The sequence below is a fragment of the Eleutherodactylus coqui genome, chromosome 6 (assembly GCF_035609145.1).
Source record: "Eleutherodactylus coqui strain aEleCoq1 chromosome 6, aEleCoq1.hap1, whole genome shotgun sequence".
Classification (NCBI taxonomy): domain Eukaryota; kingdom Metazoa; phylum Chordata; class Amphibia; order Anura; family Eleutherodactylidae; genus Eleutherodactylus; species Eleutherodactylus coqui.
The window spans coordinates 100,838,735-100,982,913 of NC_089842.1; the positions used below are offsets into that span (position 1 = coordinate 100,838,735).

A 144,179-nucleotide genomic window follows, 5' to 3' on the forward strand; every position below is an offset into this window, starting at 1 on the left:
CCAACCCTACTGAAAAAGTAATAACATCTTCTACAGTTGTCTTCCAGGGAACCCTACCTAGGGTTTTCTAGGTTTGGGAGCACTGCTCTAAACACGCACTCTTAACCCTTTGCAATCCAATTTTGGATTCAGGGTTTCCTAGGGAGCTTTCTCTTTCTGCCATTATACAATGACACCATGTGCTGGCTAGAGCCAGTATGTGACATGCTGGAGAGGCCCCCTGACAACAGAGCTGCCAGTAATCTACAGTTAGAATACCCTGCCGGACGTCTTCCGACATCGGAGCTGTATAGCCTTCAATCAGAATGTCTTCAGACGTCAGACAGTGGATTGGAAAGGGTTAATGTGCTTTCAGGTTATCCTGTGCATGATACTTCTAGACATTGTCCAGGATTAGATTATTCCCTAGAAACAATACCACTGCTGTGTCTGGTATTGCAGCATTCAAGTGAATGGAACTAAGCTGCAATACCAGACATAACCTGTGGGCAAAAGTAGTGCTGTTTCTGGTTAAAAAAATAAATAAATCAGACCATTTTCATAATCCTGGAGGACAATGCCTTTAAGGATAACAGTATGTCATAAAGTGCAATAAAGTACATTTTATTTTGTTATTGAAATATATGTTATTTTTTTCCCTATAGTTCCAAAACCTATAGTGAAGCAGAGAGAAGAAGATGGCTGTAGCTGTCACTTTCCAGAAGAGGAAAACGGAGGGGAAAATGAACCCATGACCCTAGAAGCCTGACATTGGCTCATCATCTCCATTCTTCTACATGCACAAAAACTATTTTCTTACATGGGTTTACCTCTATATTGAGTGGAAGGTTCAGTACTGAAGGATTCAATCACACTAAGGAAGGAGACATTCATGGTGCATAAAACTAAGAGGATACATGGATATATATATATGGAAGGTTATACTGTATATGCATTTCACTTAAAGGACACTTGGAAATAAGATATTTGAGGAAAGCTCTGCAGCAATATTTATTGCACCTCAGATCTGCAATTTACATTTTTAAATCAGCTAATACTAGTCTATAGGTGGATCGGACAGGCCCTACAGAGGACTAAGGGACCAACTCATGGGCACAAGATCCAGAATGATAAGGAAGTCTGGACACAAGAGTCCATGAACAGTGGCCATTCTGAATCAGATAGTAGAGCAGCTCACATACTGCCGGTGTTGATCATATTTTTTTCCAGAAATAACATATTAATTCTTGTTTGAGGATATGACTAAAGTTGAGCAAAATTGCTTATCCAAGCTTAATGCTCGTTCGAGTATTAGCATACTCGATGGTGCTCGTTACTCAAGCGAGTACCACGGCGAGTTCGACCCCTCCCTGCATCACCACTTCCTGCTGTGACGAGAGAGAGAAGAAAAAAAAAAAAAACTCGTCACCCAGTGGGTCCATTGCGTTACTCGAATAGAGCTCTCAAATATTATGAAAAGCTTGATTCGAATAATGAGCACCTGAGCATTTTGGTACTCGCTCATCTCTAGATATGGCCCATGTGCAATGATAACATCTTTACAGTTTAATGGGAATGTCTTCATTTGCAAGTAACTTTTTTCCTAGGCCCATTTGATAAACCAGCAACTTTGCATTGAGTGTTCATCAAATATTTTACTGATGTTTACAGCTTCATCGTAGACTTCTATGTCTTCTTGGTTATGGACTACAAACAAATCATGTGTGTAATTTGATCCTGCAGAGAAACTCCATTCCATCTGTACTTTGCTTGTTACATTATATATTCAGTAGGCCGGCTTCACACGAGCGTGACGGGCTCCGCCGCGGAATATTCCGCAGTGAAGCCCGTCACGGCGCCCCCCAGAGACCCCATACTTACCAGCGGAAGATAGCGTGAAAACGCTTCCCCGCCCACCACCGTCGAGTCATGTGACACGCCCACCGCGTCACGTGACGCGCCAGCCGCGTCATATGACGCGGCGGCAGTAGGCGGGAAAGCGTTTTCACGCTATCTTCCGCTGTGTTACAGCGGGAGATAGCGTGAACGGACGGCTTCCATTGACTGCAATGGAAGCCGTCAGCGCGTACACCCGCGGCAAATAGAGCATGCCGCGGGTGAGGACGGGAGATTTAACGGTGCGGAATTCCGCGGTGGAATTCCGCACCGTGGGCATTGTGCTATTAGGTTCAATAGAACCTAATAGCAGGGGGCAACGCAGCGGATTTTTGCCGCGAATTTACGCAGCGTAAATCCATTCGTGGGAAGGAGGCCTTAGGGAATAGGACTACAAATGGGTTTGTAGTCTGTAACCAGGGAGATACATAGGTTGTTATATATATATATGAGTTGTAGACACAAAGCAGTAAGAGATTTTTAAGCAAATTGATTTGTAAAGTTGCTTCATTTTTTTTTTTATATACTCATTGGCAAAAAAAACAAAAAGGACCCATATGAAAATGTGGATGGCTGCAAAACTTAGTGTGTTCCAGGCAGATATGCAAATGATTACAGTTGTCTGATTAGATTTAATCTTGCTACCAGATCCCGTAAAAGTGCTTTTCCCGATGCGCTTTAAGAGGCTCTCAGAGGCTACTTTTGTTGAGAGATCGCTGGCCACTAGGCTTTTGTTCCAAGACATACTCAAAAGAGTGCCCAGTTAACAGACTTTGAGAGGGGGTGTATCATTGCAATGAGAGAAACATGATGGTTGTTTCAACGAATTATCTGCCATCTGGGCCGTTCTGACCAAGTTGAGGTGTTGGGAGTAGTGGCTACATGAGGGCATGAACACACAGTGAACTGGCTCTGGACATCCCAGACAGACCACCAGTGGAGAGGACCGCTTGAACAAGCACGAACAAATCCAACAGTTTCATTATCCACCATCCAGGCACAGGTGGAACCTTCATTACAGAACCTTGTCTCTGCCTGGACTATTTCCAGGTGCTTAGCAGAAGAAAATTTGATGTCACAACACCCATTACGTGTCCTGCCATTAACACCCCAAGATCATTGCCTTCATTTGCAGTTGTGTTGTGAACAAGAAACCTAGACTGCTTCGGAGTGGAACTCTATTGTCTTTAGTGGCGATTCCAAATTCTGCTTGGGAGCGTACAATGGTTGCGTCAAAGTATGGTGGCATCATGGTGAGTGCTTCAATCCTGCCTTTGTTGTGGAGTGACACATGGCACATGGCCCCAACTGCTGGTGTGATGATCTGGGGAGCCATCACATACAACAGTCGGTCACCCCTAGTAGTGCTACGAGGGACAATGACAGCTCAGCGATATGTTCAGGACATTCTTCAGCCACGTCTTCCTATCATGGCGGTTTCCAAGAGGCATTTTCCAGCATGAAAATGCTCGGCCGTACACACAAGGAGGTCACAGGAATGCCTCCACAACACTGTCACACTTCCTTGGCCTTCCCCTTCAGCAGAGTCATCGCCGATCAAACATTTGTGGACACCAGCTTCGGCAGCCTACATGTCTGCAGGATCTAAAACTCCAGTTGCAACATCTTTGGGCAAATGTGCTGCAGGATAACATACAGAGCCTGTATGCCTCCATGCCCGACCGTATCTTATCTTATATATCCAGGTTAGAGGTGGACCAACGGGTATGCCTCCATGCCCGACCGTGTCTTATCTTATATATCCAGGTTAGAGGTGGACCAACGGGGTACTCGAGCCTATTTGCCTTGTACAGTATCCCCCAATAAACCTATTCTTTCACTTTAATATTGTAATAATAACTTACATCTATAGTTCCATTCTATTCCAACCACTCCTCCTTGGTGCATTATTTTTTATTAACGAGTTTGATTTTAGATGCATTGGAACAATAAAAAAAATGGTTGTGAAGGTGTAGATAGTCTTTAGCCAAAAGGACCTTCTATCTCTATATGGATGAACAGTGGTCCCAGTGTATCATGTTGTTATTTATAAGAGTATCCACTCAATGTTTGTTAGTGTAATATATAGTATTTTGAACATTATATAAAGCAGCTTACATTTAGTAGTTTTGTTATTAAATTGTTTCAGTCATAAACCTAAACATTAAATACAATTGTGGAGTATTTTTTGACAGCTAAATGGGGAAACTCCTGTATGCTCTATGCACTGTGTAATACTGGATTATAAAACTGCCAGCTGTATTTGTTGGCTCCTGAACTGAACTGTTTCTATCAAGATCGAAGAGAGCAGAATGTTAAACCTAACATATTTTTCTATTACTAAGCTCCAAATCCCCAGCATAGACATAAATCTAAGGGAATGCTCCCATCAAACTATGTTACAGCTTATCGCTGGGATAGGCCTTGCCCAGTTTCCAAATATTTTGTTAAAATATACCTTGTATTTGACTTCATTTCTTTTATACAGGATACTACAGAACTTACAATAACTAATTGATATGATAGATAAAGGTTAGCCTGGAAATAGTGGTATGCTATCTTTGAGTAAATAGAGAATGTTCTGCTAATCATGGGGCCCGTGTATTAGGCCTCCACACAAGCACTGTTTTTGCGCATTAGAGGCACATGAAAAGATCGCTCCTATAAGAACCAATGGTTTCCTATAGAAGCATTTACATGAAGATAGGACATGCCACTGCAAAGCTCACATCTAAGGTCTGTGGAGCGAGAAAAGCTAGGACCTAATACCTCCACAGTGCCACCTATTGTAAGGCAGCGTTCCTTCAAGCCAAAGTTAGACTCTTTATACAAGCCTTGTAACAATGACTGGGAAATAAAAGCAAAGCCAGACTCCATGTACAGACAGCTGTTTCAGAGTATTTGCCCTTCATCAGTACACAGTAGGTGTCTGGCTTTGCTATTGAGAGGCCTGGGACGAGGCTCAGAAACCTTACAATAGGTGGCACTGTGGAGGTATTATTCCATCTCCCTTATTTGTATATCACCCAGAGGAGCGTGCATGGCCTTTTGAGTTTCCTCACTCCCTGTCTAGGTGCTCTCCCTAAGGAGAAAAGATAGTGTTTCTGACCCCCGTCCCAGGCCTCTCACTAGCAAAGCCAGACTCCTACTGTACAAATACCTTGAAACAGCTGTCTGTACATGGAGTCTGGCTTTGCTTTTAAATCCCAGTCAATGTTACAAGGCTTGTATAAAGAGTCTAACTTTGGCTTGAAGGAATGCTGCCTTACACTAGGTGGCACTGTGGAGGTATTATTCCATCTTCCTTATTTGCATATTACCCAAAGGAGCATAAATGGGAGCACAAGTCCATGGAAACTTCTGCGCAGGGAAATGAGATTACAAATGTCATTAGGATTTCTTCAGACAGAAGGAATTCCCCGCTGCTTACAGCCAGACATTTAAAACATGGTGCCCAGAAGCGCATTTTAAATGTCCCACTGTAAATTCCTGTTAGTCCCTGCAGGGATGAGGGGAAGCTCCGAGGGTTCCCTTAATCTCCCTGGGGACTAACAGGTTTGCTTCCCCAGCAGTGCGGGGTAGTAGGGGACTCCCTCCACCTCTCTCCCCTATAGTGGGGAGAGAGAGGGGGTTGGGGTTACAGGGCTCCCCCAGGAGCTTGGAAGGAATGGGTGGGGCTAGAGGGATCTGCCCAGAAGCACATTTTAAATGTCCTGCTGTAAACTCCTGTTATTGCTTGCAGGGATGAGGGGAAGCATCGAGGGTTCCCTTAATCTCTGTGGGGATTAACCGGTATTTACAGCGGGACATTTAAAATGTGCTTCTGGGCAGCATGTTTTAATTGTCCTGCTGAAAGTAGCTGGGAATTTCCCAGCAGCTGGGGACAGTAGGGGAAGAGAGGGGGGTGGGGTTACAAGGCTCCCCGGGAGCGTGGGAGGAAAGGGTGGGGCTAGAGGGATCCACACTCTAGCCCCACCCACTCTTTGCTATTGGGAATCCCTGTGAGAAGTCCTATAGCCCTGCCCTCTCTCTCTGCTCTATGGGGATAGCTCTTCAGCAGGAAGAGAGTGGGGTTACAGATTAATCCCCCATCGCAGGGAAAGAGAGTGGGGCTACGGAAGGGGGGAGGGTTAAACCCATAGAAGGCAGAGAGAGTGTGGCTACAGGTTAATCCCCCATAGCAGGGACAGAGAAAGCAGGGCTATGGGTTAATGCCCCCATAGCCATGCTCTCTCTCTCTGCTATGGGGAAATCCCGAAGCCCTACGGGTCTCGGTCTCTCTCTCTCTCGGTCTCTCTCTCGAGCAGCTGTGCTTTTTTTTTTTTAAACACAGCTCCCTGTTCAAGCGCTTTTTAGCACAGAATAGGCACAGTTTTTTGTGCGCCTATACTGCACCAAAACCACACTTGTGTGAAAGAGGCCTTAGAGCAGTGAAGAGCTAGAAAGAACATCCTTACCTTGGAGGAACCTAATATCTCTGTGCATTAAATGGGCAGGACACTGATTTAACTGACCAAAGCATAATACACAATTTCTCCTGCGGTGGCGCCACTGGGAAATTGAATATTCACTGCTGGGTTCCAGCACCCATTTATTTTACAGAAAGTTTCCAGTTCTGGACATTAATCATATAAAAATATCATGGCAGAAGCGCTGTCCTCTCCTGCATAGAATGAGAATTGTAAGTAATTTCGTAGTCTACCTTCACACGGGTGCTAAAATCGTGTTTTGAGACGCACAAATCTTGCACAAGCATGAATCCCATTCTTTTGGATGGGGTCATGCACATGAGCGATATTTTCCTGCATGGCACCACAATGCTAAGGGGGAAATAAATTTCTATGGAGTCTGGGTGACTATGACCAAATAAAAAGACTTTATAGCGGCTGTCAATGAACGAGATCTGGAGCATAAGTGAAAGTGATACAGCAAGTAATGTAATGAAAAGGTTAATTCACTTTATTTAAAAACTAAATATGTAAAAAGCTGTCTCTACATGACTGTATCTGCAGTAAGAGGAAAGCCACAAATTTACACAACTGGAACCTGCGCTGCACAATCTGTATGACTGTGCTGCTCTTTACGTCTCTGACAGCAGACACAGAGCTGCTCGGTAGGAAAGTTTTGACTTTTTCCTTTCCATCTCTGAGGTTGTTCACAAGAGTCATAAAATGTCAGGCTTTACAACGTGTTCTGAATGTCTCTCCCACCTACCTGTGTAATGCACTTTGTATAAGTTGTCATGTTGGCTGGGGACAGCCAATGCTCTGAGCATATACCTCTACTTCTGTTGCCTTCTTATTGCGCCGGTTTCCAGTTTAGCCGATTCTTCACCGCGGAATTTCGTCTCTACCTCCGTCACTTGCTTCTAGTTTCGCCGCTGGCCCACGTGACCTTGCTGCTGACGTCACAGCCATTCATGGATAAATGGCTGTGATTGGCTGAGCAGGCTGTTACTCAGCAAATCAGAGCACTCTCTTGCTGGAGGTGGGGGATTTCAATCCCCCGTCACTAGCAAGATGCTCTGCCGGCTTGACAAGCCTGCATGGAGCTCTGGAGAGCGGCTCCCGACACACCTACGGCACCTGCAAGGTGAATATATCGCTTTTTCTTGTTTTTCTCTCTCAGGCAGTGTAGCTAGGGGGTTTAGCGCTGCCAAAAACACGGTACCAAGTTGTGCCGTGTTTTCAGCTGCGCTGAAACCACTGCCCATTCATTTCAATGGGCGACACAGGGCCAAAAACGCTTGTGTGAACAGCCCCATTGCAATAAATGGGAGCACTGTATAGCGTTTAGTGCCGCAATGCAAAAGCAGTGCTAAACGCTGTACAAAAATGTGGTTTGGTGTGTTTTTTGGAATGTTGGATTCCATAATTGCATTTATATTGATTTCTATGGAAAGAATTGCCTCAAGTTCCATTGGTTTCAAGTTTAGTCGACTGCTTTAGGATGGATTACCAACAAAACTAGAGGTTTGACCGTATATGGGACAGCCTTTGTAGTAATCATCTTCCTTTCCAAAATCAGGGCCCTAGATGAGATGACTGTTAGGGCGGCTGCACACGGGTGTATATGTTTTTGTGCGTACTTAACCGCAACAAATGTGCACCATGAACAAGGCACTTTTGTGCATGTATCGGCACATTCTACTGTACTTTTTTTTGCATGCCTTGAGCATGTTCGCATGGGCATGGAATACACTCTTACCATGATTTAAAAGGCTAATCTGCCTAATGAGGTCTAGATATATTCTTTTCTCCTTGGTTCTGCGCTGTATTTTATGCATTTCATTGAGTAAATTGCGCACCCCACCAGATTTCTATGGGGCAGGTTCTACGTTTTGCGCATGTGAGAAATGCACATGCAAAAAAAATGAGAATGAACGCATTGATATCAATGGGCTCTACTCGCTGCGTATTGCACATGCGAATACATCCATCGGGAGCGGCCTTTAGGGTTGTTACTAGAGATGAGCAAGCACGCTCGGATAAGTCAGTTACTCGAGCGAGCCTCGCTCTACTCGAGTAACTGCATTCTTGCCCAAGCGTGCTTGCTCATCTCTAGTTGTAACTGCTGGGCTAAGGTAAAGTACCCGTACTGCAAGGCAAATGTATCACATGGTGGCAACCATTCATCCAGAGCGAGTTGCTCTCCACGCTGACTAACACAGAGGTAATTATATGGTGCGAAGCCTAGCAAGTGTCTAAAATACGTTTCCAAAGAAACCAACAACGAGTACTTGGACATGAATGAAGTGCCACTTCAACTCGATTGGCGGCCTCACTGTTGTACTGACCCAGCAGCCTCTAAATTCATAGTACCATTCCCACATTGATCTTTTATACCAGGACTATATATGGCTACAAGTCCATCTTAATTAGCAATTGTGTAAGGGCCTTTGATCCCCAATAGAACTAATAATAAATTTGACATTCCGTCTCACACACAGCACAGTCTGCATTGCTATAGATTGTAAAATGAGACCTGCGCTGATATATGGGAATAAACTGCAGAACCACTGTAGGACTTCCTCTTGTGAATTCACTTCTCTGCGGTAGTGACCCATTTGTTTAAAATGCACATGTACGCTCTGTGCTTACCAGTTTTTGATAACATGGAATCCCAATCTTTAGTAAATACCCTCATTTCCAAATTCTTATTCACAGGGGGCCAATATTGCACAGGGCGATTCAAGAAGAATAGTGCAAAAGTAAGGGCTCCTGCCCACTGGCAAGCGAGATATCGGGCCATGATTCACGACCTGATATCGCACTTTCAGTCCTTCTGAAACCCCCTGGATGTGAGGCGTTTTCACAAGCAAACCTCCTCACATCCCTGCGGGGATTCTCTTCATCCCTGCCGCAGCAGCAGATCGCGACACTCGCCACCGGTTTCAATGGGGGCGGTAGCACCGGCCCCATTGAGAACAAGGTAAAACCGCTGGATGCAACATCCTCCCATTGTGGGGCTGAAAGAATCGCCTCCCGCTGCTGCTACAGCAGGGGATTGCGATCTACTCCCACGGCTTTCAATGCGGCAGGCGCTGCTGCCGCCGGCCACATTGGTAACAATGGGTAATATCGCAAAAAGAATGAACATGCTGCAATTTTTTTTCCATGCAGCATTGCAGGAGTGAAAGCATTGCAAATGAGAATGAAACCTTTGAAATTCATTGGTTTCATAATCATGCGTTTTCACTCACTCTCGCGTCGCAAGAAAAATCGCCTGATTTTTTTTGCCAGTGTGAAGGCCCCCTAAAGCGGATTTATTCATGAAGTGACAACCAACAGCTAGAACGAGATGAAAAGAAAGAAGAACTCCAAGCTTCTAATGCACCTTACAGATGTTCGATTTGGGCACCATTGGTGTCACGGCAGATGTTAAGTCGCTAGTCCAGTTCTGCCCAGACACATCCCAGAATATCCTTTACCATAGATTCCACTGTGGCAGTGTAAGAAAATCACCATGCAACTTCATCTTCTTGCAGCTCTGCTTAGCTTTGATTCAGGTGGCTACATGGCTGGCCCAATGGCTACACTGGTTTACTCATGCAGCTTCCCAAGAATTCTGAGCAGGGTAGTGATTAAAGAAAGTAGTAAAAGTGCCCCATTGCAATTAAATTCTAGCAGCTGGTGTGGGTCACAAAAAGTCAGACCCCTTCTGGGTCATTATAGGTCTTCACTGTCTTTGCTAAGACAACCTCTTTAAAAGGAATCTTTCAGTTTGAACTTGACGTGTCTGAACATTTATCTAAGCTTGACTGCAGTCTATAGTCTCCAGGGCTTATAAAAAGCTAAGACTTTACCTAGAAGACAGAACTTCCCAGCAAATGAGTCAGAAAACTATTAAACCCTTAAAAAGGGAATCTATCAGCTGGAAGTTGCTGTCTAAACTGCAGGCATGATGTTATAGAGCCAGAGGAGCCGAGCAGTTTGATATGCTGAATGTTTCCCCATAAAACTATATAAGTTGTATTTTATTCATTTATATCGCTGAACAGTCCAATGGGCGGAGCTATCAGTGATTGACAGCTACCCCTGTATGTACAGCCATACATAGATAGTTGTCAATCACTGATAAGACCGCCCATTGGACAGTTTTTGACTCATTTGCTGGGAATGTGCGTCTTCTGGGTCAAGTCTTAGCTTTTTATAAGGCTGAGGCTGTAGGCTGCAGCTAAGCTAAGACAAATTGTGTGCATGTTCCAGATACGTCAAGTGGGTGGAAGGAAATACTGAAATAGTGACACACCGCTGGTTTTATCCATAACATGCCATCTCTAGTATTGCTATTTACTTAAGTTGCAGCGGGAATTTTGGGTCCCTTCAGGCTTCCAGGTCCAGACTTCTCTGCACCAGTGATTTCCAACCTGTAGCAAGCTGCAAAACTGCAAGTCCTAGCATCTCCTGACAGGGTGTAGAATCAATGTCCCCCTTGAAGGCCATATCTGTACTCCTCTGTAGTTGACTAGTATTTACAGATATGTCTTCACCTGTATGTGGCACTTGACATCACCGCTCTAGTCAGATATGGGCACACTTACATGGGATGTAATCAGGGGCTTGCCTATAGGGGACGCATCTTGGCACCTGCACTTGTGAAGTATTCAAAAACACCTATGCAACATAAGATAATACCAGTATTATAAATGACACATGGGGGTGTGGGCTCGGTTACAGATTTTGTACTTAGTGGTCATGTGGCCTATACAGAAGTGTAATTTGCAGCCCCTGGGTCTAAGACTTCTGCGACCCATTGATCCCTTTTAACTGTCTGGCTTGCAAACAATAGATCCAAATAGCGACATTCCTGCTTAGTGAGATAACAGGCTGCTAAAACCCTAAGCAAAACAGACTTAAATTTTAGATGGAGCTCCTCTTTAATTCTGATAGCTCTTCTTGATTTATGAAAATGAATCAGACCAACTAGAAATACAAATAATACTTCTTGTATTTCATATATATATTTATATATAAAAAAAATCCTTTAAAGTAAAATTCTAAAGGCATTTGGGATCTATACACAAAAAGCACCAAAAATTATAGAAATAAAAAAGAAAAAAAAAAAAAAAAGAAAATGGAAAAACAAAAAATTCATCAGTGCAAAAAATCCTTAAAAAAATACTGGACGCTGAATTTTGCCGCAATACAAAGTTTGATAAACACTTAATATGTGTACAGTTAATAGAACAAAAAAAAGAAAAGAAAAGAAAAAAGGAAACTAGTGAGATCGATATAAAAACAGTCGCAAATAATAATCATATTAATTAGATTAGTACTTGTAACATTTCGCAGGTCACCTCTGTAGATTAATGCAATTTCAGATTAGTTTTCATTTCAGCTTCAGAGTTGGGGCAAAACAAACAAAAAAAAATAAAATATAAAAAAATCCATGTAGTTGATGGTGTAGATGAATAAGCCACGATGCTCGTCATACGCAGATTCAATAGCACACAGCTAATATTGTTCTAATAGACTGGACAATAGGTTACTAAAATGTGCTTTTTCGTTGCTGAACCAGGACATTCAGCTCTATATTATTAAAACAGCCATTCTCTAGAGTCAAAAAAATGCCTAAGGCACCTGAATGCGAGAAAATCAGATTATCGTCTTCATCCCTGAATGAGTTAATACCACTTGTGTTGACGCACGTTGAAGATCGTCCACAATAATGAATTGACACTGAACACAAAAAGTTTGGCAAGAAGATGACTGCTACAAATAATAGTAAGAATGGTAAACACAAGTCACTGCTGCTTGCATCCCTCCTTCTTGTCTTTGGGTTTACTGCGTCCCAATTTCTCCGGCTGCCGTTTTGTTGGGGGTATAAATATTGGTTCTGTGCCGTCATCCATGAAGTCATAGAATCCGTCAACTGGGACAGGTTGGGTCTGAGTGGATACTGGAAATTCTGTAATGATAAGACATGGTGTAGTGACTGGAACTATAGCTATAGGGAAACTCTTCAAGGAAGTCATGCGCATGGACACAGTACAGCTTCACACTCCTTCTCTGTGGCTATGTCCTACTGACCCATAGGCACTCCATCTGCAGCTATGTGGTGCCCCCATTTAAAATTAGAGGCGAATGTACTCGGTTCGGGTGTTTTTGGACCCGAGCACCGCTTTTTCCGAGTAACTGACTACTCGGACGAAAAGAATCGGGGGGGGGGGGGGGGGCGCGGGGGAATTGCAGAGGGAAGTGGGGGGGAAGAGCTCCCTCCTGTTCCCCACTGCTACCCCCCGCTCCACCACGCCATCCCCCGAATCTTTTCGTCCGAGTAGTCAGTTACTCGGAAAAAGCGGTGCTCGGGTCCAAAAACACCCGAGCAGAGTACGTTCGCTCATCTCTATTGGAGGCACAAAGATGTACAGTATTGACCCATGTAAGACTATGGGCATTACCTATACATACAATGACATATAAGATAGCACTGTGCACAAGTCTTTAGAGGACATAGTGACTAGAGCGCCCCCATCAAGTCCTCCAGAGCAGGAGCCGCCCTTTATTATAGTTCTTTAGTCTGGCTAGTAGCGCTCACACCTCTATGAGGTTTATATGCCCCACTAGTCCACACCATTAGCCCCCAATTAAGGGGGTAATTTCTTTATACTAATGCTGGGTAGAGCATGACAGCTCTGTATAGTATTGAGTTGGAGAACAGCCCATTCATCTCCAGGTAGATGTTTTTGTGCAGAATTACACTGACAGTATGGTTATCCTTTAATTATATGTTTTTATATATATGGTCACCGGTCAGGACCTTAGAAACAAGAATGGTGCTGTGAAAACATAACACAGGACAAACAGCCCGCTAATGAAAGTCACATTGTCTACTTTCATACTGATTTTGTGGTTATTGCGATGAAGTCTCTTTGCAAGCAGTTCCTAAATAAAAATCCATTGTTCCGTGTCTCCAGTTCCATGCTAACCTATTTGTCTCCATGGTAACAGATCACAAACCAACCTCGGTTAGGCCAAGTTTTAATGGCCTCTAGGTGATAAACTGCAGATTGGAAAGCAAGTGGCAGGTATTACCTTGTGGGCAGACTGCAAATACTTCAGGCTGGGAGTCCTTTTTTGACTTAAACGTGGGGTCGAGTTCTTCGGCAATGTTCCTGGGTGACCGGTGTCTGCAATACAAGGGCCATTTGTAAGCAAAGAGTGATATGAAAATCAAAGAGGAATATGTACTGAGCACATCACATATAAAAGGGGTTGTCCACTTTGTATAATTCCTCTTTTGATAGGGGGTCCACCAAAAAATACAAAAACAACTGAAAACAGGGTGTCCCACTTCAAGGACTCCCAGTGATCAAATGTAATCTAGACAGGAATTTGATGCATGCATTCAGTTCTTCTGGAGCACCACCACAGTGAAACATAGTCCTCCCTGGAATCAATGGGATGTCTGTGTAATAGACGGGGGTTCCGAGTTCAGCTGGAAGAGTAATCACATTTGTAGTTGCTCTGCACTCACAATGTAGTCCCTCAATCAGGATCCTCAGCCCACAGCCCACTATCTCAGAATTCCCTTGGGAAGGGGTGTTTTAAAATAGTTTTTGGTGACATGCTTTAGGCTGGGTTCACACGAGGAGGAATTGCTGCAGAGTTTCCATGCGGATTTCCGCACGCATTCTTAGGCCTGAGACTAAGCAGCAAAGTGGACGAGTATTACAAAAATCTCTTCCACACTCTGCAGACAGTCCGCTGCAGACAAGCCGCACGAAAACTGACATGTGGCACGGAATTCAAATTCACAACATGTCAATTGTATTGCCGTTTCCGCTGCGGGCTCTCTTCTATGGGGAGAGATTCCCGGAGCGGAATACAGGCAAAAAAGCCTCTTTTAACCCGTGCCAAGTGGCTCAGATTTTGAAGCAGCATTTCCGCTACAGAAAGCTCATGAAATTTCCGAGTGGTCCGTCTACGGACATTCCACAAGATTTCTGCGGGATTTCTGTCGCATGAGAACCCAGTCTTATGCTTCTCAGATAAAACTTAAAAAGCTCAACATTGTTTCTTGGAAAGCTGGGTAACAAACAGAAGACATGGCAGATCCCCTAGAAGATTTCATGCAGCTTTCTCTGCAAGGTATACCTCTTCCCTTTTATGTAGAGACATCCCCCTGCTGTTATGACTGCCATTGAGAAGTCTAGGAAACTTGCAACAGCAACCATATTGATTGGTATTCTCCTCCTCATACAAATGTACCGTTTAGCACAAATCAGTGCAGATAAGACCTTTGGAAATCTAGATAAAGCCTCAGCCATCTTCATTGATTAAAGATGGCACGGGATGCCCCGTGTGACTGGAGTGACTGTGTGCATGCCTGCCCACTGCTCCATTGACTTCTACAAGACAGGCAGTGATCAATGCACTCTGCAACTTCCCTGTCCCATAGAAATGACTAGAACTGTAGCCACGCCATGCGCACCACCGCTCCATTCACATGGGGTATTCGGGGCGCTGTTTATCTCATTTACAGTAGGAGGATAAATATCATTCTGGGTAAAAAAAACCCCTTTAAAGCAGTCTTGTGGTTCAACATACAGTGAACTGAAATGAACTGGTTAAGCATCTTGCGTCACTAACAATTTCGGTAGTGTGTCTAGTGAGTAATTTGGGGAACAGCCTACGATGTGTGGGTCTACAGGACTTATTTTTAGAACTCACTGTTTTTTGTAAGTACTATTTGTGGTGAGACTCTAAAAAGATATAGTATGAAATGCTACAGAAGTTATGAAAGCTCATCAGTAACCAACGGAGGAGGGAGGAGAGAGGTTGTGAGGATAGAACAGATTTCAGAAGAAACTAATTGACAACTACACCCAAAATGCTACAAAAGACGTCAAATTACATTCACAAAATCATTAGGAAGACGACTGAACCTGAGGCTGCATCCACACGGGCGGCAGCGATATCGCTGCTATGTACGCGCTATTTTGTAGCGTCAGTGATGCTTTCTTCTTGGGCTATAAAACATAGCAAATTGCGATTTTGTAGTCTCACAATGTAGCAGCCTACAAAACATCACTGATGTGGATAAATCCATAGGAAAGCATGGACTTCACATACATGTGATTTGTAGAACTGTCGCATCGCTGCAAAATCGTGCGAGAAAATAGCCCGTATGGATGTGGGCTAAAGATACCAGTTATTAAGAAAAAAATGCAACTTTGTAATAAACCTTGTCACCAAGAATAATGCGGTCAGTAAATAAAAACTATTTTCTGTCCAAATCCAGGTACCAAACCCCGGCTCTAATAACCCTAAAAAGGGTTTGTCATAACAGGACTTCTTAAATGGAGCTGGAAAGGAGATTAACACAGGTCCAGCAATTAAACCAACAGGGCATTAACCATTTGTGCGCCTGTGTTTTGGACCCTATACTCAGGATGATTTGCCACAATGTAGCTCAAGAAAAAAATATATCATCTTGGAATCCAGACTGTTTAGCTCATAGGGAAATGATATCCAACATAAGCGAACGCTCAGCTTTGGGAACACTTCGGTCTGTATAAAACCCTATTAGTGTTGCAGAAATATTTTAATTTTTATTTCATATACACAATCCACAGTCAAAATTCATTTAAAATTTTGGTTGATTCAAGACCTTGACCAGATCTTCATGATTGCGTAAGCAAACCTCTTACTGATGTGGGAGAGAAACTTCTATTTGCTGCTCTCCTATATCAGTAAGGGTGCATTCAGATGACCATATATCGGCTGCAGTTTCAGCCCCCCTCTCTGCAGGGGGAGGAGGCGGGAGCAGTGCACTGAGCTCCCGCCCCCTCTGTGCCCCTCGGCACTATTTGGAATGGGAGGGGCGGGGCGGAGCTAAGTTTACTGACTGGGCGTGAAAACCCAGCCGATATACGGTCATCTGAATGCGCCCTAAAGCTGCCTTCACACATTGTGGAAATAGCGCAGACTGTGTATATGACAAAAATATTTCTACCATATAATGCATGCTGGATTTTTCCTTCACTGTCATTATATAAGGGTTTTGCATGAAGAAACCAGGAACTTGTAGGCTGGGTGCACACAGGGCGAGAATCCCGCGGAAATCTTCTGGAATGTTCCCAGCGGGACTGCGCGGACATTCCACGAGATTTCCGCAGCAGAAGGGCAGCTTCAAAAGCCTCGCCGTTCAGTGCTGGTTTGAAGCTGACTTGCCTGCCTGTATCCCGCTGTGACCACCTCTCACTACAGAGAGCCGGCAGCGGAAAGAAGGATACAGTTGACATGCCGTGGATTTGAAATCCGTGGCCGCAATGGACTGTCCGCAGCGTATGGACGAGATTTTTTGAAAATCTCGTCCACTTTGCTGCTTAGTCTCGGGCTTAAGATTGCCGATGGCATTTCCGTGTGGAAAGTCCGCACGGAAATTCCACGGCAATTCTGCCTCGTGTGAACCCAGCCTTACAGAAGCAAACATTCACTGAAAGCAGAGATATTGATAATGGTGAGGAATGGAAACACAATGTGTATTAGAGGGCTGGTAAATTTATCATTAAAACAGCATATAGTCCTGTGTCTCCTAAAAACTGCTAAAGCCTTTTAATGTTAATATAGAACATTTCCGGGAATCTACAAAGCAATTCATTTTCACCATCATCATGGACTGGATTCTTTACTGTAAGAGCAGTGAGACTATGGAGCTTTCAGGCACACCAAGGTGTGATGGTGGATTCATTAAACATGTTCAAGGCTGGCCTGGAGGCCTTTCCTGAAAAAAATCTTGCACATTCTAGCCACTAGCTTTCTGAAGCAGGGATGTAGATTCAGGGGGTCATTATAGGTTGAACTTGTGTTTTCTTGCTCTTTATCAACTATGTGTGTGTCATGGAGATAAAAGCCATGAGCTGCATGTGACAATGAATATAGGAGGCAGTGTTTCACAATTTGCATTTACAGGACACATAACTTGATTTTTAATTTGGAGTTTCCCTTTTAAAGGAAACGCCACTTTACAGTTTATATGTAGAATTCATGTACATAAAAAGGGGAGTCACTTTCTAACTGCATTACATATCTTGCACTGATATTATACTCCAGAGCTGCATTCACCTTTCCACTAGTTATAATCGAATAAAATGCTTGCATACCCCAATAACAAATTAGCCGAACTCTAGTAGGTGGTGAGAAATGTACACCGGCCCTTATACAATAAAGTGCTGCAGGGTAAAGAAGATGCTTCCCAGAATTCAAGCCATCAAAGCAAGCTCTGTACGCCCCTTCTGCCAAGTCCTGTTTTTTTTTCTTCTTTTTGGCGAGTGGCATCGGAAAATGCTGAAGAGTCACAAATTTTGGGGGCAAGTAGAACTTCCACAAATATTTCTGGATTCTTCATGCCAGAATTCTAGTATAAACACATTTATGACTTTCCCCAGCACTCAACCAGCAGAATAGTGAGGCTAGCTCTAGAGTTTAACCCTTACCAATCCACTGTCTGACATTGAGGCCGCCTGCACACGGGCGGAAATCCCGCGGCGGGATTTCCGCCGCTCAAAGCCTGCATAGGAGTGCATTACAATACGCACCCCTATGCAGACGGCCGCGGTTTGGCCGCGCGGCAAACAAACCGCGGCATGTCCTCGCAGAGCCTCGCACAGATACGTCACTCACCCGGCCGCCGGCTCCGGTCTGCGCCGGCGGCCCGGCAGCCGGCACATGAAAGAGCCGGGGCCGCCGGGCACGGGTGAGTACGCGCTCGTCTCTGCAGGCGCTCGAGTCGGGTCCCGCGGCGAGAATTCTCGCCGCCGGATCCGACCCGCTCGTCTGCAGGCGGCCTAAGGGTGCCTGCACATGAACAGAATTTCGAGCGCGTTATTTTATGCACATTGTCCGCCCCAGACCGCAGCCAATATACTCCTATGAGGATCCGCAGTTGTCCCCAGACAGACGGATTTGTATCGCGTTTTTTCACGCGCTTGAAAAAATCTGCGACCTGTTCTAATTTGGGTCGGATTCTGTGCGTGAAGCCTCCAATACAAGTGAATGGGTGCGTTTTTTCACGCAGTACATCCGCAGTGCAGCTGTGGATGGAGTCACTGGTTGCTATGACTACAGGAAGTAGGCATGGTAGGAGGCTTCCCAACACACAGCACAGAGCTTCACAGCCAAATTTCAGCAGCAGCACTGCCCTTCCAGTCACCTCATCCACCAGACAGCAGCCAGCAGCCACCAGCCTGCAGCCACAAGCCACCAGCCTGCCACAAGCCACCAGCCTGCAGCCACCAGCCACCAGGCGTAACGAATAATGATCGACATGGGCAAACTTGTCGCAATGATGCAGGACTTCCCTAGCATATGGGAGAGTAACTCCCCAGAGTACTTAAACAAGAATCGAAAGGAACAATCCTGGCTTCAACTCTCCGCTCAGGTTTATGGGGATGCCTGGATGAACGCAATAGAAGCGGAAAAGAAGAACTTGCGTGAGTATTATTCGCTATTGCGTCAAATGTCCTTTTTTTTTCCATTTTAACCCCTTAGTGGCCAAGCAGTTTTACTTTTGTTTTTATTGTGCTTTTTTCCATCCCCACTTTTAACCGTTTAGTGACGGAGCTTTTTTGCTTCTTTTTCCCCCCTACTCCCTAAAAAATCGTAGTTCCTTTATTTATCCATCGACGTCGCTGTATAAGGGCTTGTTTTTTGCGGGACGAGTTGTATTTTGCAATGGCACTATTTATTGTACCATATAATTTACTGAAAAACCTTTAAAAAATTGTAATCGGAGAGAAAAAAAAAAAGACTTTCCACCATCTTTCGGTCGTCCTGTTTCTGCAGCGCGCAAAGTGCAACAAAAACGACTTGATGTTTTTATTCTATGGGTCAGTACGATTACTATGTTACCAAACTTATGTAGTATTTTTTTTGCTGTAGTACTTGTATTTTTTTTTAAGATATTTAAGTTTTTAAAATTATTTTCTGTGTCCATTTTCTGCGTGCAATAACTTTTTTATTTCTTTGGTGACATAGTTGTGTGAGGGCTCATTTTGTGCGGTATGTCCTGACATTTCTGTTGGTACCATTTTCGCATACAGTTGACTTCTTGATCGCCTTTTATTACATTTTTTCTCGGAAATAGGGTGACCGAAAAAGTGCATTTCGGGCGTAGTTTCTTTATTTTTTTTGACCACATTCACCGTGCAGGGTAAATCAAACATTACTTTGATAGATCAGACTTTTACGGATGCAGCGATACCAAAACGGTTACACTGCAGGACGGACAACTCTCCGCAATGCTGGCAGAAAAGAGCACATGACCGGCTCCATTGCCGGACTTGTGTTCTTTCCTCCTGCTCTGTGGAAAGACGTCCATCCTGCATTGCGGCCGTCTTGTGCAGGAAGACGGGTGCATCAGCCGCCAGGATGCGCCCAAGTTACTAAGCCCTCCCTGTTTGTTTTTTGCGGGAACAGTTGTATTTTCCACTGGTGCCACTGAAGCGGCATTTATTGGGTTAATAGCCTTGTTCAGCAGACACCCGCAATGTGTAGAGGAAGATAGGTAGTATTTCTTGCCAATGCAGGATGTAAGAACGCAAAATCTGTAGTAATGAATTCCTCTTGTGAATTTTTTTGCAGTGACTGAAATAAGATCACGCTGGAGAAGCGCCTGAAAAAAGTTACATGGATCAACCATGCCCACAAAGACATCTGCTCACCGGGTGAAAGCATGTTGCCAGAATAATTTAACGGTGCTCGCACAAGCAAGAGGGACAAAACGGAGTGTGGGTGTTGGTTTTTAAGCTGTTTTCCAAGGAATGGGCAGTTCTCTAGGGATTGGGCTTACAATAAGGGGCGGCTGCTGGTTTTTCTGCGCGTTTTTTTCCGCAACACATCCGCGTATATCCGCGCGTTATTTTTCACGCATCCGCACCTATCCGCAAGCACATTAAGGTACCATACGCGCGTGAAAATCCGCTAGCGGAAACCGGAACGCTCGTGTGCAGGCGGCCTAAAGACATTCTGATTGAAGTCTGTACAGCTCCGATGTCAGAAGACGTCTGGCAGTGTATTCTTACTGTATATTACTTGCTGCGCTGTTGTCGGGGCCTCTTCAGCATGTCCCATACTGCAGTACTGGCTCTAGCCAGCAGATGGCACCATTGTATAATGGCAGAAAGAGAAAGCCCCCTAGGAAACCCTGAATCCAAAATTGGATTGCAAAGGGTTAAGACAAGATGTAAGTCTGGATCAGAACAGAATATGTAATATAATGTATTTAGCGTGTGACAACTTTTTTGCAAGTCTCCAAGAACTGGGTCTGGGGTCAGAATTTCACAGAATTCATAAGCATTACTTGTTCTACTCTACTGTCACGGTCAATAAGAACTAGAAGGTATGATAAAAGAGGACATACTTGGTCTGGTCAAGACTTCCTTCTACTGCTGAAAACTCAATTTTCTCAGGAGTACGACACTCAGTCGGGGATGCCAGGCCCTCAGAGTCCAGCGGTCCTTGGTTAGAAGAAGGCACAACATCATTCTAAGAGAGTGAACACAAATATCACACAATTATATATTTAAAGGAGCCATGGGGTTTACATGTTCGCACCATTTTATAGACCCTTCCATACATATTACCAAATGGGTGGTTCTGTCCTGAAATCACTGTACCAACCAAGCTGCCAGACTTTCCCACAAGTGAAGTATCACACAACATACACCTGGGATGCGGATACTAACAATATCGTGGGAGATGGGAACAGATAGCAGTAATTATAGCTATAGGTTTCAACTATGCAAGTCTACACACAATCTAGTTTCAACCAAAGATATTGGATCAAGCAGGAGATCTTACAGTTTATACACTTTACAATGGGATGTAACTTCTGGAAGAGATAGAGGTGTTCCACATAACCAGCTTACGTTACTCTCTTATTGCTACAGGAAACATATGAATAAACCGATAACTTGGAGTTGGGCTACATGGTGATGTGATGCCATGTGAGGCAACCTAACAGTTGCAAAAAAAATCCAACCAAGTTGGATTTTGGTTACAAGTCACAAGCGACTTTTCCACCATTGACATCAATGTAAGCCACATGCCAATGAGATTTTCTTGCGATTTGGCAGTTTGTATTTTTCAACAGCTAAATTGCAGGTCTGAAACAGTTGCACAACATATGTGACACGTGTCGCCTTACTATTCCCCTTGGCAATAGGGAGTGTTCGTACACAGCGTGATATTGGCAGCACTGATGCGACGGTGTCAAAGTGCATAGTAACAAACTATTGACAAAGGGGATGGTAACAAAGATTTAATTATCTCCAGGAGGAACAAGAGGGGAGCAGCACAATGTAGAGTTCTGACAAAAGATGCTCCAGAATTATTATTTTAATGGAGGGGTGTCAATTCTTGCAGCGGGACCCGACCCGAGCCCTTGCAGGGACCAGCGCGGTACTCACCTGCTCCCGCGACTCCGGCTCTGCGAGACCCGCACAGTAATAGAGCATGCCACGATTTGTTTTCCGCGCGACATTTCGCACGTAAAGATTGTGTCCGTCTGCATAGGATTGCGTACTTTTCTAACGCAATCCTATGGCAACTTCCACGGGCAGAAATTCTGCGGGAATTTCCGCCCGTGTGCAGGGGGCCTAAGACGGTATAGTAAGGGCCTGTTCACACAAGGGTATTTGCGTACATAATATGCAGTGAATAGAAGCCATTGATTTCAATGAGTTCATTCACATGATGTATATTTTCACACAGCATGACCTATTAGGTTGCGTACGACGTACCCCAATAGGCCATTGAAGTGAATGGTCCGCGCAAATACGTGGTGAATGCACAGGAAACCTATGTATTGACTGCATATTTGCGCACTATTTCATTTTGCCCATCTGCGTTCCTCGAGTACGATTGCGCAAATACGCAGCGTATTTGTACGGCCGAAATACAATTACACCCATGTGAATGAGCTTTAATAGTGACCCTGATAGTGGCGCCAGTAAAAATAACAACCCCCAGAGTGGCCCAATTAGTAATATTAACCCCCTCAGTAGTAATAACCCCCCATAGTAACAATATTAACCCCCCACAGTAATAAGCCCCCCCTCAGTAGTAATAAGCCTCCCCCCCCCTCAGTAATAATAGTTCCCCCTAACCCATATACTTACCTCCTCGTTGCTGTCAGCGCCGCTCCCCCTCTGCTCATGCTGAGCCCGGATGCTGACGTCAGTGTGTAGCCAGGAACGCTTCCTCCCCGAGTCCTCTCCTGCGGAACTGATGAGCAGGGGACTCAGGGGAGGAGGATCCTGGCTGCACACTGACGTCAGTGTGCGCCGGGATCAGCGGTAACAGCGCGATTACCAGCGGGGAGCTGCGGCACCCCCGCTGGTAATCGCTGCAGTGGTGAGCAGCATCGGCACGCCACGGGCCACATAACATGAGTCAGCGGGCCTTGTGTTTGACACGTGTTCTAATGGGAATTTTTTATTTTATTTTTTTTAACTAAAATAGGCATTTTAGAAAGCTGCGAAGTGTTTTTTTTTTATAAGATTTAAAGGGGTATTCCAATTAATGATAGACACACACTTGTGTGTTTGATTTTATAGTTTTTAACCTTTTTTTTTGTAAAACAGTGCAATTATTATATACATTTTTTTTTCCAATGGACAAAATTTGTTTCCAAGGCCGAATGTCCACTTGCACGTACGGATTCCACTGCTGAATCCAGCAGCAGAATCTGTTCATGCCTGCAGACATGGAGAGGAAAAGACAGACATTTTCGTACCTCTCCAGATCTAGCGCGAATCTCCTCGGTCGCAGACGTTTCGTCTTTCTGCAGAACAGCTGAGGTGCCCAGCGCATGCGCAGGGCTTTTTTTTCCCCTAATCTCCTGCTTTCCCACAGATCCGCGGCCCGTCCACAGTGACAGCTGCGGGTGGTCTACGGACTTCAATGGAAGCCATCTGCAGGGAAATGGAGCTTGTTGCGATTTCTTCCTGCGCGTGCGATCTGCACGCCGGGAAAAAAATATCACATCTGCATGTTTTTTTAATGCCCTGCGGCTGCTAATGCATGCCTATGGGTGGCTTCATTTGTGGATCTCCCATGCGGGTTCCACAAATCTAATCCACCCGTGGACATTGGGCCTTACAGAGTTCTGAGTGCCGATACCGAATTTGTTCTCAGATTTCGACTGTCAGGAACAGATTCACAGACAGTAACCTTAACCGTAGAATATAGAAGTGTAGAAATAATTATAATTAAAGTATGTTCTTATAAACAATAAATCCTGGATAGGGTAGCATACAGTTATAACAGGACATAAGATCACCTGGTGGCAGATATATAACAAAGAACTTACACGTGTCATGCCAACATTACATCTAACTTCCCATATTTTCATAAGTCACATTTCTGTTATGTCCGCCAGTGTTCTCCCTTGGAAATATTCCAGCAGTAATCAGCCGGCATCGCAGGCGTCCACTTCCCTTCATACTGTTTTTCAATTACACGTATGTCCTGGTGAAATCTTTCACCATGCTCATTTGATAAGTCACTGCATCTCTCCAGTAACAGTAACAGGTATAAGTGCATGAAATATACTTTGGAGGTACATTTCATCCGAGAACTTTGAACAGACTGTGACCAACATGTTGAAATCATACTAAGTCGTGTTTTTCCCAGAAAGGTCTGTCACATTCTTGAATGTTATTCCAGGCAGATTTTTCATTGCTTGTTAAACATTCATTGAATCTATTGTCACCTTCAGTTCTCTCATCAGCAGACCCAAGGAAACACCCTATTTTATCTTTGCTTCTGAAAAATGGGTATATTTGGTCTTGAGATAGGCAAATCCTCTACCATTTATTCATTGCCTTGGCAAACTGTTTCATAAGGCCTAATTTAATAGGTCATCGAGGAAACAGGATGTCTTAAGAACATTTTTGCCCTCAACTCTCCAGAAAATTCTAGCTGCCCAGTCCTTCCTTATGTATTGTGATTGCCTGTCATGCAATGCTATCCCACTCACACAGAAAACAAATACTTTGTGAACCTTGCCTGTATTCCCAGTATGGCAGCAATGACCATAAAATCTCCACAGATCTTCCACTTATGTTCAGAGTATTTAATTGAGTAAAGTATATGCTGCTGCATTTCATAGGACCCCTTAGCAAGACTGGCAGAACTGATTGGAACAGAACGTAGCACATTGCTGTTGTGAAGTAAACCTGCTTTCAAAGTGGTTTTTGAAGAGTCTATGAAAATCCTCCACTCTTGGACATCATAAGAGATGACATCAAACCATTTATGTTGTTACAAAAAGTTAGTGTCCCAACATAAGTGAAGAAACGCACAAGATCTTATTATCTGTGTCTATAAACTCTTGTTTCGGGTTGGAGAAGATACCATTCTTGCAACCCGGAACCCAGAAGTTCCTCCTTCCATTTATTAAATCAGAGACTAAATCATTTAAATCTTCCTGTGTTAAGAAGTGTAGCATGCAAGGTTCTGTTGGATCATTTCTTTCACTGCTTGATAGAAATTCATCCTCCATCCTCCATCCTTTTCACTTGAAGCTTGTAAGGGGTTAGGAATAGTTTCGGAGTGCGGTACAGGCCTCATTGCAGATGGTAAGTTGGGATACACAATATGACTTTGATTTTCTGTTTGTTAGACAGAAGTTACAGTCTGTCACATGATCCTTTTGTTCCCTCCATATCATAGATACCCCAAAAGGTAAAACGGTCTGTTGTTACAGTATACTGACCATTATAACCATTGAGCAGCCTACTTTCTTATGAGGTTTAGCCTGACAGACAATTTTGGTTGCTGTATTTGGATTCAGCACCCCGAATATAGGCAAGAACTCTGATTTTTACAAAGTAAAATATACCCTTGTAACACAGTGTACGGCATATACCCCCACTATGACCCCACCTAACAGGAGAACTGGGTTCTGTTGTGAAGTTGTTAAAAATCTATTCACGTGTTTCTTAGGGCTCACTCACGTGCACAAAAATCCCCAAATAAACAAAAACACACCCAAGAAAGGACTAGTGTTTTTATGCACTAATACGCATGTTTCCTTAAAAGGGACCAAAATAGGACATGCCAAGTTTTTTTATTCACACGACTGAAAATTATGTGAAAAACACACATTAGGAGACAGCATGACTAATGAATCTTGAGGCCATGCTATATTGGTTACTTCCATTTTCCTAGCTACACTCATGCCGGCATTACAACTAGTAACTTACCTCTGCCATGCAATGTGGCTATTCCATAATGGCAGGCAGTAACCACAAGTCTACAAATGCCCTTGAAGCTAAAAGATTGCGAAGGAAACCAACAGCTTTATCTGGTAAGTGAATGTGGGCAAAGATAAGGTTCTAAGTAGAGACAGTGGATACAATTTTTCTAATATTGAGTTTAGTTTTTTTTTTTTATAGCAGCTGAACCTCTATATAACTTATCTGTAAGATGCAGCTCCAGAAAACAGTGATCCTCCCTTGTGAAAGCTATAAGGACCGGTTGATGAAACGAGCAGTCCATGCAGTTGGTATGTTAGTCTAGTAGAGGTCATTCATGAACTGTAGTCTACTCCTGAGCATGAGCTATTGGTTTCCTTATGCGAAATCCAACCCTGCATTAAGAGGGACCATAGAAGAGCAATGTATACATAGGGTCTACGGTGTCCATTTATAGTTGAGATGTTCCAGATCTTCTCTATGTGATCATACACTGCAAGGTCTGCTCGATAAGCATCACTTCACGGTCATGAAGAGCTCTTGTAATGGACAGCACCTACTTCTTTATATACTAGTTATGTAGAACAGTCATTTGCTGTCAGTTACATCACAGATACAATAAAACCTACCATAAAATGACAACTCTACCATTGATCCAGCAAGTGACTGACCAGAAATAATCCATCTCTGTTGGCTCAATAGCATTTACAATTTCAAAAACAACTATTTCCTACTCCTCATTGACATGAACGCTTCCTTCAACTTTGGCCAGGCTGTGGAAACTAGGTCACCAATATATACAAACTAATTTTAATTGCAGCTCCCATTTAAGTTTCATGTACTTGCCTTCATTCCTATGCTCCTCCTTTCAGTGAAGCTACAAATACTTCCATCATCGTCATCACTGTCTCCAGGCAGGTCCAGCTCCTCGGATCTCCTGTGAGCTTTCAGCTCCTGCTGCTGAATGTACTTGGCTATTTCCTGCAGCGAGATAAAGACAGATATACAGTAGCTGCATATATAGAAGATGGTGTTATTGCTGATGTGAGCGACGCAGGGCATATCCTAAGAATATATGGCAGCCCGCCGCTTATACGCATTGTCCGAAATTCATCACAACTCCTTCTTGCCGTTTCTAGCACTATGGAAATGCAACCTATTATCATATAGTATTAACAACTTGCTGTGCAAGCATGCTGGGAGTTGTGGTTTCAGCTAAAAGTTCTGGAACTGGTGTCCTCTCTGGTTGAGGAAACCATTTGGTTACACCAAGAACAAGGTGTATCTGTAACTTTTGCACCTACTATAGTTAAACCTCTGGCTTTGTGGTTCGGGAGAAAAAGAAAATTAAGTACTTGGTGGAGAAATGACGTTGAAGGAACATCAGGGCCTGAATACTTCTATACAGATGACATAGGTATATGGATGTAAGATGAATCTAGTTGCTATGTAGAGCTATTTATATTGATCTTACTTCATCTTGTGCCACCTGAGCTGCTCGGAAGTCCTCGTGTTGGTCTTGACGTTTCAGCTTGGCCTGTAGAGGACATTAAGAATGGATGATACCATCTACTGTGATTTTCCCATGAGCGTCTCAAGAATTGTTGTACTTACTATACGTTTCTCCTCTTCTTCTTGAAGCCGGCGAGCCAACTCTTCATCCTTTAAGAGCTGGTCAGAGCTTTGGACATTAAGTTCTGCCATCTTCCAGTCAAGTGGTTCTATACTGTAGCTTGACCTGCTCTCCTCACCTTCCATAAAAAATAAAAAAAATAGAATGACTTCAATACAAAAATCATTGAGTGGTTGGGCAGTGATGAGGTCCAGCCTCAGCATGCATGGCAAACGGACAGCTTTTTGTGTGCGGGTAGCTTTGACTGGCCAGACATATTTGCAAATGAATAGCTGTCCACGTAATACATAAATGATTTTATTTCACAACAACAGCTCTATTATGCATCATAGTAGGGAGTCCTCAGCTGGGGGAGCCCTTCTATAATATCCATGCACCCCAATAAGAAACCCCATTTAACAAGGCAAGGTTTGTAGGTCAAGTATTGGTATGGTCCCCACAGAGTTGGCATCCCCATTACAAGCACCTCTATCACAATCAACATAATCACATGAGTGGACATGTGCATGCTCCTACAGGATCAGTATAGTCATATCCTGAAATTCTGTGCAGTCGGTGTCCTAATGCTTCCACTTCTATCTTTACAAACATCCCTGTTCACAGTAACAGATATCCCATGAATGGACAGGTCCACCAGATCAGAACATTCCTCCGCTCCAATGACCATTCTAGAGATCCGCTATAACCTTTAATCCCACACAGTCCTATATGTGATGCTATAATAATGTTCAAACCATATAGAATCAATAGGCAAGTTAGCACAAAAAGTCACAAGTTCCTCAACCACATTTTCCAGAAACTGGACGGTAAAGGGCTACATATGACAGTAAGTCACTAAGAAAAGGGGTGACTGCCTGGAAATAGTAGTTATACATCATTTCTCCTAAAGGGAAATTGCTGAAAATATTTGCATGTTCAAACTCTCGCTAACCCTTAGTACTGATGCAGCACAAGTTTACCAAAAAAAGCCTAACGTCATTGTAGTTGGTGACAATAAACAATCTATTGGACATGAGCCGGGGCAGAAGAAACCAGGTATGAACGAGGCATTACGGAGTTCAAGCTATGACACTTTAAACGGACTCTGTTTACACTACAGTCAGAGTTTCTGTACTTAATTGAACCATGACATGAATGGGATTAAACTGGTTTGCAGTGTAATTATACTTGCATTTTTCATAGCCCTCACACTGACTGACAGAGATATGAAGGGAGAACGGAAAAAAGCCTAGTGTATGCTGATATAATAAGGGTTTGAAATCTGAGAAGTTGACCGAAAGCCCAGATTGCAGTTATGTGATAGTTTAGGAGGGGATGTGTTAAAGGAACCTAAGTTATGGAGCTTATAGGATAGGTCCCACTGAGTCCAGAAGTGACATTTTCATACTTACCGGGCTCACGGTACCTGTCACCCCGGGAAGACAACACTATTAGCATGACTCTTCAAATCAGTCCATGCGTGCACTCCCATTGAGAACAGTGAAGTGCCTGCGCACAGACCGAATATAAAGAGTTAGGGAGGCTTCATACGAGCATGTATGTGCGCAGTGTCTGCACACCCAATGCGTAGAGAATAGAACCAATTGCTTTTAATGGGTTCATTCTCACTTTCGCTTTTGCGCACATATTTTGCATGCGCAAAAAAAAACGTTGCATGCTCTATTCTGGTGCACATTTGCGCATTAAAAGGCACCAAAGAAGTAGGTTACGCAAATGCGCACCTGATACTTGTGTAATTATGCAATATGCTGTGCAATTTCAGGGAGGATTGAAAGCACTGGGGACTAGTTAGGCTGCACAGCCTTTTAATTAATTCACAGGGCGAGTGTGTCCTGTGCAGATGTGAACGGTCCCTGGCAGCGCAGAAAGTACAGTAAAATACGCAATACCATGACGTTCAATACTCAAATTCACACCATCATGTGCAGTTTTGCGCTTACGCTCATGTGAAGCCACCCTTATACTGGCTGACCACGTGCAGACTTCCCAGGGTGACCGTGCAGGAACAGGGAGCCTCGTAAGTATAAAAGTTACACCCCAAGACACAGAGGAACCAATTTTATAAGCACCATAAAACTTAGTTTATAGGTAATGACTAAAGATGAGCCAGCGTACTCGGTAAGGACAGATACTCGAGCAAGTATCGTCCTTACCGAGTACCTGCCTGCTCGCCCGCAAAGAGTCGGGTGCAGGCGGGGGGCTGGGAGCGGAGGTAAACGGGAGGGAGATCTCTCCCTCTCTTTCTTCCCCCTGCAACACAGCGCTCACCCACGCCGCCCCCCCGAATCTTTGCGGGCGAGCAGGCAGGTACTCTGTAAGGACGATACTCGCTCGAGTATCTGTCCTTACCGAGTACGCTCGCTCATCTCTAGAGGTGACAGGTTCTCTTTAAGATAGTCTGTACAATGAAGTATGTATCTGACAGTCTTGAGAAAAAAATAAATAAAAAAGAACCCCCCCATCACTCTCACTCAAAAAAAAACACTCTACGTCTAAGAACCCAACAGTGTCTCCTGTAGGTCAAAAAAGCTACCTCTGTGCCGGCCAGGCTGTAGTCCGACTCCCATGTGGAATTTTACCATCTTTTACATCTGTCTAACATGCCATTATGTTCAAAAGATCATTCTGGCTCAGGATATGCTGTACCGCCCAATAAGGCAATAACACAAAAGTTTAACGTTTGGCTGTTGATGCTTTCCACATAAGAATATGTTGTACACTAAGAACTCTTTGAACGCCTTCTAAATCCTTTACACCACAATTTCCTTTGGACGTTTCAGTACTTGTCATTTTCTCAGTAAATTACATGGAATTAACAGCCCAAGAATTTAGCAAAAAGCAAATAAAGTTAATACACAATTCCTGGAAAATGATGCATTTTCTGCAGATATGAAGTCATGGCTATTCCAAAAACTACACAAAAAGTTGCAGTCAACTTCTAATACAGTTGAAAAAGAGGACATTATAGACAGTTTTACATGACTAACGATGCCATACATACATGCAAGTAGACAAATCATTTTGGCTGATAGATTACAACTTTTCCCAGTATTCCCTTCTTATCCTAACAAACTTTCTGTAGTTACTCTGCAGCTTTAGGGTAATGGGTAATGCAGGAAATGCCCAACATGTCTGATGATCAACATGACTGATGTTTTGCCACCACTTACACAGAGTGCATGCACCGTGTTGCAAGGTAACAATTATGACAAACATATAGTGCCCCAGTCATGTCCCTAATTCCTAGTGATTATATGGACCACTCAAAAGTATCATAATACCTGTGCTCAATATGTGACTTGATATCCTACATGAAGGCTTGTTAGATGGTCGATGGTGACGAGGATCATGATTTTGGTTCCACTGTGAGCGTCGACTCCTCTTATCCCTAACACAGTGTTCTGGGCAGTCATCACTATCCGAGCTGGAGCGTCTGCATCGGTCAGAGTGATGTCTGCAAGGTTTATCTCGATGACCCCTTACTTTCTCCTCTTTTCGACCCACATCTCGCTCATGGCTAGAAGTTCCCTCTGAGCTACTAGGATGACATGGGCTTCTTTCTGAGGAACTCCTTTGATTTCTGTAAGGAAACTGCACTTGTTGATCTTTACGGCTGGGCTCCTTCCATATATCTGGAGTTTTGGAATTTTTGGAGTTACTGTCATAATAGACTTGGCCAAAGGACACGCGGTTAGAGATCATTCTTCCCGGATGCTCTTCTGGGTTTTTCGAGCTATGGTCCCTCTCAGAGCTTCTGTGCCCTCGCCTGTAATCTGAGGCATTATGGTGCTTAGAACTATCATTTTGGAAGGGATATCCTTCCTCCTCCTCATTATCCAAAGACGTCAGGTATTGCCGCTGCCGGCTGCTGTGTTCTTGTGTATACATGCAACAACACAAAGCTGAGGTTAGTAAGCGTGCACATATAACAGGTACAACCGCTTAAGGTACAGATTGGCCTATGCATCATCATGTAACATTTGACACAGAACAGGTTTGACTACATGGAAAAGCATTCAAATGGGTGAGTTAGGTGAGCCACGGCTTACACATAATCAGAAGACGACTAGTCTCATGTTACAAGACATAAATTAAAGACATACATTTCAGTGTGAATGTGTGCAATTGGGGTTAGACACAGTTAGGCCCTAATGGTCAGTCAGTAAAACGAAGACCTCCGTTAAAACTATATTGTACAATACTATCAACCATATGTGTATTATCCTTTTGATATTTGCAGGGACAATTTTAGCGCTGACCAATGATGGAGAGCAGTGGTCAGGGCTAAAATGAGCTTAAGGGGTTATTTTCAACTTAGGCATTATGGCATATCCACATGATATACCATATGATTGGTAGGTGTGGGTTCCTTCCCTTTTGGAGAACATGGGTTTGGTAACCCCAAGTCATCAATTCCCAATGGAGAGATGACCATGGATTTCATTGAGGCAGAGCAAAGGTCGAAGAACAGACAGACGTTTTGCATTTCCTTGTTGTCCTTGAGGGTCCCAGAGGTGTGCTCTTCACCCATCAGTCACTTACAGCATATCTTGAGGACATGCATTAATTGCTTACAATGGTAAAACCTTTGTCATTGCCATTTATTAAAACTGAGATTGTCCATGCATGCGCCACTCCTGGCTAAGACAAAAAACGGTCCACTCTCAAAATTTGGCACGGTTCTTGCAGTCAGATAGTTAGACTCTCACTAATAAATATTTTGTTACATGTTAGAGTCAAGACGTTTTCACACTAATCGAACAAAGTCTCGCCATAGACAATAAAAAAACCTCAGGCAAGATTCTCCAACTATTACGCAAATTTGACTCTGAAAAAAGTACATAGCATTCCTTGTGAGAGAAGGAGGGTGCAGCTGCCAAACAGTTGCAGTTCCGTATAGGCATAAAAGAAAATCTAACCCATTAAAATCGAGACCTATAGTCCAGAGAGCTGTGCCAACTTCCATAGTGATTATATGGTTAACACACTGCATGTGGCAGGCACTGCCCACTAATATACAGAGGCTCAGCAGTAGGCAACCCCATTTGCAGAGGACTTTGGAGCCAGTCACTTGCCACTAGGGTCAATTTCTTATGGGATGTTGCACAAATAACCTATTAGATGTTATTGATGATATATCATCATGTCTGTTTAATGAGAACAGCAGAGATTACATTGCAATTATAAGTGGATGTGTACATATCCTGCATAAATGGAAGGTGGACACATATCTCCTCTCTGGTGGGCCTAAGGTCGGTCCCACTACTGAACACCATGTCATAGTTTACAAAAAAAATAATTGAATTTACATACCTTACTGCTGAATTACATTCCGTATTATACTCCAGAGCTGCAGTCACAATTCTGCTTGCTTCTGAATGGAAATCTCTGCAGCCCTTACTGGTTTAATCCTTTCCAATCAAATTTGTATCCTGGCTTACTCTTTTTCTGCCGTTATACAACAGCGCTGTATGCTGGCTAAAGCCAGTACTGCATGAGGTGACACGTTGATAAGGCTCAGACAGCAGAGAGGCTGGCAATATACAGTAAGAGAACCTTGATGGACGTCTTTCAACATCGGAGCTGTACAGGCTTTAAGCATAATGTCTTGAGACGTCATACAGTGGATTGGAAAGGGTTAACGTCTGCACAGAATTACCTCTGGTAATTTGCATTCTGGGAAGTATCAACTTTAAAGGGGTTGTCCCGTGCCGAAACGTTTTTTTTTTTTTCAATAGCCCCCCTGTTCGGCGTGAGACAAACCCGATGCAGGGGTTTAAAAAAAACAAACGGATAGTACTTACCCGAATCCCTGCGCTCCGGTGACTTCTTACTTACCTTGCGAAGATGGCCGCCGGGATCTTCACCCACGGTGGACCACAGGTCTTCTCCCATGGTGCACCGTGGGCTCTGTGCGTTCCATTGCCGATTCCAGCATCCTGATTGGCTGGAATCGGCACACGTGACGGGGCGGAGCTACGAGGAGCAGCTCTCCGGCACGAGCGGCCCCATTCAGAAGGGAGAAGACCAGACTGCGCAAGCGCATCTAATCGGGAGATTAGACGCTGAAATTAGACGGCACCATGGAGACGGGGACGCTAGCAACGGAACAGGTAAGTGAATAACTTCTGTATGGCTCATAATTAATGCACAATGTACATTACAAAGTGCATTAATATGGCCATACAGAAGTGTATAACTCCACTTGCTTTCGCGGGACAACCCCTTTAAGCCTTGTTCACATTTGTGTCAGACACTCCAGCACAAAATCCTGGGCAACGTAGTGCAGCATGTTGCACTATTTTGTTTGGGGAAACTTCCAGGCAGCTTACTAGAAACCCACTGGACTCCATTCTAGTTAATGGGATCTATCAGGCACCGTTCATTCCCATTCTGTGTTACTATTATTTTTGTTGCTCAGTTCGTAGGACGGAACAAAGGAAAATTACAGATGCTGATGTGAAAGAAACCCTATATCAAGCACCATACATTAATCAGATGTAAGAAAAACTGACAGTATAGGAACTCAGTTGAGGGTTTTTTCCCCCCATGGCTCCATTTGATCTGATTAACGAAATTGGTGCTCGTCTAGAAAGACCTTTACACAGACCAATATACTCTGTATTGTGAATCAACGATCATTATTGCAATCGTTTGTTCCCAATATAGTGTTATTGTCAGCAGCACATCCCCGGGTAGGTGTGCTGCCAATAACCATATTTTTGGCTGCACAAAAATAGACGTTCAGCTGATGAATAAGTGCTTGTTCATAGGTTGAGTGGGTACAATGTCACACAGTAAGATATCCAGGCAAAGGTATGTTCCTGTAAACACTCTTGCTCGATCAAACCATGTAAATAGGACCTTATACTGTTAGGCACTTGTCTAATGACAAACTTGAAGACCAACAGGATTGCGATTGCAGCTCTGGAGTATAGTACAGGCTGCAACAGAACAAGATCAGTAGTGTAATGTATATACAAAGTAGCCTTTTATATTCAGTGCAGTGGTTACTTAAATAAAAATGTCCAATATTTGTAAAGAAACTAATGGCGAGATTTTCAAGTCTTACCCCAGTCTTAAATATAGACTGGGCATCAACTCCATAGAAAATGTTCCACTGTATAGAGATGGATCAAGGCTTGGACCCATACACAAACCTTTAATACTCCATAATTATCCAGTAGTGTTTTTCAGAACCGTGACCACCCTTCGTAACGCTTTTTTTATTTTTTTATTATGGCCTCACCCTGTGTGTAATATTATGTATGGACAAAGCAGAAAGGCACATATATTATTGTAGTACAGGCAGGACTGAAACTAACAAGACTTTATTGGCATTGACAGCAACATGCATTGTTATGTGATGGGTGTGGAATACTTGAAAATGTAGGGCCAGTCTATTATTCTGCAGGAATCCTTGTCAACAGTGGCCTTTCATTAGAGTAGTGAAAACCATAGTGAACCATGTGCATTTCCATCTGTAATCATAATATGTGATGTCACTGCTGTCTTGTATATAGTAGGTTTCTGAATAGGAAAAGATCAGGCAGAATGTGCCAGTAGTTGCATTGCAACAATTCAAGAACATGCTGGGCAACAAGCAGAACACGGCATAATGCTGTGAATATGGAATCTCTTCCTATGGCTAAACTAAGGGTCCTTTTAAACTCCGCAATAAGCACTCCCTTACCCCAAATACAATTTCAGAATTGTTGACAGCCCATGCTCCATTCACACAGGAAGATGTGCTGCCACCAATGATTTTTTTTTTGCAATCAGCAAATGAACAAAGGCCTGATGATCGAGCAAATAAATATTTCTTCATGTATTCTTGACCAATTAATAGACCCCATGAGTGGCCCTTAAGACTAATGCTCTGCTAAATAATCATTTCTGTGCCTTCCTATATCGGGCCGGAGTTTGCACATTGCTTGTGACCTGCTGCATGCTGCTGTACATGGCGCAGCCTGCAACCTCTCCTGAGCATTAGACCCACATTTGTGCCTTTCCAGCTTGGAATGATCTATACAACTATAGCTTCTGCAAGAAGTGATCTGGCTGCAGCTATGTTTGCAATATCTGAGTAACGGATTATGGGACCTGCAGTTACCTGAACCTGTTATTATATACAAGAGGCTGAAACAAAAAAACTAAATTAATGTCCTTTTAAAAGTTAGAGGTTATTTGGGAAAAACAGAAAAGCACAGAGTTATAATGTTGGCTGGATCAACGCAATTGAGGGCAATCTATCGTGAATCTGCTGGAATTATTTTCCAAGGCGCTGGCTTGAAATCTGGCATATCATGCTTTCCGATGCTTTCCCTCCTAATGATATAGTACATAAATAGGACATTGACTTTCATAAACTATAATGCGAATTTATGGCTGACAGGCACCAAAGTAGCTTTACGGTCCAACAAGGGAACTGTTGGAGTTTTAGTGCTCTTTTAAAAATGCCTAGTGTATGGCAGCATACACTGTTTGCATTAAAACACAATTTTTGCACTATTTTTCATTTTGTAGATGCAGTAATGGTGCCACTTTTTAAATAAACTGATCAAGGTGTTGTCAGTTGTGAGTAATTTATAGTGCAATGAGAATTTCCAGTGAGTCAGTGCCGTACTTGTTTTCAGCACCCTCCTTCATATTAAAAAAAAAAAAAAAAAGTTTGGTATATAGTTTCACAATGAGCCATCCTCTGTACCCCCCCTTCTTCCCCTGGAGGCACAGTGCAGATAATTGTACACTTCATACCTCCCCGGGATCTCTCCTGTACATTCCTCTGCAGCTCTTCCTCCTCCAGTTGCTGTAACCGTTTTGCAATTTCCTAAAAGACAAAATGGGAATGTAGTAAGAGAATATAGAAAGATGTGACACTTCAATTACTGGAAATGAGTTGATAAGTTTCACAGTACTGGTTCAGACTGTCTGGCGTCAGAAAAGTCAGGCAGCAGCAAAAGACAGAACTCCTATTTTAGGGATATAGCACTTTCCACCGGGGCAACTCAACCTATAAATCCATAGACCACAACGAGGAAGAAAAAGTTGTAGCAAGTTTACACATGTTTGGGGAACAAGGTAGCGCTTACTTCATACTCCCCCTAGTGGCTGCTGTGATTATCTGCCATTAATGCAACTATTTTTAATTTTAGTAAAATCAATGATCTCCAACTTAGCTTGCTGGGGTGTGGGGGCTTCACAACAGCTGGAAAGACAAGAGTTGTAGTGAGACGTCCCTAGATATTACACAACATAACATGTGAATGGGATTTCCCAAAACAAAAGCATCTGGTAGCTGCAATAAAATACAGCAAACACAGCACCCCTCTCAGTACTCATGCTGCACTACTGCAGAGGATAGCGTCATGGACCCTGAGCCATTGGGATCCAGCAAAGGGAGTAATGGCATATGTACCGTACAGGCAAACAAAGCCTATTTTGATCTCTGCTGTTAAACACCCATGAGCGGGAACAATTCTACAGATAACAGCCGCTGCTGGGGAAATGTACTATTACATGGTGACTATTGAAATAAATAGTCTTCCATGTAATGTATGAACTGTCTGGTCTGAGAGTGGAAACTCCCCTTCTACCATTTCTATGCTTCTGATGAGAGATATGCCACATGAGTAGAGATGAGCGAATCTACTCGTTTTGAGTAATTACTCGATCGAGCACCGCGATTTTCGAGTACTTCAGTACTCGGGTGAAAAGATTCGGGGGGCGCCGGGGGAGGCGTGGCAGCAGCGGGGAACAGGGGGGAGCCCTCTCTCTCTCCCCCCCCCCCACTCCCCGCTGCAACCCCCCACTCACCCACGGCGCCCCCCGAATCTTTTCACCCGAGTACGGAAGTACTCGAAAATCGCGGTACTCGGGCGAAAAAGGGGCGTGGCCGAGTACGCTCGCTCATCTCTACACATGACCAGTCCTTGTTGCTTTAGTAGAATTTGTAGTGGTCCCAAAACTTCTTTGGCTACAATAGCCTGAACAGGTGTATACAATTGCAGACTAGCCATTTTTGGGAAGCTATGGCAGTGGAGGTTTGCTGCAGGAACCAAGAAGCGGACGAGTACCAGTCACCTCCCCTAACAGCACTGCAGCTTAGTTTATGGTGCTATGGGGACGTGACCGGTTCTCTTTAAGTAGAGTTGGCCGTACAGTCGTGTCCGAGCTTGCAGTCAGGGTCCCTTTTAGTCATAAGCACATTATTTCATATAAAATGACAAATCAACAAACTCTCCAATTTTCATAATCCCGTTTGGTTATCATGACTCGGCCGTAAGCACTACACTTCACTTCTCCTTAGTTACTATTCTATTGTAATAATGGTTTTTTTTACCTGTGCATCATGCAAACTGCATCACCTTAAGTGCTCATCAGAATTATACCAAAATGTAACACCTTGGCATATACTACTATTCCATCACATCATTACCCTCTCATCACTGTTTTGCACATGTACTTGACTTTGGCACTACAAGGTCCAGCATACAGTAGCAGTCTTCTTTTTATTATGATGTACAGCAAAAGTAGCATGGTACCGTATAGCCAGAAATATAGGTTAGGTTTATATAAAAAGACAAAAGTATTACAGAAGTGACACCTTTATTGGCTAACCACTAAAGTTATATTTGCAAGCTTTCTGAGGATCTAGGCTCCTTCATCAGGTGCCTGAATAAATGAAAAAGGAGGAACTGTAATAAATATGAACACAACAGATTACTTCCAAAAAAAGACGAAAACCCCCCAAAAACTACTACACATCATTAAGGGGAACCCGATGACCAAAGAATACAAAGAGGAATTTAAACACATCATCCCCAGTCATGGCTCAGTCCTGAAGTGAATAGTAGCGGGGCCACATGGGTTCCAGCGCTCCATTCACTTTAATGGGACCTCCAGAGATGGCCAAGTCGACCCCCTCTAGGATGTCCGCGTGCTCTAATAGGAGTCTCCACCATTTTAGGTGTGGTCACAAATATTACTGCCTAGGTCAGCTAAGTCATGAATAACTTAAGTGTTGTTACTTCTCTTCTCTTCTTCAGCATTTCTTACATCCTTATAGAAAAATGCAAGTCATGGCATTCATGATATCCACTGAAAAGGTCAACTGAAAGGAGGCATTGTAGATAGAGGGCATTACTGATGACTTCCATGAGAGACCGTGAAGCATTACTGCGCTTTCACACGAGTCGGAACTTTCCGCAAGAGGCTCCAAAATATTCTGCCATGTCAAAGATTCAGATTTTGATGCGGATTAAGAATGGTAGCATGCTGCTGGCAATTCCACATGAAAATACCATGTTTTGATCTTCTAAGTTTAACAATGAAATATTCTGTCCCATGTGACGACACCCGTAGGGCCCATTCAGACGGCCATTTATCCCATCTGTGTGCCATCTGTGTATTTCACAGACAGTTCATGGACTCATTGTAGCCAATTAGGCTATTCACATGTATGCTTTTTAGCACAGACCAATGGCCCATGTAGGGGTAAGAGAAAAAAGAAAGTCTGCATGCCCTTTTCTGCGGTATATCACGAATGAGTGTAGGACATGCAATACTCCTTGCCTCGCTGCTCGGTCATGTGCCCATGTGCTGTCCCATGCAACTTGCAAACAAAAATCCTGGGAGCACCTCGCATACACCCGTCTGAATGGGCCCTAACATGCACAGCCATTCATTTGGCTACTGCTTCACCAGGCAAAAAAAAATCAACGAACTTTAGAGGTAGCGCAACAACAGATTGCCGTAGTGGTTCTTACATGTAAGGAGTTGGCTGTAGTGAAAGAACCCCTTTAGAAATCTAGAAAAGTAAGTTTACGGCCACAAGAGAGACAACCAAGTCTAGAGGGGAAAGAGGCATTGAAGTTAAAGATTTATGTAATTCTACAACAACAAAAAAGTAGTAAGAAACATGGCAAAAGAACTTCAGATTAAGGCTGTACTTAAACGGCCAAGAACAAGTTGTGCCCAAAATTCTCGAGTGCAACTCGCATTGTACGCCCGCATTACAAGTATTATTCATGTGCGAGATTTACACGAATATGAAACATGCTGCCATTTTTCCATCTTGCAACATCAGTGCAAACGAAAAATTGCCATGTAAATTAGCCCACTGAGAAGAATTGGTTATTATAAAGCGGGAGTTCTATGTGTCTCGCAATTCTACAAAACTCACATTATTCCTGCCTGTGTAAATACAGCCCAAGAACTTTAAAAAGTGATAGATGTGTAGTGGCCCAGTACAACAGGGCCCCTCCATAACCGTATACATGTGATTGTCGATGTATTGTCAGTGTCTTCTGTGTTGCAAGATTGGTGTGCATTGCATAGCTGCAGCACTGAAAGGGTTAAGGCTCTGGTATGTGAGATGTCTGTCCGGGTTTTGTATATCATGTGACTGTATACACACACACTTTATATTTATTTATATTTTTTTTCTCCTTTTTTCTTGCAAGGTGTGCTAGAGTGTGCTGGGTTGGGAGAATTCTGAATGGATCCCGTGAGAGAGATTAGGTCAAGGCAACTGTCTGTGGGTACCTTCAACTCACAGACACAGAATGGAGGAGGCCGAGAGGTTGGCCTAGTAATTGTTGGGGACTACTACTCCTAAGAAGTTCTGCAGAGCATTTTCGTCCGTGAACCGGTAGACACACACACACAGACACACACAGACACACACAGACACACACAGACACACACAGACACACACAGACACACACAGACACACAGACACACAGACACACAGACACACAGACACACAGACACACAGACACAGACACAGACACACACACGTGAAGTATGGTACTGGGCCAGGACCTACGGATAACTGTGGCTGTGGTTTCTCCTGATGTGACAGGGAGGACTCACAGGACATCACTTGTCAAGAAACTGCTGAACTGTTTCTGAAGTTTAGTAAAACAAGCAGTCACTCGTTCGTTTCCAGAGTCTGTGTCTTAAATAGTACCCGTGTGTGTGTGGATTTACTCCGTCACCTAGGAATTCCTCCACGGAAGCTACACGGGACAGGATTTACTCCGTCATCCAGGAAACCCCCGCTATGGAAGAAAAGGTGGCGTCACGAGACAAAACAGGACTAAAAGGTAATCCATTAGTTGAATTTATTAACCTGCCCTCGGCCCTTGGACGTTTCACCGCTTACCCTCCGGATGGGAGATGGTAGAGCCACCATGACAAGGTCCAAACTCTACTCTGCTGTCTTCTAGGCTGTGGCCCGCTCCTCGGTCACTGCAGATGGATAACACTATTGATGTTAATTACCTCTATGGGCTTTGAGAAAACCATCGAGCTTCAAATTTGACTTTCACAGGTATTCTCTCTACACATCATCTTCAAATTAGGACCTGTGGGAGGGGTGTGTGTGTGAAGGGGGTCATGAGGACTGGAGTTTTTGTAAACACTGGTGTATATTATATTAGGCTCTTGGCCATCAATATTCCTAATGTATACTATGAACAATTGTCATCCTATCAGAAAAGTCCAGGGGTGGGTATCCCCTGCAATTAGGATGCAGGGCGTCTGTCATGTAGGTGTAATCATCCAGTTTGCTTTGTCATGTTACTGCAGAAATAATGACTTGTATATAGGAGGAAGGGACAAAGTAACCTCCTCTGCTTTTAAAATTTCGCCTTTTGGCAGAAGAACATAATCATGCCCTTGTTGTGCTCTTCAATATATTAAAAGAGGAATTGCAATTTCAGTGCACAAATAACCCACATCAAATAATATTCCAATTACAACCCTGTTTTACTATGGATCGATGGATTACAGGGGCATAACTATAGAGGATGTGGTGGCACCCAGGCCCAGAAGCCTTAAGGGGCCCATAAGGCCTCTCCTCTCCATATAGGGAGCCTAGTACTATGAATAAAAGCATTATAGTTAGGGGCCCCATTACAGATTTTGCGTTGGGGTGCAGAAACTTCAAGTTACGCCTCTGGATGGCTAGATAGATATGGGATATCTTCCCACCATGGGACTCCTTTCCCAAACTCCACCAACCCATATAATTATGTTTACCAATATGCGCCTCAGCTCTCTCTAGTGGTAGCTGCAGGCAATCAGAATTGTATCATTTAACCCCTCCAGTGGCAGGTTTAGGTAGTCTTCAGCACATTTCAACACTGATTTTTAGGAGATTTTCTGGGAGTGCCACTAAAGGGATTAACGGCTTAGGGAATCTGCGTATTTTGGTCTATGATTATGCTGCGTATTTATGGACTGAAATACGCAATATGGCTGTGTGGGAGATTGGGATCAGCGTTTCCACAAAAACAGATCTAAGATCACTCAAAATATGATAGGAAGAAATGAACACAGAACTTTGCACCTACTCTAAACTCGACAATGCTTAGGGTGGTTTTACATCTGCATCAGAACCTCCAGCCAACGTGGCTGAAAAGACTAGAAGAAAAAGCGCTACATGCAGCGCTCCTCCTTCCATCCAAAAGCCAGCTAGCTGGGCGGAAAGTGGGCTGGACCTCATTATAGGCAATGGGGTCCACCTGGCACTGTTCGGTTCAATCCATAGATGGAACCGTTCGTCCATGGGGATTCCCCTTTCCTGCTCCCCATCTGGAGCAGCAAAAGCGGAATCCCCAGCACAAATGTGAAACCACCCACAATGGTCTAGCAGATGTTGACTTATGTAACATTTTCAGTGACCACACCAGAACGGGAAGTACCTTGCTTGAGGTTGTCTAAGCATATGCTCTAAGTACATCATATGCAACTTACTCACATGCAAGTTACCGCTATATGATCCTGTAAACACCACAAGACTATTACTGTATTTTCCAGTCACTCCTTTAAAGGATTTACCCAGAATAAGAAAAAAGGATCTGCTTCCTTCTTCTTAAAACAAGACCACGTGAACAGATGTGGCGCTGGAAATAAAAAGCTGATTTCTTCCCCTACTTCTGGATGAATAATTGACTTTTAAGGAACATGTTCTACGACATGTATAGAGGTCACAGTGCAGGGAGCAGAGCCTTCTCCATTAGTATCTGCCTTTAACTTTATATTAGAAGCCATGTATTTTGTTTCATGTTGACCGTTCTGTTGTATTATGGATTCATCGCCTGGGTAAATACTTTTACTGCACAAACAATACACCAAAGGGAAGAGGTGGAATTGCTGAGAATATTGATAAGGTGCCACATGATATTCTGCTCTAGGTTGTTACTACCACCAAATCTGGAGCCTCTGAATAGGTAACTGCCCAAATTTACCCACGTTACAAAAGATGATGGAAGTAGTTCTTATTCATTTCTATGCACTTCTGGATATGTCAAAACAGGTTGGCTGATACTGCCTGCAGCTCTTCAAAGTTGATACTATGGATAGTGTTCATATTTTCCTTGAGTTCATCCAGAGTATGCGTATTATCAGCATACTAGTTCTGCTTTAAAATTTGCTTACAGATTAAAAAACAAACAAACAAAAAAAAAAAATCACCCATGGGACAAGTCCGGGAAATATGGCGTCCATAACTGCTTTTTCACAGATCGCTCTCCTCTAAACAGTTCATGAACCGACGTCAGCGAGTCATGGGAGATGTGGCATGTTGCCCCATATTGTTGGAAAAGGCTGTAAATTCCTCCTTCTGGTGTTAGTTGGTGATAAACCGCAGTATTCACAATTGATTAGTAGAAAATTGGGGCCACTATTCGGGTTCCTGACACCGCGCACCAGATGCCAGTTTTCTGGTCATGCAGTGCGGTTTTACAAGTCTGGAGGGGATTTTCATTAGACTAGTACTTCGTATTCTGTGAATCATCGTAAAGTACAGTGATAGGTCCAAAAGTCCTCTAGCAATCATAGTCAGCATCCATGTACAGTAATTTACATGTTTAGCTTTATCGAGCGCTTTCAGTTCCTGCACAATGTATTCGGTATGGTTTCAGGTTGAGCGTTTTCAGCACTCGCCAACAGGTCATTGGCGATACACCAACTTGCTAGAACAGTCTCAAAGTGGACTTTCTAGAGCTATTTGCAATCCACTGCTGAAGGTCACGGAGGACTTCGGACGTCCGGACTAGTGGTGGCCTTGATTTCTTTCCATTTGTGAAACACCTGGTTTGCTGCCATTTCTGAACCAGGCTCTGAATGCAACGTTTAGCAGGTGGTTTTGTACTTTCGAACCCGCTTTTCCTTAAGTGATCCACTTCGCATTTAGCCCTTCACAATAAATGGTCACTGTTGCAGGAAGATCATCATTGGGGTAATTTATGAAAGCGGTCTAAAAGTAGCCTCCCTCCGTTCCTGGAACAACAATCTTATGAAAACTGTCTAGCAACCAATCACAGCGCAGTTTTAATTTGTTATACTGCTGCGATAAAATCAAAGACAACAGTGATTGGTTGCTGCGAAATATCAGTCCTTGTCCTGAAATACAAAAACATGAAGCAGGGCCGAGGCTCAAGAGGGATATCAGTCTGGTACCTCACAGCCAACTGCTGCCCTACATGAAATCTGCAAATAGGCCATCTGTACAAAAAAAACACAGCACAGCGCCCTCTCTGATCTAACCCCAGCTTTTAAATGGCCCAAGACATGGGACTACAAAATATAAAAAGGTTTATAACAAACCATAAATGAAAGAATGTGTAGATCATGTATAATATGTACAAAGGTAAACTCAGAAGGAGTAAACCAAACCATAAAAGACCTCAATACAATATTTTTTATACCATGGCAAAAGGGTTCCACCTGAGAAGGTACAACCACAAGAGACAAAAAGAAAGTCATCCCAGCAGGTGGTTTGACAAAGGGGTAAATACTGTATGAAAGTCCTTGAGAACAACCTCAAATAAGACGCATAGAAACCCAATGACACCAGTCTAAAAGGGAAGTCTATCACAACGGTACTGGTGTATCACGTCTCCACCACAAGTATGTGATGGTCTGTATCTGCCCAGTGTACGCCCACAAGCTGCTGATTGTCTGTCTGCAGCAAGGTCCTAGCAGCGTGGGGATTTAATTATGCCTGGGATGGAGGGGTAGAGTTAGGTTGAGCGTTAGGTTTACATTATTAGCTGTAAATCCTTCGATGGGCAGCAGTAACATGAAAGCATTATAGCAACTAATGTAAGCCTTACACAGAAACTAACCATAACTCTCCATCCCAACCAGCCGACAACAGAAGCGACCCGTGAGCGGAGAAGGGAGACCGGAGTGCTGAGTGGCAGGACCTGAGAGGCCGAGGACAGGGAGCAAGGCAGCGAGAAGGGATACTGGAGTGGTGAGTGCCAGGACCTGAGAGGCCGAGGACAGGGAGCAAGGCATGCAGCCAATCAGGAACAGGGGGCGTCACCCGGCTGTCAAGCAGCCTTAACCTTGTTGACACCCACCACTTCCGGTGTCGACAATGTACAACAGTACCTAGGGCACCATACAATGGCAGTACAAAACCATCCTCAGAAAAAGAGAGAGGAAAAAAAAAGGCTACATCTCCACCAACTTCAAAATTACCTTCAGGACAAATCCTTCCGGGAACTATGGAATTGGAATCACAAAGGCACAAACTAAGAACTTCCACATCCAAAGCAGCAACATTTGCCTTCAATACTTCAATGACCTCTACAAAGCTATCTTGAAGGAAGAGCAAAGCCCAGAGCAGGACGAAATAATGACAAAAAAAAACAAAAAAAACCTAACTATGGAGGAAGTACTCAACAACTTTCAAAACCCTGTGTATACACACAATACCTTTACAGGAAGTAACAGAGAATCCCATCCATAAGGTGCTGAAAAAGCCGGCGGTCCAGATGGGATCCTACAAGAAATGGTAATATACAGTCTGCCAGAAGTAGAGGCCACAATAACAAAACTAACATTTTCCCGAGTGCCAGCTACTTCCCTCAAACTTGGAACCAAAACCTCATAACCTCCATATACAAGAGCAGGAAGAGGTACGACCCAGCCAACTACCAAGCAATAAACGTCAGCAGCAACTTTGGGAAACTCTTAAACAGCTTCCTGAACAAAAGGATCCTCAGTTGCCTCACCTAGTACAATGTCCTCAGCAAAAGCCAAGCAGGGTTCATGCCAAACCACGGCACCACATCTATACCCTACCACGTCCACAACACAAAAGCAAGAAAAGATCTACGTCTGCTTTGTGGACTTGCTGTGGCAGCTGTGCGTATTCCAGAAACTGCTAGAGAGCGAAATAGGAGAGAAAACACATCATCAGTGGCTCCTACACCAAGAACAGATGCAGTGGAGGTGAACGGGAGGAGAACGGCTCATGTCCAGCAGAGACGAGGAGTCAGATAGGGCTGCATCCTGAGCCCAATGCTCCTAAACATCTACATCAATGAGCTGGTCATAGCGTTGGAGTCCTTCTCAGCACCAGATCTCATCACCCTGCATGACTCAGAGGTGACATTCCTGCTGTATGCAGATGAGCTCCTGCCACCATCAGCGCCCGAGACAGGATGCCAGGACAACCTGCAAATTTTGGAGAGATTCAGTACCACATTGTCACTGCCCGTCAATCCAAAGAAAATCAACATGATGATGTTCCGGAGCCCGACAGCTCATTACGTGTAAAACGACCATTACTACAAACTATCACCATATCTGGAAATGCTACCAAACCCCAGAGAACAATATCTTGAGCCGCTATACACGGAACACCCGGGCCATCAAACCAGGGTGCCACAGACAGAACTAAAAGCTCAGGGTGAGCAGTCTGTGCCAACAGGAGGCCATGGAAGATGAGGCCCACTTCCTGCAGCAATGCCACAGATACTCAGCAGTGGGGGACACTCGCTACAGGAGACTCTGATTTCTGGCCAGCCTCCTGCTCTACATAAGGATGAACAGTAACTACAGCCTTCTGGGGGGAAAAGGAAAACACTAAGTTAGTATGGGCCATAGACAGAGAGGACCTCCATATGCCTTGGACTTCAATACCACAAACCGCGAATGTGTTCTTATTGCCTAATTCCTTAGACTGATCCCTTATGCATTTTTCTCTATTTGATTCGACAATGCTAATATTTATTTGATCTTACTAATAAAGCTTCTTTGAATTGAACTAGCAAAACTGCCATTTACGTTAATTTACCTAAAATTATGGTTTTTATGCAGAAAAAAATTTTAGAAAAAAAAACACACACTAGAAGTGCTGGCTACTACAGGTCTCCCTTCATCCTAGCTTGCTGTCTACTATCTGTCAAAATACAAGGAGGTTAGAAATGGGAAGGGGATAAGTCATGGCGCTCATTCAATTATATAGAAAGCAGAAGGAGTGAGAGACACACACAAACCGATGCAAGAGCCAATAGCAAGTTAAAGAATTAGTCCAGTGACCAGGATTGTGAAAGCTTATAGCTCAGCAGGTTACCTCTGCTCTGGAATTCTCAGGTCTTATAATGGAATAATACCTCTGCAGCGCCACCTATTGGATGGCAGCATTCCTTCAACTCAATGTACAGCTTTTAAACAAGTCTGCAAAGCAACGATTAGGAATAAGAAACCAAGCCAGAGAACCATACACAGACAGCTGTTGCGGGGTGCTTGCCCCTCATCAGTGTAAAATCCTAGTCACAATCTCCACTGATGTAGAGTCCCCTCCTGAAATTCATACAGTTTCTGGTCGCATCAGAGGTGGTTAGAGGTTTATATTCCCAAATTCTTCTGTGATGTTGCGACTTAAAATTGCCTTTAAGTAGAAGGGCTTTCATATGTTGTGATGAAGCTTCTCTAACAAAATGCAATTGTCCAACGCCGACAACTCCTTTTAAAGTACTCATGCAACAACTCTCTTTTTTTCCCCTTAGTTTAATTTAAAGGGGTCAGTAGCCCGTCTACACTGGATCGGATAAATATATACAAAAATGCAATAAATATACACAAAAATTTAAACGTAAAAAACAAAAAAACACAGCACATTTAGACTAATAATACCATCGCAGTTAGAACATGGTTTAGATTCCATTTTCATCTGAAATGTTCGGTTTCTATTTTGCTTTTGTGCCCAGTTGAAAGGGAAGTATATATCAGTTTTGCGTAATAGACGTCCGCATGTATGAAATAATTTTACCATACTTAGTCTTTATGAAAACATCGCACCTGTAACAAATAAGGTGCCATGAGGTCATCGGAACCTCTCGGTAGTGCAGCCTCAGGCGTGGGGCCTCCCAGATAAAAAGGGATTGTATCTCAGCTTAAAATGCAAAGACTTTTTCCCCAAATTACAAGGAGCAGGAAAGGCCCTATAATTTCCTTATAACAAGTTGATTTTTGGGGATTTTTTTATTTTTTATTTTTAAATTAACCTTAATTCCCCCTCAAACAACATTAGAAAGTAAAACAATATGTCTGTACGAAGACAATATTTAACAAGAGAACCACTGATGTAACCTTACATTTCCTGTTTGCTCATAGAAGATAAAAGGTCCAACACCCCCAGGGGAATTTTAGAATAACCTTTGTAATTTCTAAAAAAAGGTGCACATGTAATAACGCATGAAGAATGGCAAAAAATGTGATTATAGGATAAAAATGAAAGCAAAACACCATGTAATTCTATATATCTGACATACTGGAAATTCCCCATTAGATGCAGGCGGTTACTTCACACAATGCAATAGATCTCTTATTGTACAGCTCGTAGTAAGTTATATACGGAGCCATTTGGTCGCTGGATACTGATAATTAGTCAATGTACAGCATATCAGATATGAAGTGTACAGTAATGCTAGTCATGTATGAGTGTTATCTGTACGCCACATGGGGGAGAAGGCGCCACACAGAGCAATCCAACGTCAGGGCAGCCCTTCACTGACAGGAGCTAGAGAACCACAGATCACTGCTAGATTATAGGAAGACAGAGCACATTACTGTAATAGAACCAGCAATTGTTCCATCAACTAGCAGGAAATCGTTCAAAATTGACCACATGGTAGTTTACGAGCTTTCATGTTACCTCAGACGTATAAGAAAAAAACAACCAATCACAGCGCAGCTTTCATGTTACCTCAGACGTATAAGAAAAAACAACCAATCACAGCGCAGCTTTCATTTTACCTCAGAAGTATAAGAAAAAACAACCAATTACAGCGCAGCTTTCATTTTACCTCAGAAGTATAAGAAATGGCAACCAAACAGCACAGCTTTCATTTTACCTCAGCAGTATAAGAAATGAAAGCTGGTTGCCATTTCTTATACTGCTGAGGTAAAAATGAAAGCTGCGCTGTGATTGGTTGCCATTTCTTATACTTCTGAGGTAAAAATGAAAGCTGAGCTGTGATTGGTTGCTATGGGCAAAAAAAAAAAACAGATTGGTAGGCACCGGCCTACTTTTCTGCAGCCATCCTGTATGAAAATACAAAATACTGTGATTTACCTAAATTATGGAAATCCCTAGAATTGATAGTTAACATCTCGGCATTTCCATTATTTTGATAAACCTCTGTGCATTTCTTGTAATATTTAATGGGGTTGCCATATCAACAACCGCTGCCTATATTGCCATTACGGTATATGGACATCATAGAGCGCTTCCCCATACTCAGACCTCGTTCTATGCACTACATTCGCTAGCCGCCAAGTGTGAGCAGGTCTGCCCTGACGGATCCATCACATACATGTATGTAAATAAGAGGCCCCCAAGCCTTCGTTCCTTGTGAAGCACATTCCACTCAGAAACGGAGGAGAGAAATTTTTAGGCTAGGGTTCAATGGCGAGTTTGGACGCGACACATGTGGCACAACCAAAGATCACAATGCCGCGCTGCGATATCGCATCCAAAGCTAAGTAAACGTGGTTCCGTCGCGACTCCCACATTGCTGCGCCCAGACAATCCGAAGAATACCAAACCTGATGTATTTCTTGCAGTTGTCAAGTAACAGCTTGTGAGTCAAAAGGAAATGGTATTCACTTCCATTACGATGCAAAGCGTGACCTTAGGCGGCGTAATGTGCGGCACGTTCACAGCAGCCGTGTAGCCCCAGCCGTGTAGCCCCAGCCGCAATGTGGAGCAACAAGAACTCGCAATTTTAGAAAACTTCTACTGATACAGATTGAAGTACGGAATGTGGTTTTACATCTGTGGCCAGAGATCTGGCACAAAATAGTGGGAAAAAAGCGCTGCATGCAGGAAAAAGGCGAGCAGCTGAGCGGTAAGCGAATGGACCCCATTATAGTCAATGGGGTTCGTTCAGCACTGTTCGGTTCCGTCAGAAGACGAAGCCGTTAAGCCAGGGGATTCCCCTTTTCTACTCCCTGAACGGAGCAGGAAGCCGGAACCCCTGATACAGAAGTGAAACCACCCCTAAGTGATCTGAAATGGCGTCGGTTAGGATAGATCTGCAATAATGTCAATTTCCAGTATATACAGTATGATCAGAACTCACGCCTTTCCTGGCAAGTCACTGAGAAAGAGGTGGTAACCACAGGTAGTCTGAGTCGCTAGCTGGGGACCACTATTGGGGGGCCTTCACACTTGCGTTAAAATTGTACGATTTGTGCATGATGAGAGAGAGTGAAAACGCAGAATTATGAAACCAATGATTTTCAATATTTTCATTCCCATTTGCAGTTTTTTTACTCACACAATGTGATTTTTTTTTTTTTACTCCACAGCATGCTCTTTCAGGGTTTTGTGATTTTTTTGAATCTCCCACATTTCCCTATAGAGCCTTCTTTTTATCGCATCGCAATGCATGAATTTGCAATTTTTGTGCAATGCGATGAGTTTTTAACATTAGAAACTCCGACTGACTTTCGCGCTCAAAAGTCAAGGGGCGGAAGCGATGTGATTTAAGAGGTCTCAGGAAAAAGCATCACTGACGCTCAAAAATTATGGGAACAAAGACGCAGTTTTGCCGCGATTTTCTCGGGACAAAAATCGAGATCGTCAGTATGAAGGAGCCCTAATAAAATGGTCAGCCTTAAATTTGACTGGCAGAAGTAGTCACTGGTTGTGTATTAGGTTTCAATCTGCTACTCATCCTCAAGGGTTCCAATAGCCACACTTAAATTTGCTTTTTGGTACAACATTAACCCCTTAATGACACAGCCTTTTTTGGCGTGGAGGACCAAGCGATTTTTTGGTATTTTTCCATCTCCATTTTTCAAAAGCCATAACTTTTATTTTTCCGTGGACGCGGCCGTATAAGGGCTTGTTTTTTGCGTGGCAAGCTGTAGTTTTTATCTGTGCCACTTTTGGGTACATAGACAATATCGTAAAACTTTTATAATTTTTTTTATGATAACAGGGAGAGAAAACGCATCAATTCTGCCATAGATTTTTTTTTCTTTTTTTTACAGCGTTAATCATGCAGCATAAATGACACACAAAAATTTTTCTGCGGGTTGGTATGGTTACAACAATACCAAAATTGTTATTTTTTTTAGGTTTTTACACTTTTTTGCAATAAAACCCCCTTTTTTTTGGAATTTTTTTTTTCTCTATAGCTGCATTCAAAGTCCTGTAACTTTTTTCTTTTTCTATGTACGGAGCTCTATGAGGGCTTATTTTTTGTGAGATGAGCTGTAGGTTTTTTTGGTACCATTTTGGGGAATGTACGGCTTTTTTGATCACTTTTATTGCATTTTTTGGGAGACAAAATGCTAAAAATTAGCATTTTGCCTCTGTTTTTTAGCGTTTTTTTTTACGCTTTTTGTCGTACAAAATAAAAAGGGTGTTCAACTTTTTGTACACATCGTTACGGACGTGTCAATACCCAATATGTGGGGTTTTAAATTTTTTTATGCTAATAATAGAAAAAGCATAAAAAAGGGGGTTTTTTACATTTTTTTTTTACGTTTTTCTTTTTACGTTTTTCTACACTATTCGAGTCCCTCTGAGGGACTTGCAGCACTGTGCCTATGATCGCTGTCATAAGGCATGGCAGAGGTACTGCTCTGCCATGCCTTATCGCTTATACAGCGATCCTAGGCATAGGCAATACAGGACGCCAGTGTATTACGATTTTCATTTTTTGGGTAATTATGTCATTTTAAAAACAGTTATTTTGTACAGCATACATATGAATGAAGACTTGCACCCCAAAATGGATACCCATATTTGTCCTGTGTTCAGAACTATACCCATTGTGGCCCTAATATTATGTCTGTATGCACAATGGTGCTGAAATCGAAAAGAGCATTAAACTCGGTCAGTGTTCCAGACTCTCAGTTACCTGTAGTACCCAGGAGCAAGGAAACTTTACATTTTCCAGGCTCTCCACAGCTTTTGCCCTTGCGTCCGCCATTCTGCAGATGGGCGCATGTGCTGAAGGTCAGTGGATAAAGATCCAGCTGGAGGCCTTAATTTTACCTCCCCTCGTGGACCGGACCTGCGAGAGGAGGTGAAACTAACTTTCTTTTAACTTTTATACGATCGCTGTTTTCTACACGACCCTCCGTGATATCTCAAGGCTCTTGGCTACATTTGGTGGCGGACGCATTCGCAGAAGCCGTGGTGGGGTCTGCGGATAAATCCGGGGGCCTTAGATACATAATTTCATCCTCCCTCATGGAGCTCTCACATCCACAGCTTGCGGGGCTTTAATTCCCGCTGGGAGCATGATTTTACGTCCTTGCAGATTAAGGCCCAGCAAGCTAGGACATAAAAACACTATGGAGTGGTCACTAAGGAGTTAAAGACATGTTAAAAAGTAGCCAAAGGGGTTTTGCCTTGGAAAGCTACAGCCGGCAACAGGATATTGCTTGGTGCTCATTCAATTAACCCACTGTCCACATAATACACCGCCTACGTGACCTCCAGATCGGAAGCTGCTGAACAGCACCCCCTCCCACCCCATGAACTCTGTGTGTCCTTATGATGTATGTGGTCAGGGGTTATTCTAATGGGACAACACCTTTAACAGATAAAAAAGGAAGTAGTTTTACCCAGGGGCCTTTTTTCGCTTATTTTACTGAATTTTGAAGCCACAAATTTTCCTGTAAACTACAATTTGGAGAAATTACGAATATTGACTCAATATGACAAAAAGAAAACATGGCAACTCCAGTGTTACGGCAGCGTATGTGCCGCATACAAATCACAACTTCCAGTATAGTACAACTTTAAACAAGTTTCGCAACCTTGACTCATAATTCTGGTTAACCATAGTGGTTATGTAGGACTACTCGCGGCCGCTATGACTTGGCAAATCTGATTGGATTTTACATATGAGATAAATGAGAAGCAGTAAAAAAATATGTGAAATAGTAACCACAAAATGTTTTATGTGATTGCTGTGTCTCGGCATATCATAGCTACAAATGTGTTAATCTCTGATGTACATCCTCCCTTCACACAGTTCCATGCGCTACCAGTAGAGTTTTAAACATTATCTGGATCAGATCTCTAAAAACTTTCTTGCCTATGAAGAAAATCTTATAATTACAGTGAAGACTGACACACGTGAATAAGTGCAATAGAAGACAAGACCGATCTGTAAGCAACTCTGGAATATCAACCGCAAACTGAATTAGCACCAATTTAAAAACAACACCACTTATAGCCACTAGGCGGCGATGCAAGTCAATTCTAGTGTTTCAAACAAGTTCGGCTGGAGACAAAATTTTTCTGTATGAATAGGAATACCACAAAGGGTAAAACTTGGGCACTAAAGTACCAGTCAATTGATAGTTCTGGCAGTTCCCTATTGTGAAAGGTTTCCTGTTTTACATAAAATTGGCATTAAGAATTCTGCAACTTTGTCATATACTTTATGCTTCAATTCCATTTTTAAGACATCTGCTTGCTGTCAAGTAAGTGGTTACATCCAGTAGCTGAAAACCCAGATATAGACCTAATACTTCCTCAGTTGGTGGTTTGATGCATCTGCACCCTCTGCAAGCTTTATACATCAGCAGTTCAAATCTCTCTCCTGTTTGTTACAATGTAGCAGGGGAGGTAAGCTGTATCAGCCTGGAGGCCAGATTCCATTGTACAACAGAAGGAAATACCGCTTTAAAAACAATCCTGTATTCTCTCTGACTTGTCTATAGCCTGCAGAGCTGGATCTGGCTGCACAGTGACCGGGATGTGGGAGAGAAGAATTTTGCTTCCTTTCACTGTGTTCCAAAAACAACAATTGTCCAGAATGGGGAGAATCAGTCATGGGACATCAACAGTCGCCGCCAGGATTACTAGTCTACTACACAAGGCACTTTAGGGTGCCTCCACACATCACGCCAACTGCAGAACTTCAATGGCAGATTTTTCTGCAGAAATTAAGCAGTATTTTTACAGTACAAGCCTCATGCACTGGTGTAACTATAGAGGCTGCGGTTGCACCCGGGCCAAAGAGCCTTAGGGGGCCCATAAGGCCTCTCCTCTCCATATAGGGAGCCCAGTACTATGGATAAAGCATTATAGTTGGGGGCCCTGTTACAGGTTTTGCATTAGGGCCCAGAAGTTTCAAGTTACGCCTCTGGCCTCATGGAAGAGATTGCAGAAGTCTGCACGCAATCCGCAGTATGCCCAATTATGCTGTGGATTTTTGCTGCAGATTTCAACATGTGAAATACAAGAGTTAACCCACAGCAAATCCGCAAAAAAACATTTTTTTTCACCATTTAGATGCAGATTTAGATTTGCTGCTGTAGAAGGCACTCTTATATCTGCGCCTACACATCCATAGCCCTGCACAGCTTGGCTGCTCTAACATGGAAGGGTCTGAGAAAGCTGGGCGGCAGACACTTAGATAACTCAAAAGGACATCTTCAGAGCAAACAGAATCATAGGCAACTAAACTGGCAGATGCCAGAGCCCCATAACCATCTGGAAACACCGGCTCTACGATTGACAATCTGAAAGCAGCATGGACATGGTACTCAACGTGACTCGTAACCCAAAGCATCGCATACATCCCTCGTCACATGAGTGATCAGACACCGCCGTCATGTAATGTAAAAATGCCTTTAATACCTCACTTTTACACTGAAGGAAAATGAACTGAAGTTGGAGGCCTAAAGGCTGAGGCTGCACTACTGAGGGGTTCCAACGACAATAAGATGCGTCATGCATGTCGAGCGCTGCATTGTCCTTGGGACCTTGTGTGGGTTCACATCACTAAATACATCAGTGTTCACTTATATGCCACTATACAGGGCACGTAGGATGTAAATCGGGCACGTACCCCAGGTGCAGTCAAGACTAAGGGGGAGGAGGGTGCCAGCCTAGCAATTTAGGCCCCCCTGCAGTTTACCTTGAACAGTGCCGATTCTGCAGGAAAAGGATACTACAGCTTTGGACAAACTGAGCTTGTTCTAATTCAAACAGCTGTAGCTCTGGTTCTACCGACATCCTTCTAAAGCCAGGATCATTAGCCAAGACCGATGTTTTTTTTTGCTTATTTGCAAACGCAACCCCCCCCCCCCCCCCCCCAAAAAAAAAAAAAGCACACAACTATGCTGCCGTTCATTGAAATGGGCAATTAAGTTAACTAGTTCAATATTTCTATTTTCGTGTGCAAATGCACAGAGTATACTACGCATTTAGCATTAACAAAATGCATGCGTAAAATACACTGGTCCATTCACACAGTCGGTCTGAGAAACTTTGAAAGTAGTGATTTCAATCCAACTTGATTTGATGACAGGAAATGCAGGTGGCACTTTCATTAAGGCTGCCATAAAAGTATCCTGTAAAACTCCCATTAACTCTTTGCAATCCAAATTTGAATTCAAGGTTTCCTGGGGGGGGGCTTTCTCTTTCTGCCATTATACAATGGCGCCATCTGCTGGCTAGAGCCAGTACTGTGATATAGGACATGCTGTGGAGGCCCCTGACAACAGAGCGGCCAGTAATATACAGTAAGAATACCCTGCCGGACGTCTTCTGACATCGGAGCTGTACAGCCTTCAAATCAGAATGTCTTCAGACGTCAGACAGTGGATTGGAAAGGGTTAAATTATAACTTTGCAGGAAAAAAAAATCAGGCCTTGTTATCTCAGCAAGTGGACTGTTGGCTGTCCATGCTGGGCCTCCTGCTGGCATTTCAGGTTGGACAAGTACCATAATTGGAACTTGTGTGCATTTAAATCACCATTTATATCAATGCTGCCACATATACAAACCAGGAAGTATACAGATATTGCTGTAGATGGCGATTTCAACCCACAACAGCACTGCAAAAGACAGAAAAGCAGAACATTGTGTAGTCTCCTTTAAAGCGAGACTCGCGTTTCGAAACAAAAATCTGTCCAGGGATTGGAGGGACTGGGGGTGGGGTACCTGTAGTAGTAGTCCCTTCGATCTGCCCGTTTTGAGCTCCGTTTTTGACCATCCAAGATGGCAGCAGCAATTTTATAATTACCCAATATACACTGCTCTCTGATTGGCCAGTGATGATCACATGAGCAGCTCTGGCTAATCAAAGAGCCAATATAGTGCGTTCAGTAGTCTAAAACTACCAATGTACTGTGGAGATTAGGTAGTCTACATATTATGTCGCCCATCTTAGACAGCAGAAAACGGGACCCAGAACCAGTGGATTGGGGGGTGGCAGAGAAGATCTACAGTTAATACATCCCCGATCCTGGGACAGAGTTTTCTTGAAACTGGAAGGTCACTTTAATACAACAATAATCTAAAACTTCTCGCCAATAGAATTTAAGAGCATAAATACTGTACGCTTCCGATTTATGATCTACTTAGAACAAAAAAATGCCACTAAAACAATTACAGGAAGCCTAAAGAACAATAAATAGTGAATCTCGCTCTAAAATCCTGCTAATACCATTTCCCGAACTATAAAGGAGAACCAGAGGAAGTATCCGACTGTCTGGCGGCACCTCTCACGGTCTTCAAGGAGATTGGTTATTAATAGCAGAGAAGCTTTTGTGCTACTGCAGGTTATAAAAAGATCTACAAAATATGTTGAGGTCTCTGAAAAGGCACATCGTTCTGTAGAATACAAGTACTGGCCATAAGATTCAAGTCCATACACAGCAGCCACTTTATATCTTGATCCAGTTGGCCTCACACATCACAAATAGTTCCGAGCCCATATGGCTTTGTTGGTCAAAACAATCAGATGACCGTACTAGCAAATCCACAGTTCATGGCGAGGTATCTGAAAGTTTTTTCCTCCCCTTAAGCCCCACCTTCAAAATGTGACCACGCCACCATAAACATAACTATAACCTACTTATTAATGTGACCATCTGGCTTTAGGAGAAAATTCTGTCCCAGGATTGGAAAGGGTATATTAACTGAAGTTCTTCTCCATCGTCCCTCTGATCCACAGGTTTCCAGTTCAGTAATCAGCAGTCCAAGATTGCTGATGCGATTTTCTATCTAGCTAATGCACACTGCACTCTAATTAGCCAGTGATGGGCAATCAGAGAGGAGGTATAGTGCATTGGTAGTCTTGCACTACCTAATCTCCCAGAATGCACTGGTAGTGTTAGACTACCAATGCAGTATATCTGTTCTCTGTATGGCTAGTGTTGGTCACGTGATCAGACATGACTAATTAGAGAGCAGTGCACAGTGTGCATTAGCTAGTTAGAAAATTACATCAGCCATCTTGGATGGCTGGTAACTAGACCAAAATCGGAGGGTCATCTTAACACTGTCTTTCCATACAATACATCCTGAAAAAAAAAAAAAGAAGAGTTCCCCTTCCAAGAGCGGCTCCTAGCAGATAAGTGTGACTGCAGGACCGCTGTCATCCTGTGTCTCCTCCCTGACCTTCAAGCTTCTGTTTACCTGCACCAGTGTATTCTTGATTGTACCCTGATAAAGTTCCAAGTAAAGTTTTGCCAAGCCCTGACCCTTCCCAGGGACCTGAGGTACATTACACAGTCTGCGGCTCCTTTATTTACCACAGAGGGTCATTCTGGTGGGTAACGGAACGGTGGCGTCACCCGTGACAACCTTATCTCCTGTTCTTATGTTTATTGGCCAATCCCTCTCCTAGGGGTGTCCGGAAGAGGCTCAGCGCTGCTCTGGCCGAGGCTACGTGTGTTCCTCCGGGAGGGAGCCTGGTAAGTGCCACCATGACAAGTGACCACTCTACCCTCCTAGCTCCTCAATGTATGCCCTGTGTCCGGAGTTACCCTACGGGAAGCTGCATAAAGCTTGGAGAAAATGGATATAACTAAAAATGGCTGAATATCATTTGTAACTACGTCACAAGGAAAGGACAACTCAAATCATAACTATTGATAGATGTGACGCAGCATCTTTTAAACAGGTGGGAATCCGGATTGGGGTGAGGGAAGAACTACTAGTACATCGCCACTGGGCTGTCCAATTGTGCACTACAGCCTCCTTAGGATTACAATTACTTCAATAACTGAAGTTTCTATATCCTTTAGTTTGGACTTTAAAGGGGTTGTCCAGAATTTAAAATATGACCGCTTTGTTCTTAAAACAGCGCCACACCTGTTCATAATTTGTGTATGGTATTACAGCTCAGCTGTACTGATGTGCATAGGGCTACGTTGCAATAGCTGATACAACCTATAGACTGGTTCATAAGTTCAGGCTTTAGGTGTGTAAGTATTTTAAAGGAGCCCTTAGCACATGAATAGGAATTTCCAGAAGCCATGCTGTTTTTGCCTATTTGGCTTAAAAAATGCTATGGAAAACATGACATTTGTATAAAATCAGTCAGATCCTGTATGTGCTTTACCTCCCAAAAGCTTTTGTTGAGCACAGGAAATTCAGAAATTCAAGCTGTCATCACCTGCAACTGTGCAAAATTCTGTGAGAATTATATTTTCTTGCTGACAAATGCCATAGGACAATAAAAACTGCCATGTAATACCAGCTTAGCCAGGATAACCGTTATCATCTAAAATCAGTGATCTCTGACCATGCTGGGAAATGCAGCCTCAGAACAGCAAGCTAGCTACAGGTTGGAGCCCACTGATTTCAATACCACTTTCTCTACGGCCGTTCTAGAACTAAAAATCTCAGCATCCAGATGAAGGCCCTTCCATAGTCAGGGCCAATTAAGGTCAATACAAAAGAAAAGCAAGAAAAGATGCCAAGTTTTCAAAGTTGCCATGTGTTATTACAACATAATATTTAAAGAGATTTTTCAGTTTTAGGGTGTTGAACAGGTCAATGCGACCTTTCTTTCTGAAAAAGCACCTCTCTTGTCCGTGGACGGTGTCTGGTATTGCAGCTCAGTAGCACTGAGCTGCAGTACCAAAAACAGCCCCTGCAGAAGAGTGATGCTCTTTCAAAAAGAGGTTTTTCTAATCTTTTGCAACCACTCTAAAACACAATTATTTTTTTCCATCATTGCTTTTCAAGAACCAGAAGTATATAAAGGCTTACTTTTCATAAGCTGTGTTTTTTGTTTTATTTTTTAAACACAAATGATCGATTTATTTTTAAAATCTGGTATATGTACCCCAAAACGTTTGCCAGAGTCTTACTATTTTGGAACAAAAATACATAAAAAAAAAAAAAAAAAAAAAAAAAAAAGGTTGTCGACACTTTCAAAGACCCGTTACATTTTTAATTTTTATATTGCTGTACAAGGACTATTTTTTTGTGGGACGACCTGTAGTTTTCATGTATACTATTCTTTGATCTAAGCAATTTTTTAAAATCACTTTTTATTCTGTTTTTGAGAGCTAGGGTGAGCGAAATTAAAAAAAAAAAAAAAAAAAAAAAAAATCTTTTTTTTTAAATGTACAGCATTCACAATGCAGCATAATTTAAAGGGGTTGTCCCGCGCCGAAACGGGTTTTTTTTTTTTTCAAACCCCCCCCCCCCCCGTTCGGCGCGAGACAACCCCGATGCAGGGACTGAAAAAAAGAACAGCATAGCGCTTACCTGAATCCCGGCGCTCCGGTGACTTCTATACTTACCGGTGAAGATGGCCGCCGGGATCCTCTACCTCCGTGGACCGCAGCTCTTCTGTGCGGTCCATTGCCGATTCCAGCCTCCTGATTGGCTGGAATCGGCACGTGACGGGGCAGAGCTACACGGAGCTACACGGAGCCCCATAGAGAACAGCAGAAGACCCGGACTGCGCAAGCGCGGCTAATTTGGCCATCGGAGGGCGAAAATTAGTCGGCTCCATGGGAACGAGGACGCTAGCAACGGAGCAGGTAAGTAAAAAACTTTTTATAACTTCTGTATGGCTCATAATTAATGCACAATGTATATTACAAAGTGCATTATTATGGCCATACAGAAGTGTATAGACCCACTTGCTGCCGCGGGACAACCCCTTTAATACGTTCATAGTACAGATTGCTACAGATGCAGCAATAGCAATTTTGTACAGTTTTTATAACAATTTTTATTGTTAACAAGGACAATTTGTCTTTTACTTGGATTTTAATTTTTTCAACTTTTCTCTTATTTTTTTTACTATTGACAAGATTAGTCAAGAGTGAAAAAAAAAAAACAGGGTTCAAGGAAAAAAAACAAACAAACTGGTTATACGTGCAACAACACAATATACACATATATTAAGCTAAAGGCTTTAGAGGGGATTTTTTTAAGTCATGGTAATATAATGGCATTACAGTTCCTCAAGGTTTTACTGCGGAATATCGCAATAAATGTTGCCATTTTATCATTGCCAAAAAGCCACCTGAATGGATTTTAGACAGTGGTCTGAAGGTCACATGCAATTCTGCATCCCATAGAGCAGTGGTCCCCAACCTTTTTGGCACCAGGGACCAGCTTCAAGCAAGACCATTTTTACTAGGCCTGGCAGGGTTGGGCGGGACATGGGTGGGGCTTTGGTTATAGGGGGCGGGGTTACAAATGGGGTTGGAGTTTAGTGCATTCTTATTTAATTATGACATTTAGAATGTCCTGGCAGTACACACATAGGGCAGTATATAATCTATCCCCCCCCCCCCAGCACACACATAGGGCAGCATATAATTTATCTCCCCCCCAGTAATAGACAGCCCCCATTTCTCAGTAATTAGCAGCCTCTCCCCCTGTAATAAGTAGCCCCCACCCCAGTAATAAGCAGCCCCCCCAGTAATAGGCAGCGCCCCACCCCCCGTAATAGGCAGTGCCCCACCCCCCGTAATAGGCAGCCCCCCCCCCCGTAATAGGCAGCCCCCCCCCCTGTAATAGGCAGCCCCCCCCCCCGTAATAGGCAGCCCCTTTCCCTGTAATAAGCAGGCCCCCTAGTAATAAGCAGGTCCCCCCCCAGTAGTAAGCAGCCCCCCCAGTAGTAAGTAGCCGCCACCCCCCCAGTAATAACCAGCCCCCCCCCCCGTAATAAGCAGCCGCCCCCCCCGTAATAGGCAGCCCCCCCCTGTAATAGGCAGCCCCTTCCCCTGTAATAAGTAGCCCCCCCAGTGATAACCAGCCCCCCCCAGTAATAAGCAGCCCCTTCCCCTGTAATAAGTACCCCCCCCCCAGTAATAAGCAGCCCCCCTAGTAATAAGCAGGTCCCCCCCCAGTAATAAGCAGCCCCCCCAGTAATAAGCAGGCCCCCCCCAGTAATAAGCAGCCCCCTGCCCAGTAGTAACCAGCCCCCCCCAGTAATAGGCAGCCCCCCCCCCGTAATAGGCAGCCCCCCCCCGTAATAACCAGCCCCCCCAGTAATAGGCAGCCCCTTCCCCTGTAATAACTAGCCCCCACCCCCCAGTAATAACCAGCCCCCCCCCAGTAATAGGCAGCCCCTTCCCCTGTAATAAGTAGCCTCCACCCCCCCCCAGTAATAGGCAGCCCCCCGTAATAGGCAGCCCCCCCCCATAATATGCAGCCCACCCAGTAATAGGCAGCCCCCCCAAACCATATACTTACCTCCTCCCTGCTGTCGCTCTCTGTCTGCTTGCCCTGACGTCAGTGTGCAGCCCGGAACGCTTTCTCCCCGAGTCCTCTCCTGCGGAACTAATGAGCAGGGGACTCGGGGAGGAGAATCCTGGCTGCACAGACGTCAGTGTGTGCGCCGGGATCAGCGCGATTACCAGCGGGGAGCTGCGGCGCCCCCGCTGGTAATCGCTTCAGTGGTCAGCGGTGTCGGCACGCCGCAGGCCACATAGCACAAGGCAGCGGGCCGGATTCGGGGCACGGGCCTTGTGTTTAGAGCAAAAGTTCCCGGCGGTGCCGCGGACCGGCGCTAACCACCCAACGGCCCGGCCCCGGTCCGGTGGTTGGGGACCCCTGCCATAGAGCAGTGTTCCCTAACTCCAGTCCTCAGGGACCGCCAACAGGTCATGTTTTCAGGATTTCCTTAGTGTTACACAGGTGATGTAATTATTGTCGGTGCCTTAGACATTGCCGCAGGTGTTCTTGCTATAGGATATCCTGAAAACATGACCTGTTGGTGGTCCCTGAGGACTGGAGTTGGGGACCCCTGTATTAGAGGACTATTGCGGTTTCACTACCATCATAACAATGCCATGATTTTACTGCGACTTGTGAAAAACCAAAGTCACTATGAAGCCCTAACCCTACCTTCATCATTTAATAGCATAATAGACGTTCTACTAAATGCCATTATATTTTGCCAGGTAAACATCTTAATTCCAGAACAGGGTGGCATTTAAGAACTGCTGCCTGACTCAGACACTGCCAGCCGCTTGACCTACTCCATAAAGCAACACCCACGCTCTGCCAAGACTCATCCATCCTCAGACAAAAAGAAAAAAAAGCTAACACTAAATTAGGAAAATGTTTCAAAATGTGCGACACAGAAGACTGAACACGCAAAATGAGGAGACTGTACTTCTACATCACAGCACAAACTCAATGTCTCTTCTACACTGCAGAAATCTCTATTGACAGGAGAATCCAGGGTCTTAAAAGGGCATCTGCCATCAAAACACTTAAGACGGTCATTTTTTGTACCACCTGGTGTACTCTGAAAATGTAGCAGCACGTAGAGACGAGCAAATCCCTTTGGAGGGGGTGTATTCCAACTAAATTCACCTTTTGACATACAGACACATCTGAACAGGTCACTAGTGAGAATCAATCACCAAATCCAAGAGGTCACCTATGCTTTGTAGAGCGCCAGAACCCTTTTAGCACAACTCAGAGATTTCAAACACCAAAAAACTCCAAGTTTCCAAAACGCAGTCAAATCAATTAAATTCCAGTACTACCAATTGAAAGATCCCCCAAATCAACATTATCTTCTGGCATACCCAAATAACATGGATAGCTACAAATGCAAAAAAGAACATTTATATCACACACACGTCTGAAATAACTTCACCCGACTTAAACATTGTACACCAAGAATATAAAAACATGAAAACTCCACCACCCCTATCCATTGGTTGTGTATGATAGAATTATAGAATGGGAGAGTTGGAAGGGACCTCCAGGGTCATCTGGTCCAACCCCCTGCTCAGTGCGGGATCACCAAATCATCCCAGACAAGAGGTCTGTCCTGTCCAGTTTGAAGACTTCCATTGAAGGAGAACTCACTGCCTCCTTTGTTCCACTCATTGATCACCCTCACTGTCAAAGTTTTTTCTAATTTGTGTCTCTTCCCTTTCAGTTTTATCCCATTGATTCTAGTTTTTTTCTTATGCAGATGAAAATAGGGCTGATCCCTCTGCACTGTGACAGCCCTTCAGATATTTGTAGACAGCTATTAAGTCTCCATTTAGCGTTCATTTTTGGAAGCTAAAGATTCCCAAATCCTTTAACCGTTCCTCATAGGACATGATTTGCAGACCGCTCACCATCTTGGTAACTCTTCTCTGAACTTGCTATAGTTTGTCGATGTATTTTTTAAATTGGGGTGCCCAGAACTGGACACAGTATTCCAGATAAGGTCTGATCAAGGAAGCGTAGAAGGGGATAATGACCTCACATGATCTAAACTCGTACGTTCCGCTCAAACTGTGCTTGCCTTGTTTTTGCTACTGCATCACCCTGTTGATGCATGTTCAGTCTGTAATCTATTAGTGTACCAAAGTCTTTTTTTACATGTGCTGCTGCTTAGCCCAATTCCTCCCATTCTGTATGTGCTTTCTGCATTTTTCTTGCCCAGATGTAGGACTTTGCATTTCTCCTTGTTAAATACCATTATGTTACTCACTGCCCACTGTTCAAGGTTGTCCAGATCTTTTTGAATTAGGTCTCGCTCTTCTCTAGTGTTAGTCATCCCTCCTGAAACATGATCAGTTTCCCCTCAATTCCCTTCTCTAGATCATTTATAAAAATGTTGACCACCATCAATGGGCCCAGGACAGAGTCTTGTAATTCCCCACCTGAGACATTCTTCCACCTGGATGTGTAGCCATTTATACTGCAATTTAGTTGCCCTGTAGTGAATGGGCTTAAGCTGCTATATCACACAACCTGTGGACAAGTGTGCCACGTTTTTGGTAGAAATTGGACATATTTTTGTTAACCCCATGCCACCCCTTTTAATGAGTATTCCCAGAGAAGTTATAGCACATCCTATAGAAATGCCATAAATGTAACCTGTTGGAATAACCCTTGGCCTTCGCTAGGGAAGATCTTTAACATGCGAGACATTCTGCAGAGTGGACCACTGTGTGGCTACTATAGCTTTAAATATTGTGGTTACTGCCAATGAACTGTAGAGAAATTTATCAGGAATAATCCAACAACAATGCAAAGCCACATGTGAAAGGAGAACTGCTAATAGGAGTCATGTGTTGGATTTCGTGAACACATTCCACGCTCCGGAATCTATTCATGCATAGATTTGGATAACAGAATTATAATGAACAAAAATGTATTTGTGCACAGAATTTGAGTTTAAAAACCAGACATATTGGAGGCATCAAAAATGGTAAGCTACTAAGCCCACCAGACACTTTCCAAGCTCCATAAGAAGCTGCGAGCTGTGTGCAACAGTTAAACAGAAATTTTAAAACTGCACACTGTTCCATCTGTAACGCCCTGAAATGCTTATTTGGAGGTTAGTTAGTATAAGCCCACCTGGTTTTGTGGGACCCAAATACCAAAAGCAACCTGGCAACTATGCTTTATGTTACAGGGGCTGGCCTGGATGAGATAAAAAGGACTGTCTTTTTTTGAAAAAACGTGAAGAAAACCGTGCCACACCTGTCCACAACTTGCTCATGGTATTACAGATCAGATGCCGTAGAGCCAAGCTGCAATGCCAGACACGATGATAGGAAAACGTAACTGCTTTCTTCCAAAAACCCAATTCTGGACAACCTCTTTAACCACCATACTGCTTTAGAGCAAACATGACTTCTTGGGGTGCCCCGAGGACTGGAGTTGGGAAACACTGCTCTAGAAGGATTGGTTGAGAGGGGCATATGACTAGTAGGAGTACACACAACACAAGATCGAAGTTGCATTACTAAAAGAGTTCAGTCCTACCTGGACCCTGAAGCCTGATTGTGCCAAAAGTGGCATTTAAAGGGGTTGTCCCGCGCCGAAACGGGTTTTTTTTTTTTCAACCCCCCCCCCCCCCCCCCCGTTCGGCGCGAGACAACCCCGATGCAGGGGTTAAAAAAGAACACCGGAGAGTGCTTACCTGAATCCCCGCGCTCCGGTGACTTCTTACTTACCTGCTGAAGATGGCCGCTGGGATCCTCTCCCTCGGTGGACCGCAGGGCTTCTGTGCGGTCCATTGCCGATTCCAGCCTCCTGATTGGCTGGAATCGGCACGTGACGGGGCGGAGCTACACGGAGCCCCATTCAGAAAAGAAGAAGACCCGGACTGCGCAAGCGCGGCTAATTTGGCCATTAGACGGCGAAAATTAGTCGGCTCCATGGAAACGAGGACGCTAGCAACGGAGCAGGTAAGTGAAAAACTTCTTATAACTTCTGTATGGCTCATAATTAATGCACAATGTACATTACAAAGTGCATTAATATGGCCATACAGAAGTGTATAGACCCACTTGCTGCCGCGGGACAACCCCTTTATTAGCTGTGAGCTGGCTCTTTTACAGATTCTAGATAGGGGTCTGGGAGCTTCAATCTATACCTCAGTATTCCCCAATCTATTGAGGAAGTCAACTCGCAAGAGCAAAATAAGATTACCACAACCAACTGTATGGTTCCGTCTGAAGATATGATATTAGAGTCCTCCAATTGCCCTCATTTTGCAAGTGAGGGGAAGGGGCATCAACAATTCTCTATTGCACTGGGCCAATCATGGTGCTAGGCTGTCAAGGCATCGGAGTCACATCACATGACCTTGTGGAGAGGACTCCACAACAAAGCTGATGAAAACTAAAATCACCGGTCAACCATAGTATCGTGATGGGGGTGTAATATACACATATTATGTACATAATTGTGTCCCTCAAGTGAACATGTTTTTCTCAGCTTTGCTCACCAAAATCGTACACAGATCTGTTAATGCAGGCAACAAAATCTGGAATCCAAAACAGAAAAACATCAGAAGACATTTTATCAAGAAAATGTCTAACAGGGGATTTATGGCTTCATTCTCCAAGACTGCAGTGCTTCCAACTGAGGTTCAACAAGCCGACTGTAACCTTGCGTTAATCCCTAAGGGGCTAGTCCTTTAAAAACATGTCCATATCCTACAATCATTGCTGCCAATTATTACATCAGTATGGGCACAACATCTCTAAAATAAAGGGTAGAATCCAGCACTTAGGGTTAGAGAGTATCGACAGGCAAGAATTTTTAACATAAGTATATTACACAGTCATAGTTTTAGGGATGAACAACCTAGTTTTGTGAAACTTATCATAAAGTTACAGCAAAAATGTCTCATCAAGAAAGATACAAATCCTCATATCTTCCTGACTCACAATTAAATTAAAAATAAAAGAAAAATCAATCATTAAAGAAGAGAACATCCATAATTTCAGGAGGATGACTTCTGGTATTGCTTGTAAGGTGCCATAGATTGATTTCCTGTTTCTGAGAGTGTTGACTGAACAGTCATCCAAACAACAGATTTTCCATGAAGCGGTACCAGAGGAACATCTACAGATCAAATATATATTTTTCTAGACTGCATCATTCATCAATCTCACGTCTTTGGTGTCTGGTCTTTTCCTATAGGATGGTACAGTTTTCATATATATGCGGTGATGCTCATCTTTGCGTTGCACATATTATATGCATGTTCAGTCGGCAAATGTGCATGTTATTTGTAGAATGAGGTTTCAAACACTCTTCAAATGGTCAAATGAAGGCTTAGCCAACAGAAAAACTCTACATAACGCCTACAGCTACCTTAAGGTTGGGTCTACATGAGGGCAGTGGAAAGCCTGCCTCAAAACACTCACCATTTGGTGTGAATTTTGAAGAGGGATTTATCGTGCATTACTGTGTGGAATTTAACGCTCGCGCAGTCGTTTAGACAACCATCAGCCCATTTAAAAAGGGATATAAGAAAAACTTTGTTCTAAACGCGTGATAATTCTCCCAACTACAGCTTATCACCATTAGCAGTCAAAGGAGATTGGGTAAATAAAACAATAATATGACAACAGCGACCCTTTACTCATACTCTCTTATATCTGTAGTTTGGAGAACCTCCAGCAACATTTACATCGGTGTGTGTAAAATACAAGCAACATTTATTTTTTGTCTGCTTTTTACAAAATTAGATTTACTGGCCCTTTAATTAGTCTTCTAAATAAAGATCCATTTACACTCAAAGATAATCTTTTAAATGACTGAAAGATTTTACGATCTATTTGCAATGGCCATTAACACTTTATCATCTTCATTTGCATGTAAAAGGGCCTGCAGGAGCTGTTTGCAGAGCCCAGCATGTAATTAATCACACGCCCACATGTCTGCGTTTATATGTAATGAATACAGCTCATTTTTGGTCGTTTGAAAGAATTTTGAGCGGTAATCGTTACCTGTAAATGGGCCTCAACAGACTAGTGAATAGTTAAAACAGAGAATCTGGACTTTCTGCACATTAATTTCACACCTGCTCCACAAGAACAAACAGATGGTTTTTGTATAGCTCTGGTCTAGTTTACCTTGTCCTCCTCTTCCCTCTGCAGGCATTCCTGGGCTTTCCTTTGCAGCTCTTCCTGAACAGCACGGGCGTATTCAGAATCCAGCTCCTCTCTAGAGGCATAAAAATAAAACTAATAAAAGTCCATCCATGAGATAATATCACAATCACCAGTCACATAAAACTATATTAAAAACACTATCCAATGGTTATACCATGGTTGGCCGCACCCCTATCATATAGTGGAAAACAGGGCAAAAAATCCCTTCTATATGGGTGTACAATGTAAACAAAAGAGCGGTATAAACCCAAGGATTTTGGAAAGGACATTTTGGATAAAGGTTAACCAATTTCTCCAAGGTGGTCTCAACCAATACCAAAAAGGAACCCTTCCCCTATACACTACCAGTAGCTGAGCTGCTGTATATTCCAGATCTTCAATTGTTTGAGGTCTTAATGTGATTACGTAGAGTTTAGTGCCATCAAGAAAGCCATATCATCATAGAACTTCTGGCTTAAAGAGATGAACATGAATACTGGGCCCTACTGTAGTCAAGTAGATAAGATGGAAGCTGGTGGTGTAATGTGAAGGACATGCCAGATATAGGACACTAAAGTAAAATGTGGACAGAAAATTGCATACAAGGATGTATATAGACCAAGCCCATCAATGCCCTATACAGCAAGATGCTTCGTTATGGGAGCAAAGTTTACAGTCTTTCTTTTTGGGGGTTTTGGGCTGCAGGAGATACTCAGCAGTTCCCGTTACCTGGATGCAGGTAGAACAGGGTCACAAACACAGGAGTATTTATGTTTACAATTTATAATGGTTGTTCCATTAACATTTTTACAGTTGGAATCACTAAATATGTATGCTCCAGCATCTACATATTGCTATTACATACATATTATGATGCCGTCTGCACTTTTTTGGATTTCCTCTTAGAATGTCTACCTAATGTGTCTGGTGCTGGAGGTCACACATGCTCGGTAAGATCAGTCCCATCACAATTTCAGCCATTTTTCACACTACAAGCAGCTTCTTATCAGCACTGGACACATTAATCATAGAATGGTAGAGTTGGAAGGACCTTCAGGGTCATTGAGTCCAACACCCTGCTGAAGGCAGGATCCACTAAATCAGTGTTTCTCAACTCCATTCCTCATGGACCCCCAACAGGTCATGTTTTCAGGATATTCTATATTAAGAACCCCTGTGGCAATGTCTGAGGCGCTGACAAAAATGACATCACTTGTGCAATACTGAGGAGATCCTGAAAACATGACCTGTTGGCGGTTTCTGAGGACTGGAGTTGGGGAACACTGCACTAAATCATCCCATCATTAGGTAGACGTTCTGAGAGAGAAACAAAATATTTATGACACATTATTTTCTTTTTATAAATTATTCCAATTGGAAAAGGTTTATGGTAGAGTAAATTAAAGGGGTATTCCGATCTCGGCTAAACATGGCCACGATGTGATCATCACTGTGCACAAAGGAGGTCAGAGGATGGAAAGAGCTTTCTTTACCAGGGCTATGCCATTTCTGTAACCTCCATAGAAGTCAATAGTTGCTGAACAGTGTAGAACAGCGAGCTGCGCTGTGAAATACGCCTAATGGTTTCTCCAGGACCACCACCACTCATATGCATAGGGTGTTTCTGCTATTACAGCTCATCCCCATTAACTTGTGTTCCTGGACTTTAGTATTTCAGCATTCAAGTATCGCGCTAAAGCTCTTTTTTCTAATTGCACAGGACTAGAGATGAGCGAGCACCAAAATGCTCGGGTGCTCGTTACTCGGGACAAAATTATCGCGATGCTCGAGGGTTCGTTTCGAATAACGAACCCCATTGAAGTCAATGGGCGACACGAGCATTTTTGTATATCGCCGATGCTCGCTAAGGTTTCCATTTGTGAAAATCTGGGCAATTCAAGAAAGTGATGGGAACGACACAGCAACGGATAGGGCAGGCGAGGGGCTACATGTTGGGCTGCATCTCAAGTTCCCAGGTCCCACTATTAAGCCCCAATAGCGGCAAGAGTGCCCCCCCCCCTCCCAACAACTTTTACTTCTGAAAAGCCCTCATTAGCAATGCAAACCTTAGCTAAGCACCACACTACCTCCAACAAAGCACAATCACTGCCTGCATGACACTCCGCTGCCACTTCTCCTGGGTTAAATGCTGCCAACCCCCCCCCCCCCCCCACACACACACGACGCAGTGTCCACAGCGCACACCAAAGTGTCCCTGCGCAGCCTTCAGCTGCCCTCATGCCACACCATGCTCATGTCTATTTATAAGTGCGTCTGCCATGAGGAGGAACCGCAGGCACACACTGCAGAGGGTTGGCACGGCTAGGCAGCGACCCTCTTTAAAAGGGGTGGGGCGATAGCCCACAATGCTGTACAGAAGCAATGAGAAATATAATCCTGTGCCACCGCCATCAGGAGCTGCACACCTGGGCATAGCAATGGGGAACCTATGTGCCACACACTATTCATTCTGTCAAGGTGTCTGCGTGCCCCAGTCAGACTGCGTTTTTTTATAAATAGTCACAGGCAGGTACAACTCCGCAATGGGAATTCCGTGTGCACCCACAGCATGGGTGGCTCCCTGGAACCCACCGGCGGTACATAAATATATCCCATTGCATTGCCCATCACAGCTGAGGTAATGTCATGTTAAATGCAGGTGGGCAAAAAATTAATTGGATTACAGTGTAGGCGAGGGCCCCAAAAAATTGGTGTACCAACAGTACTAATGTACGTCAGAAAAATTGCCCATGCCCAACCAAGAAGGCAGGTGAAATCCATTAATCGCTTTGGTTAATGTGGCTTAATTTGTAACTAGGCCTGGAGGCAGCCCAGTTAAAATAAAAATTGGTTCAGGTGAAAGTTTCAACGCTTTAATGAGCATTGAAACGTATAAAAATTGTTTACAAAAATGATATGACTGAGCCTTGTGGGCCTAAGAAAAATTGCCCGTTCGGCGTGATTACGTCAGGTTTCAGGAGGAGGAGCAGGAGGAGGAGAATGATTATACACAGATTGATGAAGCTAAAAGGTCCACGTTTTTGATGGTGATAGAGAACAATGCTTCCATCCGCGGGTGCAGCCTACGTATTGCTTAGGTATCACTGCTGTCCGCTGGTGGAGAAGAGAAGTCTGGGGAAATCCAGGCTTTGTTCATCTTGATGAGTGTAAGCCTGTCGGCACTGTCGGTTGACAGGCGGGTACGCTTATCCGTGATGATTCCCCCAGCCGCACTAAACACCCTCTCTGACAAGACGCTAGCCGCAGGACAAGCAAGCACCTCCAGGGCATAGAGCGCGAGTTCAGACCACGTGTCCAGCTTCGACACCCAGTAGTTGTAGGGGGCAGAGGCGTCACGGAGGACGGTCGTGTGATCGGCTACGTACTCCCTCACCATCCTTTTACAGTGCTCCCGCTGACTCAGCCTTGACTGGGGAGCGGTGACACAGTCTTGCTGGGGAGCCAGAAAGCTGTCAAAGGCCTTAGAGAGTGTTGCCCTGCCTGTGCTGTACATGCTGCCTGATCTCTGCGCCTCCCCTGCTACCTGGCCCTCGGAACTGCGCCTTCGGCCACTAGCGCTGTCAGCTGGGAATTTTACCATCAGTTTGTCCGCCAGGGTCCTGTGGTATAGCATCACTCTCGAACCCCTTTCCTCTTCGGGTATGAGAGTGGAAAGGTTCTCCTTATACCGTGGGTCAAGCAGTGTGTACACCCAGTAATCCGTAGTGGCCAGAATGCGTGTAACGCAAGGGTCACGAGAAAGGCATCCTAACATGAAGTCAGCCATGTGTGCCAGGGTACCTGTACGCAACACATGGCTGTCCTCACTAGGAAGATCACTTTCAGGATCCTCCTCCTCCTCAGGCCATACACGCTGAAAGGATGACAGGCAAGCAGCATGGGTACCCTCAGCCGTGGGCCAAGCTGTCTCTTCCCCCTCCTCCTCATCCTCCTCATGCTCCTCCTCCTCAACGCGCTGAGATATAGACAGGAGGGTGCTCTGACTATCCAGCGACATACTGTCTTCCCCCGCCTCTGTTTCCGAGCGCAAAGCGTCTGCCTTTATGCTTTGCAGGGAACTTCTCAAGAGGCATAGCAGAGGAATGGTGACGCTAATGATTGCAGCATCGCCGCTCACCATCTGGGTAGACTCCTCAAAGTTTCCAAGGACCTGGCAGATGTCTGCCAACCAGGCCCACTCTTCTGTAAAGAATTGAGAAGGCCGACTCCCACTGCGCCGCCCATGTTGGAGTTGGTATTCCACTATAGCTCTACGCTGCTCATAGAGCCTGGCCAACATGTGGAGCGTAGAGTTCCACCGTGTGGGCACGTCGCACAGCAGTCGGTGCACTGGCAGATGAAACCAATGTTGCAGGGTGCGCAGGGTGGCAGCGTCCGTGTGGGACTTGCGGAAATGTGTGCAGAGCCGGCGCGCCTTTACGAGCAGGTCTGACAAGCGTGGGTAGCTTTTCAGAAAGCGCTGAACCACCAAATTAAAGACGTGGGACAGGCATGGCACGTGCGTGAGGCTGCCGAGCTGCAGAGCCGCCACCAGGTTACGGCCGTTGTCACACACGACCATGCCCGGTTGGAGGCTCAGCGGCGCAAGCCAGCGGTCGGTCTGCTCTGTCAGACCCTGCAGCAGTTTGTGGGCCGTGTGCCTCTTCTCTCCTAAGCTGAGTAGTTTAAGCACGGCCTGCTGACGCTTGCCCACCGCTGTGCTGCCACGCCGCGCGACACCGACTGCTGGCGACGTGCTGCTGCTGACACATCTTGATTGCGAGACAGAGGTTGCGTAGGAGGAGGAGGGTGGTTTAGTGGAGGAAGCATACACCGCCGAGCTGGGGCCCGCAATTCTGGGGGTGGGTAGGACGTGAGCGGTCCCAGGCTCTGACTTTGTCCCAGCCTCCACTAAATTCACCCAATGTGGAGATATAGTGGCCCTGCCCACCTGTGCTTGTCCATGTGTCCGTTGTTAAGTGGACCTTGGCAGTAACCGCGTTGGTGAGGGCGCGTACAATGTTGCGGGAGACGTGGTCGTGCAGGGCTGGGACGGCACATCGGGAAAAGTAGTGGCGACTGGGAACCGAGTAGTGCGGGGCCGCCGCCGCCATCATACCTTTGAAAGCCTCCGTTTCCACAACCCTATACGGCAGGATCTCCAGGCTGATAAATTTGGCTATGTGCACGTTTAACGCTTGAGCGTGCGGGTGCGTGGCGGCGTACTTGCACTTGCGCTCCAACACTTGCGCTAGCGACGGCTGGACGGTGCGCTGAGAGACATTGGTGGATGGGGCCGAGCACAGCGGAGGTGAGGGTGTGGGTGCAGGCCAGGAGACGGTAGTGCCTGTGTCCTGAGAGGGGGGTTGGATCTCAGTGGCAGGTTGGGGCACAGGGGGAGAGGCAGCGGTGCAAACCGGAGGCGGTGAACGGCCTTCGTCCCACCTTGTGGGGTGCTTGGCCATCATATGTCTGCGCATGCTGGTGGTGGTGGTGGCTCCCCGGCTGATCTTGGCGCGACAAAGGTTGCACACCACTGTTCGTCGGTCGTCTGCACTCTCAGTGAAAAACTGCCAGACCTTTGAGCACCTCGGCCTCTGCAGGGTGGCATGGCGCGAGGGGGCGCTTTGGGAAACAATTGGTGGATTTGCTGCACTTGCCTCCCCCTCTGAAGACCTGTCCTCAGTAGGCGTAGCAAACCAGGTGGGGTCAGTCACCTCATCGTCCTGCTGCTCTTTCTCCGAATCCTCTGTGCGCTCCTCCCTCGGACTTACTCCAATTACTACTACCTGAGTGATAGACAACTGTGTCTCATCGTCATCGTCCTCCTCACCCACTGAAAGCTCTTGAGACAGTTGCCGGAAGTCCCCAGCCTCATCCCCCGGACCCCGGGAACTTTCCAAAGGTTGGGCATCGGTCACGACAAACTCCTCCGGTGGGAGAGGAACCATTGCTGGCCATTCTGGGTAGGGGCCCGGGAACAGTTCCTGGGAGTCTGCCTGCTCCTCAGAATGTGTCATTGTAATGGAGTGAGGAGGCTGGGAGGAAGGAGGAGCAGCAGCCAGAGGATTCAGAGTTGTAGCAGTGGACGGCGCAGAACTCTGGGTGGTCGATAGATTGCTGGATGCACTTTCTGCCATCCACGACAGGACCTGCTCACACTGCTCATTTTCTAATAAAGGTCTACCGCGTGGACCCATTAATTGTGAGATGAATGTGGGGACGCCAGAAACGTGCCTCTCTCCTAATCCCGCAGCAATCGGCTGCGATACACCTGGATCAGGAGCTCGGCCTGTGCCCACACCATGACTTAGGCCTCCGCATCCTCGCCCGCGTCCACGTCCTCTAGGCCAACCCCTACCCCTCAGCATGCTGTATTACCAGTAGTGCAGAAAAAGAACGCTGTAATTAAATGTGCTGCTTATTGGCCTGTGGTTGGAGGCTGACTTCCCTTACGGAACGCACAGCAGAGCCAGGAAACAATTTTGCGCACGCCTCTAGTGAGACGTAGGTGCGTATGACTGAGCTAGTGGAATTCACAGCGCAGAAGCAGTCAAGTGGCCAAAGGCCACTAGTAGGCCTTAAGTATTTTGCTTCTATTTTTTTAAAATACTGAGCTGATACAGCAGATAGATACTGTAGGCAGTGTATAATATTATGTATACTGTTTCCCTCTGGCGGGATGACGGCGATCAATTTTTTGGAAAAAGCCCACTGCCTATATAGCCTGAATATCTCTTTCCCTGCCTCACCAGTACTGGCCCTATACTCTGTACAATGACTGCAGACTGCGGACGCAATGCTCTGCACGGTCGATATAGAAAAAAAAAAAAAATTGTGCAACACTGCTAAAAGCAGCCTCAAAAGTACTGCATACGGTCAGATGTGGCTCTAAGAAGGACCGTTGGGGTTCTTGAAGCCTAAAATAACTCCTAACGCTCTCCCTATAGCAGCTCCGGCACCAGCAGCACTTTCCCTGATCTCTGTCAGAATGCATCTGTGGCGAGCCGCGGGAGGGGCCGATTTATATACTCGGGTGACACCTGATCTCGCCAGCCACTCACTGCAGGGGGGTAGTATAGGGCTTGAACGTCGCAGGGGGAAGTTGTAATGCCTTCCCTGTCTTTCTATTGGCAGAAAAGCGCGCTAACGTCTCAGAGATGAAAGTGAAAGTAACTCGAACATCGCGTGGTACTCGTCTCGAGTAATGAGCATCTCGAACACGCTAATACTCGAACGAGTACGTTCACTCATCTCTACACAGGACCTCTTTAAGACCCTCGGTTCACCCACTCACATTTGTTTCTGCTGCTCCAGGCTGAACACTTTGCCCTGTTGATATTCTTCATCCTGCAGCTTCTTGGCTATACGAATGTCCTTCTGCACCAGCTTATTCTTTCGGACGTTGGAGGCATAGTGCTGCTCAACTAAGAATGATACAGAGGTGAGGGACAGATGCATCACTCCAAAATAAAGCTACAGTTCTAGTGAGAAAGTGTTGTCTTCATAAGGGATGGATAGAGAGAGGTGATGCGGAACAGGGCAATAGGAACCTCAAAATATAACTCAAGCCACCCAGTAATTACTGGTCTATGGTTGTCTTATGTGAAAACTGTATGGGAGCATTACTAAAATGCTGCATATTACTGCGTTTCCCCTAAAATAAGACACGGTCATTAATTTTTGCCCCAAAAGAGGCAATAGGTCTTCTTTTCGGGGAATGTCTTATTTTACTTACCTAGCAGGTCCTCCCTGCTGCTCTCCACAGCTCAGGCGCGGTTCCCGCAGTTCATGGTCGCCCATACAAGATCACTTTCTGGTTATAAGATTCATAAATGCCGCTTCCACAAATCAATGGCTGTGATTGCTTCGTCAGGCGCTGTTCAGCCAATCAATACAGCGCTCAATGAACCAATCACAGCCATCACGTTGTGGAGGCAGGATTTATGATTTGGATCGCAGCAGATAAATCAGACATAATGCCGCCGGATTTACGATGCCGCGGCTCAGCCAATGTATAAATCCCACTTCTGCAATGCAATGGCTGTGATTGGTTCATCCAGCGCTGCATTGATTGGCTTAGCAGTGCCTGAAGAACCAATCTCCGCTATCGCTTTTTAGAGGCGGGATTTATGAATACTGTAACCAGGAAGTGATCTTGTATGGGTGGCCGAGTACTGTAGGAACTGCACCGGAGCTCTGGAGAGCAGCAGCAGGGACCTGAACCAAGCCTGCTAGGTAATGTATTCCTATTGTATTTTTTATGTAATGCAGCTAGGGCATATTTTCGGGGTATGGCTTATATTTCAAACCTTCCCCAAAATGCTGAAAAATTGGACTAGGGCTTATTTTGGGATAGGTCTTATTTTCGGGGAACCAGTTATTTGGGCCCTCGATAGTGGTTATGTGGAATAGTATGGTCTCTAAAAGCCCTCCCGGCTTTAAATGTAAGGACTTTGAGGATGTAGAGTAAAATAGATTCATTACATCAAGCATAGACGGAGAGTTTATTATGGATAGAATTCATTAACTTTTGTGAAAGATCTCATTTTAATACAACTCACTTTCCTGTTCTTGCAAGCAGTGAGCCAGTGCTCCATCTTCAAGTACTGCAAAGTCCCGGCAAACTGAAACAATACAAAAGGAGGAAAGAAAAGCACAACATAAGTAATACACTACAAATATAACACCAATTTTTCATCAAGAGGAACATGAAACAAGTCCGCAAAACTACATGAGCAAACCAAAATATCAGCCACAGAGACTAAAGTCCACGTGGAGTGTACCGGCCTATAGTGGCCTACACCAATGTAATATATACTAGTCCAGAGCTGCTTGTTAAAAACGAGAGATGAGCGAGCATACTCGTCCAAGCTTGATGCTCGTTCGAGTATTAGGGTGCTCGAGATGCTCGTTACTCGAGACGAGCACCACGGGGTACTCGTCTCGATTAAACAAGCACTGACCATTGAATTCAATGGAGCCGGCAATACAGCCGGCTCCATTGAAAGCAATGGGCTGCCGGCGAGCGCGGGATGAATTTTCGGGAAGGGCTTAAAAATATAAGCCCTTCCTTGCAATTCATCCAGAAATGTGTAAAAACAAAAAAAAAAATATTATACTCACCTGGTCCTGGCAGATGGAGTTCAGCCGCGGCCAGCGGCAGTTCTCCTGAACTGCTCTCTGTAGTATTCAGCAGCCGGGGATTTAAAATTCCCGCCTGCTGAATGAGCTGCCTCTGATTGGTCACAGCCTGACCAATCAGAGGCAGCTCTCACTCACCCATTCATGAATTCATGAATGGATGTGAGATTTTAAATCCCTGGCTGCTGAATACTACAGAGAGCAGTTCAGGAGAACTGCCGCCGACCGCGGCTGAACTCCGTCTGCCGGGACCAGGTGAGTATATATATATTTTTTGTTTTTACACATTTCTGGATGAATTGCAGGGAAGGGCTTATATTTTTAAGCCCTACCCGAAAATTCACCCCGCGCTTGCCGGCAGCCCATTGCTTTCAATGGAGCCGGCTGTATTGCCGGCTCCATTGAATTCAATTGGCTAACATCGTTCTTCTCTGCCACAGCTGTGGCAGAGGAGAACGATCTTTATGCTGACAGTGCGGGGGGGGGGGGGGGGGGTCTCACTGTTGCCGCTATTGTGGCTGAATAGTGGGACCTGGGAACCTGAAATGCAGCCCAGCATGTTGCCCCTTGCCTGCCCTATCCGTTTTCTGTGTCGTTTCCAGCACTTTTTTGGGTTTTGCAGATTTTCAACAATGAAAACCTTAGCGAGCATCGGCGATATACAAAAATGCTCGAGTCGCCCATTGACTTCAATGGGGTTCGTTACTCGAAACCAACTCTCGAGCATCACTGAAAGTTCGACTCGAGTAACGAGCACCCGAGCATTTTGGTGCTCACTCATCTCTATTAATAACCAAATGCAGCACTCAGCAAAGTGCACAGAAAATAAAACTCAGTGCGGAGCTGTCTTATACATCAGCGGGAGACCACCGCTCCAGATTTATAGCCATACTGTAAGCAACAAGCGTTTTTAACATAAATGTAAAAAAACACAAAAGCGGTCCAACTTGTTTCTATGGTGAACTACACACAACGTCAAGCAATGTTAGACCTGCGCATCAGCATAAAATGTGAACAAAACTTGCAGCAGAGCTGGAATGAAACACTAACACCAAATGGCAAATAGCAAAACAGGGGAAGGAATGTTCCAACCGCGTTCAAACAATGGATAAGATAAAAATACAAGACTGAGCATGTGATCTCGTGTATTAAAAGGCTATTTATATGACCGTGTTGAAGTTTGCACTCATTCGCCTCACTCACTGCCAGCTAGCTGTCTAGTCAAAGACAATATAAAAAATTATTATATCAAAAAATATTAGCAAATGGGAAGATCCATTTAAAAATGTATCTTTCTGGGGTCTAATCACAAATCCTTGTGGGGTTGTCTAATCTACAACAATCCTCTTCAAAATGTGCCCACCAGGGAGACCAGCTAAACGTCCCACGTTCCAGTTCCATCACCACGAGCAAACAGCTGATTTGGTTGAGGCAAGGTAAATTTCCCTTGTAGCGTCCACCGCGAGGAATGGCTGTCCTGGAAGCACGTGTTCGATCTGCCTGCAGCTCCACTACAGAGGAAATGAGGCATTACAAGCTTACCAGTGAAATCCATTGGTTTTTGTGAAATGCCTCGATATGCTGGGTCCTCCAGAGCGATAGGCTCTTTGTAGCAGTTCTCCCCTCGGACCTTAAGACCTGAATGAGGAGCTCCTTCTCTATTAACAGAGAGTTTTATAAGGGTATTTTCACATGGAGTGTAAGACATCCATTTTCTGCCTCTGATTTGTGTGCGGAAAGGAAGCATTACTGGCCAAGTGGATGAGATTTTAAGAAATCACATTCACATGCTACAGCAAAGTCCTGAAGTATAAATGAACCTGCGGGATTAAAAGACTTGCACCTCCACAGAGTGAAATCCACAGTGAATCCGCATCAAAATCCACATGTAACATATTTGGATTTACCAATACCTCCTGTATAGACGTACCCTAATATACGATTCGAAAATGAGTCTTCTAAGCCAGAAAGTCATTTTCACTCTTTCCTGCCCTGTGCTGTATAAATAGGATACAGCTGGCAGGCTATTCCCACAAACTTGCGCATTTACACTCATTGTAAAGATTAAGCATTTAGGAGGAGGAATCGAATTAAACTTTATATAAATGATTGTACATCAATATAAGTAAGGGATTACAGTAGCAGCACAAAAGGATCATTCATTGGGGAAACCTGAACACTTGAAGGGAGGCTGTAGTATCCTGTTGGGCCGCTTCTACTTGGATACAAGATATGATACAGGTGGCATCGGAAGCATATAGGTTGCATATGATATTCCGTGGTATATTGCTTGACATTTACTGTAACAGACTAGTTTTCGCAAACTTGTAGGCTGTCGAAGTTGGCGTCTCAGATGGACCCATACATGTTCTCTTTGTGATAAATACTCTGGGAAGTCACCATGAGGGGAACATATGTGGCTGCAGGATGTCCTGAACATATCACTGAGCTGTCATTGTCCCTCGTACCACTACTAGGGGTGACTGACTGTCATATGCGATGGCCCCCAGAATTGGCCCGGGTGTAGTGATGGCGCCAGTCTCTGGATGGTGGACAAGAAAAAACAGTTGGAGTTGGTCCTTAGATAATCCTCTCTACTGGTAGTCTGTCAAGGATACCCTGAGCCCGGTCACCTTGTGTGTCCTCATGCATCCACTGGTCCCAACACCTCCTTACAGTCTGGTCACAATGGTCCAGGTGGTGGGTAAATAGTTGATATGACCATCCAACTTCTCACATCCCAATAATGCGCCCGGTCTCAAATTCTGTTAATTGGGTGAAATCTCTCTGATTGTGTTGTAGAGGCGTCTAGTGGTCAACAAGCTCCACACAAGCAGAAAAAGAGGTCCACTACACACAAGGAGCCTCTGCGAGTTATTTTATAGGCCAAGGGTGGAACCACTTTTAGGGCTTCAGGTGGCAACTCTATTCATCTAATCACATCACAACTCTAACGATTTGTATACCTGCATGAGATGTAAGTGCATGCAGAGTTTTTCAGCCAAACAACAACTTCTCCTAGGGTGCTTGATTTTTTATTTTTTTGACAAAAAGTTTATATTTGTTGCAGGCTCAGAAGTGAAGAACATGTCATCTGCAGTAAGTGACATCTGTAACCTAATGCTAATTCCAGCAGTTTCATCCCTTAGATGCCATGGACAAGAGTGACTTGTGCATCTGAAGAAAAACTCTGCCTGTCAATCCGACAACATTATCGATGATGATGGTTGCTATGGAGAGCATTGCTAAGCCCCTGGCCTCCATCTTAGCATGCCTATCAAAATTGTAACATCAGCGAAGCTGGCTGTTGCTTTTTTTTAAAAAAATACTGATCTTCCTTTGCAAAGACTGGCTCTACAAAGGTCCAGCCCCCAAAATTGGGAATCTGTCAAGCGGGTGCTGTGGGACCGTCAATCAGGTCCAGAAAAAAGTTCTGAGATCTCACAGGGACAGGTCGGAAGCATTGATAGGTGGGGGCGCTGAATACAGAGACTCCTACTGATCCCTAAAACGAAAGGACATAAGCACTTGGCTAAGTGTCGTTGTGCTCATTCCTCTATTAACAAGTAGTATATGGACTCCATAGACTTTGAATAGAGCCTGTATACCACTCCAAGAATGGATGGATGGAAACAGCTGAATGGGCACAACACTCAGTTGAGCTCTTCTGCCTGTTTGTCTTAGAAGTATTGATTGGAGAAGATGTAAGTGCTGACGTGTCATAGCGAGGTGTCAAAAGGGTTTTAAAGTTAAGATAGCCTTTAAATCGATTCTCCGGTTTTAAGACAAAATTCTGTCCTGGGACCAGAGAGGGCAGGGAGTAAATTATCTGCAGTTGTTCTCCGTTGGCCCTTTGACTTGCCGATTCCAGCTCCTGTTTTTTGGCCATCCAAGATGGCCGATACAATCTTTAGACTACCTAATCCCCACAGTCCATTGGTAGCGTTAGACTACTAATGTACTATACTCACTCTCTGATTGGCTACGGCTATGCATGTGATCAGTGCTGGCCAGTCAGAACAGTGCAGTGTGCATTAGGTAGTTAGAAATTATAGTGGACATCTTGGACTGCTGAAAACACAACCGGGAACTGGCGGAGGAGATGGATGGCAAAGAAGTGCCACTGCAGGTAATATACCTTCTCTTCAGTCCTGGGACAGAATTTTGTCTAGAAACCAGAGGATCACAATAAAGCAGGGCTGTGGGATCGGTAAGCCAAACCACTGATGCCTCAATTTTCCCAGACTCCAACTCCTTCATATAGGACTTATGGTAACATCAGGCTTTTCAACTCTAAGGACATAACATTATAATAAAACAATCAAGCTATTGGTAAATAGGGGCTTAGATGAATACAGCATAGATTTATAGGGCATTTCAAAACTCTCCTAGATGCCTATAAAAAGGACATGTGCAGCAAATCCTGCATTGAATTATCTATACACATACATACAGCAAAAATCGGTACATTTCCACTGACTCCACCGAAATGGCACACAGCCCTGCTTTAATCCTTTGCAATCCAATTTTGGATTCAGAGTTTCCCAGGGGGTTTTCTCTTTCTGCCATTATACAATGGTGGCATCTGCTGGCTAGAGCCAGTACTGCAGTATGGGACATGCTGGAGAGGCCCCCCGACAACAGAGCGGCCAGTAATATACAGTAAGAATACCCCACCGGATGTCCTCCGACATTGGAGCTGTACAGCCTACAATCAGAATGTCTTTAGATGTCAGACAGTGGATTGGAAAGGGTTAAAGCCCAGAGTTAAGGGAGTTTTCTGGCTTCATGGGATATGTATTGAAGGGTCATATATCTTCATTTTTCAGTATACAGTTAAATTAATTGGACATAAATTCAAGCTCTCTGCTTGCACCGATTGTGATATACACAGGATGAATCCCTTCCTGAGGTCCTGCTCACATAGATACGGCTTACAAGAGTGAACTCCGATATGCTGAACAAGTCGGACACCCGTGTCAGCTCCACAGGATCAGGACAGAGTTTCAGCCTCTGAATATGAAAGATCTGGATGATGAGGAATCGAAAAAAGGACTAAACCTTTCATTATGGAAGTACTACAAAGGGGTTTTCCAGTTTTATGTAACTAAAGCTTAAAAGAGGTTTTAAATTGCTCCACTGCCACTCTGTACTACCAGGTTGCTGCTGACCAGGACATGTGACTGCTGCAGCCAATCACTGCCTATAGAAGGTCACTACTGTGGTCAGACGCAAACCCCTTTAACCACTATATAAAATGAAAAAGACCTGTACTTTTAGATTTTGTGTGTTTCAATACCTCACCATTCCAAGATCTTTGCTTGCTGTCAGTGAATGAATAACTGGTCTACATTCGGAGATGGAAAATATGCATAGACCCAATACGTTTCATATCTCATATTTTGCTATATTGTATCCAGTGTAAACAATTCAATTTGAGCTAAACAGCGCTGTACTCCAGAAGGATAAATGTATTCATGCAGGTAAAAGGTTTTACAAATTAGTGCAGTGGATGGAGGAGATTAGAGCAGTTTGTGTATTTAGCTCACAAAAGGATTACCTAAACTGAATCGGACTACATCCAATCCTCTGTTGTCAGAAGCAGTATCTGAAAATAAGAATATTCCCATTCACCAACAGCAAGCAGAGATGAGGGAAATAAGGAAGTTATTCTAAGTATATTAGAAAGTTGCAGAACTTTTAATTATATAACAAAAGCTACATTTATATAAAACCAGAAAACCCCTTCAAGCAAAAATCCAAGGTCAGTGTCAGGTTTTTGGCACCAGACATCAATAAATAAGTTCATGTAAGCAATGAACAGCAGTGCTGCATGCAAGTCATAAGCCATACGGGACCCCAATTAATAAAAGAAGAGCTGGTGACTTAGGAGTGTGTTGTCCATTGGACAACAACTGATGTGGACTTATAGGTAGAATTCCTCTAGAACGTCCCAATTAGCATCAGGTTGTTTACCAGTGACCTCAGTGGGGAAAACCGTGGTATTACATTAAAAAAAATAAAAAATAGAACATTTCCAAACATATTTCATCTGCTTCTGCATGTAACGAAAGCATCAGAATCAGATCCTAAAACTCCACAAAGGTTCCCATCTGGTCCTGCACTGGAAATAGAGCCAGGCGATTCCTACAGAATGTATTTTGGCTACATGTTTAGTTATGTATCTGGCTCCCCCCGAAAGTTCTCAGTGTGTGCCAAGATCTCAGTAATCCTTAATGTGTGACCCCACTTAACCTGTGCTGTAGGGTTCATCATCCAGACAATAGACCCCAAATGTCATGCTGAAGACATGTTCCAGAACATAAAGAGGTTGTCTGGGATTTATTTAAAAGATAAAAAAAAATAAAAAAAATAAAAAAAAAGGAGGGGGGGGGGGAGGGGGGGGGGGGTCTACTACTTTTTTTCCCCAGAAGCAGCTCATATGCCATAGGTAAATGCAATAATAAGCTGCAGTACCATGCAGCACATACACTGCAATAACAAACAGATAAGAGTGGCACTCTTAATAGGGAAGAAAGTAAACTTTCTAATATCAGGCAACTCCTTTAAACATCAAGGACCTATCCTTAGGACTATCCTAGGCCATCAGCATTTAAATGGTGGGGGTCCAAGCCTTGAGATTTCAAGGGTTAGCAGAAGAGGCTGTGGTGCTCCATAATTTACACAGGTATGTCCCTGCATGTCCATGACCGGTACTGCATCTCAGTCCCACTCACTTGAACAAGGCTGAGCTACTATAACAAGCACAGCCTCCTGTATGGACAATTCATTGATCTGGTTATCAGGGGTAAGATCCCCGTGAACAAACATTGATGGCTTACACGAAACCTACATCTTCAGTGACCTGTATGGGAGAGCAGGCACTCCACTGGAACCAGGGAGCGGGCGAGTAAAAAAAAACAAAACAAAAAAAACACCCCCCCCCCCGTCTCTCTGTCATATCCCCCAAAAGCACCATAATTTATAGACATGCAGCACTTTTCAGCTTACATAAACTATGTTCCACCGGGAAGGAGTGCATGAAAGTATAGTTGTAGGGGATTGAATGGAAGGAAAGATTTTTTAAATTCTGCACCCGTGGTTTCAGTCCATTGGCATCATCTACCATGCGGTTTACCTATACGAAGATGAACAATGGAAGTTTGTACAAGGGATCACCCTGTGGGAGGTGCAGGGGGTCAGACAGTAGTGCTACAGAGAGGGGTCCAGTTAAAGGCAGATGCTCAGTAGAACAGGGCAGTGGATGAGGGAGCTCGGCGTGGCCTTGCCAGGAGCAGTACACACAAACCTTTGTACACTCCAGCAGATGTTTGGTGAGATCATATTGAAAGGCATACATGAAAGCACTTTGGAGATGGACAGACTGCCCGCTGCCCACGGGAGACTGCAGTGAGATCATGGAATCATCGCAAACTGCCAAACCACTTCATAACTCTGCCCGTTCCCCCGAGACAGGACTTTACTTCTATACTACTGCAAGGAGAATTAACTCATGACCTACCGGCGCCAAAGAGATCACTCCTGTTTACATCTCCTTTACCTATGTTCAACATGCACTTTAGGAAATGTACCTCACAGGGTTTTTTTTTTTTTTTTTAAACAAGTCAGTGGGTAATGTATCCAACATGTATGGCATACAGTATATATAGCCAGGTATCCTGCTTTCCCTGTGTCTACTAAAAGTCTTTGGCCCAAAGAAAGCCTTTTTTTTTAAAGTTAGGTACCTGTCCTAACATGTTGGATGGGCCCACATGTATTGATCAAAATATGCGCCAAGAACCTTAAATTATTATGTGGTTAGTACAAACAGTTGTGCAATTTTATACAGATAAATATGTGTATGAGTGCTGAAGCGTGCGTTTCTGTTATGGTATCTGTTACAGCCCCGGCCTGTGTGCACATTCACATTTAATTTGTTGGAAGTGCTGACTCTTGTTTTTTGTATGATTTTTGTATACAGTTGCATACGTCATGGTCATAGGTTCAGATTATACACCAGACAGTGAAAAACCACAAGACACACTGGGAAACTTGTGCGCCAACCAATACGACTTTCCCAGTAATACCATAGTTTGTAAGGCCTAGCGTCCATGGGCGGGTTTGAGCTGCGGGACACCTGCGCAGAAGATCTGCAGTTCAAACCGAACATAGGGAACCATGGATGTCGGCACCTGAATTTACACATGCAGATCTGTGTTTTGGATTCCGCATGCGGAAAACAAATCGCAGCACACTCCATCTTAGTGCGGGTTCCGCGCAGACGGCTTCCGTTGGGGCAGTCCGCTGATTCCACAGGAAAGCAGGAGTTTGGGGAAAAAAAAAAAGAGCCAGACAGATACGCAGGGTCGGATTCTGACCTGCCTGTGGATATGAGGCCAAAATTGCGGGCAATTACACCCCCCCAAAAAAAAAAAAAAACCCCATGAGGTAACAGCCAGTTTGCCTAATTTTAACGCTATATTCACAAAAGGTGATCCATTAAAACAACCAAAACGGAAAAAAACAAAAAACAAAAACAAAACAAACACCACATTATCTGATTATTTGTGCACGTTTCTCGCAGGTTGGAGTTTTCATCTGCAATTTCCATCCCCATTATACCCATTTTTCACGTACGTAAGGAGAATTTAAAAAAAATAAATAAAAAAAAAAATTTGCCTCTTAAACTCAAGACTGCCCATCCAAAAACACACCCACGTGAATATCCCCATTCAAATCGAGGTGTCCTATTTGCATGCGATTACAGTCCCCCGTCCCTCCCCATTTTGTGTTTTTCTTCTTAAATCACTAATGTGTGGTTCAAAATATTTTTATTGGGTTTGCGGTTCAAAATATTAAATCACTAATGTGAATGCAACCAGAGAGCTTTAAGAGAAAGATTAAAATTCTCTACCAACTTTAAACCTGGCAATCCCAGGATCCATCGCCAGTGGCAAACACTTGTTTACTGGCTGATGGGGTCATTCATGCAAGCATAAAAAAGCTCACTGGTCAGCATCACATTTCCCCATGTAAAAGCGGAGATGCTGCTGAGAAATGAATTCTGTATGGGAAGAGATCACAAATCATCTGTGTAATCATTAACAGCACTGATTGACATGCTCATTATCGGCCAGCACTCATTACGAGGGGTGTAACTAAAAGCTCAGGGGCCCGGGTGCAAAAGTTCAGCTCAGGCCCCGCCCCCCCCCCCCCCCCTGTACCCGTACCCATACATAAACAGTACTGCATACAGCTGCAAAACCAATTTACATACATGCTTAATTTAGCAGCGTATTATGCGTGAGAGAGCCCATTGATCTCTATAGCCGCATAGTCAACACGCACCCATATGCAATTACACTGGAATGGCACGGAAAATATAAAACAAAAAGACAAAAACACGTGGACTTCGCATGACAGTGTGCGTAAGATATTCTGCTGCCATATGCGGTGATAGGACAGGTCATCAGCGGCTCCACAGCAATAAAACGCTGCGTGACCCACGCAGCATTTTGCGCTTCCTGGACGAGTTCATGTTTTTTGCTGCATTTCTGAACCACAATTTAAAAGAAAAAAAACAAAACTGCATTCAGTATTCAAAAACCACGTTTTTAAGAAACTGCCTACACTATTAAAAACCGCATGTAGATTTAAATAATACATGCAGGTTTTTGATGCATTTTATAATTGTGTGAAAAGCGGGCAATTATCTACAGGAGATACCCAGGTTATACCAGCATGGTCCATATCCCTATATACAGGAGACCTCCAGGTTATACCAGCATGGTCCATATCCCTATATACAGGAGATCTCCAGGTTATACCAGCATGGTCCATATCCCTATATACAGATCTCCAGGTTATACCAGCGTGGTCCATATCCCTATATACAGGAGATCTCCAGGTTATACCAGCGTGGTCCATATCCCTATATACAGGAGATCTCCAGATTATACCAGAATGGTCCATATCCCTATATACAGGAGATCTCCAGATTATACCAGAATGGTCCATATCCCTATATACAGGAGACCTCCAGGTTATACCAGCATGGTCCATATCCCTATACACAGGAGATCTCCAGGTTATACCAGCATGGTCCATATCCCTATACACAGGAGATCTCCAGGTTATACCAGCATGGCCCATTTAACTATTTAGGGAGAAGTATATAGATCTCCTGTATACAGTGATATCGACCATGCTAGTGTAAGGCCGAATTCACATCTGCGTTGAGACCTTCGGCCGGAGGTTCCGTCACAGATACCGCTCAAAACACTGGAATAAAAAACTTTTTCTTCTGTTCAAAAGTCGAGCAGCTGATCAGAAAGCAGATAGACCCCAATATGATCAATGGGATCTGTCTGATGTGGTTCGGTTCTGTCCTGTCCAGAAACAGCCATTTGACCACGGGGATTCCCCTTTCCTGCGTCCTGAATGGAGCGGAAAAGTGAAATCCCCAATGCAGGTGTGAAGCCACCCTTCAGCTGCCTTCACACTGGCATGAAAATCGTGCAAGATTTGTGCATTGCGAGACGCACAAATATGAACCCCAATCATTTGAATAGGGTCATGCACACGAGCGATGTTTCCTGTATGGCTCTGTGATGCGATGCAGGAAACAAATTGCAGAATGTACCATAAAGCTGCAAGATCCCTTCCCTGAGTGCCGGGCTGCGGCAGTTAAATGGCATGTGGCACAGCCCACAGGCCCCTGTTCGCTAAAGGGCCAGGTCGCAACTGCGACCCATAGCAGTACGCCAGTGCCCATTACCAAGGGCAGGTGATCTGCCTGTGTAAAACCCACTCTTAGTGAGTTTGGAACTCTCTGCCTGAGGACTTGGTGATGGCATAGTCTCACTGCTCTCTATGCTGAAGTAGAATCCTGCTTTCTTCTAGAAGTACCAGTCCTGAACAGCAAATCTTCCAGATTATAGAGCCATACAGGAAGAGGAAGGTATGTAACATTAGGCAGTTTTACCTCTCAGGAACCAGGGAAAGTTAGGTGATCACTCCTGTGGGTTCTGTAATGGTGATTATTGTGACCCAACTTTCCAGGAAACAGATACTTATAACAAAAACAACCCACACACATATACCGAGAACCCGGGACTGCAATGTGCCTCCGGCTCTCATTACCATAGTTAGGGCCCGTTACTATTTGTTTTGTAGAAAGGCACAAAGTAATGAGTGGTTCGCTCTGCTATTTTGGTGTCAGCTGTACTTACAGATTCAGCCAACGCTTAGAATCAGCAGCTGGCACCAAACCAAGCTAAACAGTCGTCACAAATGATAAATTAATTTTTTCTCTCTTCGTTCTGGTGCGAGACTGATAGATATAATTAGTTTCTGCTGAACAGTAACAGAGATGAAGGGGCCAGTATGTTTTATCATGGTCACCGCTTGGGTTTATCTGCAGATAAGGCAGATATATTGCAGGGCCTGCTCCATACCAGTCCCACAAACTGGACCAAAATGGGCTTAGCCTATGCCAGTTTGCATAAAAGGAGAAGTTTTTTAGCTCCTTAGAAGACAGTCCTGCATAGAGGTTAGAGTCACACAATTGGGGGATTAAGATTTTGTGACATATGCAACCCCTCTGGAATTTAAGTGGACACACCCCTAGCAACAAGACTAAAGCAAACACTTTACTCCCCCTTCTGCATCTACCCACAACTACGTCATGCAGTCCTGCCAGCTCCCCTGCCAGTCTCTGCACCGGGCCTAATAAAGGTTGTATGACTGCTGCAGCCAACCACAGGCTGCAACAATCACAAGGGTCAAGACGTCATTGCTGGAGGCCAGGATCGGGAAAGACTCTGTACAGTGCAGGTAAGAGATGCAGAAGGAAAGGATCACTTTTTCTTTCCTTTGGTCCAGATCCGTAGTGACAAATCTGCACCAAAATAGTGCAGATCTGTTGTGGTGGACTTCTCTGTGGAAAACCAAGATGGGTTTTTTGCAGCAAAGCCACCTTGTGTTATCATGCCTTTAAAAAGGGTTAGAAATCCTAGGAGTCACAATACACAATCAACATATTGAATAAATTATACTACTTTAGTGTATTATAGAACTGGCTTATTTTTACACATTTGCATTTTTTTTTACATAGTAAATTCCAGCTAATGTTCTGGTGTGTGTCCTGCCCACTCAACTTCATTAACCCACTTACCAAAAAAGATGGAAAAATAAAAAGTTTAGAGAGCAAACTTCCTACACAACTCTGCAGGGTCAGAGCCTAGAATTTTAACGGGCAAGTTTCCTCTCTCGCGCTCTTTGACACCATTAAAACAAAGTGAAGCAAAAAATACCCAGAGGCCTTTAAGGCAACAACACTGGGATAAGAGAATATATTCATTTTTGGGCTTTTAACTTGTTCACAGCCAAGGAGGTTCCTATAGAAGATGCATCATTGTGTTGCACCTGCTTAAAAAGGGAACTTTTCTAGATCAGGTTATATTGCTATAAATTCAATTCTCTACTATTTAGCAAGTTCATCCAAATCTGTGGCATAACTATCTATGGCCCCCATCGCTGACCCCCCCTCACACACTTTTTAAGCAGATTTCCTGAAAAGAAAGGGGTGGGTGGGAAAAAAAACAAAAAACTTTACAAACCGGTCACTCAAACTTCCTGGTCTCTGAGCATTGCAAAAATAAAAAGGGACTCCAATTTCCTGAGCATCAGGTACCATTCAGTAAAGGCCTGGAGTCAACAGCAATTATTCTGTCCCATCCATATAGAAATAGCCTGCTCCATATGTTGGATCCAGACAGGAAGTGCGGCATTTATAATATAGGAGGATACAGACAAATACATGTTGTATATAATAATTACAAAACTATTGCTACAATGTGCAAATGTATGCTCTACCCATATGGTTGGGTACAGTATCTAGAGCATTGTGGATAGAAACTACATACACACAAATCTATAGAACGCCTTCTGCCATATTCGCTGCCCCCCCCCCCCCTCCATGTCGAATGATATGATGGGATATTGCCATAAGAGAATATTCACCTGCAATGATGCAAGTAGCAGCCAATAGACTCCCATTATTGTGTAATGTGCTCCAACAGAGATCTTGCAGTCAAAAGTGACAACTTTTGATTGGCCAAATGCCTGTGTGAATAGAGACATCTAATACAGTTAGAAAAGGTATAACACACCTAGATTAATGTAGAGCCTCCACAACAGCACCTAACAGTTAAACAAGGTCAGCTCTGCTACATCTATCTGTATATGCACCACAAGAGTTTACACTCTTAAGGTCCATGCATACAGCCCTCTACTGTACGATGCCTTCAGAAGGTGCCAATGTTTTCCCTTTTACCCTCATTCACATGGAAAGTGTTCCTCTGTGTAGAATCAGAGGCTCTCTATGGATCCTGCAAGGGGAAGCTAAAGAAATGTGGCCTGATATGAAATTCTAATCTTTCTCCAGTTACTCCTCAGATATTTCATACATTCGGGGCTCTAGGTTACTTGCGGTAGGAAACGCTGCGACTGCGGAACATTTGGCCGCTGTTCTTTTATTTTTCTTAAGGATCTAGCTGCATATTTTAGAAGACACTGCCAGAGACACCATGTCAGATTTACTCTTAAATGAAGCAGAGGTGTGAAAGGAAAAAGAGCAAATCTGCCATGATTACAAAGAACTAAACAGCCTAAGTGACAAAACAGGCTCTTTTCCATAAAAAAAGGAAGGAGGAAAATGTTGCAGCGCGGACGGTTTTTCTACATTTCTCTGTAATAGTTTATTAGCACACAACAGAACATCAGCAAATCCAACAAATGTAGTAGAGCCGAGTTTGTTATTGGGCACTACTTATATAGTGTAGACCATTACCTATGGATTTCCACATGACTGCCAGTAAACCTACTTATATTACTATTACCAAACCTATTCAAGCTTCTTTTAATTACTGATGGGCATATTAAAAGAGGTAGCCTGGACAGAAAAAGTGAATCAAATGCACTCAGGGCTATATAAAAATCATACTCACCTTATCTGATCATCCACAGTGGTACTCCTGGCAATGCCCATTTGTCATGCTGCACCCTTCTTCTGGCTCCAGCAATGAGGCTGTAAAATATTGTTAGGACCTCAGTGAGGTGTAACTTGCCATAGAAGAATAATGGGGAAGATGCACCAAAATCATACCATGTGCTATTGTTGATTGGTTGATTCTCTGACAATTTCTGCCGCATAGTGAGCCAAGTTGGTGCAGGACTGGTATTTAAGAAGTTGGTGGTTGTGTTGCCAGCGTCCATGAAGGAGCAGTAAAGCAGCAGCCCTTGAGCTGCTGAGGGCGCAATGCCAATAGCAGGAAATGTAGGGTATGGCGCTCACAACTGCGGATTCAGCTGAGCGCTCGCTTTGGCCAGGAGAAGGGGAAACGTCCAGCACTAGAAACTGTAAGTGAGGCCAGCCTCTGAATAGGACTGAACATGTGCACACAGAAAGAAAGAGTTAGCGAATAATCAGCAGGCCTCCTGCACTGTACCCTGACTAGATTAGGGAAATTGGACAGAATGGCATTCCCCATTTCTGGAGCTCCTGAGGGTTGTCAGCAAATTAGTGAGCGGGGAAAGCTCCTTATTTCATGACTGAAATATTTCACAGTGAGAAAATAGAAAGACGGCTGTAGAGATGCAGGAGCCCAAGACAAAAGAGTAAGCGTGAGTCACATTCCGTAATGTGTACTTCTCTAATAATATAGCAGTATTAGCAAAGTGTTACAGATATTACTCAGAAGGTATTTCAGCTTGTTCACACTTGCTTTTATTTCCGTTTTGAATCTCCGTCTGTTCAGTTTTTGGAGCAGAGAGACAGAAATAGAACGGAATTAAACTGTTCTAATATTCACCTTATCGATTTCACTGGTGTTTATAAAAAATGGAAATCAAACAAATCCTTCCATTTGCTTCCATTCCTGCGGGTCTATTTGTTCAGTTTAAAAAAAAAAAAAGGAAATTAAGAGAACCAAAGTAAACAGAAGAATTTAAGTTTGACTTACGTTTTTTAAAAACCACATTTTATTTCTGTCTCTGTTCTAAAGACGAAACAGACGGAAATCCAAAACTGAAATAAATGCAAGTGTGAACGAGCCCTTTTCTAGTCAATAGTAGATCGTGTCTAGATAAAACGAAGGAAAAAAAATTTCGTTGCTTCCTCATTGATATCCACTTGTTTTTTATTTCTGTCTTCCCAAATACCTTACATTTTGTTTACTCTGTCTGCTGTATCGTATCCTGAGCCTTGCACCGCCATATCACAATCCATGGCAACAGCCTCACATCCCAGCGGGGCTGGAGGAATCCCCTGCTGCAGCTGTCACAGCTGCGGCAGGGGATCACAAACTTCTCCCATTGCTAACAAAAAAAGTTGCGATTTTGCCATGATTTTCGCATAGCGATATCGTGATCACCAGTATGTAGGAGCCCTTAGTCATTTAGGGCAGGTCTATTGTAGCCCAGCTCCTCCATGCCTAGCGCTAACAGCTGAGCAGTACCTCCCTCAGAATTCCTCTGTAGCAGCTGCAGGTGTCACACCTGTCTATGGACAGGTGTATAATATGTCTTGAAATAGGTGTGGCCGCCTTTGTCAGAGTACAACTATACTCATCAACTCAATTAATACAAACTGTCTAACATTATACGATCTTTAATAAAACTGGTTTGACAAAGGATCTGTTGTATGTGTGCATTCACAGAAAGGCTCCTATCTATGCAGCAGATGTTCTATGGTTGAAGATTTCCTTCAGGTGTTTTGAGAAACACCTTTTTTCTTGAGAGTACTAGCGACTAAATTGTCATTCTGCTTTTTACCCCTTCTAAGGGATACTGGAATGTTTGGATAAAACCTTCTTTAGATCAGGATTGGCATTCATTTTTCAGTATATGATAATGGTGCATAGTACATTGTACTGAGAGCATGATGAAGTGTGTGCCCTCTACTTAGGCTAACATCTGCGGTAATTTTTGGTAAGCTGGAATGGCGAGAGTAGAAACAAAGCAAACCTCTTCAAGACCTTTTCCCTCCTGCTATGTTCACTATATCATATTTTGTTAACTTTATCAATCACTTATGTGGTACATACATTATCAGTACCAATACAGCAAATTACACTGATTCCATGAATTTATAGTACTTTTAAAAAAAAAATAAAAAGGTACCCTTGTGCCTGGACTTTTTGATAGAATCCATCACATTCCATGAGCATTTTTGATCACTACAACAGTTCCTTTTTGCTCCAATATATTGCCCAGTTGGTGCTCCCTTTTTAAGCCCACCAAAATGCTAACTGTTCTAGTGTAACTGTTGGTAAATGCAGGTTTTTGTAGTTTTGTAGATGTATAAATTAGCAAGAATTTAGTTCAAGTAAATTCTTCTTCCAGCAAGGAGTAATTTACCAATTGGGGCCAAAAGGGTTCTCTGGAGAAAGGGTTAACTGATCACATTGTCCGGAATAAAAATGCAAATTGCAGAGGTCTACTATCTGAATTTGGATGTTGATGCAACATCAATGTAGTATCTGTTCTGGCTAGAATTGCCCCTTAAACTGAACCTGTCACCTCCATACATTAAGTTATGGTGCCGTTAACAGGTACAGGTAGGTAACAGGGAGCCAGGTGAGGGTTTTTTAGAATAAATAGGAATATTCACGTGTTCCCTGGTTCTTGCTGCTGAAGTCTACATGCTGACCTGAACATCTGACTCTTCACAGTACCTCCTATACAAGTCTATGGAAGAGTATGTGCATGGTACTGTGAAAAGAGTCGAATATTCAGTGCAGCCTCCAGGAGGACGACAGTGCAGAAACCAGAGGGCAGGTGGGAAGAAAAACACACCTCACCCAACTCCGTCACCTGCTTAGTTTTATGGTGCTGTAGGGAGGTCACAAGTTCCCTTTAGGTAAATTTAAAGCAGCAGCAAATCAATGAAGCCCCAGTGAACAGCTATCATAGTTCTACTCAACCTTGACCTGACAGCTGAAAGATTTACAACCCCGTGGACCTCCAGTACTTTCTATTATGGCTGGCACGGAGTTATTATTCAGAAGCAGTTTTATCTTTTACGTTTGCCTGGTATTCCCGTGTAGCCCATTCAAAGGAATCGCAGCCAGACCCCAATGATCATACTTTGGTTGCTTATCCTGAAGGTAGACAATCAATAGAAAATCCTGGAAATCTCCTAACTATTTATACAGTGTACTTATGTTCCAATTCCTCACAGTTTTAATCCTTTCCAAAACAGCATCGGATCTCATCCGACATTAAAGTTTTCCTGCATAGCTCCAATGGCGGGTGAGGACCAACACATGTTTCTAACAGTATGCAGGACAGCACTCCGATGTCAGAGGCTGTTCTGCATATGCACGTTACAGTATACAGGACAGTACTCCATCACTGTAACATACATCAGAGAGCAGTCTTGCATACTGTTAGAAATACGTATCAGACCTCGCCCGAAAATTGCTAATAAAGCCATCATGACAGTTAATTTTTATGTTTCTGTTGAGTAATTTCAAGGAATCCACAACGCCTTTTCTCACCCAAAATAAATAAGAGCCGGAAAGAGTGCGGGTGGCAGAGAAATTGGATTGGAAAGGGTTAAAGAGGTTTGTTTGCTGTCAGTGAACACAATTGTATCCAGTCTTGGAAATGCACAAAGAGCACAGCAACAGCTGTCCAACTTTCTATGGTAGTTTGCTACCATGCATCATAGTTTGCTACAATGTATCACTCTGCAGTCACATAAAACTAGAAAAACCACATTTTGTACACAACTGTTTCCTAGCCTGCCTGGGCTATCCTTGTATTAACTGGAATGGTAAAGATTTTTACCTACCCTTCACAGTTCTGAACCTCAATTAATGTAGCAATTACTATGCCCTACCTTCCCCCCACCACAGAAGTAGTCTAAACCAGAGCTTCATAAACTTTTTCAGTCTGGTCAAGCCCAGTACATGAAGGTGATGCCTCGTCCTGACCATCAGTGGTCAAGTCCATACTCAAATTAAAATTAGTATTCAATGTAACTTTCATTGGTCTCCTGAGCTCATAGACAATAAGTCAATTATGTTACTAAACCAGAGATTGATACAGACATAGTAAATACACCATATTGCTGCTATCTAGCCTAGGGGAACTTTGCCACAAAGATAGCACAATGTGATAATACATATGATGTACATTTTAATTCACTCAATCATAGACAGATTGATATAGGATCCTCAAATTGCTGTAGTTGCAAAACCCATATTCAAGAAGCACAGCAAAAATCTCTCACACAAAATTGATTTGGCATGGTGATAAATTTCACACATCACACAATGCCAGGTCAGGCTTTCCACCAGTACTTGCTATAAATCCTTGTGTCACAGGGAGAGGGAAGGGAGATGACTTGCACAAGGTCTGGAGAACGAGAGTTTTGTATATTCTGTGTGACTTTTGAAAAAGTATCCATCATTCTGGTAATGAAGGACAGACATTGAGCAAACAGAAAGTGCCATTCTATAGCAGAAGGGAGCCAGAAACACAAAATGAAGTCATTAAGTATACAGACCCCAGTCAATATGGTTGAGGTTCTCTTCTCCATTTACATCTAAAGCTGCATTCAAAAGCTGCATCGTTCTGCTGGTTTTCATTGTAGGAGCTTAGATCACATCTAACAGATAATGCTATACTTTGTAGTCATACTTGTGGCCTGATAGAACAGAGTAAGCTGACCGCTTTTATGGATGAAAAGAAGTTTGATAGCAACTTTGGATGTTAACGGAAAACAACAAGACCCACTTTAAACTGTGGTACCCTCTAGGTCATGAAAATGTTGGTTTGAGGGTTTGATATAGCAAACACGTAAAGATAAGCAGCCACTAACCTTCATTGACCCGAGGCAGATTTGATTTATCGATCGGAATATCGGTCATGATTTGTCTCTCGATTCAAATGTGGTTTCAATTCCAGTGTTTCAGTTCACGTTAAAGAACCATGGAAAGGAGCTGAAAAAGATAGGATGTATATTAAAATGATGCAGAACTTTACAAGACAATGTACAGAAGAGACAAGATAGACAATATCAGGGAAAGTTTCAAGTTACAGTCCCTGCAACCCCTCTGCTTACTCTGCAAATCGCACCTCAATACCCGTGTGCTTAACCCAATCCCATCCCCAATCTTACCACCATGTCCATCCCAGCCCTAACTCATCTATTCAACCTCTCACCGACATCTTTCCTTTGTGCTTCCAACATGCGTCCATCCTCTCTGGTCAGCTACCACCTCATATTGCTGCTCCCTTTTATGTCAAAACTCCTGGAGCAGCATGTCCACCTTTAACAGTCATCCTACCTCTCCTCCAACTTGCTGTTTGACCAAGTACTACCTGGCTACCAACCCCACCCTAAAAGGTACTTTAACATGGTATGACTGTTGAACATCTAAGCACACGTCAGCTGCACCAGTGGCTAGCACTACTGTGTTATACACAAGAGAAATAGTCATTAAGTTGAATGGCGGCAGAGGGGGTCGGAGATCGTTCCGGCCTGACTCCATTCACAGCAAGCAGAGTCACTCATAGATTGAGCGACTCCCGTTTATTCTGAGCGAGAAGCTACTCAGCAGGGATTTTATTTCAGTGAGCTGAAACAGAAGACTAGCGGCCACTGAATTACTTCTCGCTTAGTGCCCTGTCGCTGGCCATATGTACACAGGCCAACAGTCGCCTGGAATCGCTCATTTGGGTGATTGTTCACGTGACTATCAGTCCATATAAAGTTACCTTAACCAAAGTAGTTAATTTGCTAACTGCAAAAGCCTCAAAACATTACTCCGTGTTCCTCCCCCTAGACTTGTCCTTTGCCTTTGACATGGTCGACCACTCTCTCCTGATAATAGTTTTAGCCTCCTTTGGCATCACAAACTTGACCCTTTCCTGGATCTCCTCATACCTCACTGACTGAACGTTTAGCGTCTCCCACTCACACGCCGCATCCTCACTCTCTCTTACATTGGTGCCCCCCCCAAGGCTCTGTACCAGGACCAAGGGTGTTTGTACCATAGAGACAGACAATGCAGCTGCTACGGGGTACCAGCTGTGATTGCTCCATTGCATCATGGAAAGCTTCGAGTTACAGTCCCTGCAGCCCCTCTGCTTACTCTGCAAATTGCACCTCACTACCTGTGTGCTTAACCCAATCCCATCTCCAATCTTACCACCATGTTCATCCCAGCCCTAGCCCATATTTTCAACCTCTCACTGGACATCTTTCTTGGATAGCAAGATCATATGCAGGACCTTCCTCCAAAGAGAAACTGCACTGTTAGCAAACAAGAAGGTGGACAATTTGCTCAAGGAGGAGTTTAAAGGGCATGGAACAAGAACCAAACATTGAGCCCTACTGTCCTGGGTGACAAGACTGGACTCCATAATGTGGGCCCATTTAAAGGAGATGTCCCGAGGCAGCAAGTGGGTCTATACACTTCTGTATGGCCATAATAATGCACTTTGTAATGTACATTGTGCATTAATTATGAGCCATACAGAAGTTATAAAAAGTTTTATACTTACCTGCTCCGTTGCTGGCGTCCTCGTCTCCATGGTGCCGACTAATTTTTGGCCTCCGATGGCCAAATTAGCCGCGCTTGCGCAGTCCGGGTCTTCTGCAGTCTTCTATGGGGCTCCGTGTAGCTCCGTGTAGCTCCGCCCCGTCACGTGCCGATTCCAGCCAATCAGGAGGCTGGAATCGGCAGTGGACCGCACAGAAGAGCTGCGGTCCACGGAGGAAGAGGCCATCTTCAGCGGTGAGTAGAGAAGTCACCGGAGCGCGGGGATTAAGGTAAGCGCTCCGGTGAGCTTTCTTTACCTCCCTGCATCGGGGTTGTCTCGCGCCGAACGGGGGGGGGGGTTGAAAAAAAAAAAAACCCGTTTCGGCGCGGGACAACCCCTTTAAGTTTTTGCTATAAAGTCCCATCTCTTCTCTATACACCACTAACTAGGACCCCTACTCTTCTCCATATATACCCATTGTCTAGGAGAGCATATACATTTCCATGGTTTTTAGCAACACCTTTATGGAAGTGACACTCATCTACTACTGTGGCCCAAATGTTACCTTTCTGCTTAACACAGAAATAAACTGAGCATCATCTTTCCCCCACTGCACTCTCAACAGATCTATCAATCACCATCAATGACTCCATACTCTCAACAGTTCCACAAGTCCGTTATCTCAGTGTTACATTTGACTCTGCCCTCTCCTTCAAACTGCACATACAAGCCCACACTACTTCCTGCCACCATTAGCTCAAACTACCTCTTGGATACAATCTTCCCTTACGGCCAGGTTAACAAAAATGGTAGTGCATGCACTCAGCATCTCCCGTCTAGAGTCCTGCAACATTCTCCTCTCTCCCCTGCCCCCCCCATGTACACTATGCATTAGTATGCATAATTAGTCTAACACTACATGCTTCTTTGATTTGGATCATGCTGCCCACAGGAGCATTGCTGACCAGTCAGAGCAGCATGTAGCATTTTAAGACTACCAATGCATAGTGTTTCTCCACGACGAGAGGGTCTCTTAATTAACAGTGATTTTAGCAGCATGATCAAAATAATAAAAATGGCTCATGTAGCATAAGACAAGAAAAGGGGAATGGGATGTGGATAAAAGCACTCACAAAGTTCTCCATCCCCACTTCGTGGTATATTACTGCCCCCACTAAAGATCTAACTCATGTATGTGCATAAAAATTCTCCCAATCGTCTTACAGACGCCAGTCAAGCGTCATATCATCAGTTATGAGGTAAGGTCATTTATATCACCATTAACCGCCCTTGCAAAGCAATTTGGAAAATCCGTAAATGCCAGAAATCATCAACTATGAGAAAAAAAAAGTCAAGATGAGAGCCAATCATCAGCCATAGAAACTACACGAATGGAATCTGACAGCTGCTAGGAACTATGTTATGTGTGATATATAGTATAACATAACATAGTGTCCACTAGTAACCATACCAATATAGCCTGGTACGGGGCAGTGGTATCTATCTTTCGTGAAAGCCCTCACTGATTGACTCATCACTAATTCTCTAACTTCCTGGTATTGTACAAACATGAAATTTGGCATGACCATTCTTTGGGTCTTAAATAGGAAAAGTAAAAGGGATCACAACTCGATTATTCAATGCGAATTGCAAAAATAAGAGCACCCCTTATGTAATGTAACTTCCTGGTGTCGTACAAGTGTGAAATTTGGCGTGAGCATTCTTTAGGTCCTAAATGATGAGAGTGGGAGAGGTGGCACATTCTGCAGAGGGACATCAGTACATGCAGCCTGAGGATAATCTAACACTCCTTTATATTTATACATATTTTATTTCTCGGTTATTCCAAAGTAACCTTGAGTTCAAAATTTTCAGTGCGAACACAAACACCTGTATCAAAATTAACTCAGGCGAAGCCGGGTATATCAGCTAGTATGGTATATGTAGTGTGCAGCGGACAAGCTCCAGAATGTATGCAGGCAAGGAGGCTGGAGCAACATAAAAAAGCTAATGCAGGCAATAGCGGGCAGGACAGCACCCTCTCAGCCCACTAAAAGCAATCTTAATGCACATTCAAAATTCCACTCCTAGATCACATAATAGTGGCACACAGACCCTCTCACTAGGTTTGTGATCCAAGCTGTTAATGCAAACTGAGCAACTGGTTAATAGCTAAACATTGGGAAAGTGCTATAAACGTAAAAGTTTAAATGGGGTCTGTGCTATAGTTCAGCCATTTATATAAACAAAGGAACATGCGATACAACCGATATACCGTGTCTTGCTAGTGAAGGGACATAAGGGGTGGAAGAGGACACAAGATTCTCTGTTTTTTGCTCTGCTCCCTTTGGCTATGTACTAAGTTTAAGACCTCATTCACACAGCTGTATTTATGAGCCCAAACTGGAATGGAAACTTCTGAGCTAGTATAAAGGAAAGTTTGCACCTCTTCCACCATTTAGGACCGGCTCCTGGTTTTGGTTTACAAATACTGATGCAAAATACTGGCCAAAATGTTGCCATGTGCACGAGGCCTTGCATAGTATCACTTTTGTTTGGAGTGCTCCTTTATTGAACGGATGGTACTGAGCACAAATATATTTAGCGGGTCACAATTCAGTAAACATGTGTAGTTGCGGCCCAAAGGATACAGAGTTGGGAAGACCTGCTTCGTTAACAAATCACTCCAACTTGGGAACACATTTTGTGTACTTAAAGTGCTTTGCCATGATTAGATGGGGTCGCCTCTGATGCAGTGCTACAACTCACAAGATTCATTCTCACACACAATTATTTCTCCTTTGGCAAAGAGATATTCCTGCAACTCACGGGGACTGCCACGGGCAGTAAAATGGCACCGCAACATGCCAACCTTTTTATGGCAAAACTGGAGTGACTTTCTGGCCTCCTGCCCCAGCAAACCATTGGCCTACTTCCGCTACATTGATGACATCATGATCATCTGGACCAACACCGAACAAGAACTAATAAAATTCCATGAAAGATTCAATGCATTCCACCCCACCATAAAACTGACATTAAGCTACTCGCATACAGAAATCAACTTTTTGGACACCACCATAAAGATTTTAAACAACTCAATACAGACATCCCTGTACCGAAAACCGATTGATCAGCCTACATACCTGAGATGGGACAGTTACCATCCTAAACACATCAAAAAGTCCATTGTTTACAGCCAGGCCATCAGGTATAACCGGATCTGCTCCAACCCAACGGACAGAGAGGAACATTTGTACCATCTTAAAAGAACATTTATAAATCAGGGCTACCATTCCACCTCAATTGATGACCAAATCACCAGAGCCACCAGGATATCTAGAAATCAACTACTCCAATACAAGGAGAAGGAAAGAAACAATCGTGTGCCTCTAGTAGTGACCTACAATTCGCAACTAGAGGTACTAAGGAAAACTGCAAAGAAACTCCACCATACCCTGCACAAGGATGACCGTCTGAAAACCATATTCCCGGACCCTCCGTTTCTGTGTTACAGGCAACCTCCTAACTTGAGGAGCTTTATAATCAGGAGTGCATTACCCTCTGACACACAAAAAGGAACTTATAACTGTAATGTAAGGAGCTGCAAGACCTGCTCACATGTACTGACTGCGGACAGGATACGGATCCCCAACACACAGCAGGACTATAAGATCCCGGGGACATTCACATGTTCCTCGTCCAATGTTGTGTACCTGATCCTGTGCAGTAAATGTACTGTTGGGGGTCTTTATGTTGGAGAAACAGGACAGAAACTCAAAGCCAGGATGAGATCTCATCGCCACACGATTGAACACAGAAGAAGAGAATTACCTGTGGCCGAACACTTCTCTAACCACGGTCATGACATAGGAGATATGAGAGTTTTGATATTGAAGGGTGGTTTCAAGTCACAAAACCACAGAAGAATTTGGGAGTATAAATTGATAACAACCTTTGACACGCTGAATACTGGGTTAAATTATTCCCCAGGATTTATGCGTGAATGGGAAGTGTGAGACTTGATTGCACAGATAAGACCCCCATCAACAGTAATTCAGGGGCCATTAACTTTCACTCCCTTATCAGTATTTAGCTAAAAATGTTTGTGTATCTCTTGTAGAAAGTCAAGCCTGCTGACCTCCCCCCCATCAACAGTAATTCAGGGATCATAAACTTTCACTCCCTTATCAGTGATCAGCTAAAAATGTTTGTGCACCTCTTGTAGCAATGCTAACCTGCCCGACCTTTCCCCCCTCCCCCAACAGTAATTTAGGGACCCTAAAACTTTCACTCTGCTATCAGTGCTATTGCAGAATTCCTTTTAAGTGCGAACCAATCACATCCATATCTGTGCCTTGTCATAAGTATGTATGTTATAAGTGTGTATAAATATCCATGCCTCTTCAGATCCAATCCATTAAGCCTGAAGAAGAACCCTGCGTTGGTTCGGAAGCTCGCTATTATTACATCATGTATTTTTGTTAGCCATTAAAAGGTATTATATCTACAAGATTACGTCGTTTCTCTTGCTGAGAACAATCACATTTTGTCCACGATTAGAGAAACATGGCTGCTTTCTTCCAAACACAGCGCCTCCCTTATCCATAGGTTTGTGTGTGGTAATGCAGGTTAGCTCCATTAAAGTTAATGGACAAGGACAAGGGTAGCGCTGTGTTTAGAAGAAAGCAGCCATGTTTGTCTAACCCTGAACAACCCCATTTAAAAGGAGGTCATCTGGGGTTAGAAGAAAAAAAAATTAAAAAGTCTGCTCTTACTTCCTAAAACAGTGCCAGTGCTGTCTATGGGTTCTGTCCACTACCGAAGCTCATCCTGATTCAAGTGAATAAACCTGCAATACTAGAGACAACCCACAGACAAGAGTGACCTTTATGGAGTAAACTCTTCTTTTGAGCTTGCACCACACCTTAAAGTATATTATGAAATCACTATCTGAAATTCCTTGATATACAAGTTTGGTGCATGGAACGTGACCACACATACTTTAAAAATGTGGGGAAAAATACCCTGAAAAGGAATTTTCAAAACAGTGCAATGTTCCATGTACACAAGTCTTGGGATAAACTAAGAAAGACAAACTTTCTACTTCAGTTTTTATTAGAATAAAATGTACATATAAGGAACAGCAGCGAGATTGTTTCTTGGCTCAATCTCACTTGTAAAAATTATATAACTGTTCCACAAATTCCGCTTCAATGGATTTTTAAAGAAAATACCCACCTTAAGGGCTTATTCACATGAGCGTATATCGACCGCCGTTTTCACGGCCAGTCGATATACGCATAAGTGAGATCACCACAAATGTGAAGAAAACCATTGCAAAGCATGGGTTTCATAATCCTGCATCATCGTGCGATTTTATCACCTTTGTAAAACCGGCCTCATCGGCTGTTGCAGCTAGGTGGGCTTTCAGAAGAAAGCAGTTTTTGCCATGTGGAATACCCAACTTCTTATTTGAGCTCCTAATACAGATGGGTAGTTAGTTTTTCCTACATCTGATTTCTCTACCACAGACTTCCTAGAACGCAAGTGACAAGAGCAAGATCTGTGCATATACCCAGTCAACAAGAAATGTTGTGAGATTTCAGCTCTGAAGTATCGTGATTAATGCTCTGGAGTATAATATAGGATGCCAGCTATAAGGGCATGCCAAAAGTTATAGCTTTGCAAGGACTGAACCGCCACAGATTGCAGAGCACTGCAGCAACCTATAACTTGATGGTTTAATGACCTTTTAAAGAAATCGAAGAAAGTGTCAACAAGCTCATCACTCCTATTATGGGTGAGGTTTAAAATGCCAAGATGTACACACAGGGCAAACCACAAAAATGAAAGGGAACGAAACACACATTTCTAGTATGAGGAATTATTCAAGGTGAACTCCCTAGGACTGTGAAAGTAAGACATGACACAAGACACAACAGGAACACACACACCCTGCTCACATGTGCGGCCAAATACCAAATGATACCTGCATCAAAGAAAACCAAAAGTTATAATATACATAGCTAGCTTTTATTAAAAAGGTGTACACTACCAGATTTGGGGGCCATGTGCCAGATAGCTTCATAGCGTACAGCCCAATTATAGCCTATACACAGTTTTTTCACACAGAACCAAAAGCCATGTGAAAAAACCCAAAACTTATGACATGTCCTATTCATCTCACTGACGAGACGTAGGAGATGCCACCGCATGTGAATGTGCGGGGTCCATGTATAATCGGACAGCACACAGACTTGGGCCCATGTGCTGTCTAAAGAGAGATGCGGCCGAAACTTATGGCGAGTGTGCACCTAGACAAAATGTCACGTAAATGTCTTCAGGAACTAAAAAATGGATAAAAGAAAAAAGAAGAAGAGAAACCACTTTTCAAAGTAACATTGCTGCTGGCTTAGTTTTTAAGTTGAGGACACTGCAAGTAGGTGGTGCATTTTTATATACAATAACTGTTGCGTTTTTGCCATCCAATAGGTGGCGCTGGAGAGGTATTGTTCCATTTTCTTTTTTTGCATATATTTCCCAGAGGAGCATGCATGGCCTCATAAGTCTCCTCACTCACCTGCTAGGTGCTCTCCTTAAGGAGTGATAATACTCCTCCCGACTCACGTCATTGGCCTCTTATTAGCCAAGCCAGGATCCTACTGCACACTAATTAGAGGCAAAAAAACCCCGAAACAGCTGTCTGTGCATGGATTCTGGCTTGGTTTTCAATCCCCAATCATTGCTACAAAGACCTGTATAAAGGGTCAGACATTGATTTGCAGGAATGCTGCCATCCAATAGGTGGCGCTGCAGAGATATTGTTCCAACTTCCTTATCCTGAAAGATCATACACCGTATTACAGAGGTACAGCATGAAGAAGCCATAGGGTTCTTTCACAGGGGTGGAATTTTTTACATTGCGTGCCGCCAAGTCCTGGTAAATTCTGCACCAAACTATGCAGGGCTCCATGCGGATTTTGGTGCAGAATTCTGCTGCATCCCAGTATAAATATTCCCCACTGTGAAAGGTCCCATAGAGGCTTTTAGAGTGCTACGCACAAGAAAAGGCAGAAATGATCGTAGAAACTGTAAACTCTCTCGATTGCTACATCTACTGCTCTATTAGTCCCATCGACTCCTTAAATCCAGCACAGCCAGGATTGTGGCAGTGTTTACTTGTCAGGGCTTCTTCTCCTTGTAAGAGCTCATTCACACGACTATAAGTTCGGCACGTATTACATGTGCGTTGCACGGCCCCATGAAACGCTGTGAATGGAGTCAATGAAAGTAAATGGACTTGCATTGATCGGTTCACATTAACGTGTAGATACACGCGGGGGAAAAAAAAGATTGCAGCATGCTCTATTTATCCGCGTACCACGCAGCGTGACCCTTTACTTTTGTATGGGCAGCGTATGCAAATCTGTGCATATGCAATACTTTGCATCTGGGCGGCGATTGAAACAGAAGAGGAATTTAAAAAAAATAAATACAAAGTTACAAAGATACGCAGTCATGCACAGCGCACTCTCTGCCGGTTTAGACAGACTGGTACAACACTGCAGGACTCCCGCTTTAAGGATACATTGAATGAGCCCTAAGGCTAGTTTCACCACACGGGTGAGTGCAATATTGTCGCAAGAAAGTCGCAGCAATATCACATATGTGCTCATGAGATGTTTGAGTGTCAGCAATACTTTTCCTGACATAACGTCGCATGTTAAAAAACACACTGCACAAAAATCACAAGTTCGTACGATGCGATAAACCAAAGGGTCGATAGGAAAACATGCGCGATTAAAAAAAAAAATAAAAAAAAATAAGAAAGATCGAAAATGCTATGATTTCTAAATCTCGCAACATCGCATGAGAGAAAACATTGCAGATGCGAATGAAATCATTGAGAAGCATGGGTTTCACAAATCTGCGTTTTCACTCGCTCTGACATGACGCAATTTTATTGCCCATGTGAGAACAACCCAAGGGCTCCTTCATTGCCCATGTGAAATCTGTGGATGCAAGGCGTTTTCATGTGGGAACAGCCTCACATCACTGCAGGGATGAAGGAAACAGCCACGGCAGAGAATGGCAGAGAACTCCCATTGTTTTTAATGGGGCCCGCGCTGCTGCCACCGGCCTCATTGAAAACAACGGCGATATTGCAGAAAGATAGGACATGCTGCAATTTTTTCCAGTATAGCTTCGCAAAGCAGTGCCATGCAAGAAACCATCGCTAATGTGAATGAACCCATTCAAGAGAACAAGTTTCATATTTGTGCATCTTGCAACGCACAAATCTCGCACGTTTTTCTCACCAGTGTGAAGGCACCCTAACTAGGAAAAGTCGTAAATCGCATCATAAACAGTAAAAGTCTAAAATAAATACAAATCCTACTAACACTATGAGTAACAAAAAAAAAAAAAAAAAAAACACATCTGCAACCCAACCCCCAAACTGTGTGACCCTAACAAGGGCATGTCATATTAACAGAAGGCCGGAGGAGGTAGTCACACAGGCGATTTTACTGCGTGTATTATGCATTTTTGCAATAAACACACAATTTGCATCAGGTTTACATTTGTTTTCCCATGCGTGAAAAAAAAGCAGGTAGTCCTTAATAGTCAAATGCTTTAAAAAACGGATTGCACTTGCAACTCACGTGTCATGGGGGGGGGGGGGGGGGGGGATCTGTTTTTTGAACATTCCCCTAGAAAGTAATGGGAAAAAGGGACATGCAGTGATATTTCAAACTTGAACTATTGGTCCGAGTAAAAAAAAAAAGGTTATGTGAATTAACCTCTTCAAATGAATGGCTCTTTTCTCGTGCGAGTTCTGTCCATCTCGGAATAGGACGAAACTCACACAGGAACATCTCCCTTGTGAATGCACCCCAATTCAGACAAGCATGTAGGATTTTGGTCTATGCAAAACATATTGATTTTATCCCGTGAGTCAGTGCTATATTCATAGACATCTAGTTTTTCTTTTTTTTTTTTTTTTTAATCACTGCCATGTGTTTTCTGCTTTTTTTTTTCCTTGTGTGCAAAACAAACAGTGGAAGCAAGCCCTCTTTTTCTATAGTTGCTAGCAATGATCCATGAAATGTGGCGCACACACAGGAATGTCATCCATGTGTGCTCAGGTGTTTTTGGACACTCAATGACTTGAATAGCCAACAGCCGACCAAGAAGTCAAATCAGTAGAGGACATGCTCTAAATTTTTTTCTTCTTCACTTTTTGTTACATGGACCATCAGTCTGTGTAAGGCTACATTCACACAAGTGAGAATCTCACGGAAGTTGTGTGCGTTGCAAGACACACAAATATTAACTCCATTCTTTTTAATGGACTTCCCCACATAGATATTTTCTGGCAGCGATGCTGCAACGACAGAAAAAAAAATTATATATCTGCATGTTCTATCTTTTGGCGCTCCCTCAGGACGCCTCGCCCATTGTTTCCAATGCGACCTTAAAAGACATCACATGCGCTCGCATGTCGTGCGGTTTCCCTTTGAAATCAATGGGAAACACTTGCGATCCTCTGACATGTGAAACACACTCCTGAGGCTCGCAATTGCACAGAAGCAATAAGAGGCATTTTTGAATCAAACGCCCTGCATCGGCATGAGAAATTGGCAAGAGCAACATCAGGCAGAGTTTCTTGGCCTAATATCGCGCTCATCCGTGTGAATTTAGCCTAAAACAGACATGTTTGCATTGACTTATTGACTAATGGGTCAGCACAGTGCCTGCTTACAATCAGTTGAAAGCACTGACAGGAAAATCAATGGTATGAATAAGCCCTTACTGTCTGACAATTGTATAGTAAAATGCAGATTCTATATTGGGACAGGTTTTTTTAAATGCTGAGAAAAATAGTTTGAATTTAGGGGGAGAGAGAGAGACCCAAACATTCCTCAATAACTTTTTTTTCTCTGGTGCCCTATGAACATTGATATGTATTTACCTTGTACGTTGCAAAACAAAGTCTGCCTAGACCAGCGTTTCCCAAACATCAGTCCTCACAACTCCCCAACAGGTCCCGATTTGAGGATATCCTATAGAGAAAACACCTGCGGCAATCTCTGCAGCCCTGACAATAATCACATCCCCTGAGCAATACTGAGGAAATCCCCACCTGTCGGGGGATTGGGAAAATTGAAGTTCAGGTAACACTAGCCTAGAGAACATATACAGAAAATGGTCCCTCCGGCATCCCAGGACTTTTGTATGCGAGTCTGCATATTGGCAAAGACATCTGCTAAAGGCGACCAGCCCACAGACCACGACTGAGTTTGTCAATGGTTTGCGGATTACCGCTGTATATATAGTCCTTCAGAAACCGCCACAAGAAGGAATTCATGGCATCAGCTCTGGTGATGTTGGCAGCTACAGTTTTATCTAAACTAATTGGTCACTAAAATGACTTTTGCCCTGATGCCTGCATTAGATGTGCAGCACGTTGCGCCATCTTGTTTAAAGGAACATATTAATTTGTATCTAATCTATTGACCAAACTGTGACTACAGGATCTGGTCAGGACACCTCGCTTTTCACCATGCTTTTCCGAAATGCCTTTTTACATTGTGTAAATTAACTTGTTCGCCAGTATTCACAAACGCAAGTACGTGTTTGTGTCACACAGAGTGAAAATCAGTGTATAAGTGTTTTTTTCTGCACGTTTCCACAGCAGAATTTAACATGACGGCCATATAGAGGAACATCGAAAAGACGCACCATTACCCACGAAAAATGCTCAAAATCTGCAACAAACAGCAACTTTATGTCTTGCGGATTTCAGGCCGTTTATCAATTGCCCTGAGAAAATTCTCCAGCGTATTCATCCTATATGAAGAGAACCTTAGGGAAGATTTACACGTAGCGGAAATGATGCAGAATTTCCGCATCCAAAACAGAGTTGCAATCGGTTGATTTTAGAAGATATTGCGCTCCCTCTTACTTCCAAAGTCTTTGCGCTCTCAGCACTTCCTTCCTCTACCGGGGCACCAGCGGCCTCTAATGAGCGCAGCACTACTGGTCAGGGGATGTAGAAGCGACCAGCAGCACTGTGATCACTAGAGGCGAGCACGGTATTTTCTGAAATCAGCTGTGGACGCGGAGCCGATTAGGAGTCAAGATCCACACAGTTGGTGCGCATTCTGACTGTCTTTTGCGAATATACAGTGGATTTTGCCCCAAAGTTTCGGCTGTAGAAAATCCACAGTATTTCCGCTATGTGTAAACAAACATGACGCTAGAGTTCGTTCACATGTAGTGGAAATGCTGAAAAGTTTTCAGCATCCAAATTCTCACTATCGGTACGGATTTTGACTAGGATTTGCAACTTATTTTGACTTGCATAGCACTTCCCTTTGAATGCACCACCAGCCCCACGAGCGCAGCCCAGCCCGTCACGTGGCAATTGCTACTGAATGCCGCTGGTCAAGTATCTGCACTCCTACATAACCCGAGAAGCGGCAACAGCACTGAGTAACAGCTTCCAGGTAACGGGGTAGAGCTGGCAGCACAAATCATTCGGAGGTGAGGGGAGCGCTGTGCAGGCTGAAATCAGCTGAGCATACACAGTGGAATCCTAGTCAAAGGTTTGGATTTTGACACTTAGGGCTTAATTGAACGAGCACATATACAACGCGTTTTAACCCCCGAACATATATACGCGACCATCTGAGGCATTGGTTTAGAATGTATTTGTTCACATGGGTGACTATACGGCGCGTAAAAACGCCGAACCACTGAAAATACAACATACGCGACCGAAATATGCGCCGACGCATTACGATGGCCAAAAAGATAGTTCGTAAAGTATGAACAAGTGAGAATAACCAACTATCCATAGCCCTGATCCCCGGAAATCGTCCTTTCCGGCGATTATTAGCCACAGACGTGCGAACGTAAATACGCCTACATTCATGTGAATAAGGCCTTATGCTGTGTGTTTTGCCTCGGAAAGTCTGCAGCATTTCCACTTTATGTGAACGCACCCTCAGGGTGCATTCCCACGAACGTATATCGGCTCGGTTTTCACGCCGAGCCGATATACGTTGTCCTCATGTGCAGGGGGGGGGGGGGGGGGGGCGGTGGAAGAGCCAGGAGCAGGAACTAAGCTCCCGCCCCCTCTCTGCCTCCTCTCCGCACCTCTGCCCTATTTACAATGGGGAGAGGTGGGGCTGGGCTAATTCTCGGAACTTAGCCCCGCCCCCACCCCACCTCCTTTCATTGCAAGTAGTGCAGAGGGGTGGAGAGGAGGCAGAGAGGAGGCGGGAGCTCAGTTCCTGCTCCTGGCTCTTCCATCCCCCCCCCCCTGCAGATGAGGACGACGTATATCGGCTCGGCGTGAAAACCAAGCCGATATACGTTCGTGTGAATGCAGCCTTAGACAGCTGTCATTAATCTTCTGCGAGAGCATCATCCTGTATCTATGTCACAACCTGTGATAAAAATATAAGATAATCACGTGAGATTTTTGCGTTGCGAGATGCTCAAATATGAATCCCATTCTTTTGAATGGGGTCATACACACAAGCGATTTCACCCCCCCCCCCCCCCATTACACTTACACACACACGCACGCACGCACAAAACAAGCCCCCTCCTCCCCTCCAAGATCTGCCAGAAACAGAACAAGAAGAAAAACCTGGATGCACTGATGTGAACTCACAACCTCCAAGGGATCCATGATACTGTGAGCACATGCCAGAAAGCTCGTCCCGAATACAGGTGCAAAAATTCACCCATAATACATTCATCTGAAACTGGCCTTAAAAGGTCTTCCCGTCATTCATCACATATCCACTGAACAGTTAGCACAGGAAGGGGCGGGATCTTAAAGCAGAGAACTTGCCTACTTTTTGTGGCTGAGAATCTGCAGTTATGGAAGCCTCTGAAACTATTTTATAATTCATTCACATACTTTGCTATAGGGAAAACCTACATAAAACCTTTATGAAATGTAACGGGGCCAGAATTTTCTTTAAAATCCTTAAGAATGCAGAAAAAGCAGATATTACAGGAACTAGAGTATATGCAAGTACGTGTATGAAAAGGTAAAAGACAGAACAACTATGGTGTCTGCAGACTTAAAGGGGTTGTCTCACGGCAGCAAGTGGGGTTATACACTTCTGTATGGCCATATTAATGCACTTTGTAATGTACATCGTGCATTAAATATGAGCCATACAGAAGTTATTCACTTACCTGCCCGTTGCTAGCGTCCCCGTCGCCATGGCTCTGTCTAATTTCGCTTTCTTCTGGCGTTTTTAGACGCGCTTGCGCTGTGCGGTCTTCTGCCTGGTGAATGGGGCCGCTCGTGCCGGAGAGCTGGTCATCGTAGCTCCGCCCCGTCACGTGTGCCGATTCCAGCCAATCAGGAGGCTGGAATCAGCAATGGACCGCACAGAGCCCACGGTGCACCATGGGAGAAGACCCGCGGTGCATCGTGGGTGAAGATCCCGGCGGCCATCTTGGTGAAGAAAGAAGTAGGAAGAAAGAAGAAGTCGCAGAGCGGGGATTCGGGTAAGTAATATATATATATTTTTGTTTAACACATTCCTCGAGTTTGTCCTGCGCCGAACGGGGGGCCTATGGGAAAAAAAAAAACAACAAAACACCGTTTCGGCGCGAGACAACCCCTTTAATCACCACCATTGGGGTCTTATTTGCATTGGAGTAATGCATACGAGCAGACGGAGTACACGCTAGCTTAGCGGATTCATGAGTTGTATCGATGGTGACTAATTTAAGTCACCTGTTTGCATGACTCTGTTATCACCTAGTTTGGCTAGATAAAGTACTTTACCTTTGTCTATTCTACTATTGTTGTATTTTGGAGTATGTAAACTTGTACAGGTTCCCAAGTGAACACCCACTCAGAAGTGGGAAAAATGCATCAGAACTTTCTGCTTTGATACAAATCATTCTAGATCTTAGGCTTGTTTATTGAGACCTGCATTTTGTGGACTTTTGTGCCATATTGGATGTGTAGGTCCTTTGAGTTACTAAATGTAAATATGAATATAGCTTAAGGAACATTAGAGGCCGATGAACAGGGTCGTCCTTTTTAGGGCGAGCGCTCTGAAATAGGTAGCATGCATATTAGGTTTTACTTTTTATTATGGTATTGTTTTTAGCTTGCACAGATATAGCAAAGTTTAACTTGTCTGTCATCTCATAAGTTTCTGTGCCACAGTTTATTTGCCCTTTCAATGTTTCTGTTGTGTTAAGATAATATTTTCTCAATGGCTTCTGATAACTTTCTGCTACAAGTTATCTTATCTGAAGCCATTGAAAAAATATTATCTTCACAACAGAAACATTGAAAGGGCAAATAAACAGTGGCACACAAAGTTATCATAAATCAATAAGTCAAGTTAAACTTTGCTACATCTGTAGATTAAGGCCTCCTTCCCACGAGCGTGACGGGCTCCGCCGCGTAATATTACGCAGTGAAGCCCGTCACGGCGCCCCCCAGAGCCCCTATACTTACCTGCGGGAGATAGCGTGAAAACGCTTCCCCGCCCACCGCCGTCGCGCCGTGTGACACGCCCACCGCGTCACGTGACGCGGCCGGCAGTGTCACGTGACGCGCCGGCCGCGTCAAATGACGCTGCGGCGGTAGGTGGGGAAGCGTTTTTTCATGCTATCTCCCGCTGGTTACAGCGGGAGATAGCGTGAACGGACAGCTTCCATTGACTGCAATGGAAGCCGTCAGCGCGTACAGCCCGTCCTCACCAGCAGCAAATAGAGCATGCTGTGGGTGAGGACGGGAGAAATCGCGGTGCGTAATTCCGCGGTGGAATTACGCATCGTGAGCATTGTGCTATTAGGTTCAATAGAACCTAATAGCAGGGGGCCACGCAGCGGATTTTTGCCGCGAATTTACGCGGCGTAAATCCGTTCGTGGGAAGGAGGCCTAAACGTTTATTTTTCACAAGGTGGGGCATTAGCCATTCTGAGGAAGTGTAGAAATAAGATGTGCAAAGTTTATAGAGAGGTGCATGCCAACTAATTAATGAGGCACATTTTTGACCTATTCGCATCAGACAGTCAAATTCAGACTACTTTTACACGAGCCAATCGTCCCTGAATAAGTCACTCAAACGAGAGATTAAGGGCAACTTTCGGAATGTGTAAACATGGCACCAGATAGGCTACTGAGTAAGGGTGAAGTCACACGAACGTATATCAGCTCGGTTTTCACGCTGAGCCGATATACGTTGTCCTCGTGTGCAGAGGGGGGGGGGAAATGGAAGAGCCAGAAGCAGGAACTGAGCTCCCGCCCCCCTCTCCGCCCCCTCTGCACTATTTGCAATGGGGAGAGGTGGGACGGGGGCTAATTCTCGGAACTTAGCCCCACCCCGCCTCTTCCCATTGCAAATAGTGCAGAGGGGCGGAGAGGAGGGCGGGAGCTCAGTTCCTGCTCCTGGCTCTTTCATCTCCCCCCCCCCCCCCGCACACGAGGACAACGTATATCGGCTCGGCGTAAAAACTGAGCCGATATACGTTCGTGTGACTTCACCCTAAGACATCAGTTATTCCTCTTTAGGTCTCTAAAATGGAACGACGTTTAAGCAACTTCTCACTCATTACAAACAGTCTGACGCAGGGGCATAACTATAGAGGATGCAGGGGATGCGGTTGCACCCGGGCCCAGGAGCCTTAGGGGGCCCATAAGGCTTCCCTTCTCCATATAGGAAAACCAGTACTATGAGTAAAGCATTATAGTTGGGGGCCCTGTTACAAGTTTTGCATCGGGGCCCGGGAGCTTCAAGTTACGCCTCTGGTCTGACAGCTACCTGTTTGCAGCCAGTTGAGCCGGGCAGCCGGAAGAGATTCCCAGCATCCTGCGCCGATATTCACTGAACAACTAGCGCTCCTGTGTTAAAGTACAGAAGTGATATGTGTCCTACATAAAACCACCCTTAGGGCTTATTCAGTCGACCGTATATCGGCTGGGTTTTCATGCCGGCCGATATACGGCGTCCCTCTCTGCAGGGGGAGGAGGCTGGAAGGGCCAGGAGCAGTGAACTAAGCTCCCGCGCCCTCTCCAACCCTCGGCACTATTTGCAATGAGAGGAGGCGGAGCTAAGTTCCGAGAATTAGCTCCACACCCTCACATTGCAAATAGTGCCGAGGGGCGGAGAGGAGGCGGGAGCTCAGTGCATTGCTCACAGCCCTTCCAGCCTCCTCCCCCCGCAGAGAGCGACGTCGTATATCGGCCGGTGTGAATACCCCACCGATATACGGTCGTCTGAATAAGCCCTTACGCCCGCCATGAGCTGGTGTTTATGCTACAATTAACACTAGTTTCTGGAATAAAATATAGTAAATGTCAGGTTGTACAACTTTTTTTTTTTGCATGGCATAGGGTGCCTGCACACGAACGGAATTTCCAGCGCGTGATTTTAGGCACATTATCTACCCCAGACCGCAGACAATATACTCCTATGAGGATCCGCAGTTGTCTCCAGACGGACGGATTTGTATCGCGTTTTTTCACGCGCGTGAAAAAATCTGCGACCTGTTCTAATTTGGGTCGGATTCTGTGCGTGAAGCCTCCAATACAAGTGAATGGGTGCGTTTTATCATGCAGTACATCCGCAGTGCAGCTGCGGATGGAGTCACTGGTTGCTATGACTACAGGAAGTAGGCATGGTAGGAGGCGTCCCAACACACAGCACAGAGCTTCACAGGCAAATTTGTAGAGAGAGATAGGTAGTATTTCTTGCCAATGCAGGATGTAAGAATGCAAAATCTGTAGTAATGAATTCCTCTTGTGAATTTTTTTGCAGTGACTGAAATAAAGTCACGCTGGAGAAGCGCCCGAAAAAAGTTACATGGATCAACCATGCCCACAAAGACATCAATAATTTAACGGTGCTCGCACAAGCAAGAGGGACAAAACGGAGTCTGGGTGTTGGTTTTAAGGCCTCCTTCCCACGAACGGATTTACGCCGCGTAATTCGCGGTGAAAATCCGCTGCGTTGCCCGCTGCTATTAGGCTCTATTGAACCTAATAGCACAATGCTCACGATGCGGAATTCCACCGCGGAATTTCGCACCGTGAAATCTCCCGTCCTCACCCGCAGCATGCTCTATTTGCCGCCTGTGTACGCGCTGACGGCTTCCATTGCAGTCACTGGAAGCCGTCCGTTCACGCTATCTCCCGCTGTAACACAGCAGAAGATAGCGTGAAAACGCTTTCCCGCCTACCGCCGCCGCGTCATATGACGCGGTCGGCGCGTCACGTGACACGGCCGGTCGCGTCATGTGACGCGGTGGGCGTGTCACATGACGCGGCGGTGGTGGGCGGGGAAGCGTCTTCATGCTATCTTCTGCTGGTAAGTATGGGGTCTCTGGGGGGCGCCGTGACGGGCTTCCTCGGGGAATATTCCGCGGTGGAGCCCGTCACGCTCGTGTGAAGCCGGCCTTAAGCTGTTTTCCAAGGAATGGGCAGTTCTCTAGGGGTTGGGTTTACAATAAGGGGTGTCTGCTGGTTTTTCTGCGCGTTTTTTTCCGCAACACATCCGCGTATATCCGCGCGTGATTTTTCACGCATCCGCACCTATTCGCAAGCACATTTAGGCACCATACGCGCGTGAAAATCCGCTAGCGGAATCCGGAACGCTCATGTGCAGGCGGCCATAAAAAGGAAAAAAAAGTTACACATTTTGTGCATGCCTGTGTTGTGAAAAATGTAGCAGCTTTATCCTGATACAATTCTAGAGCACAGTTTAGTGATACATTCCCTCCCATCATGTGAACAACAAACCCTTTTCAGGTTGAAGCTGCCACGGCGATTTGAAAAGTTGCTTTCAGTTGCACATTTCAGCTGCGGCGACCACTAAAGGGGAAATGTCGTTTTACATGCAGCCATTCATTCATTTGAATGAATGGCCAACTATGTAACAAAAGGACAGTTCATTTCTGCCAAAGTGCTGTCTATTAAAGGGGTTGTCCCGCGGCAGCAAGTGGGTCTATACACTTCTGTATGGCCATATTAATGCACTTTGTAATATACATTGTGCATTAATTATGAGCCATACAGAAGTTATAAAAAGTTTTATACTTACCTGCTCCGTTGCTAGCGTCCTCGTCTCCATGGTGCCGACTAATTTTCGCCCTCCGATGGCCAAATTAGCCGCGCTTGCGCAGTCCAGGTCTTCTCCTGTTCTCTATGGGGCTCCGTGTAGCTCCGCCCCGTCACGTGCCGATTCCAGCCAATCAGGAGGCTGGAATCGGCAGTGGACCGCACAGAAGAGCTGCGGTCCACGGAGGCAGAGGATCCCGGCGGCCATCTTCACAGGTAAGTATAGAAGTCACCGGAGCGCGGGGATTAAGGTAAGCGCTCCGGTGAGCTTTCTGTACGTCCCTGCATCGGGGTTGTCTCGCCCCGTTTCGGCGCGGGACAACCCCTTTAACTCGCCAGTTGTGTTATCTGCCTTATGTCTGGTGTTCTTATATACCAATGTGCAAAAAAAACAAACACCCATCTATAATAAATTTGGTGCATATTACAACCCGTTACCTATACTACTTTATAATATGTTGTCAATATTGGGTAAAAGGCACCTAAAGCACACAAACGTTCCATATAGCAGATGCAGGGGTACAGCTAAAGAAAACCAGCAGAACGTGCTCAATGGGTGCACCAAGAAACCCTAGCTGAAGCTCATGACGACATAAGTATGAATTCACGTTGCCAGTTGTAAATTGCAGTTACATTAGTGACCCCTTTGGTCACCATATTATGCACTGCATGGTGATGGTCACTCATGATGTATTCTAACCCAATGCACCAACTTTAATATGAAGGGGATTACCAGTTTTTAAATAAAAAAAAAAAAAAAAAAAAAAAAAAAAAAAAAAAAAAAATCGCACCATCCAGGTTCAGTACCGGACCATGATGTAATGGATCCAAAGGATTATTTACTGGGTTTCTTTATTCGTAGAAGAAAACAAAAAAAAAAAAAAAAACACTCAAAAAACAGCAACAAGTTAAAAATATCAGCAAATATATAGAGATTACATGGCATGAGACTGGGACAGAATTATAGGCGTCACTTGTGAGATCAGTCCAACAGTTCGGAAATTCTGACTGTTTTTGAATTAAGAGCAGAGAAGTTACTATAAATTTACCAGGATGGAGGGGGGAGGCGACTGGTGTAGAAACTGATGAACTGTACTGAGCGACGTGTGGAAAAAAATACGCTCTTATGATGAGTTACAAAAATGCAACCTGATCTGCAGTTTATAGAGGGGATGTAGAAACCAAACAGTATGTGAAGTGACAGAAACACAACATTGGAGGATAATTGCTACAAGGTTGGAGAAGTACCCCCCCCCCCAAAGCTTACAAATAGCACTATATATATATATATATATATATATATATAGCTCCAATGTATCTTTAAGAGACAGAGAGGAGAGATCACAACTTTTAAAGTAGCCATGATTGAGAATCTCCTACAAAAACGTAGATGTCTCTATGGTTAGAGACTACAATTCATACCCCGTATAGTCAAATAAAAGGGACCATAATCTGTAGTCTAACTATTGAGACTCCACGCTTGTCTAAGACCAGAAAGTAAAAGTATTACTGCAAATATGATGCAGATTTTCCATTGCAGGGCAACACCTGTAGTGTATTACAGCACCAGCAAATCAATGAGACTGTAAATAATAGAATAAATCTCAATCACACATTCTGGGGAAAAAAAAGACTAAAAACAAAAACGCAGAATAAATTGACCCGTGTTACAGATTTTAAATCCAGAGCATGTCAAGTTATGCTGTGGATTTTCAAGGCAGATTTCAATAAAAGGGTGAAATTTGCAGTGAATCAGCATGTGACACGTGGATTCTGAGGGGGATTCATTGCTGATAAGTCCAACCTGCGTGGCTGTACTTTTATTTTCAGCGGCATAGACAGACGGATATGATTTCAGGTGATGGAAAGACAACTGCCTCTTTCAAGGTGTTTTGCAAGACCACACTTCTATCCATCACCACTAATGGGCAGGGAAAGGTAATAATGAAACTTCTGCACTGAACGGAGCAATCATCTATATAAACAGAAACCCTATACAATTTGGCCCTGCAAGGGTTAAGCATCTATTTAGCCCAGAGATTCATTAACCAGACTTCCTAAATAGTGATATGCACAGATATGGATACTTGTGATAACAATATATCCTCCAGAGGAAATAACAACCCTGTGTGGACAGAAGAGAGGAGCTCCTGCTGATGTGGACATCAGAGCCCCATTAGTGCAGAAGATTGGAAGACAATGTGATTAGAAATGATGATTAGATGGATTGGCCAGATAATTATTAACCCACTCACTGCTGCAGTGCAGAGGACCCACATAGGCCCACTGATTGCAACCATCAGTGATGCACACAATTATTAACCTTTTGATTGCCAGGCTGCAGGACATCTAAAATAAGCTCTGTTTTTCAATAGCTCATCATATAAGTCTGCCCGATAGGATCCATAGGTAAATAATTATTAGCCCTGACAGTAGCAGGCTCTCACTGCAGATCTATAGACAGCCATTATTAACCCATTCAACACCACACTTTCTAAACCGCCTTATGGGAAAAGCTTGGTGCAGCTGCCGCATTGCTATAATGGGGATGCCATCTATGGAAACATCTATAGGATCCTGAAAGGATGGAGCTGCAGTGGGAGTGCAGTGATTGCCCCCTCCCCCCACGTCTATAATGGTGCAGTGTCCCCCCTGTACCTGCACAGATGCGGGGTCCCCCGGCCGGCTGCTCCCCTCCTCCTGCTGCCTTGTGCTGGGCGGACAGCAGAGCTTCTCTCCTCCTCCTTCTCCCACACAGCTGTATCTGCAACAATGTAACAAGCTGGAGAGACGGAGGCCGCGGGGGGACAATCTTCCCACCTCCAGCAGTAGAGCTCAATATCCAGAGGCTGATGTAAAGGGATCAGTTCCTGCTGCACATTACACACAAACAGGAGCTCATATAGATCTTGTACGGGCTGCAATAAGGACACTGAGGGTCATTCATTAAAATAATGTCTTCTGGATGTCATTGTGGAGATGTTCCAGCTGTGGGACATACACTATCCTACTAAAAGTATTTGGACACCCCTATCAATAAAATGGATTGTGTCTTATTAGCATGCCAACCATGCAGAAATTCTTGGACAGTCTGTAAAAATAGGGAACTTTTTTCCAGTGTTTGTGAAAAAAATAAATAAATGCGTTTTGATTTTTTGAGGGCGTTGATACTTGAGCTGGTTACTATAAATGTCATTATCATTGTTTTACAGTTCACAGTAAATGCTAATAATGAGTTAATATCAGTATTTGATCTTAAGCATATATCCCTTGTAATCTTTATCATTTATGCTTTTACAATGTGCCCGTAAAAAATGTTAGTGGTCCGTAATTTTTGGATATGCTGTCCAGAAAAAAAGAAAAATTTAGGTTGGCCACCTTGGTCGCATGCCTTAGACCATGTTACATAAGATGCAGACTAGAGATGAGCGAGCATACTCGCTAAGGGCAATTGCTGCGGGGGGAGCATTGACCTTAGCGAGTGCCTGCCCGCTCGAGAGAAGAGGTTTGGGTGCCGGCGCGGGGGAGCGGTGAGTTGCGGCAGTCAGCAGGGGGGAGCGGATGGGAGAGAGTTCCTACCCGATCTCCCCCGCAGCTCCCTGCCCGCCGCCGGCAACTCACCTGTCACCTGGCCGGCAGCCGAATCTTTAGAGACGAGCGGGCAGGTACTCGAATAAGACACTACTCGCTCGAGTAGTTTGCCTTATCGAGTATGCTCGCTCATCTCTAATCACGATACTTCATCTTCAAATGAGATGGACATACCTGGATGCGGAGGAGCGTAGGGAACGCTTTTTGCCTGAGCATGTTGTACCAACAGTTAAGTACGACGGAGGATCCGTTATCGTCTGGGAATGTTTTACGTGGCATCGTCTCAATCCGTTAGTTGTAGTGACAAAAACCATAAACATGGAGGTGTACCTTGACATTCTAGACAATAATGCACTGCCAACAATGTGGCAAAACTCTGGGAATTGTCAGCAATACTTCCAAGAAGACAACGCGCCTTGTCACAAGTCCCATGCTGTTTTACGTTGGTTTGAGGATATTGAGTCCCCACCTGAACCCTACTGAACATCTTTGGGATGAACTGGAACATTGGGTCAGGAAATATGAAAAGCGTCCATCTTCTTTGAGAGAATTCGCCTGAAGTTTGCGGGGTGAATGGATGGAAATACCAGCTGAAGTGTATCGGATATTAGTAGAAAGTATGCCACGGGGAGTATCGGATGTCACCAGGAGTCCCCACTAACATATGTAATTAAATACAACTTTTGATTCTTGCTCAGGTGTCCAATTACTTTTGGTAGGATAGTGCATCTATGTCTGAAAATGTCCCACCATGAACTGATGATTTGTCCTGGACAACAATCTACACGTTATATGCCTCATTGTATGGTAGAAATCTGTACCCTGTAGGTAAGAAGGGTGATTGTGTGCTATACTGTATATGTATCTACTGTATGCTATGGAAATTATGTACAAGCTTTTTAATCCAAATATTAGGGCTCATTCACACAAGTGTATCACGTGTGCATTTTTTGCGCACGTAATATGAACTGAATAGAATTTATTGATTTCCATGGGTTCATTCACATGAGCGTATTTTATGGGTGATGATCACATAAAAACATGAGACGTGTCCTATCTTTGTGTGTATTACACTTTGTGCTGAAGAGAGCATTGAAATCAATGGGTGCACGTAAATCCCCATAAAATGCGCTGGAAAGCTGCATATTCTGTATGTATTTATGCATGAAATCAATGTGATTTTGAGCATTTCTTTATGCGCATGAATACACTGCATATCTGTACATGTAGAAAGAGTAATACAATGCTACAGCATATTTTGGCCTGTGAATACTCTGCGTATTCACAGACTGAAATACACGTTTGCCCGTATGAATAAGCCCTTGTGAAAAATGTAACAAAAATATTTTTTACGTAATGGTCGGATCATCAAAAGTATTATTAGAATGACATAAAAAAGTTCACCAATCACAATTGTATGAGAAAATCTGGTGCAAGAAAAAGTGGAGTAGTTGTCAGTAACCCATATGTGCAGTTACTGGAAATGAGCGAGCACCGAAATGCTCGGGTGCTTGGTACTCGAGTCAAACTTTTCGTAATGCTCGAGAGCTCGTTTTGAGTAACGAACCCCATTGAAGTCAATGGGGGACTCAAGCATTTTTGTATGGGACCGATGCTCCGCATAGGTGATGACCTGTGAAACACCAGAAAACATCAGAAAGTCATGGAAACACCACAGAAACGGATAGGGAAGGGCAGGGGCAGCATGCATGGCTGCTCCTGAGGCTCCTAGGTCCCAGTATTAAGCCAAAATGGGGACAAGAGCCTGGCGGTCACCGCCCTAACAATTTACTTGGGACAAACCCTCATTAGCAAGGCACAAGCGCTGGCAGATTTTAGCTAAGCACCACACTACCTGCAACCAAGGACAATCACTGCCTGTGGATGACACCACTGCCTCTTCTCCTGGGTTACATGCTGGCATTGCTGTCCAACCCTCCGCACGACCCTGCGTCCACAGCGCACACAAAAGTGTCCCTGCACAGCGTTCAGCTAGCCTCATGCCACATGCTCGCTTCATAGCCACACCACCCTCATGTCTATTTATAAGTGAGTACTGGATGAGGAGGAACCGGAGGCACACACTGCAGAGGGTTGGCAGGGCCAGGCAGCGACCCTCTTTGAAAGTGTGGGCGATAGCCCACAATACTGTTGAGAATTGATGATAAATTGACATACGATCATCATTGCAATCCCGTGCCACCTCCGTCACAAAATTGTCAGGAGACGCAAACGTGGGCACAATGCAGCAATACTCTGTGTGGGAAGCACTTGAGCGGGCCCAGGGTCAGGCTCGGTCCCAGCCTCCACCTTGTGTGACCCAAGGTGCCGCGAGTTACATAGCAATGGGAAATCCATGTGTCCCCACACAATTCATTCTGTGTAGGTGTCAGATAGCTCAACACCGCAATGGGAAGTCTTTGAGTTCCTTGGGCTCGGCTATGCTGTAGGTGCACAAAGATGGTATTACACATAAGGAAATCAGAGTGCCCAAACATGGCAGAGTTTCACCCCGCCAAGGGCCTCGGCCCACATTTCTACCCTAGTCAGTCAGTGTATTTGTGCCAGACAGGTAAAACACCGCCATGGGAAGTCTTTGTGCACCCACAGCATAGGCAAGCCCAAGGAACTCAAACATGGTATTACACATGAGGAAAACAGTGTGCCCAAATGTGGCAGAGTTTCACCCCGCCAAGAGCCTCGGCCAATATTTCTGCCCAATTCATTCTTTGTATGTGTCAGATAGCTGAACAATGCAATGGGGAAGCCTTTGTGCACCCACAGTATAGGCAAGCCCCTGGAACCCAGGGACAAAATTAAACAGGAAGAAAAGAGAGTGCCCAAACATGGCAGAGTTTCACCCCGCCCAGGACCTCGGACCACAAATCTGCCCTAGTCATTCAGTGTATTTATGCCAGATAGGTAAAACACCGCAATGGGAAAGCCGTCTGCACCCTAGCCAAGTCAGTCGGTGTATTTCTGCCAGACATGTAAAACAACGCAATGGGAAGTTTTTGTGCACCCACAGCATAGGCGAGCCCATGAAACTCAAAGATGGTATTACACGTAAAGAAATCAGAGCGCCCAAACAAGGCAGTTTCACTCCGCCAAGGACCTCAGCCTCGGCTCACACCCTCAGTAATTGTGGGCATAAAGTGGACTTGGGTGCTAGTACAGCTGTGAATGTCTCTTTAAATCAGTAACGGTTGCTTTCATCGCTCCAAAGACTGGATGAACCACAAAGAAGTTCCACAGGCCATACCTGGCGCAGTTGATTCTCCCCCCCCCCCCCCCCAGGACCTTGGCCTCTGCCCACACCCTCAGTAATCGTGGGCCTCAAGCGGACTCGGATGCTAGTGCAGCTGTGAACGTCTCAATAATGCAGTAACGCTCCTTTTGTTTGGCCCAAACCACTGTCTTAGATAACTGTGGTAACACGAGAGAAAATACATGTTGCCCACCACTGATCCCCAGACCCCAAGCAGGAGGAGGAGGTGGCATAATAGGGCCGAGAAACCATGACCGAGGTATGACCCGCAATACTCTGTGAGGGAAGTACGTGAGTGGGCCCTGGGTCAGGCTCAGTCTCAGCCTCCACCTTGTGTGACCCAAGGTGCCGTAAGTTAAATAGCTATGGGAAATCCATGTGTCCCCACACACTTCATTCTGTGTATGTGTCAGGCAGCTGAACAATGCAATGGGAAACCTTTGTGCACCCACAGTATAGGCGGACCCCAGTAACATTTCTGTAGCAAAAGTAAAGGCGGACCCCAATAACATTTATGGAGCAAGAGTATAGGCGGACCCCAGTAGCATTCATGTAGCAAGAGTATAGGCGAACCCCTCTAACATTTCTGTACCAAGTGTATAGGCAGACCCCTGTAACATTTCTGCAGCAAGAGTGTAGGCAAACCCCAGAAACATTGGTGCACCAAGAGTGTAGGTGAAGGACAGAAAAATTAGTTAGATAACAGTATAGGAAAGGGCCTGAAAAATTGGTGTACCAAGAGTACAAGTGTACCCCTGAAAAATTGCTCAACCGCGAGGGCAAGTGAAACCCATAAACATTTTTTTAAAGATACAGCTTGCTGTTGCTTAATTTGTAACAGAGCCTGGAGGCAGTCCTGTGAAAAAAAATTGGTTTCTGTTAAAGTATAAATACTTTTGAAACTTTGAAAAATTGTAAAAAACTTTTAAATAGAGTCTTTTGGGCCACAGAAAAATTTGCAGTTCAGCGTGATGACATGCTGTTGTAGGAGGAGGAGTAGTAGGAGGAGGAGTAATAATATCCGAAAGTGATTGGCAAAGCTAATTCCCCCTTTTTTTGTGGTGATAGAAGATGCATTTTTCTCCTGTTGCAGCAAAAAGAATCATTAGGTTCCACTGCTTTCCGCTGGTGGAGAAGAGGTCTGGGGAAATCCAGCCTTTGTTCATCTTTATGAGTGTAAGCATCTCAGCACTAGCAGTTGGCAGGCGGGTATGCTTATCCGTGATGATTCACCCAGCTGCACTAAACACCCTCTCTGACAAGACGCTAGCGGCAAGGCAGGCCAGCACCTCCAGGGCGAACAGCGCAAGTTCGTGCCGCATGTCCAGCTTTGACACCCAATAGCTGTATGGAGCAGAGGCATCACGGAGGACGGTGGTACGATCCCTCACCATCTTTTACAGTGCTCCCTCCGACTCAGCCTTGACTGGGGAGTGGTGACACAGTCTTGCTGGGGAGCCAAAAAGCTGGCAAAGGCCTTGGAGAGTGTTCCCCTGCTTGCGCTGGACATGCTGCCTGATCCTCGCACCTCCCCTGCTACTTGGCCCTCGGAACTGCGTCTTCTGCCACTAGCGCTGTCAGATGGGAACTTTAGCATCACTTTTTTCACCAGGGCCCTGTGGTATTGCATCACTCTCGTACCCCTTTCCTCTTCAGGAATGAGATTGGAAAGGTTCTCCTTATACCGTGGGTCTAGAAAAGTGTTCACCCAGTAATCCCTGTTGGCCAGAATGCGTCTAATGCGAGGGTAACGGGAAAGGCAGCCTAACATGAAGTCAGCCATGTGTGCCAGGGTCCCAGTACGCAACACATCACTGTCCTCACTAGGAAGATGACTTTCAGGATCCTCCTCCTCCTCCTCTTCTTCAGCCCATACACACTGAACAGATGAGAGGCAAGCAGCATGGGTGCCCTCTGCAGTGTGGCCAGCTGTCTCTTCCCCCTCCTCCTCCTCCTCCAAAATGCACTGAGATATAGACATGAGGGTGCTTTGGCTATCAAGCGACATACTGTCATCCCCCATCTCCTGTTCCAGGAGGCAAAGCAGCGGGATGGTAATGCTAATGATGGTCGCATTGGCGCTCACCATTTGGGTAGACTCCTCAAAGTTTCCGAGGACCTGGCAGATATCTGCCATCCATGCCCACTCCTCAGTAAAGAATTGCAGAAGCTGACCACAAATGCACGAAGTCTGATTGGTAAAGTGGGTGAGCTTGAAGCAAGAATGACTGATGAGAGTTATGATATAGTTGGAATAACGGAAACATGGCTTGATGATAAGTGCGATTGGGCGGCGAATTTACAGGGGTACAATCTCTTCAGAAGAGACCGAAGGAACCAGAAAGGGGGAGGGGTATGTCTGTACGTCAAATCGAACTTAAATCCGAGACTACGGGAGGACATAGGGGTAGGAGAGGAACAGGTGGAATCTCTGTGGGTAGAAATACAGGGGAAAAAAAATAACAAAATCCTGATAGGGGTCTTCTATAGACCACCAAAAGCAACAGAAGAAACTGAAAACTTAATATTAAGGCAGATAGAAGAAGTGTCAAAGCGCAACGAAGTAATTATAATGGGGGACTATAATTATCCAGATATAATATGGGAAAACGAGACCTGCAAATCTCACAAGGGTGATAAGTTCTTGAGAGTAATTAAAGATAATTACCTGAACCAACTGGTGCAGGAACCAACAAGAGGGAGGGCCATTCTGGACTTAGTACTAACTAACAAACCGGACCGAATAAAGGGGGTACAGGTTGAGGGGCACTTGGGGAACAGTGACCACAATATAATCAACTTCCAGCTGTCATTCAATGAGAAGCCTTATCAGGGAGCGACAAACAAACTAAACTTTAGTAAAGCAAAATTTGATCAGCTTAGAGCTACTATCGGTAACATTAATTGGAACAACATCCTCAAAAATGCCAGTACGGAGGACAAATGGGAAAAGTTTTAAAAGGATCCTAATCACCTCATGTGAGCAGTTCATTCCCTTTAAAAATAAAAGAATCTCAACTAAAAGGAAACCAATGTGGCTCGACAAGACGGTAAGAGGGGCAATAAATGATAAAAAGAAAGCGTTCAAACTACTAAAGCAACAAGGCAGCGAAGAAGCGCTAAAATCGTACAGGGAAAAAAACAAAATTTGCAAAGATACGATCAAAATTGCTAAGGAGGAGGCGGAAAGACTGATCGCCAAAGAGAGCAAAAACAACCCAAAACTATTTTTCAACTATATTAACAGCAAAAGAATTTGCAGGGAGAGCACTGGCCCTTTAACAAATAATGCAAGAGGAATCATCAAAGATGATGGAGGGAAGGCAAATCTATTAAATAGTTAATTTTCAAGCGTATTCACAAGCGAAAAGGAAATGCCACACGAGATACAGGGGAATAAAATAAACCCCTCACAAAATATGTCATACCTAACGCAGGAGGAAGTGCGGAACAGGTTAAAGAAGATTAAAATCGATAAATCGCCAGGCCCAGATGGAATACACCCAAGGATACTAAGGGAACTAAGTGATGAAATAGCTAGGCCGCTATACCTAATATTTCTAGACACTATCAAGACCGGTGTTGTACCATTGGATTGGCGCATTGCCAACGTGGTTCCAATTTATAAAAAGGGGACCAAAAGTGAGCCTGGTAACTACAGGCCGGTAAGTCTCACCTCAGTAACGGGAAAAATTTTCGAGGGGATTCTGAGAGACGCCATCGATGAGCACCTCAAGGAGAACAAGGGAATAACTCCTCTCCAGCATGGATTCATGAAGGGTCGCTCATGTCAGACAAATCTGATCAGTTTCTACGATGAAGTAAGCTCTAGGCTGGACCTGGGAGAGTCTATTGATCTCGTATATCTGGACTTCTCTAAAGCGTTTGACACCGTGCCACATAATAGGCTAATATACAAAAGGAGACAGCTCGGATTGGGTGAAAACGTGTGTAATTGGGTTAAAAATTGGCTCAATGATAGAAAGCAGAGAGTGGTAATAAATGGTTCATATTCTGATTGGGCAACAGTCACTAGTGGGGTGCCACAGGGTTCAGTATTGGGCCCCATTCTGTTCAATATATTTATCAACAACCTGATAGAGGGGCTGCACAGTAAAATATCAATATTTGCAGATGACACAAAATTATACAATATAATTAATGCAATGGAGGACAATGTGCGGCTACAAACGGACCTAGATAAGCTGGGGGCTTGGGCAGAAAAATGGCAAATGAAGTTCAATGTTGATAAATGTAAGGTTATGCACATGGGCAGCAAGAATGGATGTTACCAATATTCACTTAATGGGGTACCGCTAGGGAAAAGTGAAATGGAAAAAGACCTGGGGGTACTAGTGGATTGTAGACTAAACTGGAGCAACCAATGCCAGTCAGCTGCTGCAAAGGCAAATAAAGTTTTGGGATGCATTAAAAGAGGTATAGGGGCGAAGGACGAGAACATTATCCTTCCATTATATAAGGCACTTGTCAGGCCTCACATGGAATACTGCGTACAGTTCTGGTCACCGGTGCTCAGGAAAGATGTAACAGTACTGGAGGGGGTTCAAAGAAGGGCAACTAAACTAATACATGGAATGACGGGACTGGAATACCCAGAGAGGCTATCCAAACTGGGATTATTTACTCTAGAAAAAAGAAGGTTAAGAGGCGACCAAATAACCATGTATAAATACATGAGGGGACAATACAAGGATCTCTCCCAGGATCTGTTTACACCCAGGACTGCAACGGTAACAAGAGGACATCCGCTACGTTTAGAGGAAAGCAGGTTTCATCACCAACATAGAAAGGGGTTCTTTACTGTTAGAGCAGTTAGACTGTGGAACCCTCTGCCTGAGGACGTAGTGATGGCAAAATCCTTAGAGGAGTTTAAAAGGGGACTTGATGTCTTTCTGGAGAGGAAGGATATTAGAGGCTATAAATCTAAGGTTATTTGTTAATCCGGGTATACAGGCAAGTAGGAACTATTAGGGGTTGATCCAGGGATCAGTCTGATTGCCATTAGGGAGTTGGGAAGGAATTTTTTTTCCCCAAAAGGGCTATTGGCTTCTGCTCTTGGGTTTTTTTTTGCCTTCCTCTGGATCAACAAAACAGGAGGCTAGACAGGCTGGACTAGATGGACATTGTCTTCACTCAGCCTTACGAACCATGTTACTATGTTACCACTCCACCGCCCATGTTGCAGCTTGTATTCCACGCTGCTCGTACAGCCTGGCCAACATGTGCAGCGTAGAACTCCAGCGTGTGGGCACGTCGCACAGCAGTCGGTGCTCTGGCAGCTGAAACCGACATTGCAGGGTCCTCAGCGTGGCAGCCTCCGTGGTGGACTTGCGGAAATGTGCGCAGACGCGGCGCACCTTACCAAGCAGGTCAGACAAGTGGGGGTAGTTTTTCAGAAACTGCTGAACCACCAGATTGAAGACATGGGCCAGGCATGGCACGTGTGTGAGGCTGCCGAGCTGCCACCAGGTTATGGCTGTTGTCACACATGACCAAGCCCGGTTGGAGGCTCAGCGGCGAAAGCCAGAGGTTGGTCTGCTCTGTCAGTCCCTGCAGCAGCATGGGGGCTGTGTGCCTCTTGTCACCTAAGCTGATTAGTTTCAGCACGGCTTGCTGACGCTTGCCCAGCGCTGTGCTGCCGCGCCGCGCGCTACCGACTGCTGGCGACATGCTCACACTTCTTAATTGAGAGGTAGACTTGGTGGAGAAGGAGGAAGGGGAGGGTTTGGAGGAGGTGGCATAAAACGCCGCAGATACCAGCACCGAGGTAGGACCCGCTATTCTGGGTGTGGGTAGGACGTGAACGATCTCAGGCTCTGACTCGGTCCCAGCCTCCACCAAGTTCACCCAATGTGCCGTCAGGGAGATATAGTGGCCCTGCCCGCCAGTACTTGTCCACATGTCCGTGGTTAAGTGGACCTTCCCAGTAACCGCGTTGGTGAGGGAACGTTTTATGTTGCGGGAGATGTGCTGGTGTAAGGCGGGGACGGCACACTGGGAAAGATAGTGGCGACAGGGGACCAAGTAGAGCAGTACCGCCCCCGCCATCATGTTTTTCAAAGCCTCCGTTTCCACAAGCCTGTACGGCAGCATCTCCAGGCTGATTAATTAGCAATGTGCACGTTTAACCCCTTGAGTGGCGGGTTTCCTACCACCCTGTCGTGCCCACCAGGGCAGGTTTTTTAAAATGGTCTAATCATTGAATTTCAACTAATTTTGCAGTTGCGTCTCAAGAGCCATAACTTTTTCATTTTTCCATTGACATGGCCATATAAGGGCTTTTTTTTTGCGGGACAAGTTGTGATTTTTTTAAACAGGGGGGAGGAAAAAAAGAAATGGGGAAAAAAGAAAAAAAGGGGCCATGTCATTAAGGGGTTAAATAATGTATTAACTTCCTTCTCTGGGTCATTACGATGCACGGATACCACATGTGATTGTATTTTTGATGTTTTACAAAGTAAAGGGAGACAAGTGTTTTTATAATTTTTTTTTTATGATTTTTTTTTTTTTTGTCCCTTTAGGGGACTTCCACAGGGACCCATCAGGACCCCTGATCACATTCCAGGGGTCCGATGGTGACAGCCCTTTACATGCTGCAGTGACAGCCCTTTACATGCTGCAGTCACATAGACTGCAGCATGTAAAGGGTTAACACAGCAGAGATCGGAGGTTTTCTCTGATCTCTGCTGTAAGAGCTAGTACCTAGCTGTCCTCTCACAGCCAAGCACCAAGCTCTCCCTGCCACGGAGACCATCGGCTTGCTTCTGACAAGCCGATGGTCTCTATGGCAACCTGTAAACAAAGCAGGAGGTTGCCGACATATCGGCAATATCTTCTGCTGGTTTTTCAAAGCCCTTGCACTGCTCTGTGTGGGTCTGTGCAGGCAGAGCACAATGTCACAGCTTGTGGCATTGTGCTCTGCAGCTCCCATAGTGATACATAGCCCGGAAATCTTCCGGGCTATGTCACTATGAGCAGTGGAGCTCGTTCCGGAAAATTTCCGGGCGTGCCACTCAAGGGGTTAAAGCTTGCGCATGCGAGTGGGTGGCGGCGTTTTTCCGCTTCCGCCCCAACGCTTGTGTTAGCGACAGCTGAATGCTGTGTGGAGACACATTGCTGGATGGAGTGGAGGACGGTGGAGGTGAGGGTGTGGGTGCAGGCCGGGAGGCGCTCGTGCCTGTGTCCTGGGAGGGGGATTGGAACTGTGTGCCAGGTTGTGGCACAGGGAAAGAGGCAGTGGTGTGACCTGGAGGCGGTGAATGGCCTTCATCCCACCTTGCGGAGTGCTTGGCCATCATATGCCTGCGCATGCTGGTGGTGGTGAGGCTGGTAGTGGTGGCTCCCCGGCTGATCTTGGTGCGACACAGGTTGCACACCACTGTTCGTCGGTCGTCCGCGCTCTCACTAAAAACATCCACACCTTTGAACACCTAGCCCTCTGCACGGAGGCTTGCCGCGAGGGAGTGCTATGGTAAACAGTTGGGGGATTCTTCACTCTACTCCTGCCTCTACCCCTGGCCACTCCACTGCCTCTTCCAACCTGTCCTGCTGCTGCACTTGCCTCCCCCTCTGAAGCCCTGTCCTCAGTAGCCTTTGCAAACCAGGTGGGGTCAGTCACCTCAACATCCAGCAGCTCTTCCTCCGAATCCTCTGTGCGCTCCTCCCTCGGACCTACTGCCCTTACTACTACCTTACTGACAGACAACTGTGTCTCATCATCCTCATCCACAAAAAGCTCTTGAGACAGTTGCCGGAAGTCCCCAGCCTCATCACCCGCACTCCGGAAACTTTCCAAAGGTTGGGCATCAGTCAAGACAAACTCCTCAGGTGAGAGAGGAACCGTTTTTTCCCACTCATGGCAGGGACCCGAGAACTGTTCCTGGGAGTCTGCCTACTCATCAGAATATGTAATTTTCATGGAGTGAAGAGGCTGGGAGGAAGGAGGAGCAGCCAGAGGATTCAGAGTTGCAGTCCCTAGGCCGGGAGTAGTGGACTGCGTAGAAGACTGGGTGGTCGATACATTCCTGGACACGTATTCTGTCATCCACGACAGGACCTGCGTGCACTGCTCTGTTTGTAATAAATGTCTACCACGCGGACCCGCAAATTGTGATATGAAGCTGGGGACCCCAGAAACTTGCTTCTCTCCTAATCCCTCAGCAGCCAGCTGTGATTCACCACACCCAGGAACTCGGCCTGTGCCCACACCCTCACTTGGACGTCCGCGTCCTCGACCCTTACCCCTACTCCTCATCATGGCGGATTAAGAATAAAGCAGGGCCCAAATAAATTACCCCACTGTACAGCACTGACAACTGTGGCTAATTCACCGATCGTAGAGACTTGTAGATAAGAGAGGCTGTATGGAGTGGGAGAAGACTCTAAAGCCAGTGGATAGTGTTGGTAACTGCGGTTATCTCAACCCCACCAAGGAAAGGGTATTGTGAGACGCTCTGCACAGCGGCAGAGCTGAAATACATTGCAGTGGCCCAGGAAATATTAGAGTACTGTTATGCGGTGAGACCTCTGTCTAATGCACTGCAGACATAGAACAATATAACTGAAATACTTTGCACTAGCCTAGGAAATTTTAGAGTGCAGTTTCACGGTGAGAGCTGGTTGTAAGGCACTGCAGGCTGAGAACGCTATAACTGCAAGGCTGGGAACAGGCCTAGATGTGTAATACAAAAGTTGGTGCACTACTGCTCCCAGCCAGCCACAACTATAATGCACACGGTGAGATGTAGTCCTAATAATGACTGTTGGGGTTCTTGCACAGAGGATCAGGAGTCCTGTAAAACTTTCCCTATATAGGCAGCTCTGTCCCTAAACTCTGCATAATACACTGCAGACTGAGGACGCTATAGCTGAAATGGCCTGCACAGCCCGAGATGCTTAAAAAAAATAATTGGTGCACTACTGCTCCCAGCCAGCCACAACTATAATGCACACGATGAGGAGTAGCCCTAAGAAGGACCACTGGGGTTCTTGAAGACAGGATCCTACTCTAACACTTTCCCTATATCAGCAGCAGCACTTTCCCTAACCTCTGCCAGCATGCGTCTGAGGCGAGCCGCGGGCGGGACCAGTTTAAGTACGCGGCGGTCAGCTGATCCCACCAACCACTCACTACTGTGGGGTGGGATAGGGCTGGCACATCACAGGAGGAAGTGGTAATGCCTTCCCCTCATGTTTATTGGCTAGAAAATAGTGCTAAATATGCAGGGAAGGAAATGCAATTGACTCGAGTACCGCGTGGTGTTTGTCTCACATAACGAGCATCTCAAGTACCCTAATACTCAAACGAGCATTAAGCTCGGACGAGTGTGCTCGCTTATCTCTAGCAGTTACCTATATCAAGCAATGTAGGACATATCCTGATAGGACTTCGGGCTCTTTCACACAAGCTTATATCGGCCACTGTTTTCACGGACCGCCCTATATATGCTACAATCTGATGCATTGGAATTCAATGCATCAGATCACATAACCATATTCCCACGGCATGAAGGCGCCCAGCTGGGCCAATATAGCACTGGGCGCTTTCACACCGGTCCAAAAGGATAGTCCTAAAACTATCTTTTGGGCCGGAATACGTCAGCCACTGCATGGGCTCCTATGGGAGCCAATGACAGCAGTGGAAGAAGGGAGGTGGGATGGAGTTTACCAACGTGACTGCTAAACAGCCTCCCTTTTATCTCCTCCCTTCTGGCTGTTTGTAATGGGAGATGACGGGATGAGGCGGAGTAAAGCTTTCGCCTCACCTCACCCCTTCCCATTGCTGGCTGCGGACAAGAGGCGGGTGCTTAGCTCTGCCTCCATCCCGCCCACTCCCACTGCAGATGAAACACCCCAGAGGAATTACCCCAGACACTTGACCACTGTGCAGAGCTGGGAGGGATAAGTATTGGCTTGTCACGGCGGCACTTACCAGGCTCTGGTCCCTGAGGGATGACACATAGCCAAGGCCAGAGCAGGATTGCAGGCCAGCTTCGACACCCCTAGAATAGGAAGTGCCAATAAACGTATTGATGGGGGTAGTAGTACTTATAACTCGTGACGCCACTGTTCCCACACAGAGGTCTCACCGTGTACGCAGCAGAGAAAATAACACAGAGACTTGTGTATAGTACCTTGGGTCCCCAGGAATGGTTAGGGCCCAGTATAACTTAACTTAAAGATTTAACTTTACAAAACAGGTATTCAACGTAAGGCAGGTACAATTTACTTTCAACATTAGCAGGCTAGAGCTCAGAGGTCAGGGAGGATACACAGGATGATTACAGTGTAACAGTCCACGTCATCTGTATGGCACCGCTCGTGGACTGGGAGCACTCCAGAGGTGGAAGGGGGTAGGGGTCACTCCGCAGATTATCTGGCAGGCAATTATTGACAGTAAGGCTTAAAAAAATATCACCCAGCATGGCAGGTACATGGGTGTGTCAGTCACGTACCTCTGTGCGGTGATCCGGACTTTGGACGACCGCACAGGAAAAGCCTGTAATATGATCAGGTACCTGTACGATGGGTTCCTCTATACAGAACTAGTTTGGGTTGCTCTCTCTCTCTGATGGTGGGACAGCTGAAACCGACATTTCAGGGTCCTCAGCGTGGCAGCCTCCGTGGTGGACTTGCGGAAATGTGCGCAGATGCGGCGCACCTTACCGAGCAGGTCAGACAAGTGGGGGTAGTTTTTCAGAAACTGCTGAACCACCAGATTGAAGACGTGGGCCAGGCATGGCACGTGTGTGAGGCTGCCGAGCTGCCACCAGGTTACGGCCGTTGTCACACACGACCATGCCCGGTTGGAGGCTCAGCGGCACAAGCCAGCGGTCGGTCTGCTCTGTCAGACCCTGCAGCAGTTCGTGGGCCGTGTGCCTCTTATCTCCTAAGCTGAGTAGTTTCAGCACGGCCTGCTGACGCTTGCCCACCGCTGTGCTGCCACGCCGCGCGACACCGACTGCTGCCGACGTGCTGCTGCTGACACATCTTGATTGCGAGACAGAGGTTGCGGAGGAGGAGGAGGAGGAGGGTGGTTTAGTGGAGGAAGCATACACCGCCGCAGATACCACCACCGAGCTGGGGCCCGCAATTCTGGGGGTGGGTAGGACGTGAGCGGTCCCAGGCTCTGACTCTGTCCCAGCCTCCACTAAATTCACCCAATGTGCCGTCAGGGAGATATAGTGGCCCTGCCCGCCTGTGCTTGTCCACGTGTCCGTTGTTAAGTGGACCTTGGCAGTAACCGCGTTGGTGAGGGCGCGTACAATGTTGCGGGAGACGTGGTCGTGCAGGGCTGGGACGGCACATCGGGAAAAGTAGTGGCGACTGGGAACTGAGTAGCGCGGGGCCGCCACCGCCATCATACCTTTGAAAGCTTCCGTTTCCACAACCCTATACGGCAACATCTCCAGGCTGATAAATGTGGCTATGTGCACGTTTAACGCTTGAGCGTGCGAGTGCGTGGCGGCGTACTTGCGCTCCAACACTTGCGCTAGCGACGGCTGGACGGTGCGCTGAGAGACATTGGTGGATGGGGCCGAGGACAGCGGAGGTGAGGGTGTGGGTGCAGGCCAGGAGACGGTAGTGCCTGTGTCCTGAGAGGGGGGTTGGATCTCAGTGGCAGATTGGGGCACAGGGGGAGAGGCAGCGGTGCAAACCGGAGGCGGTGAACGGCCTTCGTCCCACCTTGTGGGGTGCTTGGCCATCATATGTCTGCGCATGCTGTTGGTGGTGAGGCTGGTGGTGGTGGCTCCCCGGCTGATCTTGGCGCGGCACAGGTTGCACACCACTGTTCGTCGGTCGTCTGCACTCTCAGTGAAAAACTGCCAGACCTTTGAGCACCTCGGCCTCTGCAGGGTGGCATGGCGCGAGGGTGCGCTTTGGGAAACAGTTGGTGGATTATTCGGTCTGGCCCTGCCTCTACCCCTGGCCACCGCACTGCCTCTTCCAACCTGCCCTGCTGCTGCCCTTGCCTCCCCCTCTGAAGACCTGTCCTCAGTAGGCATAGCAAACCAGGTGGGGTCAGTCACCTCATCGTCCTACTGCTCTTCCTCCGAATCCTCTGTGCGCTCCTCCCTTGGACTTACTCCAATTACTACTACCTGAGTGATAGACAACTGTGTCTCATCCTCATCGTCCTTCTCACCCACTGAAAGCTCTTGAGACAGTTGCCGGAAGTCCCCAGCCTCATCCCCCAGACTGGAACTCCTCCTTCCACCTGCACACGCCGCATCGGCGTTCAGCATGGAGCGACGAGAATGAAACAGATGGAGGATATCTACACATATGATTAAGGTATTCAATGTATGTATTTATATGAGTGTCAGTACAGATTTGTTTTTAGCTTGATAAAGGCGTCAGTGGACGCAGAAATGCGTTGCTTTTAATATATCTGTTATGTGGATTATGGAGAATAAAAGTATAGCTTACTATTGATGAGTTCATAGTAGCTTATTCCCACAGGACGTTTTGGGTTGGGAGTGTAGCGCAGTGAAGAGAAAAGTTTTTTTCTTTTTGTAATATCCCCCAGACCCCGGGAACTTTCCAAAGGTTGGGCATCAATCACGACAAACTCCTCCGGTGGGAGAGAATTCGGAACCATTGCTGGCCATTCTGGGCAGGGGCCCGGGAACAGTTCCTGGGAGTCTGCCTGCTCCTCAGAATGTGTCATTGTAATGGAGTGAGGAGGCTGGGAGGAAGGAGGAGCAGCAGCCAGAGGATTCAGAGTTGCAGCAGTGGACGGCGCAGAACTCTGGGTGGTCGATAGATTGCTGGATGCACTTTCTGCCATCCAAGACAGGACCTGCTCACACTGCTCATTTTCTAATAAAGGTCTACCGCGTGGACCCATTAATTGTGAGATGAATGTGGGGACGCCAGAAACGTGCCTCTCTCCTAATCCCGCAGCAGTCGGCTGCGATACACCTGGATCAGGAGCTCGGCCTGTGCCCACACCCTGACTTGGGCCTCCGCGTCCTCGACAGCGTCCACGTCCTCTAGGCCTACCCCTACCCCTCAGCATGGTGTATTACCAGTAGTGCAGAAACAGAACGCTGTAATTAAATGTGCCGCTTATTGGCCTGTGGTTGGAGGCTGACTTCGCTTACGGAACGCACAGCAGAGCCAGGAAAGAATTTTGCGCAAGCCTGCTGTAACACTTAGCTGGCTGCATATGAATTAGGACAACTACCCCCAGCAGAGACAAAGTACACTCAGGACGGTCACAGGCAGCCCAAATAGATTTTTTTCCCCAAATTTTTTGGGGAAAGACCACTGCCTATATAGACTGTATATGTCTTCTGTCCCTGCCTCACCACTACTGGCCCTGGACTATGTAAAATTACTGCAGGACGCAATGCTCTGGACGCAATGCTCTGCACGGCCGATATACAAAAAAAAAAAAAGTGCAACACTGCAAAAAGCAGCCTCAACAGTACTGCACACGGTCAGATGTGGTCCTAAGAAGGACCGTTGGGGTTCTTGAAGCCTAAAATAACTCCTAACACTCTCCCTATAGCAACTCCAGCAAGACAGCACTTTCCCTGAACAATGTCAGAATGCATCTGTGGCGAGCCGCGGGAGGGGCCGATTTATATACTTGGGTGACACCTGATCTCGCCAGCCACTCACTGCAGGGGGGTGGTATAGGGCTTGAATGTCACAGGGGGAAGTTGTAATGCCTTCCCTGTCTTTCTATTGGCCAGAAAAGTGCGCAAACGTCTCAGAGATGAAAGTCAAAGTAACTCGAACATCTCGTGGTGCTCGTTTCGAATAACGAGCATCTCGAACACGCTAATACTCGAACGAGCATCAAGCTCGGACGAGTACGCTCGCTCATCTCTACTAAAGAACTTTCATGGCCCTATGCACGATTAACCCTGTAATTAGCAGCTTGTTTTTTTATATTCCAGCGCTATACAGAGATTGATAACACTGTACATTAGCTGGAAGTTCAACCACTGGGATCTTCACTGATCTCCAGAATGGGGGTAACGTGTTCCCCAAGAGACTAGCAAAATGAATGGAGCAGCAGTATGTGGCTTGGCCACTGGTCCATTCATTTCAATGGCAGTGTCCAAAATAGCCAAGTTCAAGTGCTTGGCAATCTCCCACACTCTCATTGAAATAAATGGAGCTGTGATGGGGCATTTGCACTGTTGTTCTATTTATTTTACCAGTATCCCGGTGGACGTGGGACCCACGTTTTGACGATCCCCACCGAACAATTAGTTATCCCTTATCCTGTGTTGTGACTCCCTATGATGTGATCTTGGCAAGAGCATGCTGAAGCAGCAGAGGACCCCTGTGCAAGAACAACATATGGGACCCTTGGTCTCTAATAGCTGATCAGAGAGCATAGCTCTATTATCTCTAACAATCCACCAGTAATTATGAGCTATACAATTTATTAAACTGTAGTATGTAGGAATATACTATCTGGTTTTAGCCTGGGGTTACCCACACATTGGCTAACAAAAAGCCGACGTGGATAGGCACAGTTTTAACCCTTTCCGATTCAGTATTGGACCATGTCCAACATTTCCCTGCATGGCTCCCACCTCAGGCGAGGTCCGACACATTTCTAACAAGATGCAGAAGAGAGGTCTGACATCTGAGTTCTCTTCCGCATATATATATATATTACAGTATGTAGGAGAGAGGTCCCAAGTCGCAATTGCGTTGAGCAAAAAAGCGCAGCATGTTCTACTTTCCTGCGCACTTGGGCGGGAAAAGAACACATTTGACCGTCATTAAAGAATTTTGTCATTTCAGTGGCAGCTATCATTGGTGTTTACTTTTATAAGCAAAAAAAGTACAGTAAAAAACGCAGTTGCGCTCGCAAATACGTAACTCTTATTTTGCAGCAACACAGCACAAAAACACGCACAAATACACTTTTGCCCAAAGAGTAGTGGTATCAGAACGGTGTGGCTCCAGTAGCACTGAGTGACCACTATTGTTGGTCAAGCTGGAGGGCATTGTAATGTGATCTACCCCAAGGTAGGAGAGGCAACTGTGCCTTAGGCAGCTGCCTCTCCTGCCCACCCTTCTCTCTATTCTAAAGAACTAAGTAGGCGGGAGATGCCGGTGCCTAAGGTGCAGTTGCCTCTCTGACCGACCCTTCTCTCAGCCCTGAACAGGTGTTTAGTTAAAAGGGTTGTCCCGCAAAAGCAAGTGAAGTTAAACACTTCTGTATGGCCATATAAATGCACTTTGTAATATACATCGTGCATTAAATATTGGCTATACAGAAGTTATATACTTACCTACAGGGGGTCCGCATGCGCAGACGACCTGTGTGGCGCGAGCACGCTGGAGCGGCCCCATTCAACGGGACAGAAGAGGCAGACTGCGCAAGCGCGTCTAATCAAGGAGAAGGATTCGGTTGGCGCCAGGGAGACGGGGACGCCAACACAGGGGGTGGACCCCCTGTAGGTAAGTATATAACTTCTGTATGGCCAATATTTAATGCACGATGTATATTACAAAGTGCATTAATATGGCCATACAGAAGAGTTTAACTTCACTTGCTTTTGCGGGACAACCCCTTTAAGACCCATGATACTAAAAATATTGTTTGTATTGCTAATAGTGGAAATGGTTTGATATATTTACAATACACAGAATTCTGCCTAGATAATAACAGTGAAACCACCTTCAGCATGTTATTACACCAGATATTTAATGGTTTCGATAGAATATCATGTGCAGACGGCCCAGATTCTTTTAGCTTTGTATTGCCATAGAACAGTTCCTGCGTGCAAGTGAAGTATTAAACCAGAACATGAGGGGCTACATTGGGAGAAGCTGACTAGGATGTTGGTGATACCAGATGTCACGACTTGCCAGTCATGTTGGAGGATGAGGTGACGTCATGGCATCAGCCCCGGCCCCCATGATCCTCATACTGGCACATGCTCAGATTCATTTCAACGCTGGACGCGAACGGGTACACTTTTCTATCGATGTGTGGATTGACTGGCCAGCTGGGAGGCATGTATCCCAACCCAGTAGTCAGCTTTAGGCCGGCTGCACACAAACGGATTTGTATTGCGGAATCCGCGGCCAGCATCCGCACTGTGGATCCGCAGCAAATGCCGTTTGTCACATGCTATCTAAAAACGCTTCTTCTGGGACACTCGTGGAAAGCAATAGCAATTTCCCAAAGCAGAGGAAATAAAAACGCTGAATGTTCTATTTTAGTGCGTATTCCACAAGGACAGCTTCCATTGAAATTAATGGAAGCAGTCCAACCCGCGGCCCATCTGCAATTGAGATTCCGGATAGGTCACCTGTACCCGTGTCATCGCCTAGCGACAGCACAGGAAAAAGAAACATTTAAAAAAAAATCTTTGCATGTCCGACGGTGGCTTGTCGGATCGATCCACAGTACCGATAAAGAATAAATGTGACAGGTACGCACAGACGCCAGCTGTGGTCAGAGCCGAATTCTGTTACCGGTTCCCCCATGCGGAATTCGTATGCAGCTGGCCTTAGTTTGTACACATTTGTTCTGGTTCCTCTTCCTCTCAGACTGAAGGTGTTTCTGGTGAAGTCGGTGGCTTATGGTCCAGTCAGGTGTATTAGTTCAGATAAGTCTGTCTGCTGATCTATTTTATTTGGGGTGTTATTACATCTTACCTCCTGTATATTTGTTCTTTAATTACTTGGGTAACATCTACATTTTGCCACATTTTCTGCCACCAACTAGGGAGAGTTGGGGGGTTGTCCCAAATTCCTGATGTGGGGTTACCCTAATCAGGGCGAGTGCTCTGCTTTTAGGTATGGTCTCCTCGCATCAGTGAGGTTTGGGTCAGATCCCCTATTTCCCCACTTTTATGTTTCCTTAAATACTATTTTGTGTTATCCATGGGTATATTTGTCCTATAAGGACATATTTACGTTCAGCTCGAACATAACAGCAGGGTTATGCAAATAAATGAAGCCTAGCTGACATTATGGCTAATGCAATATTTCCATATTTCCTAAGTTGCCTGTCATCATTTAGTTGCTTCCACAAGGCATATATAAACCAACATATGAGGAAAGTTTTGAATTTTCAGCAGATCAGAGTAAATTCCAGTAGGAGTTTCCTTTTTAACATTAAATTTCAGTTCCCAGAAATATATTCTGCATTTCATCATTGTTCAGCACAAATCTGTTAGTTTTATTTTAGAATATTATCTGTTCACAAACAACTCATGCTTATGTGATAGCCAGTATGTTATCTATCAAAAGTGCCGCTTATTTACCTCCAATGATGTTTTTGTGCTGAAAAATTACTCTAAGACCCAATGTCCACGGGCAAATTTGATTGCAGAATCTGCATGGGCGATCCGCAAATCAAGCCACCCCTCAGAGATGCATGGGCGTCCACAGATGGATTAAAACATGCAGATTTTGGTCCAGAAAACAAATCGCAGCATGCTCCATGTTTGTGCGGTTCTCGCACGGACAACATCCGTTGAAGTCAGTGGAAGCCATCCGATCTGTGGGAAAGCAGGAGATTAAAAGAAAAACAAAAAACTGTACTGCGCATGTCTGACTATGAGCCGTGAGAACCATGCACAGCACAGCGTACCAAGAAGTGGAGGGATCTACGTGGACGCTGCTGCCGTGAAAATGTAGGCAAGCAGGGATCACTGGGCACAAGGAGTGCTGGATTCCGTGTGAGATTCCCTGCACGGAATCTGCGTGTGCCGTGGATATGAGGCCTTAGATGCTGGCCACTGGGGATCTCACTTCCTTGTAATTTGCTGTCCACTGCTTGTTATCAATTGATGCCTGTTTCTAGTAACAAAGATAACAAGATGTAGAACAGGAAGTGAAGAAGGGGAAATACTCATGCTGCCAGTAGAAGTCTACAGAAAAGTGAACGGAGGACGAGGGAGATAAGCAGAGAAAAACGCAGACATGCCATTACAGCTAATGGTGTTGTATAGTGTTATCTATTCACATCTTGACTGCTCAGTACATCTCTAATCTCCTACATGAAGCAATTATTTTTGTTAATTAAGGAGCATAACTAGCAGTTCTCTCTGTGCACAGTGTATAGAACACAGCATAACAGCTAGACTTCACCCAGCAAATCAGAGAGAACTGAAAATCACAGATATGACCTGCAGAGAGGAAAACCGGTGATAAAGGCAAGATGCAAGTTATATAATGCCTAAAAATTGTGTCATTTCTCATGTAAACAAGGCAGCTTATTCTGAAAAGTCAGGTACGTTTTAAAACTATATATTTACTGGCTAGTATATAAGATCAGGGAAGAATATAACTCTACCCAGTAGATCTGAACTTTTCTTGCAGGAAACATTCAAAATTACTGCCCTGTAATAGCAACAACACAGACCCGCAGCTTATTAAAATCAGAGTTATGTAAAATATGCTATGGTCATTATTATTGTCAAGACAGCCCAAATTGATAGAAAATAGTCCCAATCGAATGTTATAATGTATTGGAGAGTCACAGGTGGCTGAAGATGCAGTGCAGTGGCCTCATGCAAAAATTAAAAAGGCATAAGAGTGCCACCTGCTGGTCAGAAGTTGCATGCAACTGCTCTGAATTTTCACAAACTGTTTGCACTGGGGTGGAGAAAAATCGAGAGTACTTTATTGTTGATACCTTTTAATAGCTAATTGAAAAGATGATGACATAAGTTTTCCAGACTACTTGGGTCTCTTCATCAGGCATGATTGAACACAATCGATGGGACATTGGAATAGTTTTATTTACCTCACTATTGCACTAATGCATATCATTCTCTGTATAAATATGGAACTCTACAGATATTAATCAAACTTTAGGACAAGTTCAAAGAAAATTCCACAATTTTAGAAGGTTAACTCGTTTGATCATGTAATGCTTCCTCTCACCTGCTTGTTTCGTGGAGCAGCATCTCATCCGCGGATTCACAGAATTGGTGCTTTCATTGCTTTTGGAGTATAAGGCCGAGTTCACACACCGCGGATTTGCTGCAGAATTTCTGCTGTGGTATTTACGCTGATATTCCGCCGCAGTGTAAAGTACAATGTAAGTGAATGGGGCTTTAACAAGCCCTGCTCACAGCAGAATAAAGTCAGAATGCAGATTTTGAAATGCTGCAGAAATGGTGCAGATTTTCACCCCGAAATTCATTTTTGGCAATGCACAGATTTTGGTACACATTTTGTCTGCGATGCGTGCACATACACTTAAAGCTGAATTCTAAATAGGTTGTTATGGACAATTCTTGTTTGCACTAGTTTTCATACATGAGACCCCATTGCCTATATGATTTTGTCCAACAGATGACCTTGCGCAGACAGAACACGGTGCCATCTGGCTGCATTGCTCAGCTTCTTGTTTGTAAATATTGAATAGGAGTCATCATCAAGTCTTTCAGGGTTTCTTTCTATATGGAAGGATGTTGAAAAATAAATTCAAGGTTTAGTAAAATTAAAGGGCCCTGATGCCTGTAGAATCCCAAATGCAGCCCTGCCACATACCTTGTTTCCTCAAAAATAAGCCCTAACCTGAAAATAAGCCCTACCTTGATTTTTCAGCATTTTCGGGGAGGCTTGAAATTGAAGCCTTACCCTGAAAATATGCCCTAGCTGCATTACATAAAAATAAAAGGAATACATTACCTTGCAGACTCCGATGCGCTTCTTGCAGTCCTCGGCCGGCCATAGAAGATCACTTTTTGGTTAGAGGATGGACCTGGTAAGAAATCCCATGACAAAATAGACAAAGCACCTTTTTTGGGGCAAAAATTAATATAAGACAGGGTCTTATTTTTGGGGAAAGAGTAGACGGAGGTACCTAAGTTATATCTCCACCCTACATGGACCCCTTCCTTTATATACCAGAATAGAGACTCTCTGGTGAACCTGGTTCATTTGAATGCTTGTCATGTTATACATATAAGAGGGAAATTAATGAAAACACTGCACCAGAAAACTGCCATTAAAAGTAGCATGCTTTGGTACACACCCCATGGGTGCAATCCTTTGTGACTTTTTTGCTTATCACACTGCAACTGCAAATTTTTGAAAAGTGGGAGGAATTCGGGAAGGAGGCATGGCCACCCGCAGTCTGTCCATCTAATATAGTTAACACAGAAATGCCATAAATTATAACATTAATCTGCCCATAGCTGCCATAGATTTCAGTTTTTGATGCAAGGAGGGCCCACGATGCGCTGAATGTATTCAGAGACTAGCTCCTATGGATGTTCATATGGATAGGGCTTGTCTTGATTAAAAATAGGGAAACAGAGGGGAAAAAGTAAGGAATCTGCGGTAATGATTACCAGTTACACTCCAGGCCTTAGATGGTTTTTAGTATGGAAATACACAAAGAATGGTTGCAGTATATTAGCACATATATCTATTCTGTATAAGGGTGATTATTACATTTATTAGCTTTTTCTATGTTTCCCATTGTGTTGATGCCATTGATAAACAAGGCGCAGTGTTCTGCACTCAGTGCTTGGGTCCCCACCAGCAAACAATCATTCTCCTAGCAACCAAGAGCACAGACCAATCCCTGGCATTCCTCAATGAAAGAATGTAAGTTGTATTGTGGTGGTGACAAGGCAGCGGCACGTGGTCACTACTCTACACCTACTAGATCTGCCCAGGCTTCCAGCTCCAGTATTAGGGCACAGTGCTTACCTGCCGCAGATGCCTCCTGTTTCCAAGATGAGGTGAGATTTAAAGGGATTTCAAATTTCCTTATTCTGGAATTCTGAGTTTATAAAGAGAGGTTTCCTATTCCATACCGCCATGTTTTATCCAAGGTGGAGAGAAGCTACAAGGGCCCTTTCTCTGAAAAAAACAACAAGTCCACACATTACAAGGACAGCTCTTTGATTTAAATGGGACTTCTGTAATGCTTCTTTCCTCCTGTGATGGCGCTGTCAGAGAATTGAACACTAGCTGCTGGATACCCTCACAAATTACAGCTGATCACAGGGGATCCTGGTCACATGACACCCTTTAAGTTTTGGTTGTTGAATCCTTCTAACAAAAAGTACAACGTGGAGAGCAGCTTTAGGGTGACTACCCACTACAGTTTTTTTTTTCACTGCGAAATTCGCAGCGTTTTTTTTTTCTGCAGGGGTCTATGGGACTTGTAATGTTAAAATCGCGATTTTGCGGTAAATTGCGATTTGGCGCGATTTTAACATTACAAGTCCCATAGACCCCTGCAGGAAAAAAAAAAACGCTGCGAATTTTGCAGAGAAAAAAAAACTGTAGTGGGTAGTCACCCTTAAAGGGGTTATCCAGGAAGCGTCTGCCAGGATACATCGGGGTCCGAACGGAAGTGCTACTCCGACCTCTGTATAGCAGCCGGCGCTCATAATCTCATTACAATTACAAGCATCGGTATTCACTGTGTATTTATGCAGTCCCATTGACTTCAATTGGCCATTTTAGTCCGTAATATGGACCAAAATAGGATATGCTGCAATTTCTTTTCCATGTGCCCAGATACACGAGTGAAAAGCGCAGTTCTGAATACCCCAATGCAAATCAATGGGGATTCAGCACTCCGTATTACGCATACAGTGCTTTTTCTTCTGGCTAAAAGTTGGGCAGCTGAGCAGAAAGCGAACTGATCCCATTCTAGTCAATGGCGTCCATTCTGCGCTGTTCAGCTCAGTCCTAAGGCTGAGCCATTCGGCTGCGGGCATTCTCCTTTCCTGCTCCTTCAAAGGAACAGGAAACCGGAACCCCCAACTTGTGTTAATACTTGAGCCAAACCATAATATAATACAAGTAATAATAAAAAAGAGAAACAATAGTGAATAGCTATATATGATATGAAGATTTGAAGGTCAAAATACAGCATCTCTGGCCCAAGCCGGCAAGTGGTGGTCCCAGTAGTAATTGGCTCACTGGGTGCCTAATGATCGTGAAACAACTCAATATCGAGAAAATCAACATCTGTCAGTTACAAAAGGCCACATTGCTAGACTCTGCATGCATTATACGCTGATACATAACATCATCCTAGGTTTCTGGGTGTTACGAAGACGAACTACCAAGCAGTGACCTCGTGCTTGTGTTGTACTGTAATTGTGTATAATAATCACCACTGCCAAACCAATTTTTAAAATATCCCCTTTTCAGAGGGCCTCTGTAAATCCTGTATGATGGCACATGTGATATTGTTGCCATATGGTGTCTTTTGTGAGATCCCATATTCTCCCCTAGAGGAAATATTTTTAGCTAAGAATGACTCCTTAAAGTGGTATTCTCATATGCCATACATTTCCAATAGATGTTGGTGCAATTTCTGAGACCGCTATCTATCGGTATTTGTAGAAGGAGGGACCCATCCAGCCTCACTTTGTATGGATGGGTTTTACTGCCA

General features: G+C 44.6%; 2 protein-coding genes across 3 annotated transcripts in view; one reads left to right on the plus strand and one right to left on the minus strand.

The window, feature by feature from the left end:
- Nucleotides 1–4,027, plus strand: part of TNFRSF9 (TNF receptor superfamily member 9) — a 20,693-nt gene extending 16,666 nt beyond the window's left edge. The window contains exons 9-10 of one of the 2 annotated variants that reach the window (XR_010793165.1): nt 645–3,581; nt 3,643–4,027. Coding sequence is in view for 1 of the 2 variants with exons in the window: in XM_066607283.1 (XP_066463380.1) it covers nt 645–748 (104 nt within the window). In the remaining variant the exon portion in view is untranslated. Of the gene's footprint in view, nt 1–644 lie in introns of both variants that reach the window. The other variant, XM_066607283.1, reaches the window with a different exon arrangement.
- A 7,270-nt stretch (nt 4,028–11,297) lies between these two features.
- Nucleotides 11,298–117,698, minus strand: LOC136632422 (coiled-coil domain-containing protein 50-like). Its single transcript, XM_066607284.1, has 13 exons — nt 117,592–117,698; nt 95,152–95,272; nt 75,683–75,745; nt 74,416–74,545; nt 67,101–67,191; nt 35,973–36,045; nt 30,497–31,090; nt 27,197–27,333; nt 27,057–27,119; nt 26,429–26,563; nt 20,743–20,867; nt 13,413–13,507; nt 11,298–12,285 (listed from the first exon to the last, which is right to left on the minus strand). Exons 2-13 carry the CDS (start codon nt 95,198–95,200, stop codon nt 12,122–12,124), a joined length of 1,719 nt encoding a protein of 572 aa, XP_066463381.1. The 5' UTR covers nt 95,201–95,272; nt 117,592–117,698; the 3' UTR covers nt 11,298–12,121.
- Nucleotides 117,699–144,179: the final 26,481 nt, after the last annotated feature.

What these genes read in the sequence shown, in the direction of transcription:
- LOC136632422 (XM_066607284.1), bottom strand. Translation starts at nt 95,200, where the DNA reads ATGACCGATATTCCGATCGATAAATCAAATCTGCCTCGGGTCAATGAA. An exon ending in TCTGCCTCGGGTCAATGAAG is followed by an intron (nt 75,746 to 95,151) that starts GTTAGTGGCTGC and finishes GTATTGTTTCAG; the next exon opens with TTTGCCGGGACTTTGCAGTA. An exon ending in AAGTCACATATTGAGCACAG is followed by an intron (nt 27,334 to 30,496) that starts GTATTATGATAC and finishes TTTTTATGGAAG; the next exon opens with GTGAGGAGAGCAGGTCAAGC.